The 101,073-nt window shown below is 38.5% G+C and overlaps 5 protein-coding genes across 8 annotated transcripts; 1 reads left to right on the forward strand and 4 right to left on the reverse strand.

Moving 5' to 3' along the window:
• Nucleotides 1–509: 509 nt before the first annotated feature.
• Nucleotides 510–23,250, reverse strand: stum (stum, mechanosensory transduction mediator homolog). Of its 2 annotated transcripts, XR_004342149.1 has the most exons (5): nt 22,288–23,250; nt 8,684–8,866; nt 7,039–7,144; nt 6,214–6,222; nt 510–3,615 (listed from the first exon to the last, which is right to left on the reverse strand). XR_004342149.1 is itself a non-coding variant. In XM_032585018.1 (4 exons), the coding sequence occupies exons 1-4, from the start codon at nt 22,496–22,498 to the stop codon at nt 3,581–3,583; spliced, it is 438 nt and encodes a 145-aa protein (XP_032440909.1). In that variant the 5' UTR covers nt 22,499–23,244; the 3' UTR covers nt 510–3,580. The 2 variants fall into 2 exon arrangements, 1 of the variants encoding a protein (XP_032440909.1); XM_032585018.1 differs by lacking the exon at nt 7,039–7,144 and having other exon boundaries at nt 22,288–23,244.
• Nucleotides 23,251–28,479: 5,229 nt separating this feature from the next.
• LOC116734348 (C-C motif chemokine 4-like) lies at nt 28,480–29,412 on the reverse strand. Its single transcript, XM_032585676.1, has 3 exons — nt 29,242–29,412; nt 28,931–29,042; nt 28,480–28,756 (listed from the first exon to the last, which is right to left on the reverse strand). Exons 1-3 carry the CDS (start codon nt 29,318–29,320, stop codon nt 28,630–28,632), a joined length of 318 nt encoding a protein of 105 aa, XP_032441567.1. The 5' UTR covers nt 29,321–29,412; the 3' UTR covers nt 28,480–28,629.
• Nucleotides 29,413–43,295: 13,883 nt separating this feature from the next.
• On the reverse strand, nt 43,296–59,664 carry ehd3 (EH-domain containing 3). Its single transcript, XM_032585470.1, has 8 exons — nt 58,449–59,664; nt 54,896–55,072; nt 54,217–54,314; nt 49,571–49,712; nt 48,711–48,810; nt 47,779–47,949; nt 45,927–46,091; nt 43,296–45,840 (listed from the first exon to the last, which is right to left on the reverse strand). The coding sequence occupies exons 1-8, from the start codon at nt 58,673–58,675 to the stop codon at nt 45,313–45,315; spliced, it is 1,608 nt and encodes a 535-aa protein (XP_032441361.1). The 5' UTR covers nt 58,676–59,664; the 3' UTR covers nt 43,296–45,312.
• A 1,118-nt stretch (nt 59,665–60,782) lies between these two features.
• il20ra (interleukin 20 receptor, alpha) lies at nt 60,783–70,344 on the reverse strand. The gene is made up of 7 exons (XM_032585777.1): nt 70,043–70,344; nt 67,435–67,558; nt 67,084–67,292; nt 66,768–66,943; nt 65,599–65,743; nt 64,380–64,516; nt 60,783–64,284 (listed from the first exon to the last, which is right to left on the reverse strand). Exons 1-7 carry the CDS (start codon nt 70,089–70,091, stop codon nt 63,175–63,177), a joined length of 1,950 nt encoding a protein of 649 aa, XP_032441668.1. The 5' UTR covers nt 70,092–70,344; the 3' UTR covers nt 60,783–63,174.
• Nucleotides 70,345–71,388: 1,044 nt separating this feature from the next.
• Nucleotides 71,389–88,163, forward strand: med23 (mediator complex subunit 23). Of its 3 annotated transcripts, none has more exons than XM_032585668.1 (31): nt 71,389–71,557; nt 71,948–71,979; nt 72,866–72,953; nt 73,044–73,168; nt 73,255–73,366; nt 73,514–73,612; nt 73,725–73,826; nt 74,225–74,294; nt 75,857–75,969; nt 76,305–76,400; nt 76,998–77,015; nt 79,929–80,135; nt 81,511–81,654; nt 81,756–81,901; nt 81,991–82,236; nt 82,320–82,462; nt 82,662–82,836; nt 83,316–83,479; nt 83,584–83,708; nt 83,793–83,998; nt 84,088–84,268; nt 84,348–84,518; nt 85,014–85,230; nt 85,308–85,417; nt 85,492–85,618; nt 85,965–86,130; nt 86,431–86,503; nt 86,593–86,807; nt 86,895–87,015; nt 87,116–87,247; nt 87,619–88,163. In XM_032585668.1, exons 1-31 carry the CDS (start codon nt 71,507–71,509, stop codon nt 87,841–87,843), a joined length of 4,200 nt encoding a protein of 1,399 aa, XP_032441559.1. In that variant the 5' UTR covers nt 71,389–71,506; the 3' UTR covers nt 87,844–88,163. The 3 variants fall into 3 exon arrangements, with proteins under 3 accessions (XP_032441559.1, XP_032441561.1, XP_032441560.1); XM_032585670.1 differs by having other exon boundaries at nt 86,449–86,503; XM_032585669.1 differs by lacking the exon at nt 76,998–77,015.
• Nucleotides 88,164–101,073: the final 12,910 nt, after the last annotated feature.

The following is a 101,073-nucleotide window of genomic DNA, read 5'->3' on the forward strand; positions in this document are numbered from 1 at the left end:
GGTTTTGAGATGCTTCCAGAGTCAAGTAGCTGGAAGGCATTTCTGAATCCGGCTGTGTTTACAAGACTAAGAGCTCAGCGGGAGCGTTGGGAGGATGTTGCACTCTGAGCTGTCTGGTAGCAAAGAGCAGGCAGTAACAAATCCTTATTTGGTGAGACAGGACAGTCAGCGAGTCTCAGTGCAATCATTTCAGACAAACAGCTCAGAAATAAGGCCTCAACAGTTTGCTTCAGTGTGGTTTGGCACTATTTTTATACCCTCGTAACCACGATCGCGGTAGAGATGGTTAGTCAGGCTATTCTTACGTTTTGTTTTTTGCCATGGAAACAGAAATAATCTTTCTGTAGTTTGGAGTAATTGTGGAACTGCGCCCATGAGAATAAGTTTGACTTGCTGTAGGAAATTTGACCAAAAATTGGTTGGCAATTTGTTTGAGAAACTGCTTTAGTGCAACACATTTGGTGTTTAAATGTTTCGGTAAGCATTTGTAGAGCAAGCATGTTCAGACGTGTAGGTTTATTCATGAGTCAGAGATAAATTCACACTTTATTTGCAATCATAAAAAAACTGAACATACAAATGAAGCTAAGGCTGACCACATGGTTGCTGCAGGAAAAACAGAAACGCTCTCGTCCCCACCGCGGTTGAATTTACGAGCAGGAAAAACGAATACATTTGTGATTTCAATAGAAAAAAAACATGCATAATTCAGTAATTAATGTCCACACACACTGAGCTGCAAATGACGAAAGTTCAATATTAGGGTGACTATTTATTGCATGATTCCTCAAGCTGCTTATGTTTATCCTAGTGCCACAGAAATAAGCTGAAACTCTGACTTAAAGTTCTGAAATCTCCATTTGTATTTGCAAGCACACATCATTATATGCATTCATTTGACGGCAAAAAAAAAAAAAAGTCCACTCTTAAAGAAAATATTCTATGGAGCCAAGTGACAAAAGCTGTCCAATCCAACAGCTTGTTTTGTATAGCTTTCTTCCATTGAAACACAAAATAATAATTTAAAAACAAGATTTTGTAATTACTCAGGTTAGCTTTGTCTGATAAAAAAACCCAAAAAATTAGCTCATCTAAAATATTTAAACGTAACCGAAAAGCAAAGATAGAGGGAGCCAAATACTTTTACACAGCACTACATGGCCAAAAACTCTAGCACAACGTCATTATTAAACAACAATACAAGGACTCCCATGACACATACCAGAAGTTACTAAATATATACTTACAGTGTTATGTTTGATCTGGATGCTTAAACTGCTTCTAAATCTAAATAAAATGAAGACACGTCAGTAACACTCACTTAAGAGAACATGGATCAGTTGTAAGGCATAGAATAATATCACCTTTACAGACATCATTCATCGTTATTGTCATTATCATTTTCTTGCATATAAACACTGTACAACATAAAAAGACATAAAAACATGGTTTTGTTTTGTTTTATATACAAAACACGGCAGTATAATTGAAAAGGCATTTGGTTAAAAATGCAGACAACACATAAAATGTACAGGAACTAAACCTGAAATATTCACATTAGGTTTGATGCAGCTGACACAATTATTATGTTTTATAGCCGTTTTGTCTGTCCTGCATAATACCCCACTACTTAACATACTATGTAGCAATATCTGTTAATGCCAGGATTATTAGTCAGTTTTAAAATTACACTATGCTTTGACCAAATGAAGGAACTCTGAGTTCAGTATACAAATATATTTTGAATAAAACACTAGCAAATTTCAATACATTCACACTGTTGCTATGTGTTAATTGGAGTAGTTACAACTTCATCAGATCCTATGAGTTGGAAAGCAGCAAACTGTGATAATCTGTGTCCACGGTGTATCACATTATTCTCAGCTTGTGTATAGATTTAAAAAGAAAAACAGGCTATTATCTAGAATAAATTTGCTAAGTAAACTCAAAACCCAAACTTTCACTTGGCTCGAGTCAGCTCATGCTTGACCTTCTCTGAGCACACTTTACGTACTTTTTAAACATTTTTAGCAAACAAGCTCACAGAGGTTTTGATTTGTTGCATTCCTTTTAATCGCAGTCAAGCCAAAGTGACCCAGTGGTGCACTTACTCAAAAATAATAAACAAGACAGTATGAATATGAGGCAGATCCAGACGTTATTAGCTTTTGACCCTGATCTGGCTCTGGATCCTGGAGTTTTTACTGCTCAAGTTTGGTGAAGCTATTTGGTTTCAGAATGCTCTTTGACCTCTGATAAAGTTCCTGGAAACAAGCCAACAACGCAGGCCACTATCTGGCGACCATGAGAAAGCTCTTGTTCAGAGCAACGATTCCAAGGGAACCTTCTGGTGGATGATTGAGAATAATTTATAGACTTTTCTCACTTTTAACCCAATGCCCTCTCAGATTCCTTTGGTGGTTACCGTTCCACCTTCAGTCTCCAACATTGGGAGTGTTGTATTTATGACAGTTCAGACCTGTAACCAACCACCGTCTCTCAGGCTTAGTCTTTTCTTTAAAGTGACAGACGGGGTTGTGGCCTCGTCAAGCGCAATGAGCTGCTATTTTAAGACTTGCTAATTAGATTTGAAGCTTGAATAATGTGTAAAATCCCATTGGCACAGATTTACACATTTAGGATGTGTGAAAATTCAAATCAAATAATGAGGAAGGATGAATCCTTTTGGAAAGAAAACTTAAACAAGCATATTTGAACTACCAAGGTCAGCTTAGCAAACATCTTTGTAATAAATTTATTTAAAAAAAAAAAAAGAGTATAGTTTTAAATTTAAAAAAACACATTTGAGAAAGATGTGTTTGTTTGGTAATGCACTGAGTTCATGCTAGCACTTTCTGTGAAGTGCTAGCATTAGTTTGTGCTAACAAAGTCAGCACTGGCTGTTAGTTTGCCACTGAATGTTTTGTTTCTTTTAATCATAATAACAATAAAAGCACTAAGAGATTTTTAAGCAGTGATGAAATTTAATGGGGAGGTTAAAAATATTGCAACATTTACAAGTAGAAGATGCTAATGCCCTAGCCTTTGCTAATCTAAAGCTCTACAAGCGGAGAGTAAACCTCGTAAGAGAAACCAAAGATAATGTAACACACAGCTGCTCAGCTTCCAGTTGAGCAGTGGAAACAACGATTTGGCCTCCTGTCAAATTTCACAAACAGCATATGATCATATGAAGTAATTTTTTGTTGTTGTTGTTGGATTTACAATTTCACTGGATTTTCACAATTTTTTCAAGCTAATGCTGAAGCACTAGCAGTTATTCCTTTTTGACAAAAACAAAAGCCAAGAAAAACATTTCTCACTTAGATAAAACACAATGATCTTTTTTTTGTTTTAAATGTCCAAATTCTTTTTAAATATAAACACAAATGCAGTCTGGTGTCGACCAAATCAGCAGCCAGCCTCAGTCAATTCATATCCATTCATTATTTTTACACGTCGCTGCCATACGCTGTTGTCAACTCAATATCAAGTTAAAAGTCGTTAAAAGTTTTCCTTCATCGTGGTTTTGTTGGGCCAGCTTCATACGATCCGTCAGTGAATGTGAGAGAGACACATCTCAAACATCTTGAGGGATACCTTGGTCTCTACAGCCTGAGGAATCAAGAAACACACAAAAAAACTTTATATTTTGATATGCAAACATTACAAGAGACAAAAAGCAGAGACTTGTTATCACTCAGCGGATTAGTAGCTCATGTACACTAACCAGGTTTCTTAGATTTGCTTACAGTTCCGGTCAAAAGTTTGCATACAATCATAATCAGAATATATTTCTGAGCTCATTCTGGAAGCTTATTGTCACCCAAATCAACTTTGTGTCTAACTTTTAAGATAAGGTGAAGTTGAAGGGTTTGAAGGTTTTCCTCTGCCTTCATAATTTCATCAACTATGAGCAATCCCTCTACCACTGACCGCTTAAAAAACCCCGAGCTGGATGCTAGCACCACCATGCTTGACAGCTGGCAAAGTATTCTGAGGTTTGAAAGCCTCAGCTTGATTTCTCAATTTACTCATCACACCACTGTGATCAAATAACTAACTCTGTGCCTCAGCCGATCAAGAAACTTCTCTCACAAAGGTATTTGACTTGTGGGCATTTGAGCCTCTACTTTCAGCTGACCTTGAAGATGTTAAGTTTGGAGCTGGATTGTTCTTGAACATCCTAAACAGTTTGCTGTCATCTGATATGGACAGTTTGGGTCAAGTGACTGAGAATTGGACACAATATGGGGATCCAACTGGACAATGAGAACAAACATCAAAGCAGGTTTTGGAAACAATGAAGCTGGTTAACATTAAGCCTTTCGAGTGACAACTGAAATGCCATGGACCATACTTAATGGCAAGAAATAGACCAAAAATATATGAATTAAGCTGATTCTGCCAATAACATTGGTAAAAATATCTAACCAGAATGATGCCAGAAACGTGTCGATTGGTACAAAAAGCATGTGGTTGTACTGCAACTTTCCAGGGATATTAAATCAAATTTTATTGCGAATGAAACAAATTCAATCACATGACAAACCTCTGACCAGAACTATCAGTAAAAAATGAAACAAAAAACAAACAAAAAAACTAATACACATTCAGACTCAACACGAAAAATGTATCTTATTCGGAGTGCCAAACAGAGAAAAGGTTGTGAAGATGGTGGGTGGTTGGATGTGTGAAATATTGCAGAAGCAGCAGTGACAGCAGACTCCAACTTAGTTTTTGGTGAGCAGTGGGAACAAGCATGTAACACAAAAATAAGCAACGTGCCGACAACTTCTGCACATCCACAAGAGTGACATAAAAGGGAGTTTTGGAACCGAGTTTGCGCCCAAGAAGTTGTTTTGTTGGCAGAGTCGAGCTGGGCTTGCTGAGGGAGCTTTGCTTTATTTAGTGCTTTAGTCAGTGTGGGAAACATCCAACTAAATCCATTCATATTATTTTCTGTTACATTTGACCAGTTGTCTCGAAGGTTCAAACACACAGACTGAGAGGCCAGAATTGTTGGAATGTTGCAATAAAGACACACATACTGGTGAGAGCAATACTGCTTTTGAAATCTTAAATTGTAAATTTTGGTGACATTGAACACGGTTTTTGGAGCTGCACACAGCAAACAAACAGGGATCTGGTTTAATCTGACTGAGGGAAACAAAAGCTTAGACTGTTTACATAGCAAAATATTCCACTGTAAATCTCAGATCTTGTATAACTGCATGTTTCTTGTCAGAGAAAGAGATAAATTATGTTTTGCGATATGAATGCCGAGTGTTTCACTGTGTTGCTATGATACAACATTGCTGCAACATTAGCATTTTTAATCTATTAAATATATATTGTCAGTATGTGGATGGTATCAAGTGATGAATGGTAAATTTTCATCCAGACTTGAGGAAAAAATATTTGATTATAATCTAAAGCAGATCTTTCGCATGACCAGCAAAAACTCACACTAAAATGAATTGTGGGTTCGACTGTGCCTCACATGATCATTTCCACTGTGAATGTAGTGACTAGTTTTATATAATAAGGTCCAAAGAAGATTACAACACTCAGAACTGCTAAAATTGAAATTTCATTGGATTCTACAGTTTAGAGTCCTTTTTTGATAAGATACAAGAAAAGGTTCCACAGAAACCATTGTTTTCTCCAGGTGTTTGGACAACAGAGGTTAGCTAACTCAAAAATAAACTAAAGGCTAACGTCCTATCCATAAGGACTAACAAATTAACGTATGTTTATTATTTATTCATGGAATATAAGGGGAGCATAAGACTTGAAACAAGCTGCTCTTTCACACTTTTACACTCCTGATTTTTCTATCAGATCAAATTACAGGTGAAGAACCAAATGATGAGCATATATGAAAAGACATACGTATGTCTTTTATTCACAAAGTCACAGATTTTGTCAGCCTTTGTGCGTAAGGAGGGCAATGCTGTGCTGTTTGAGAAGTGACTGCAAGTGAAAACGTAATCTGAAAAGCTTCATGACAACAAAGCCTTGCAATTTGACAACGTGAGCTTTTCTTTGAGGAATTCTTACAGCTTATGGAACATCATTAAAAGCCGATTCATGGCTAGCAAGCGGAGTTTTGTTGCAACGCGTTTGTGATACTTTGCATAGTATTTGTGAACTGGTGGGACTTTGGACAGTGAGCGAAGAAAAACAACAAAAGCACCGTCAGAAACTTACCGTCAGAAACTTTCCAAAAGGAGAGCAGAGGAAGGAAAAAAGAGACAAAGACAAGGTTAGCCATAATTATATATATATACTGTATATATATAATCATCTCATCTCTTAATCCAGATATATTACATGAGCTACTGAAAGGATTTACAGGAACACAACTCTAGTTTGCTGGATCAATGACTGAAAGAGGGAGACTGAGACTGGGGAATAGAAGTGAAGAGGCAGAAAAAAGAGGGGAAGAAAGAATGTGGAGAGATCAAATAGAAACAATTTTTAGATAAGGACGAAAAAGGATCACCGAAATCATTACATATAGGCCTATGGAGAGAGAGAGAACATGAAAAGAGATATGGAGGCTGATCAAGAGAACAGGAAAACTGATAAAAAAAATCCAATATTTCCGATTGAATTGCTGGAGGAAAAAAAAAGGAAGAAAAAGAGTGCCGCTGAAAAGGAGCATTAACTCCCAAAGCCGCAGAGACTTGTGCTGTAATAATGATCTAACTATTAATCCTCTACCCCAACATGCGTGAACGAGTTCGGCTCGAAAAGCCCTGCTAACCAGAAAACACAACAGAAACACCCAGCGCTGCTGCAGCCAGCAGAAAACAGAAATTTTTAGCAGTGATGGTCGAGGAAGACAAGAGCCCGGAGGCCTGAAAACCAGCCGGGATCCGTGCACAAAACCACAGCGGGGGTGCTGGCTCCGAACAGACACTCAACGTTCACAGCACTGCAAGCACACACACCGTCTTCCAGGCGTGTGTGTGTGAACTGATGCGCTTTGATCGCACACAGGCAGCAACCACCTCACATGTGCACACTCACGCATGTACACAAAGGAGGCAGTTCTGCACTAATTCAAAGGCTGCCTCGGCTCACTGGGGGGGATAGAGACTCTTTCTCTGTGCTGGAGCCAGTTCAGGCGTCACTCCTGAAGAAGAAGAAGAAGAATACATTTCATGACAGGGAAGAAGGAGGTGAAATTTGCCCACCTTCCCATCTCTGTTCTACATGCTCTTGCATCTGATGTTTATAAATAATACAAGAGATCTTGAATACATGTGGGTTTTTAAGTGGATTTATATTATTTTGGTAATATTGCTACCAAAGAACAGGAGTGGTGTAATTCAGATTTTTTTGTTGTTGTTGCTATGAATAAATCCCAGCAATCAAAACAAGTATCCATTGCATCAATCATAAAAGTGAGCATTTCAATCAATTAATTAGCATTTTTGTTTGCTGTTCATTTTAGCATTTTTGAATTGCTTGTGATTCCTATTTTTTTCCAGCCTCCTGTCCAGTATGACTCCTTCTTGCTCAAAAAAAGTGGGTTTGTCTTTCCAGCTACAATAGCATCATTTCTAACCTTGATCTCATTAGAAAGCTAAAACACGCGAGATGATTGCAGAGTGACGATATGTGTCACTGTGTCACAGTGGAATAACCCGGAAACCATATTGCTCCAAACCACAACCGCTGACGTAAACACGTATTCCTCTACGAATCTGTAGAGGAATATTCACAAAGAATATTCACAAAGAAACTGCTCAAGTCTGGATACTATTCTATTTAAATAACATTGTTTCCAGCTCATTTTGGTTGCTCACCTAAAGATTTATTTTATTTTTTTTTCCTTTTAAAGACGTGGAGTTTGACCCTGAGCACAAGGCAGCAGCTCATCTCCACGTCCGTCACTGCGAGTGGTCGACACGTCTGTCAAGCAGTCAGAGTCAAGAAAATGGAGGCGCGATGCCTGCATATATATCTGAAGAGCTGGCACGATCCAGAGGGAGGTAAATCCCAAAATAGCACACCATGACAGGAGCGTGTACCCTTCACTCTAAAACTCTGTGTCACCTTCATCACCTTCGTCACCTTCATCAGCTCCCCTGAGGGGCTTCAGGTGAAAATATTAGAACTTGTTGCATTTAGTAAAATAAATGAGTTAGAAAAAGGGTAGTAGAATAAATTGGCCTGTTTGTGCATTTGTTATGAATTTAAGCGAATTGTAAAAATAAATATCAATGAATGATTGATCATTTTCAGACTGGCATAAAGGCTGGGAGGGGGACTGACTGTGAAACAGGAAAAACATGAAAACAAAGCACCAATCTAAAACCTAGCTAGTGTTAGAAATGCTAAACATTTTGGACAAGACGACATAGGACGGTACAAACCACTAAATCAGGTCCCAAGTCAACATTTTACCTAAACGGAAACATGTTTAACTTATTAAACGCATGTATATGAACTGCGTTTAGGCCTCATGGGTGACATCACTGCACACTATAACAACATAGCACCAATTTACACTGTTTAAATTCTTTTAAATTCTGCTTTAAATTCAAACAGGCTGCATTTGATTACAGAGGAAGTGTGAAATGACGAAGAGGTGAAACGTTAACACTAAAATCCCTCAAAGGGAAACTGTAGAAGAGCGAGCAGAGGGGAGATAAATGCAGCTACTGACTCGCCAGGATGACCATGTCCATTCCCCAGAAGATGCTCATGATCCATCCAACCATTATGACGGCTGTCAGGATCTGGATGAGGGCAGCTGCCACGTTGAGCCAGAACACGCAGCACACGCCTCTCTCTGCGATCAGCTCGCTGCGTGCGCCGCACAGCACGGTGAACGCTGAGACGAAGGTTCCTGCGACAGAAACAGAGGCAAAGAGAAAGTCCTGAGCTGCAGTTTATCAAAAAGAAAAAAATGAAGGCAATCACCGCTGAGAAGTCTCCGAAGCAGCCGCACTTATCACTGCCCTGTATTTGGCTCTGCGATATTTGTAGACTGGCGTGATTAAAGCCTTTTAAAGTAGTTTTCCCCTCTGGTTCATCTCCGGTGAGTTATATCAAACAACTGTCTTCCCTGAGAAATAGACCAGAGCACTCTGATGAAAACAATTCACCAGTTAGTCTGAAGTCAAACTCACAGCAGCGCCTGGAGCTGCTGGATAACAGGCAGGAAGTCTTCTCCAGACTCATTTAGCATAATTACTACAAGATAAAAAAAAAAAAAAACAATAAGCAATGGAAATGTAATTAGTTTTTTTTAACATTTGGTGTATGATCTAATGTGTTAGCATTCATCTTCTTGACACAAATTTCAGATTTATGAAGCTCATAAAATTTCAAGGATATCTCACAGTCCCCCGACTCTTCTGACTCCGAGCTATCAGACAAGATCACCACACACACAAGTTAATGCAAACACGTATAGTACTCTGTTTGAGGCTGCTGCACTTCTTCTGCTTAGAGTAAGAAGCCTTGTAAAAGTATTTATACCCCTCAGACTTGGCCTGGTTATAAACACAAAGTTCAACGTGCTTCATTGGGTCTTTATGCGATAGGCCAATTCAGATTAAAATGATTTTCGTGGTTTTCCTTCTTCTGGAATCGAATGCATGTGGAATGGCAGCATCATGCTGTGCGAATGAACTTCTTCAGCAGGTACAGAGAAGCCGATCAGAGTTGATGGGAGGATGGACTGAATAAATACCGGACAATCCTTGAGGAGAACCTGCTGAAGGCTGTAAAAACCCTGCAGAGCTTCACCTTCTATGAGGACTGAACATGGTTTAAATTAAAGCACAGTCGTCTTAGAACGGCCTAGTTAAAGTCTAAACTTAACTCATTTTGGTAAGACTTCAAAAATAACATTTGGACACAGCAAACTTCCACTCCTTTATAATATTTTCTATTTGTAAAAAATTGGAAAATCTAGATATTGTTCAGCCTCATGTGCCTTTTGATGGTATATTGTGTAAAATACATTGAAGTCTGGGGCTGAAACTAGATCAAATTTTTTAAAAAAAAGTTTACGATGTCTGAATATTTAAACAAAACACTGCACAGACCCCAGTTAACACTGTATTTATCATAAACATATAGAGTGATTGTAGACCAAGTCGCCACATAAACTGCATTGATTATAAACCACTGGTAGATATGCACCCAGTTTTAACTGGGATTTTACAGCCTCTGTAATACATCCACTCAGCTTGCAGCCACTGTGGCATCATGTCTCCATTCCCTGGAAGCCCACTGCCATATTAACCCACCACTGACTGCATGAGCTGAAATAAGGCGTCATCTCTCTGGACAATTGTCATTTTCCTGAATGCACCATCACTCCTCACCCAGAACACCTCTGCACACTTATTGTTACCATAAACGTTCTGTGTGAATGTGTGTCACATTGTCTGCGCGCACAAACCCCATTATTGTATCACTGTGTTTCCATGACAACAGATGCTCATCAATAGCATTTTCTGAGCATAAAGGCATGACTATTGCTCTTTGATCTGAAGTTAATGGATGATTCTTGTATAGTCTCCATGTTTTTCTTTTGGATTATCTCACCAGCGATGAACTGCATTGGATTTCGCCTTCTTGTGTTTATTCATCCATTTATAGTCATGAATGGGGTTTAGACTAAGTTGGCTATGTCTTAGAGTATGTTTGTGTTTTAGTGTAAACTGTATTAAACTACTGAACACTGGGTTTTCTAATAAACATAATCTATACTTGTGTGTACTTTATGTATCCGAGTTGTTTTCTTGGTACTTTTTCCATTGGAGCAGGTTGGCTTAAATATTTTTTTCCCTTTGTAAAGAAAATCCTAATCTAAAGCGGCATTTTACATTTACTTGGGTCATGTTTGCCTGGATGATTTAAAACGGTGTGACAAAATAAACACACAAAAGTAGAAATCTAAGGGGTTCGATGTATCATTGCTTCTTAGAAGTGACGCACCAATCAGCCGACAGCCTGTCAGTGTGCTGTCTTGACTTTTACTGCTTTGAACAGGGTGGCTTATGTTAATAAAAACTAATTCATGGATGATTTTACCGAAACGTCAGTAGATGTGGTTACTGTTTCCTACTTGAGTGACGGCCTACGATGCTGTGATGTTGCTACGTATTCATCTGCATTTAAAGTAGGAAGAGACAATCTCAGAAGACCTTGTGATATTATTGTTAAATTGTGACAACAACACGGCGTCAGCTGCGATAAATCCACATTTAATTTAGTCCTCTGTCTCTCATCTGTCTTTCTGTAGCTTTTTAGCTTTTGTTGTGTTGAAAACTATCTTGTATGGCAGGTGTGAACATACAGTGAGACTCCACTCTTTCTAATTAGCTGACAACACAGGAATATCATTACACAGAAACACTACATATTAAACAGCCCTGTCTTATTAATATTACATGCCCTGATACATTGGATATTGGATTAGCCAAGTCAGGTTTCAGTTTTGTACACACAGACATGGTGTTATGTGAACACACAAATGTATAAGTGTGCTTGTGTGTCTGCGTGTTTTTTTTTTTGTTTGTTTTTTTGGGGTCATAAATAGGAGCCTCAAAACCATAAAGAAGAGAAATACTGTTACATCTTTTGAAAACGACGATCAGATGTGATCAAACTCCGAACCCATCAGCGGCAGCGTTACAGCAGGACAAACAAGCCTTTCATCTCAATTTGTCGTCTTCTTGCAAGGCTGAAAACATTTTTTTTCCCCAGAAAAATGTTGCCTGTTCAAGAGATTATTTAAAATTTTGAGGATAAAAACCGTTGTGTGGATAAGTTTTCATGTAGAACACCTTAATAGATCTGAATTTAAAGCTGTCCTTTTGTATCTGAGTAAACCACTACCCATACTGAGTCCAAACTTGCTGTTATGCTCAAGAGCTTATGACATTAACCACAATTTCTCTTGTCAGAATTGTACTAATTCTTAACAGATTCACATTGTTAAGTTCAGATAATCAGCTTTAACTAAAAATATATAAGTAATAAATGAAAACAAAGATTTCTTAAAGAAAAACACACTGTACATGTAGCACATCCCTATGAGAAGATGTGTCTTGTTATGCTTTCCACTCTGTGTATCCTGATACATCAGGGTATTATAATTGTGAATCAACAATTTCCATTTATTTATTCATATAATCACATTTAGTCATACATAATAAGTGCTTTTCTCCTAAAGAATTACTGTTCTGTGGTTTTCCAAGTTCCTGATTTGAGTTCAGGAATGCATCAGAAGACGTTTACTAAAAATGCAAATCTGATGCACTTTGTGAGTTCGTTGATCAAAAACGTTAAGGAACAAGGCAGCATCTTATTGCTTGTTGGAGGTTAGCAGCTCAACAGGAATTATGCAGGTGTACTTTAGTTAGATATATTTTTCTTTTTCCTGTAAAAGAAAAGAAGAAAAAGAAAAAACAAATGTAATCTCAGCAGTTTAGATTGCTAATCAATGCTGTTTTCTTTAAGCACGGAAAACTCTTTTTTTAATGGTAACAAACTAAAAGGAAAGGAAAGAAAATAACTTCATGTTTGTAGGAAGAATCATAAAATTTTTGACCGTTTTTTTTTTCATATAAAGAGAAGCAAATTATTGATCTTATATTTGAAAAATAGCTTTAAAAGAAAGTTGCACCACCATTTAAAAAATACCAAACAGTCCATGCGACTCTTTTCTTGAAGTCAAATCAACATTTCCATTCAGACAGTCAGCTGGTGTCTGGCCGTCGTCTCTTCGGGCTTTTCTGTTTCCCTGCTTTTGCAAAATCTGAAGTGATTTCTGCGAACGCCGACAGCCACACTAGAAGTGCCAGTGGGCGTCATGTGCATCGCAACTTTGGTCCTTTCCTCTCTGCAAGCTTCAGTTCTTGTCACTTCGGAGGAATTCAAATACCAGGAGGAAAAAGCCGAACAGGTGGAAGGAAGGAGGAGCGAGAACGGCCCGGCTTCCAGCTGAATCTTGCTCGTTGGAAATAAGGAAATGCCAAAGATTGATCATGTTCCAGTTAGTTTGATCACAGATTATTTCTGTGTTTCATTTGAAGCTAGAAAAATAAATAGGGCAGATGCATCAGTCTTTTAAACAAGTGCAGGGAAATCATATCTTGGACGGCACGCTTTCACCCTTAAATGACTAAAAGATGTGGAAAAACACCCCTTGACCTCTTGCATTTGAAGTGCTCAATCCTTCACCTCAAACTCACTTCAAAGCCTCTCACATAAAAGAGCAGCAGGAACAGAAACCGCTCAGATCGGATCTTCAGGTCGTCGAGGCCTCGCCCACCAACAGATGCTCTGGCTGCCTGGCGGAGCCGCCCACTTTCAGACGTGACTGACAGCGAGCTGCATGGTTACGCATCACTTCCATCTGAGCTTTGGCATCCAGAACAGGATTTATACGGTCGGGCTACTTTCACTTTTCCTGTCTGGTTTCCAGCTTCTGCTCACTCTGTGAGCTACTGATAACACGTGTCGCCTTCACAGAGCAGCTGGTGTTAACGTGTTTATCATCTATTATGTCCACTAAGCAAAGGAAGTTATGAGGAAAAGACTTTTCTGTTTTCTTGAAATCTAAAATCGGACATATTGCCTATAGAATTTTTTTTTTTTTTTTTTTTAGCTATTACTTTCTTGCCTTTATAAATACAAAAAAAGTCAATAAACAAGAAGAATTTTCTCAGCCGATTACTTTGAGACAGGCTCATGGCCACTGGATTTTTTAAAGCCAGAAATAGCTTCATGTTGAGGCCTAAGAAAACATAGCAAGAGCAGGGGAACAAAACAGGAATGCTGCACATTTGAGTGTGTTGGCATGACAACAAAAAATAATGATATTAATGATTGAATTTGCTGCCAAGGTGATAAATCAGCACATTAGAGGTGGAGGTCAGAACTTGAAACACTAGAGACTCTAAAGTTTGCGTCATATTATTAGCAACTATACAGTAACACTAAAACAGAATAACTACATAAAATAAGTTTCATACTCATGCTGCTCTTTTAAGCCTATCGACTCATTCGTTTCATTTTCTCGGATTAACATATGTACCTTTTCAGCTTGATTGCAGGGACAACTTATGGGGAAATTTACAAAGCAATATATCTTGTAGAAACTCATCATAACAACAACAAAAAAAAAGGATCCACAAACCAAGGGGAAAGGACTAATGCAAATGTGGCAGAAGTAAATTCAAACATAATATACAGAATATAAACCAATATGGCAACACCTCACTGGCAATAACGAACACAGAGAAATGAGGTGTGACCTGCTGAGCATAAATACACAACTGGAACATGATCAAAACACCAAAATAAAATCTAAATCTTTAAGGATCCTAAAAGTTAAGGAGATATACGTACATTTGGTGGAAGTAAAACGTTTTGCAAATTGTCTCCTTAATGAATACTGCAACCTTTTCTACTGTAGTTTTCTTAACATTTTCTGTTTTGCTCATATAAAAGGATTCATCCTCACTTCAACCAGACAGTTAATTTACATAATAAATGCTCACAATGAATCAATTTGCCAACAAAATATTTGTGCATTAATTCAGTTAAATAAAGTTCTGCTCCAGACAGAAACTTCTGGTTTATATTCACAAACCACGCATTTGAACTCATTTTGTTTTGACCGAAAGACAGCTAAACTTTTATGTTATTTAGTTATGATTTCTTTATTATCTGTTCCTACTACTTCCTCATTAAAGTCAGTCTTCGTCTGGCTAGGGAAGTACAGTAGATAAAACGTTTTAAGAATGGCTTTTCATTTTAGGAAAAAAAAACCTCTTTCATAACCAGTGAGGCGAACGTGATGGATGACATTTGATAATCTACACCAAACTTGAGAAAGCAGCACTAATTTGCTTCAACAGGCGACGACTTTTCTTTCGTCTCCCGGAGCTTCACCACCGCCTCCTCAACTCAGAACAAACCCTTCGCTGTCTGTGACACATCCAAGCTGCTGCTTGGTGACAACAGTTAGTTACTGGCTTCGCTTGGTTTGCTCTTTCTCTCTCTGTCCCTATAGCTGTTGTGTTGCAAAAAAATAAAATAAAATAAAAAATGCTGTATTTCCTAGGCAAAAGACAAAGACAGGTTGTGTGAAACTGGTGCTGCTTGTATGAAACGCAGAGAAACACAGCATGCTTGAGTTGTTCCGCAATGCTGTGCAATGCCTGAATTAGACTGTGTTGTGAAAACAGCTTATCTTGTGGGATCTCTTTTAAACTTAACAAATCCTTGAACTAGACATTGATAGACTCCCAAAAAAAATCTTCCATATTTTTTCTCCAGAGGGATCTCCTTGAGCCGTCCCGCCTGTGCTCTTAGCTCCTTTTGTATGTACCATGTAGGAAAATTGTGAGAGTTTGAATGTGTGCGCCTAGATATTAGCCAGACTTATTACTATAATTACACAGAGAGCTCTACAAGGTACCCACTGCCAGTGTGGGAGGCTAATGACAGAGTGTGAGCGTGTCAAGGACAAAAAGAAAAGAAGACTTAAAGGGAGAGGAAGACGACAAAGACATAAGGAATCTAAACTTATTTCCAAAGGGGGAATTGTTTCAGGTAACTTCTAATTATGCAGGTAAAACAGTTAAGTGTTTTTTATTTGTTTTATGTATGGAGTACAAGCTCACCAAATCTGTTAAGAGGTCTTATACAGCTACTCAGCAACACAACATGTTGCTGCAAAAGCAAACTCAGTTTTTGGGAAATATGTCAGCTCTCTGCTTGTGTGCACGATTGACAAAGAAGGGTCATTTCAGTCATTGAACGGCACCAACTTCCTACAATGTGAGAGCAAACTCTGTCATGGTGAAATGTCAACATGAGTCAGTACCTCAATGCGGTAATCACATGACATCAGTCACACACACACACACACGCACACACCCCTGCAGGCATGGATGCAAAAACATGTGAGTGCTGCGTCCCACATGAGTCCAATTTACCTCTCTGATATCACTATAGCATTAGAAAGAGCACTGGGTAGTTTCTGTCCAGATAAATCTCAGCAGAGCTTTATTCAGCTTACAGCTCCAATTCTACCAATTTGTGTAATATTCACCATTCGTTATGTTTGCCGATTGAAAGCACACTCTGTGGATCTGGTGAGGTACACATGCAGCTGCCGGAGCTTCACGTCATTAAAAGTCTGATGGAACAAAAAGCTGCCCTTCGCCTGCTGCTGAACAAAGAACTCCTGCTGTGCAAGTTGCATGTTTTTCACTAATTGGGCGCTAATGTTGCAGCAGGTTATTTTGTTGTGGGAACGAATTTTTCTCCTTTTCATACAAACAAAACACAATAGGTGACAATCTAGAAAAATACACAAGAAAATAAAAGCTGTCTTTCTTTTCCGTTTCGGTTGTCAGGATGTTACATCTCACACTTGTCCTTGATTCTAAAGTCACAGCTTGAAAAATTAAGACAATAAGAGCTATTAGCCGCTGTGATTAACTGCCTCTCTAAAACTCAGAACATGCCTGCTTGAAATAAACTAATTCAACATGTTTCTTGATTTCAGCGTGTGCTGCCAATATTGAGAGTGCAAGGAGCTAATCAGCACATGGTAAAAATAGCTGAACATTTGTCATTTGATGGCCACTCCTGAGGTGACAAAGAAATGCAAGAGCAGACGGTTTAAAATAACCCCGAGGAGCTGCAGTTTTGTTCATTTCTGATCTGGTTCAAGGGAGTGTGTTTTAGGAAGCCAACATACTCAGTAAAATTCTTAAATCTGTCCATCAAGTGTGACGGCATGATTGGTCTAAGAAGGCTGGCTCTTGTGTACAAACACATGGTTCTAATTACAAGAAAAACTGAATTGCAGACAATATGCTGGGGTTCTGGAGCTACTGAGTGACATCAACACTACCGTACACCCTTCACCCCCATACACTCAAACACACAGGGATGATTTAATGTTATTGGAGATTAAACATACCAACCCAACCGTCCGAATCTGAGCTTTTAACCACACCACTCGTGTTTGACATTAGCTGAGCCCACTTCAGTTGTCAAAAACCAGTAATTAATTTACTTTTCATCAACTTTCTCTTCAAAATGTCTCAATTGCTTCCTGGAAATTATGGCTTAGACGACAACAAGCGAGAGCAAGTCGTCGTTTCCTCCTCCAGAAGCCAACGTGAAGTGACTGATACGCACAGATGGGTTCCTGTTGAACAGCATATCCCCTGCGTTGCAACGCCTAGCATAGCTCCTGCTAGACCGAAAATAAACGCTTTCAGATTCTCTACGAAGAAAGCAAGCACTCTTTAGACAAACACACACGAGTTCTGGTCTGTTAATGCCTCAAGATTCAATTAACAGAGAACCAAAGTGTAATTATCAACTCAGAAACACTTGTTAATTCTGACCAGAGTGAGAGTCTCTGCTCGGGTTTGTTGTCGGTTATTAATGTGTTAAAAACTGTGCTAATAACCGTGTTAATTTCTGCCCTCTGCTGCTTCCTCTTTTCGGAGCAGAAGAGAGGCAGCTGAATGAGAATTAAATCAGTCACCAAGAATCCTGTTGTGCAATATCTATCATATCAACGAGAGGGAAACACTGGGACTGTTGCTGTTTGGATTTCTCAGAAATTTGATATTTGGTTCCATTTCCCAAAAACTTTCAGGAAATAATCTGTTTATCTAATTTTCTATTTTTTTTTTCAAACTGTCATTAGCTGAAAGGGATAGACTTAGACTTAGACTGACTTTATTGTCATTTTGCATGCACAGGGTGTATACAGAACGAAATTTCGTTGCATACGGCTCAGGACAATGTTTTGAGGTTCCAATGTTATGAGGTTACTCCAGAATAAAATAAAATACAGTATAAAATATGAATATAAATATGAATATAAAATATAAATGCAGGAATGACAGTAAAGTAGAAGTTATTTAGCTCTGTACATGTGCAAGGTATGAAGTGGAGACCAGTTTTTGAGTGCAGTCCTATTGAATCAGTTTGCAAAGAATGTTGATTATTGTTTATTTATCGAGGATAGACAGTACTAAGGACGTGATAATTAACTGGATCATGTGTATTGAAAGTATGTTTTGATAATTGCATCTGCCTCCTTCTTATGTTGGTTAAAAAAAAACAACAACCTGGCAGTTCATGGAAACAGGACGAGTTTTGTTCCCGCACCAAGTATGGGCAGAACCGCTCTACAGGAAGAATGGGATAATCCTTGGAATAGAGTGTTCAGTTTTATTTCTAAAGAGGACAGGGCAGGCCGCTTATAAAGAGTCAAGGATAACAAGGCACAGAGAAAAAGAATAAAGAGTTGAGCAAACTGGGAAACCTCACAACAAAACACAAAATGACCATAAAAAAATTCCAAATATTTTCATGATATGTGAAAGTAGCGTTTCTAATCTGCTGTGCCTTTTCTGCTGCATGCAAGTCTGGATAAGAAGGAGAAGCTGGTAAGAGACGTTACAGGGTAGGAAACTCAACACAGACCAGAAGTTCAAGATGGTAGAAATCTTGACTAAAACATTTATAGTGAACCTAATAGATAAATGAGATTATTTTCAAAAGGAAAAAATACTGGAAGCAATATTAGGAACTACTTTGCAAAGTAGTTCCTAATACTTTGCAAAGTATTAGGAACTACTACTTTGCATGCTTCACCTGCATGCACCTTGCATGCAGGTGAAGCAGATTTACGAGCCTGTATAAAAAGACCAATAACACATTTTACTCATTTAAAGACAATAAATCTGATTCGACCGTTTTGATTTTAGGTCACATAGAATAACCAAATTATTTCATTTTTTTTTCTGAGTATCTAAATAGGGAGTCAGAAATTAAAATGAACCAAGATTATTATTCCTTTAAACAACTTAGTGAAGCCTAGATGATGACGTCATGGCTTTGTGAGCTTCTCATAGGTCGACTTACAACATGTGTTTTCAAAGGGGGCAAACATTTTTTTAAAACACCTGAAACACACTGCTTCTGTTTCCATCATGTATCTTGCATTTAGTAAATGGAAATAATTTCAGAAATCCTCACTTATCTATTACCAGAGTGTTTTGTTTAATTAAATGTAAAACAGTGAGGGAACAAGGTGTGTCTTTATATCCTGTGTTTCTGGTTCAACTGTTCTTCACCCCCGTGCATCAAGCTGATTCACAACTTCATACGGCTTCACATCCCTCATAATTAATTTACATTTAATTAGTAACCTTTAGATAAATTTGATTCTCTTTTTTTATGTTTACGTTTGACTGACCTTAAAATTGCAGCTTGTGTTTTCCACAAAACAATACCGGCGTTCCGGATGTTGCCCCACAAATTTATCCTAATTTGTTGCACCTGTGCACGAATTCCTCCAGGGGGTAGCGCCCGACTCCGGTTATCGTCCAAATTCAATCACACTGTTCCATTTTATTATTATTATTTCGGCCGCAAATTGAATAGAGAACGATACGCTGTTTTCAGTCAAAGTCAATTAGAGCCAAACGGCCATGTACACACGCACACACACACGCGCGCGTGCACGCCATTTTAGTCATCGTTGTCATGGCAACTAGCCGCAGCTATTCAATGAAATGTCAAAGCATTGAGGCAAAAAAAAAAAAAAAAATCCCTGCACGCACTCACACTGTGTGAGCAAGAAGCTTAGACACACTGAGGTGAAGCGTCACCTTGATGCTTTCAGAAGGCATCTAGGACAGAGTCAGTCAATATTTATGTCAAAAAGTGACTTTCAGGGCAGATTGAGAATTATAAAAGAACAAAAATTGTTTATTAGAGCTGAATAATATTCAGTGAAAACAGAACAATTTGAAGTAAAACACATGAAAATTCTCCATATTTTTCTCCATTCTCTTTCTTTTTTTTTTACTTTGAATAACTGCTAATTTCAGGGGAGTTTTTTTATTACAAATTTCTTATAAACGAATTATTCTAGCTCACCGAGCTTTGCTCTAAGCAAAAATGTGGATCGACACACATTTTGTGTGGATGATGCCGCCTGCTGAGACCGTGCATATATCTGTTTGTGTGTCATAAGGGGCCAGATGTTGCTGCATACCGTGACACAAAAACCTAGACGCCCAGCAGTGATGGATGAAGGACCAGACGGACTTCAGAGCGTACTAAGGGTTTATACTGCAAGTGAATCAGACTGACTGCATTATGGAGTCTTAATGTTTCCTCAGCTACACACAACAGACAATAATTGATTATAACAATAATTGATTTTTATTATTTATTGTTATATCGTCCTTAAAGCCTGTTGCAAATATCTAAGTTTCATACATGGTTTCTGTTGAATCTATGCAACATGCTATAAACAGCATGAAAGGCATAAAAAGACACCTACCTGACCTGAAATAATGTTTTTCTAAATGGGGGACTTTCACATGTCATGTTTTCTATTATTACTCATTTCCATTGGCCTGAAAATGGTGGAAATGAAATAGTGATAAATAAACATATATTCTCTTTATGTTGTTTATGTCATCACAAAGAGAAAATAATTTGATTTAAATATTCCATAAAATGTTTGGTTTGTTAAGTTGTAAAAATGGAAACAACTGTCTGCTAGCCTGCCAGTCGGCAGTCACAGAGTAAAGCTTACAGCATTGCATGAGTTAGTGACTAATCTGGGTTAAGAGCCTGATAAAGAGTTCATTCCTCCAAACAGTGCCACGGTTTGTTGTCTTGATAACAAATGACGAGTCTGCCTACACTAATGTTGCCCACACTTGACTTGATTTATCCATCCATTGTGAGAATATTGCTGCCATAATGATGACACGAGTGACATTTCTGCTTCACCCAGATTGTGACATTTTCTAGTTGCAGTGCATTAGCACCTGGCAAAGTCAGGTTGTGTTTTCAAACACCTTACCCTTTTCAAGAGGTGTGAAAAAGAGCTTCTCACTGCCTTTATTTGCCTTTTCTTACGGGTGTTTCACAGAGAGAGACACACTCTGGCAGGTTTTTGAACTTGTAAGTCAGGAGAAAAAGGAGAACTTTGTGAAAGCATCGTCCAATATGTCTAGGGTCCTGGTTTTGCAAATATGAAAATTTGAAGTATTCTAGCTGCAAAAAGAGTACATTTTGGATTATTCAGATAATTAGCCAGGTCTCAACCACTCAAAAATTATTTTTTTTCAGATGTGTTTAATAATGGAGGTCATACATTTCCATTAGCATTCAAGTATTCAACTTGTGGTGTAGACTAATGTATTAAAAAATAAAAGTTTTATGAGTGCCATTATAATTTCAGTCTAAACCTAATTAGACTTTTACCTAAACGCTTCAACTGAGTACTTTTTTTTTCTTGTTACAACAGACATTGTTCTGTTGAAGAATGAATGCCCACTTTATGTGGAATTAAGGTTGATGTGACACATAGGGTGTTTTCACTCCGGATGGCTCAGTAGACTCGGTTCGATTGGGGACCAGAACTGCTACGTTAGTTGCATTTTCCGCTGATGCTGTTTTCTTTCACACTGCATTCAGTCAAACAATCCAAACTCTTTGAAAAACCTGTTCACCGCCTCGCCTGTGGTGGCGCTGCACCAAGAACTAATGAAAGAATTGACATGGAAACCTCTGAACAAGACACAAACGCATCTTCCTTCTTGCAAAATGTACACAAAAATGGAGATGCATTGGATTTGAGCACTTGTAGGATTTCTCTTTGGTTTTGGGTAAATGAGCCATTTCTCCTGCTAACACTAGACTCACATGTTTGTTTTGGTTGCATTTACCCAGAAAACTCTGCACTATAGTTCGCTTCTTGCTTTTGGACCAGTGGCACATTGATGTATACCTCCCCAAACAAACCTGGCTTTTTAAGCAAACAAACTAGATGTCAACTAAAGTGGACTAAACAGGCCTGGTGTGAATGCAACTGTAGTCTAACCCCAGGCTTACATCAACATGTGACAGGAAGAAGCTGGAATTGAACCTACAACCTTCCAATTGCAAGACAACTACCCACTGAGCCACAGTTGATTCAGTGGCTATAACGATGTGGTCTACAGGTGTAACCAGATAGTTTATGGGCATGAACATAAAGTTTATGCTCTTAACCCCAGGGTTTAAGGTAAACCACAGCGTTTATAGGTGTGGCTGTACACATAAACAACGACATCACATGCATGATACCTTCATTTAGTCATTTCAGTGAGAAACAATGATCAACTTCAACTTTGGTGCTAACTCTTGTAGCGTTAATTTCAGATAGCGGTAAGAGAGGAGGAGCGATTTTGAACTCACCAAGCCCAGGTATGAAGGTGTTTAGGAAAAGACAAATGACAGCCACGGGGAAAGGCATTGTGGGTATTGCAGCCCGGAGAGTTCCCTTCTTCTCCCGAACCTCCACCACCACTCCTCCACCAGCCATGGGGGCCCCAGCCATGGTTTTGGTCCCTAGACTGTCCTCAGTTTTAAGGCGCCCCTGCTCTGTTCCTCCTTCTTTCTGAGTCATCTGTCTTTCCTTCTTTTTCTCTCTTCCACCCAGGTGCTAAAATTGTAAATATCTGTGCAAACTGTACAACAGCAGCTTGGCAAATCTGTGGCAAAATTCAGCTGAAGCCTAAAAACTGTTCATTGACCAGAAGTTCAATTTCCACAGGATCAACTTCAAATTCAACAGCTAACGTGAACACTGTCTTTTCAAAGCTTAATAAATTAAAGGATAAATTAGTTGCCCAAAAGCATTTATAATTTAAAGTAAAGGGTTAATGCTTTTCTGAGGTTTGTTTACATCCAGTGAACTTTAAAAACATTCAGCACTTTGCCTTAAAGGTTTTCAGGATGAAAGAAATATCTTTGAAATTCACATATCCTGCAAAGGAGGTGCTGAAATCTCTTTGAAAAGTGACTTTAAAGTTATTTCAGTCAGGAAAAAAACTGTCTTAAAGGAAGAAAGAATTGTGCTCTAAAGCAGCAAAAATATTCCGTGTTAAGCCATCTCTTCATCAGAGGTCAGTGAGCTGAGTCCTTGTAAAACATCTTGCAAGATGCTGATCTGAGACAACTCCTCCTCAGATTGTTGGAATGCTTTTAGAAAAATCCTGCTAAATGTGTATAGCCTCTTTCTCTCTCCCTCTCTTTTCTTTCCTTCTTTTTTCTTCCTTTGCTTCTTTCTTTCTGTAAAATCCTTTTGTCTTATCTAAATGCACTTCTCTTACGGAGAGGAAACCATGAATACAGCTCTGCTTATTTTACTACATCTCCTTCTCACTCTCTCTCCTCTCACTCTGCTCCTCCCTTGTCTTTCCTCCATTTAAAGAAACAGTACACCCATCCAGTGTTTCACATCAATGAGGTCACATGCATCAAGCAGTTAGGCGTATCCGGTCGATGAAGCTAATGTGCCTATTGTTTTATGTTTTATTTATCTTAATGTTAAAATATTTACGTGTTGTTTGTTTATTTGTTCATAGAGACAAGAGAGTTTCCAAAAATAAGTGAAAGATAATGGAAGGATAGGATGCAAATGCTCTCAGGTTGATCCATAGGATCATAAAAATCAATGATCATAAAAGCATATAATGCAACCTTTGGGCAAGAAGCAGACACACCCTGGAGAGGTCAGTCTCATACATGCACACACTCATACCTAAGGACAGTTTGGGTTAACCTAACATGTTCCTGGACAGAGGGAGGAATCCGGAGTACCTGGAAAGAACACATGCAAGCACAAGGAAAACATGCAAACATAAAAAAAGACCCCATGCTGGGATTTGAACCCAGGATTTTTGTGATGTAAGACAACAGTGGTACCAGCTGAACTATTGAACAGCTCACAGTTCATACAGTGGTTCGAAATTGTTATACTTATCATTATTAAACCTAATCATTATGTTCTTTATTTTTTTAAACAACTGGTCTAATTAGGGGTACACACTCCATTACATATCCTAGCTTTTTGAAACTTAAATATTTGAGGCCATGATGACTAATTTCTTCTTGACAACACTTTCCACTTTCAGCAAGACATTGATTATGTATAATTCAAGTGAAAACCTAACTAATCAGTTAAAGACGCAAGAAACTGTTTGTGTTAGTGTGGAGGTTCACACACCTCTAAACTAAATACTTCACCGAAGCACCATCTGATCTGATTTCAGCATTCAGTTCTTCTCCAGCAGGAATATATCAGCTCCTACAGATTGATATAGTGATCGTTGCCCGCTGCCTTAAAAAAGACTGCTACAGTGTCTGACCACACAGAGGAAACATTGAGGAGGAGACACTGAGTCTGATCAAACAATGGATGTATGGATTTAAGCACATGAGGAGATAGTTGGTATAGGGAGCTGAAGGGGATCTGGTGTGGAAAGTGTGCATGAGATAATAATTTTGTAAGATCCACACATTGTAGAATGGTAGATGTGTTGTTCAGAGCTCTTTGAAAGGGATGGAGTCCAGATTTCTACAGGGAATTTCATATGATTGGGCCGAGATTTGGGTTGCAGTTTGATTGAATACAAATCAATATACTCAACTGAAGTCCGGCTTACAGAGCTTTTATTCCTGAAGTATAACCGCATCAGCTGCCACTGACAAATACACCACACTGCCCATAAGACTTTTGTGGACATTTCTAGAGTTCTCTGTAGGGAATTGCACACATTATGGGTCAGATTTAGTTCTGAACTTTTCTGAGGTCAATCAAAATTATTATTTTTTTCTGGTGAAGCATTTCTTCATTTTTTTAGCTGTGAGGCTAAAAAATTTGAAGTCCTGCTTCACTTTTTGGGCATAGCAGACTAATATTTATATCAGCTCAACATTTTTGATCTAAATGATGTTTGGTTGGGTAGGGGGTACTAACTAATTATTGACTGGATGTACATTAAAGCAATAGAAAACTTTTTCAAGGCACCCCAGATATATGTTATATTTTGTGCCGGGTTTGTGCTCTCCCTTTGTAATGCCGCCGTGGGCTGTCGCCCATACGACCCATATGAGTGATGCAAAATAGAAGCAACAGACAGGAGGATTAAAACTATGAGATAAAGTATGAAAGAGTAGAGAAAGAAGATGAGAGATGACAGGACAGTCAGAACAAAGTATGACGCAAAAATGTGACAAAGTGAAAGACGAAGAGACGTCCAATGTCAATATCTCAGTAATTATTCATGCATCCACTCTCCCACATATAAGACACGTCTCCGTTTCTTCACCCTGTATCTCCTTTTAACTCCATGTTCGACTTTCATTTTGACTCCCCCACTTTTTCACCTCCTCATCTGTCAGCCAAAGCTCTATTTAAACACAAGTAGCAGAGAGAGTGGAAATCATCTCAACCCAGGAATTAGTTTCAGGCTTTGTAATAGTGTCTCTGTCCTTCTCATCATCTTCATCTCCTTCCCCCTCTCTCTTCTCTGTTTGGTTTCCAAGCAACGACGAAGCTGTAGGTAATTATACAGAAGATATCGATCTTGAGTTTTTGGTTATCCCTTCTCTCTCTCTCTCTCCTATAATTTCCCTTTGAATCCCACTCTGAATTTTGCTTAACCGCTATAAAATATGGAACACAAAGAGGTTTCGCTGTTATTATGCAAATAAGCACAGGGCTCTAAACTATCTGGACTCAAACTCTGTGCGATTGCCGAGCTATAGGCTTCCTGTGCGTATTATTATGGGAATGGGTTGGAGAAAGTCATACAATAATCTGCATTAAAGTTACATTAAAGTTCTGCTCATAATATTTGAGAAACCAAGACGTGACCACAGTGATTTACGGTGTAATTACCCTGCAAGCATCATAACAAGCAGTTAATTGAGAGTCCATGCATATATATGTGTGTGTGTCTGTTTCTGCTGTCCATTTTGACTTCCTCCTTTTACTGCTGAGAACTCACAGACAGCGTCTCCCCCCGCTCCCCCAGCGATGTTTGGTTCACAGGAGACCTAATTTATGTTGATCCCATCTGTCAGGAAACGATGACATCACATTCTGGGTATTTTTACATGTGTGTGCCTCAGAAACTGTAGCCATCACAAACTCTCTCTTTTATCATTTTTGACTGTATCTTATGGTTTGACTTGCTGTTTTCTTGCCTCCTTCATGTCTTCTACTTGCCCACAACACCACATGAATTCCCTCTTCGAGAGTAATACAGGAAATTGGTTTTCTTTCTGCTTCTGCTATAATGAACATTCATTCTTTTACTCAGAGGATGAAGCAGCACAAACCTTCAGGAAAGGCACGTATGAAATATGTGCAGTTTTCTCAGTTCAAGTTGCTGAATTACTAAGTCATTTGACTAAAGTCAGGTGATCAGTTGATCAATAGGAACCACATTGTTTTATTGATATATTTTTTTATTTAAACTGCAATTTCTAGAGTTCACACCACAGTGGGATATAAACACATGGCAGAAAAAGCAAAAAACATTTATTCCCATTAACTCATTTCAGTATTTTGTCCTTCGCTTGAAAAGTCAGTCTCTCTCTTCATTTCTAACGAGCATTAACACCATCAGTTGAAGTAAATTCTGTCATTAAATGACACAAATGAAAGGAAATACAATTTGAAAAACTATTTTGCCTGTGGGTTTGTCTGTATTAGCTTACAAAATGCTGGATTTCTTAATGGCTAAACTGAATTGAAAAGCAAATGGAAATTCCCATTCCAGTTACTGGAATGGGAATTTAATTAATTCATTGTGCTTTTAAAATCTTTTCTCAGTAAGCAACATGACTGGAGACCATTTTACACAGATTTGTTCTTACTCTGCTGACATTTTCCGACCAACAACAGCGGCTGTGAAAATAAAATAAAAACCTCAGGCAGTCGGCTTCTGCTTGTCCTAATTTTCTTCTGCCACAGGTAGGTCATGCAGCTGCTCAGTTTTATGTAAATTTAATAAGACACCTCTACAAAATCTTCACAATGGAGCTTTCTGAACGAAATAAATCCATTGAAACATGAGTTATGTTAGCTTTGACTTTAATATAAGGTTTGTGAACGTCCTTCCTAATACGTATTACATTTATTGTTCTGTTTCGTTCTCTTTGTGTTTAGAAAATAATCATCACAACTGCAAACAAGAGGCACTCAAGCCACCCCATCTCTCTCTTGTTTTCAATCTAATTACTATGTAAATCCATGCAGCAGGTCCTCCAAAGTCTAATCAGAGCATCTCCTCTGATAGGTCACATGTGGAGCCAGTAAAGCTTCTCTCCATAGCTTGCATGGAGGAATCAGTGTAGCATAAAAATTAAACTCTGGGTCCACGATCAGTTGATGTCCGCTGTGCTGACGTCTAGGGCTTAAAAGAGATTTTTTGTTGTTGTTGTTGCTTATATTGTTTTTATTTATCTTCAATTTATTGAATAAATCAAACAAAATGATTTTTGAAATGGGTAAGTTTTACATTTTTAAATGAAATGAGAATAATTGTTAGCAGCGAGTTGCATGCATCACTGACTGTGCACATGTGTTTTATTACAGTCCTGTCTGGTAAGAATGCTCATAAAATTACCCTACTGAGCTTCTGCTGACGGCAGTGTGCTTGGAAATGAGATTTTAAGCAAATCTAATTATGACGCTGTCCACTCTGATCAATATGAACGACTGATTTGAAACATTTCAGTACAAGACAAAAGAGCGACCCCTGCTGGAAAGATACTGCAAACACACGCAGAGTTGCTAAACGTAATGATGAGTCACAAGCATAATAAAACACTGAGAACTAAATAATATTCACTCATGCACGTTTTCCCGAAGAACTCAACTTGTTTGGTTTTGAATTCTCATTTTTTGTTTAAAAAAAAAAAACATACAACAAAAAAAACAAACAAAAAAAGAAACAGTTTTTTTTGGGTCAAATCTTTGTGGTTTAGATAACAACTTCCTCTGGTTTCATCAACCAGAAACCACAGGAACTTTGATGCTTTATGGTGTGAATCAGAGCAAGGTAGAGTTTCTCTCTTTCTGAACAGAAAACGAATTATACATCTCACGTATATTGGTGTATTTGTTATTAAACAAATGCTTACAGTTTGGTTCAGGAAGGGTTAATCTTCCATAAGGCCGGATGGTATTGGAGATAACTTTTTCCCGATTGGCAATATAAACTGAATAGTGGATAGAACTGAAAAGTGTGCAATTAATTGTGATGTGGTGCATTTTACAGCATTAATTTAAATATGAATGGGCATAAATTGCTCCTGAACGTCTCACGAAGTTCTTGACGTGACATTTGTTGTAAATCAGAAACAAATAAGCCAACTGAATTCAAATGAATTGAAGTGGATGACCTTCATGACCCTTTGGTTTGTCGGTTTAAGATAATTTCAGTCATTTTGCCATAAAAAAAAGTTTATAAAAATAGATTGTTTGTGTTTTCTTGCTCGTCAGTTCCTAATTCCTTATTTAAAAATGTAACTTAGCAATTGGTTTGACAGAAATGAAGCCAATGAGTTAACACAACAAAAACACAAGTCATCTCAGGGGGGATTTTTGCATTTATTGAAAAAAAATATAGATATAGATATTAATAGAATTGTCAGTGCACAGGTAGAGAGAGCTTAAGATAAATATTTCCACCAGCACTTTGACTTGGCTGAGGGAACATTGAGAGGTCGGGGTCGGTAGGGTTACTGGGACGGCGTGGTGGTGGAGTTGGTCACTTTGGTCCGGTTAAGCTCCTTGGTTTTGATGATGTTCTTCACCCACTGCTGAGTTGCGTCGACACAGACCTCTCTACCAGCTTTCATTGTAAAACTGCAACAGAGACGAGGAAAGAGGCTGATTAGTTTCTCATTGTTTGTTGAAAGCCATGTGAATGCTGAAAACAATAAAAACATGCATTTGTTTTTCATTAGGCACATAAAAAAAGTAATAATGAACTACTTGGATTCAACTTAAAAGTGTTTCCTGATATCTAGAGATACTTACAGCACACCCTCCATGGGACAAAGAGCATCTGTGTATCTGAAGTTCACCACCGCAGACTTTTGCAGCCGCTTCGGAAAGAACTTGAAACAGCATTCATCTGGGCCGAAGGAATCTACAAAGATTGGTGTAAATAAAAATTTACTTTGCATGCAAAAATAAAACCTAGAACAATAATTCCACCTGGAAAAGAAATGCCATCATCGTCGAGACTCATTGGGACAAAAATAATTCAACTAGAATAGAGATTAAGTTCTCTCGTCACAAAGATGTTAAATGATGACATAGTTTAGTTAAGAAACTGGTGATCTTACTGGCATAAGACTGAAGAGCGAGGGATGACAGAAGCAGAAGGCAGGTCGCCATGATTACGGAGTTCTTCATCATCACCATGTTGTCTGTCGTCTGGTGTCTCTCAGGTGTGCTTGCAGGTCCGGCTGAGCTGTCTGTGTGTCTGCTCCACTCAGAGTCCCTTTTTATTGCGTTGCACCTCACATGCATGTGTATTTGCAGAAGAACAGGTTCCATGACAAAACCTTACCTGCAAAAAAAAGCAACAACAAAAAAAAAACCTGCGGTCATGTGGTCAACATTTCTCAAGAGGGAAAAAGCCCCGGGGTAAAAAAAAAAAAAGGGAGGTGGAAGGGCGATGTGCTGTGGGTTTCAGGCAAGTTCTTTGAAACTGAGAACGCCGCATCATCTCAGTTTCGGGTATGCAGGCATTTATGCGCCTGTAAGGGTGAATATATTTATGCTTTAGCATTTGCATGTCTGTGCAGCATGTGCAGATGCACGGTGGCTTTCCCACCTGTTACTACTCACGTTAATGGTTTGCTTTCGCCCACGGTGAACTTCAATGTCAAAGAAAGAAAAACAAAGGTCAATTTGAACAGAAAATGCTAATATTCAGTAATAAAAGTTTCTTTGGACTGGGTGGACCACTCCAAAGCAAGCAAAACATTCTGGTCAGATGAAAAGATTACTTTAATTTTAAATCGGCCGTTCATATATGGGGCTTCTTGTGTGCTTTGAATCATTGTCTTACTGTCCGGACGAATTCCTTCAGGATTACCTCATGTAAGTTATCCAGATTCTGAAGCAGCAGGACAACCCCAGACCACCGTACTACTACCACCTGACTGCTAGTTTGTTGGGATTTCTCTCAAATTTCTTGTTATTCATAAACACTAACACTAACTGAGGCCTGCAGGGCTTCAGATGTTGTTGAAAAACCAAACTCTCAACACTCTCTCCATGTTTTCTTTAGTTTAGAATAATGGCTGTCACTGTGGTTCCCTGCTGTCCTTAGAAAAATCTTTGTAACTCTTTCCAGCCCGTCTCCCATCTGTTCCTTGCTTTCATTGGTTCCTGCTTTGAGCTTGAATTACACCTGATACAACTTATTGCACTCCATCATGTTTAAGTGCTAATGCACACCACACCTTTCCCTGGGTTTTCATTTATAAAAATATAATATAAGAATATAAAACATTGAAGTTTGTGTTAGGAATGTGACAATATGATAAGAAAGTTAAAAGGTTCCCAATGTCCTTTACATTCCAACCTTTTCACTGGTTCGTTGCCGTTTTCTTCTTGCATCAGGTGTGCTTTGAGCACTGATGCAATATTTCAGGGTATTTCTTCATGAGGGGAGATGGTACATCGCTTTTTTTAACCACAATGCGTGGTGAAATTTTTTCTAACACGTTCGAAAGCAGAGAGATGACAGGAAGTGACGGGCCGACAGTAGACATTGTGGTTATTAGCTAGCATACCAAATCCAGCTTAAACTTCTGTTGAAAAAGCAGGTCATGGTCAGGTTTATGAGACAAGACTTTTGAGGAGTTTTGACAGGTGAGATTATATTTCTCAAATTATTAATCGAATATAAATTTTAATTGGTTTTCTAACATTTAAAGCTTTTTATGACCAAACTGTCACATTTTAAAGATCCCAAGGTTCTATATTACCTCAACAAAGACCTTTATTCTTAGACTGCAGATCACTAGAGTCTCTCACAGTAAAATAATGACTTCTACACATATTGAATTCCTTTTGTCATAAGAACCAGCTTCAGTTTTGGTTGGGTGTATAATCGCCTTCCCTATTTTTAACACTGTAGAGTTAATGGAAGACCCTGAGATGTCTTTTTAGTTATGCTGGTTTAGGTTAATGGGGACATCCCGTGATGTATCGATCACCTCTTCACTCTCGTTACTTTCCGTGTATGTAGGCAATTGCCATTTCTGCCTTCCTGTTCTCTCTCAACCTCAACGAAGCGTAGACGGTCGCCCGTCTCGACAAACTTTCATCCTCTGCTGTTTCTTTCCAGCTATCATCGGCTCCATGGAAGAAACCGATCTTAGAGCTTAGATTCAAATTAAAGTTGATGATATCTTCAAGAAGATATTCATCCTCTACAGAGAACAATATCCTCAAAGTACGTTCATATTGGGATTGTATTTAAAAACTTTTAATGCTTTACACACCAACTTTATTGACACATCCAGTAAAGATGTCACACTAAAATATTTCCATAACTGTTGATTAGAGTATATCTACTTAGTGCAGACAAATCCCATTATAAAAATAATTGATGTAATCGAAATTACTCACGCCACTGATACACGTTTCAAGGGTTATCCATATCGGCCATGTAGGTTTGTTGAGATTAAAACCTACATGGCTTTAATCCATGTAGGTTTGATGATGAGTATCATATAGTATGATGAGTATCATACTCATCATACTATATAATGAGTATGATACCCCTCATCATATAGTATGTTACTCCTCATCATAATATATGATGAGGGGTATGAAAAAACCCCTCATCATATAGTTATATGATGAGGGGTTTTTTTCTGCTTTGCACAGCTTAAAAAAAGACAATTTTTATCTAGAAAATAAATACCATACTCAGTTCCTGACATATTGCAACCATTAACAGTAACTAATTTAATTGGTACTTAGGTAATTCACCAACAAAAAGTGTTGTATAATCCTGAAATGGATGGATTATTGATTATTTTTAAAGTCTATTCTATTTTATTCAACCCCCCATCACTCTAATACCCATAAGTCAAATGCAAAAAATTAGGAAATGCACTAACAAGTAAAGGCCATATCTGTGGTGTTGCCACCAGCATGGTTCAACATGACAATGGTGGGTTCAAGGTGATATCCAGATTTAGTGTTTCCACTGCACACAGCCCTTTGCATGTCAACCAAAACCTTTCATTTTGATCTCATCAGACCAGCTGTTTACCATTTTCTCTACATGCAAACATTTTTTTGACATGGGGAAATGCCATTTCCAAATTTGTTGAGTCCCAGACTGATAGTTGTTCTGGAACGCTCCAGTTTGTTCAGCGTTACCCTGTGTACTTCTTTGAATAAACCTCCACATAATTTTCTTCCTAAGCTATCCGCTATGCTACTTGGTCTTCGTGATCCTGTTTGCTCAAAACCCTCTAAGACTTTCACAGAACAGTTATAGTACTGAGATTAAATTACACACAGGGTGGCTATTTAATACTTAGATTGCATCTGAATGCAGTTGGCTCCATTTGATTTTATTAATAGTTGTCAGAGTGAAGAGGGATTGACAATACAAGCTGCACATTTTAAATTAGTATTAGGAATAGATTTTGAAATCTGCATCTCTATTTCATTCCATCCCACAACTATGAATTACTTAGCATTGGTTTGTCACATAAAATCCCAATAAAACATATTAAAGTTTGAGATTCTAACACAACAAAATGTGAAGCATTTTAAAATGCTTAAACAATTTTATAAGGCCCTATAACTTACAGTATACAAGTTATAAGTTTATAAACAATTTCATATCAATTTGCAGAAAAACCACGGAGACACAGGATGTCTGACATTTTTTACAAATTATTTGTAAGTGCGTAGTAAATCACAGAAATTATAGTCCTGATTTTTAAAGACAAATAATTTAGTTTTTGGTTTGAGGAATAAGATCAAAGATGAATATTTTATCTACGTTCTCCTCATTCCTTGTTAGTTTTAACTTGGTTGTTAAGAAGCATTAATAATTAAATTAATGACTAAATTATTAGTGCTTCTTTATTTCAGACTATTGAGAAAACATTTCCTTCAAGTTTTTTTTTTTTTTTACAAACCTGTAGAGACCAAAATAAAAAAAAAACCCAACAGGAGACTGACTTCAGCATAAATTCCTCATCTGCTTACTCAAACGGAAACCTGTGGTTTGTAACAGAGGCAGGGGTACAACGCATCTACATGCTCGTGTAAAAACCAACAAAGTCAATGCAAAATTCAGCTATGTACAGTAGGCCTAACTAACCTTAGAGGCTGCACATTTGGCATTTAGTCAGGTGTGTGGGCTGTAGGTGCATAATCGGTGACTGCTAAAAAGAAATCCTTTGGCCTTAACCTCAGTCCTAAAATTAAACCGGTATGAAATATACACACCACTGATGAAATGAGTACAAAAATCTTTGAGAGTAACAAAGTGAAGCTTTACAAATCAAAGTGTTGCTCTAGTTCAGAGCAAAGTTAATAAATACAAAAAATGTTGGGAGAAATGATAGAAATTAAATGAGCGTGACCTGACACGAAGGACCTGAGGTTTGATGGAAAGTGTGAAATGGAAACTCTGCTTGAGGGTTAGAGAAGGGCAGAGAGGCATACATCTGTATCACAGATCAGCAAATTCCCACCGCAAAATTACCCGTCGTATACGCTTACCTTTAGTCTGCGATTATTTTTTTTTTTTCTTAACGTCTACCCAGGAAGAAATATGGTTAGAAATTCTGAGAACTAGATTTTACATGATGTTGAAATAAAATCAACTCAAAGAGCGGAAACGAAATTTCACTCATTACCTAATAAGGCCTTGCAACTCAGAAACAGATGAACACTTTTCATGTATGTATCAACTTTGCGCCAGATGAATCTAATTTCTCCAAGCAAAGAAATAAATCTAACAATTGTATGCAAATTTAAAGTCGAAAGCAGATAATTAAATATAGAAAATAAAAAGACATAACATGTCTTGTTATTGCCTGACATCAAATCAGACTCAACTTTTTCTTAGGTTAGTTGGGATAATAAAATGTACGTAGATTTTGTCAAAATCAGAGTAATGAGATAATGCTTTACTTTCTTTAAATACCAAGCCTTTAAACATTTTTAAGAAATCCCAGATAATACCATCATGGTCTCTGTCTCTCAGGCAAGACAAAAGATACAATATAAGCATTGAGCATAAATAGAAATGTTGACTTTCACAAGTCTGGTATATCTCTGGGTATAACTACCAGATGGGTAAAGGTTCAACATTTGTCTGTTAAAACAACGATGCAGAAGTAAAAACAGTATGAGCTGAAAGGAAACTCAGGGAGAACGCACCCATTATTCCAAAATCAACATGAGAAGCAGGATTAAAGTTAGGAAATGCACCCAGGGACAAAGACCTTAACATTTGGGGACAAGTCCTGTGGTTTGATGAAACTAAAATGAAAGTGTTTGGCTATCATGACAATTGTTACATTTGGAAGAAAAAGGGAGAAAACCTAACACCTTTCGTTATTCTTCCTTTTAACAAATAGAAATAATTTTGGCGATCCTAACTGCCCCCAAAGAGAAAAGATTTGATCTGATTTAGTGTTAAACTGAGAAAAAAGTCCTAAAAACTGAGTCTTTTCATTTACAGCCATTTTCAATACATTTTAATATTTTTGAAAATGTGATTTATTTCAGTAAGTTAGTACACTAAGTGAAACATTATACATATAAATTACACACAGATTGATGTTTTCAAACCTTTATTTCTGTAAAGTGTGATGATTTTCCTGTTACAGCTAATGAAAACACCACATGTAGTATGAGAATTGCTGCCACAGAGCTCTGTGCTAATGCACAAAAAAACCAAACGAACAACTGAAATAGGGAAAATAGAGAAATATTTGACAACAAATAATACTCATGGATTAGAATAATACTCTGATTTTAGTTTCTTTTATTGGCAGTGGTTACCTCAGATTAGAGAGAGGATCATGTGTTAACCTTACCTAGAATCAAGATGACACTGGCTTGTGGCAGGCAGCAACATAGCACGTTGAATCTCGTGAAAAAAAAACTGGTTAACCACATCAAGCTGACAGGAAACATTCAGCACATAACAAAAAAGCAACGATTGTTTGGGTTTTAAATGATATCTTGTTTTCTAAGTAATACTGTAGTCCGTCTGTGACTAAAACACAACAGCACAAGCTGTTTTTAATGTATTATAACCACTATGTTCAATTAACTTTGAAATAAAAACAAGTGAATCTTCTATTGGCAAAAATTTTAAAGTGACCACTAGGTGGCAGTAAATGCAAGTCATTGCTAAATTATTTCTTCGACTTTGTGGTGACTGTAGATAAAGCACAGAGCAGAAGTATGAAGTATTTTTTAATATACATTTGTAGATGGTTCTTCATAGTTGATTCTTTGATTCACATTATTATCAGAAAGCACAATAAAGACTTCTGGTCAGAATTAAAAGGCAATGGTCATACGTCCCTCCAGTTTTAGATTCTCTTTATTAGCTTCCTGCTAAATCAAGAGCAGAAACTTAAATGATCCAACTCCACCACATATCAGTGATCTAATTGTTTCTGATGTGCATTTTACCAGCAGAGCCATATGGTTGCTAATTTTGGCAGGTTTTTCATGCATTAAAGCAAAGAACATTGCAGACATTATTTTCCCCCCCAGTGATCTTTGTCAAGCTACATATAAATCTAAATACTGTTCTTAATTATTCTTAATAACTAGTTAATGCCAATCTCCTGCTGCCATGAACTATGTTCACCTCCGAGATGAGCTACTGCTGTTATCCACTCTTGCTTCTGTGTTGTTTGTTCAGCATCTCCATTTTGACCTCTTAACCCCCCACCACCGTTAACCTCCTTAATGATGGCTGCACTTACTGAGCAGAATATCTGGCTGTTTTTTTTTTTAAGTTGTTCTTGATCACTTTTTTTTCACATAATTTCTGACAAAGTTAATGACCTAATTGAATGAATCAATTATAATTTTCCCTACTGTCAACATTTTAGTGTCTGTTGCCTTTTGAATATTTCCATTCAGACTTCAGTTTTGTTTCTCTTAAGTGACTAAAACATAGAAATATGTCTTAGTTAATAAGTGATGAATATTGTACATATATAAACACATCTGAATGCTTCATGCCCACAGAGAAAGTATCATTGTCCTGATTCCATCAGTCCCTGGTTTAGTTGTTTTGTTTGTCTTTGTTGAGACGTTGCAAGCTTGATTTAAAGAAGTCTGGTCTATAAATGTCTTACTTTGTTTTGCTGACATTAGGTTTAACAGTGGAGCATTTTCTCTGCCAGCAGGCTGGTTGTCTTGGAGAAACACCACGATGAAAACTCAGGGAACTCTGCATAATGTGAGGAATCAGAACCTCCTTCCAGGATGAAGAAGATACTTTTGCTCAAACTACTTAAGAGTTTCTGCAAATTACTGTTCATCCAAAATCCATGGCTATTCAGCATCTAATATCCCTTTATTTGTTTATTGTTACCTGTATGTAGAACGGATCTTTTCTTTAAATCAGTACATGTCCGACAAGGGGTAAATAATTTTAGAGTAAAAATGTTAAATTTTTATTTCTAAAAATTAGAAATGAAATTGTCTAAATGCTAAATGCGAAACCCAATCTTAATCCCTTCCTTCACTTGTTTACCTATGAGATTAAGTAATCACTGAATAAATGTTTCTGCAGAGCTGTGAGGCTAAGCCTTCATCACTTAGATATAAAATGTCATCACATCACAATTTATAGATGTGTGTGTGGAACTTAATCATACCTACTATTGTGTTTGGGACTAATTCTGTCAAATTTGTCCCGGAAAGCTATCGCTAGCAAATATTTGGCAATGTGCCTTTCAAAGCGGAACAAACAGAAACCAGAAAATCTCATTGTTTGTTTATCATTTTTGAAAACTAGTCACGGCTAAAACTTTTGAGGTTGACAGAAATCCTGTTCTTCACAAACAGAGTTATTAGCTTTCTTTGTCAAATGTTCTACTGTATAAAGTTTAATGGTAAGCCGTTTAAAGGTTTTAAATCCTCTTTTTATTGTGGCATAAATCCAGTTTGTCGATTTGTTTTATTCAACAAGTTGTAAAAGAAAAGTTTGGTCCTGTTGAATCCTGTGTAGGAGACATTAGTGGTGCTTGCTGGACTCTCTTGGGGGAGCTGAAAGCAGCTAAACTTCTCATGAAAGTTAATGATGATTGGATAAATTGTTAATTTGTGATTACTTAGCAAACGTCTTGTCTATAAGGGAACATGATTAAGACATCTCTTGCATACTGCACGTTTTTTAAATTTTTTTTTAAAGAATCTGTACATGCGTGAGAATAGAAGCGATGTCCTGCTGTCTACAGCTGAGCCCATCTGGTGCCTGTTCTTACCAACAACATAATGTTCCCAGATAACATATCAGAAACCTCCTCATCCTGACTTCATCTTATCTAACTGTGATAAAAATTCACGTACAACAATAACCGAGCCAGTGCATGTGTAAAACATAAGGCGACACTCCCTAAACTCAAGGGAAGGGGGTCAGATTCCTACTTGGAGCTTCAATTTCAATGAATTTAGAAGCAGAATTGCTGTTGTTGCTTTGTCAATAAGGTTAATACATTTGTTTGCGTATTTGATTCATGGATAGAATACATATTATTGCGAGCGATGCATAAATTTGACATTTCATCTGGTATTTTTAGAGAGGAACTTCCTGTAAGTAAACTAGCAGATATCAGGAGACGGTGGAGGAAGCAGCCAATCACAATAGCATTCAGAGGAATGAGAAATGTTCTGCTCATTTCTTCCTCAGAGATATCTGAACTATGCAGACAAGATGCATTTACTGCACTTTAGTTAAATTAATACCTGATAAAAGTGAGCTTTGAATCAGAACCGACTGCAAAATGTGATAAAATCCTTTTTTTTTTTAAATGTTAATCAATAGGAAGAGTCAAAGCTCAAACTGGATTGGTGAAAACAAGCATGGATGCGTGTGTGTTGATGTTTGTTTCTTTATGTGTGTGTCGGTGTGTGGGGGTGTGTGCGTGTGTGTGCATGCGGGCGTGTGCGTGTGTGTGTATTTTACAGGATGCTGACCGGGTACATGACCTCTGTTCAAGCCAGGAAGAGGTTCAAGGAGAGTTTACGAGGACTGGGGATTATTTCTAAAGCAGACCGCTTTATCCACAAGATGCAAACGGATGAACACAGCTAACAGGGCGTCTTTATCAACTGTACACTCTTTATTATTCATTAGCAGTAATCTGTCTTTTTTAGTTTGTTTTTTTCTTTAACTCGGCTGTTTTGTGTAGAAGGAGCTGAAAAAGTATTCCTACCCCCCAAAACTTGACATTTTCTCACCTTACAAACAGAATCCTGAAATGTAGACCAAACACGACAGTGCAGTGGAAGGAAGTTATTTATGTATAAAGCAATTTTTAAAGTCTTGCCACATTTTCTGGTCTCGAGCCATTCTAAAACAGTATTATTTCATAATATGCTTTAATCTATAGTTACATTCCGTCTCTGGCTGGACGTTTGGGGTCGTTATCCTGCTGGAAGATGAACTTCTGCCTCAGCTTGGAGGAGCCTCTGACTTATTTCCTTTCAACGTATCCCTGAATCTGACTCCATCCGTCTTCTCATAATCTCTAACCACCTTCTCTGACCCTGCAGGAGAAAAGCATCATGTTGTGGAGTGTCCGTCTTTTTCCTTGCTTCATCTTGCTTATCTGATCAGAGAACCTTCTTCAATAATTGCTGTATTCCCCCACATGACTTGAAGCAATTGTTTAAACTTAAATCCTCACGGTTTTCTTTTAATAATAGATTTTTTTCTTGATATTTTCCCACAAAGAACACATTAGTGCATTATGACACTGATTTATCCTGTTGACATATGTTGACACTTGGCTTGGGGTATCCCTCAACTTCACAATTATGCATTACTTCGTTTTGATCTATCACACAAAATTCAACTTATATCTTATACGATTATGAAACAAAATAAATTAAATTCAGAGGAAAAAGACCTCGCTTCGTCACTTTCACTCCAGTTTCGTGCGTCATTGTAAAATCTCCTTCTCTACATGTTGAATCCTTGCTCTCTCCTCCCCTCTTTTCACCTTCAACAATAATCTTTTCTTTCCCAAAAAATACCTTGTAAGGTTCAGGCTTGTTCTGTTTACCTCAAAAGCCTTGAACTTCTGCTTTCAGAGAACCTTTTTCACTTTGCCTTTACTATTAAGAACGGTCTGGATTTGGGGTTGTTACAGGACAAAAAGCAAAAAACAAAGTTAAAGTGACAATTCATTATTTTTATGTTAAACAATATAAAGACAACAAATGTTTTTAAAAACAGATACAGCAACAAATGAGGTTTTGGTGTCATTTTCTCCCCTGAATTATTTGCACTGAATATCCACAGCAGAACGTCACAAAAAGTATCAGTCATATTTATTTCACATCAATTTTTTTCTACATAATTTCTCACAAATACCATCGTCCCATAGTGATCCATCTCAAATGTATGCAACCTCTTTTCAAAATGTAAATACAATTTTTCTTAACACAAATGAAATGTTGGTTTCTTTCTGCATAAATGACTTTAACTGCAAACCACAGAACTCCTGGATCTGCAACATTGCTTCAGTTTCACACAACATATTAACTTCCACACACACTCAAAAGTCTTGGCTCTTCCTCCTCCAGCCTCACAACCCATCAGTCCTCAGGCCTCATTCTCAACATCTCAGACCACCAGGAAATCACTAAGGATATCACCACCCCTGAAGATAAGCATAAAATAACTTTCAGAAACCTCCGATCCATCTCCCTCTTTGCTCTTCTCTTACCACCAAGATGTCCGCCCACCCTTCCTTGCCACCTGATAACCCATCTGACTTTGTGATCTACTACAAGCACACACTCTCCTCTTGTCTTGATCAGTTGGCTCCTATCAAAACACAAACAATCACTTCCAGGCACTCTGCCCCTTGGTACATCCATTAACTCCAGGAAATGAAACCTGGCTTACCCATCCATCACCAAAACCTACACTAACTATCTAAAACTTCTTCACATTTAATAAGTGTAATAGTCTTCTGTTATTTTTCCAAAACACAATTAGACACCATTTAAAGTAGTCTGACTACCACCGGCCTCTCCACCACTCCCCGTGTGTTGATCTGGTAATGTGTAAAATAAAGATAACCGTATTTTTCCCTTTCGAAATATGACACCAACCGTTTCTGCGGCATAACTCTGCAACTGTGCCGATGTTTGAGTTTCACAGATAAGAAGAGTGGAAATCATCTGACACCTGACGTGGATGGATGATCTGCCAAAAAGGCACAATCCCAGCCTGCTGAAGACGACGCTCATGGCTCGGAAAGCAACGAGCAATCCTCTCCTGCTCATCCTGCTCTTCATCAACGCCTGCCAAGAATTTCAGCCCGCTTTATATTTATTGCTCAATGACCCGAATACCAGAAAACACAGAAAAGATACGGGATCACATTCTGGGTTTGCATAAAGCCTTGCATGTGGGACCTAAAGATAATGGCACCAATGAGAATGTGAGGGTACCCACACCCTGTATGACCCTCTGCGCTGTGTTTTAAAGAGAATGTGATCACTATCAAACCAAGTTCTTTCTGAAAGAGGTTCTTTTGTGTGTACTCTTTGAGCCGATGAAGATCCAGGCTGGATTGGATGGTTGACAGTAAGTGATTCAGGGAGAGTCCAAGAAGTTGCTAAGTGTTGAATGAATCAGCCTCCATGTATGGTTTTTTTAATTAAAGTTGCTTTTCTGCCTTTAGAGGTCATATTCCATTGTAAAACAATGGAAAACATGCTGCCTTTTCTATTTTATTTGTTTGTTTGTTTTTTTCACAAAAATACATCAGTTTCTAATGGTCTATCAGATAAAATGCCCCAAAATACAACGAAAGCTGTGGCTGCAAGGGTAGAAAATGTGGAAACGTGTCAAAGTACATATATGTTAACACAACAGTGTCAGCAGCAGGAGTGCATTTTCCCCATTCAGCATGTACGAGGGTGAGATGTGAAAGAACGAGAATCCTCTCCACCCAACTTTTTTTTAAAAATTCCTGATCCAAATTTGTTTTGATGTATGGCTTCCCCAAGTGTATTTCTTCACCAGCCACTCAAATAACTCACACACATTTACTGCACTGAAACACACACACACGCCTATACACACACATGTTTAGGCGTTTCTGTTGACTGATGTTCCTCATTTATTGCTGCTGACAAAACAGTACAAGATTTGTAGGTGCTTTTCCTTCTGAAAAGATAAAACTGATAAAATAAAAATCATCTGTCACTAAGTTAAGACACTTTGGCTCCTCGATGTCCATCTGTTTCTTGGTAATCTTAAAAAAGTATCTTCATTATCTTACTGCAGAGTTCCAGGAAATATAAGCACAATCTACTTAAAATAGTTGAAAATTTTGTTTTTTCCTTATTCCTAAATTAAATTTAGGGGCATTATCTAGAAACAGCTTTTTAATGCCGGCAGGTTAAGCAAAAATAGATGGCTGCCACGTTCTCTCATTGATCTTATTAATCTTAAAAACAATAGTAGCACAAATATGTTGTATATGCATGTCTCTTTACTTTAGCACTAATGCACTAAAACTTTGTTTTGACAAAATTACTGAATGGAGGATGCACACATTTGTGGGAGAAACCATGAAGGTCACAGCGGAATTGACAGGAAGTGGTGGACAAGTACAGCCTGTCCTGTGTGCGCAGTAGATTGCTGCGTTTCACTTCATGTGGCCAGTGTGCGTGCGTGTTGGCGTGGGTGTGTGCGTGTGTGTGTGTGTTGAAGGTTTACAGAGCCTGTAAGTCACAGTCCAAAGGGATCCTCTGGCCTCCTGCCACATCAACATGCATACATTAAGAATCCCTGGATGATTCAGAAATGCTTGTGGTCCCAGGCTGGAATCACACGCTCTGTTTCCTGTCCTAAAAAGATGGCCAGAGTTGGAATCTCCTATTTCACCAACTCATTTCCACTGTAGCTCTGAGCAGAAGTAATAACTAACTTATCATGTGCTCTGTGTCACACACCGTAGAACGAGATCCTCCCCAAAATGACCCCAAGATACAGAGGGGAAAAAAACAATCTGAAGAAATTTCAATTTCCATACCATGCTGGATCTCACACCCTATTTATCAAAGTCAGGGCTGAACAGAACACAATTAATTTAATAAATTATCCTTTAAATAATGAGCTGGAAATGCATCTGAATTACTGTATAGTAGCCATTTTCTTTCACTGGCTTTTCCTGGGTTTACTCTGAGACAACAAAAAACAGTATTGAAATGCAGTAGGTCTACTCCCCTTTGTGCAAAATTGTTTATTTTATTTTAACTCTTGTACATTTTTTCTTTTTTTTTTATTGGATGCTGATTTAAGACTGAACGCACATGAACTCCAATGGCAAAATAACTTTGTAAATATAAATATAACAATGTATTATTCCTTTTCCAGTAGCTTTTTTGTGTAAGTGAACGATTTTGACTAATCTCCAGAAACCTAATTTCTAATCATGATTCTCATTTAAATCTTCTTTACTGCGGAGGTGCTGTGACTTTGCTGTTCAAAATACAACATTATTGGATTAGGTCTGTTGGATAAACTCTACAATTATCTCCAGTTGCCAAACAAATATCCTTTAATTTCTCACTATCGTATTTGGCAGGCAGAATTTCAGGGATTCAAGTTTGAAAAATTAAACAAAGCACCCAAAATACAAGTTAAGATTCGGTGTGGCTACAACCATAGAACATTGTGAAAGCTGCAGGAATAAACTTTTCTTTGCACTCCTGACATTTTTCATCCCAATCAACAATGACACACTTTTTAATCTCTACTTATAAGTTTACTCTTTGTTTAGAGGCATAGGATAGAAAGCAATTTGCTGTTAGCTTTTCCATTGCTAACAGCTGTGCTCTTGCTAAGAGGAGTTGCAAAGGAATGACGAGCATTCCTTTGGAAGGTTTGAGTTTCCAACTTTAAACCCAAACCTTAACTCTAAAAGTTCGAGGTATACTCTTACCTTGAGTGAAATTAAACCTCAAGACTAGTAGGTACTCCACTAGTCTTAACATAGAGTTATGTCGTTCCCATATGAGTTTTGCCTCATGCAGTACATTAAACGCAGCACAAGACTTAAGAGATAAAACCTCTTTTAAAAGCGTGATTATTTTTGTATTTTATTTAAGAAAAAGTCACAGGTGAAGCAGTTGAAGATGATTTTTATTCCATGTTCAAACTTTTTCTGAAGACAGAAAAGCAGTGAGGTACACACTGAAGCAATGCATCATCATCCGACAAACAGAAAACACACTGAAAACACCAGTGACGCCACTTATTTCATGTTGCAACCCATGGACACATGAAAACCACTCACCACTGAAGGGTTTTGCAATCCACATTCAACAAACACTTTTTCCATATTCAAATGAATGCATTTATCTGATGACATACAGGGATGTAATGAGTAAAGCATGCTGCTGATTACTTTCCAGCCATCTGAAACTATAGTGTAAATGATGTGGTTAGAGTTTCTTCATAAAACCAGTCACTAGTAGATTAATAGAGTATTTCTGTAGTTGCAGCACAAACATCTCAGGAAGCAACATGCTGTTATCTTGGTAGCATGATTAATTAAGAAATCAGGACTACACAAAAAAAAAAAAAAAAGGAAAACTGCGCAGCCAATAGGGTCCAAACCTTTCCAACAATAAGTTGATGGAATGCCGTTATGCTTTGTTTGCACAGTTGAGGCGAAAATTGTTCGTAGTTCCTTTCCTTTGCAGATTAAGGGTTAGCGCCATCTTTTAATTTCATCAACTTGTTTCTTCTGAGCTGTAGTAATATAATAATGTTTTGGAATACCTCAGCCAAAGTCCAGACTTGATTTGGATAAAGATGTGAAGAAAGCTAGAATGACAATAACTTGAGATTTAAAACTGCAAATGGGTATGAAGAACACCGAGAAGCAGAGAAGTGGGAATATTTACTTTGAGTTATTATGTAACCCCTTTACTCTTCTTACAACTTTTAAGGATTTCTGGCTAAAATGGAATTGAATCTAATTTGGTCATTTCATTTCATTACTGACCAATTAGAAACTATGAGAAGCTATAAACGTCGCTTATGCTAATGTTAGAAATACTGTAATGTATGTTTCTTTCAGCGAGATACACGATTCAGAAAGTAAAGTCTGCTGGCATGAGATATTTTTAAATGGTTTGAAATACACTTTGTACAAAATGATAAATACTAGCTTCAATCAGGATGGTATTGGACCATTTTTTGTAATCATTCACTGGAAAATTCCCACGTCAGTAGCTTGTGAGATGTAAAATGAAAATGCAAATGTTATTAACACTGATACGCGTTTTCAAACAGATACACGCATACATACATACAATGGCTAAGACAAATCTACGGAGGAATAACAAGTATCTGCACATTCAATATTCAGTCTCTGTCCAAACAAAACATAATGTAGATTGTTATTAGTGTCACAGTATCAGAACATGTTAATGAGATTCGAAACAGCTTACAAATCACAAAAAGAAAGAAAAATAACTAAATTCATATTCTCTAATTCAAATTTTGATTATCCAACAAAAAAGCTAATCCAGGTGCTGCAGCAAATTGAAGTGATAACCATCGTTGCTTTTGGGTATTCTTCCGCCTTACAGGAAACCTTTTTAATTTTTATGTCACCCTTAAACATAGACCAGAAAATGTATTCATGCCTGGAAAACTCAAATTAAAACAGTACCAGACAGAACAAGTGCTGTGAAATACTGGAATTCACTTTGTTATAATATTGCTAAGGAAAAAGCAGTAAATGAAGCATTTTCCCTTTGTTACACTTTCTGTATCCCAGTGCTTATGTTTTATTTTATTATCTATTGACTGCACCTACATATTTGACGCCTACTTTTATTCTACTGTTTTAACTGTTTTGTTAGGCTCTAATAAAAGCTTTCTGGGACTGTTCAAATATTTGCAGGCTAAATTCAACAAAAGCGGCAATTTTGTCAAATTGTACGAATGTTCAAAAATCGGTTTATATTAAGTAGTTTCAATTTGATGGAAGTTGTAATGCTTTGAAGACATTGGAATGACAGAAACAACAGAACTGGACGACTGATGTCTTGTTTTCTTTGTACATTTTTATGTTGAAGTCCTCCAGTTACAGTTTTCTCTGGGCATGAATCTATTCTCCTTTTTTTTACTCGGGTATTTTCCTCTTGGAAGGAGGCACCAGGTGTGCAGGCAGCTCTGAGGGCAGCTCATGTCCCTCCAATTTCACCTTAATCAGGTGATTAGCCAAAGCAAACTCCTCGTCATCCAGCATCCCATCCTTATCGATATCTGCCAGCTTCCAGATCTTTCCCAGCACTGTGTTGGGCAATTTTGACTTCACCATCTCCTTCTTCGCATTGGCTCCAGTCACCTTTCCGTTGACGGGGGAGAGGGTGTAGAAAATCTCGTCGTACGCGGGTTTGTCGCGGGCAACCACCCACTCTGCCTCGTCGATGCCTTCGCCGGCTCCCTCCCCGTATCCGTGCCCGAACGGACCGTCCAGAGTGCCGTCGAATGCCCCGCCCTTCACCACTGCGTTGGGCTTTTGGGTTTCCTCTTGGCGAACCAACACCATCAAACTAGCAATGTCGGTGGCCAGCATGTCATCGACTGCCTCCAGAAGTTTGGGTTTGAGAGGCTGAAACTTGGTGAGGTCCTGAGCTTGGAGCTGGTCCTGTAAAACAAAATCAACATGAGATCATGACGTCATCTATAACCCCCATCTATAAATCTGAAGCATTCACTTGCTTTTCTGTTTACCTGCATCTTCTTCAGGTTAGGGAAATCTCCAGGTGAGATCTGATGTTCTCTCTCGATGCGCTTGTAAATGTCTCCCAGACTGGCAATCAGCTCTTTCTTCTTGTTCTCCTTCCCGAACACAGATGGCATCTCTTTCTTCAGAGAGCTGATGATGTAGGCGTGGACCTGTGAACGGAGGAGGAAGCATCAGCATTTTCACAGGGATATTTCTGACAGGTCAGCATTTAACGTCTTGCAATGATTTGAGTTCACACAAGTTGAGATGGAAAACAAACAAAAATTATTCACAGCTAGCTTTTAAAGTGGAAACTTGATCCTGAATAATGAGGTTCCAATATCAGTCCCAAAACCTGAGCAGGAAGGTCCAAAAGAGGTTCAGGGCCAGAACCAGAATCAACAGATGACATGGCTCCCCAAATCATCACCGACTGTGGAAACTTCACATTAGACTTCAAGCAGCCTGGATTCACTCTCCCTCCAGACTCTGCCACATTGATTTCCAAATAGCATACAACATATAGTTTCATAAGAAAAAAAAGATCGGGAACCATTGAGTAACAATCCAAATTATTTCCTCCCTGTTGCTTTGGCATAATTTTTAACCACACTTTTTCCTTCTACTCAACTTTCCACTAAGTCAACAGTCAGCTTCTTTAGCTAGGGACTTTTTTCGCATACCCTTTATGATGGTGTGGACTATAACAAAACTATTGTATAATTTAAAAAAAAAACAGATTTTCTATTTGATGTAACATTCAGATTTTAGGTGAATCTGAATATTTGGTTTTCATTTGCTTGAGATCATCAGAATTACACACATGAAAACACTTTAAATAAACTTCTTTGACGATGTTCCAACTATCTCAGCTACACCATATTAATTATTTTATTATTTACCTGCACTTTGCTGACATAAAAACAACCAGTTGCGACAAAAGCATCGGAAAGTTCAGCAAGTTCAAAACATCTTAAATGTAGATATAAAGCCTCTGGCAGCATCTGACCATGAATAATAAAAATCTATAATTTTAGAACAAAGTGCCACATCATTCACCATCTTCATCCAGCCAGGTTTGATCATAACAAGTCATAAAAATAGACAACATTACCATAAAAGAATGAATACAGTTTTTGCATTTGCTGCTAATTGATATGTTCTTACCTCCCATCTTTTAGTTATGACTTCAAACCTTTGTAATGTACAATTTGTTATTTTGTTGGAATCACAGCTTGGTGTTGCACTCAACATTCCTGAAACTAGTTTAGTCATCCAACAAATCTTCCAGGTTTGTTTTTATCATTAGACAAAGTAGTGCATCAGATTTTAGAGGCTGAAAAGGGGAAAAAAAATATTTAGAAAATTAATCTAGCAAAAGAAAAATTCCGGAAAAAAATCCATAATATTTGTTGGGTTGCCGTGTTGATGCATGTGCGTTTTCCTGCGTCCGCCTCACGTCCTTGAAACACTCAAACACACCCATCAGCCGTCGAACAGGAAAACTTCCATCAACTCCGATAAATCTGTGTGTCCGAGCGTACACCCTTCCTCAAACTACGACGTGAGGTTCCTACCTGACTTCCTGTTCAGAGAGGAAACGGGAGATAATTCACTCAGAGCTGAAAAATGATGTTTGTCCCACACGATCGGTTTTGCGACAGTGATAAGTGCTCCCTGTCAAGGTTAACAGCCGTGGGAGGGATGGGGGGAACAAATAGGAAACACATGCGCGTGATGCTGACATTCAGCCACGTCATTAGAGGTCCTGTTAATCCAGCTCTGGGTCACGGGGTTTGGGAGAAAATGTTCCAGATCTCTGCTGTCTCTATGGAGCCTTTCCAGCTAGAGCCTTACCTTGGCAAGTCTTGCTCTCTTGATCAAATCATTGAGTTTTCTAAGTGCCGCATTTCTGGGTAAAGACTGGATATCCTTAAATAAATCCTGCTCCTCTGCTTCAAAAAGCTTCCTGTTATCAGGGATCAGCAGCGGGTGAGACCAAAATGAGCCGATGTAGACGCGGATCACCTGCAAATGAGAAAAGCGGAAAGAAATCAACGGAGGTTTGCACTAAAAAAATGAAGCAAAAGTATTCAAATTTTTTCAAATATTGTCACAAACAGAAACTCCAATGTTTCCTGCTAGGATTTTATGTAACATACCACCACAACATCAAGAGGGAAGAAGAGAACTAACAATATATAGCCATACATAAACCACAACACTCCAAAAACGCTAAATCTTAGTATTTTTGATCTAGTTTCTATTGAAAATATCTTTGTATACCTAAAAAAAGATAAAACTAACTTACAAGTAACTTTTCAGCAACCTTTCAGGAGATTGTTTGAAGTTAGCAACACCTTAATATAAATGAAAAAGTACTTGTTATAACTTAAATAATCTGTCAGTGGAACGAGACATTGTTCTCGTATTTTAAAGCAAAAATATCTTCTCCCACTGGCAGATTATTTCACTTGTAGCTAAAGAATTGTTGACTGAAAACAAACTCATGTATCTTGCTGAAAAGGTACTTGTAAATTAGTTTTGTTTTATTTCAAGAATACTAAGAAACTAGACCAGATATACTTAGGATTTTGTGTTTTTGCAGTGAAGTGCAGGTAGTGTTATCCCGCACTGCTCTCCGTAATGATGTGTTGTGTGAATAATCTGGACCTGTATCTTCATTTCAAATGATTTTCACTCCATACAGCATCAAACTTTTCTTTTCTTTCACCACAATGCCAAAATGCCAAACAACTGCGTAATGTGAATATGCCCCATCTTTGTACCTCGGGTGTGTTGACTATTTTTCCCAGTGACCACATCAAGGCACCGTACACTCTCATCAACTGCTGGGTCTCGATCTGGTCCGCCTTGTTCAGGACAACTCTGGAGAAAACAACAGAAAGCAGAGCTAATGAGTTCCTTGAAACAATGTGATTAAAAATAAAAACGATTAATTATTTTTGCGCCACAACAAAATATACATCAACTGGGTTCCAGATTCCAGACTAAACTCCATATTTGTTTCTATATTTGAAACGTCCTTAAATAGTATCCAGATTCCACAAATATCACAACAATGCAAGGCTAAAATTGATCCCTGTTTTTTTCTTTTTTAAAAATAGAGCATTTTGCCTCTGGATTAATTTACATGAGCTTTATTTCAAAATTTGTTACTCTTGATCCTGTCAAGGAAATTAGGATCCTAGACTAAATGCAACACCTTTAATGAACACTTTGTCGATGTAGATACCTTTAAACTTCCAGAAAATAACAGTCTGTGCTACTTAGTCAACCTGCATTAGAAGTTTTCTAGAGACTAAACAGGTAGAAAAACTCGCTCTACTTTTTCCATTTGTATGGGTGTCATTTATTCAGTCAAAGATGGAAATGTGGGTAGATAAAATGTTAAAATAAAGCTACAAATTTGCAAATGAAAGACAAAGCGAGGGAAGTTATTGTCAATTGCTTTATTTATTAAGCACCAGATTTGTTTCATTGAAAAAAAAAAAAAGTCTGGACAAAAAACACCCAATTTTTCATACTTGTCTGGACGTGGCAAAGCAAATGCCATTCTTTTCCAGAGAGCGTAGGAAACTTTTATAAATTCAAAATTACGATCTGGGAGTTAGAAGCCTTGCAGTACCTGATCTTGTCTTCATGGTTCTTTAAGGCCTTTATCACTTCCGAGAACTCGTCAGAGATGTCCAGTTTGTGGGCATCGAACAGCAATATGATCCTGTCCACACGCTCTGCAAACCACTCAAGGACAGCAGCAAAGTCATAGCCTAAAATGAGAAGAAAAAAAACCCCAAACATAAATTCAAACTACTGCTTGTCCTTCAAACAAGCACAGCAAGTCCAGTTCTCAACTCTCAACGTGATATGAGGAAAAAAAATGGAAACTTCAGGTGATGATGGCACAATATTCTCCAGAGAAACTACAGCGACCGCAGATTAATGCAGAGCCAAAAGAAACAAGAACTTTATTAGAACACGTTGACAGAGAAGAATGGTGTTTCTTCTTGAAGGTCGAGCTCTCAACATTACACACCAATGGAGCTTTTTTGCATAAAAAAATTTACCCGTTTTAGGTTTTAAAATTCAAATAAAAGGGGCAGATATAAATTCTCACTTCATGAAAACCACCACCACTGTCCTTTACTGTAAATCAATCAGTGAGAAAATCATCATTGATGTTTGGCCTTGTGTGCCACCAAAGGACAAACATGAGGCTTACCTGAAGGAATTATACCAGAATAAAACAAAGAACAAAGAACATTAGGATGAAATATTAGTGAGGTGACATTTCCACTCAACACATAAGGACAATTAGTACATTACAGGTTAATGAGTTACACCATAAATTATAATAAGCCACAGCAACCAGCAGGAGGCCAGCAGATATTAACTTTTTAAAAGCAAATTTTTGAAACGCTTTCGCCAAGATAAAAACAATAACATACGAATCTAGAAGTTTTGTGCGCATCTAAACAAAACAAATTTTTTTCTCCCATTTTGAATTAGATTTTGGTGCAAAATCAATACTTGTCCTTTACCAAAGGGACATTTTTTTAAATGTGTAACAGCTATGAATGATTAACTAACTAGTGTTGATAGAGTTAAGGTCTTCAACACACATGAAAACATTAAATCTGATATGGTTTTAACAGACTCGTCGTTCTTTCGGAGTTAGCAGAAGGTTAGCTGCAGTGTCACCAGGAACCTGCATTGAGCTGCTGCTTGAGAAAACAAGATAGAGCAACATATAAGAATTTATTGTTCTTCACCCCGGAAACTTCTCACACACTGGGGGGGGGGAAATTGTTAAGACATTGTAAAGTCAGTTTATAACTTTGAAAGGGTTCAATGTTCCTCAGCCCGCTAAACCACAAATACAGAAAACCAAATCTGTAGCGATGCTTCGGTGAGTTTATTTACACAGCTAACATTTTACCTGAAAATGATGCATTTAAACTCTAAAATCAGGCTATTAAAGGCCAGAATAGAACTGGAAAGAACCATTTGATTCATTATTGAAATACACTGCATTGCTAAATGTAATTGCGGAATTGTAAACCTTGTGGAAAGCCATGTAGCTAAAAAGTGTAGATCAAAACTACATTAAAACCTTTACATTAAATATGGGAGATCATTAAATCAAATTTGTTCTTAAAAGTAAGTGATTCGATACAGTAAGCTTTACTGTATCTTGTACAGTAAAACTTACAAGATGGGGACTGTGGAGAGAGAAAAACAAAATCTAGACAATCTCTTTTTCATTATACATCTACAATGTATAAAATTACACACAGTGATTTTCCTGAACAGCAAAGAAATCTTACACAAAATAACTCAAAGACAATTTTTCCCCCCCAATATTGTGCGACAAAACCGGTGAAGAACATGTATGAACTCAGACGCTTTTCAAAAATCAAGAGATTTTTGCAGCTGGCCGACTCTTGAGATTGATCACATAATCTACTATACCTCCATAAGGACATCTACGCAGAGAGCTATATCCTGACAACCCCTCATCTAGACACACAAACAGATAAAGGTGAAATCTGATAACACAATGAATGAAAAGTGGAAAAAGAAAGGATGTCGACAAAAAAAAAGAGCATACAGTTGTATACAGATGTGAAATTACTAAACTCATACATGATAAATAATAATTAAATTGACTCAGATGGCGGGAAGGGACTACAAAACGAGAACAAAACACATCTGTGCTGACTCAATTGTATTTTCTGGAAAAAATGAACAAAAAAAGCCATAAAAATGAGCTGACACAGGGCTGTGTTAAATCAACTGCTATACCACACCTAAATAACGCTCTGTTCGTATTCACTAATCACTCAGTCGAAGTCGTTTCTCAAGAGAAGAGCTGGAGATAATAACAGATGAAAAACTACTTTCCACATTTGCGTTTTGAGAAAACTCCAAATCGAAGCATCTAACCCCACCCCGGCTATGAAGTAATCAGCTATAATCTGCAGTACTCGCTGCTTGGGAATTAACTGTGTAAGAAAATGTATCCATCTCATCTTTATGATGTTTCGAAAGGCAAGCGTATGAAATACGTGCATCGCTAAGACGGTTCAACGGAAACCAAAGCAGAACAAGAGGATGAACCCATCTTTTCATCCTGAAACTAACAAAATCAAGCCTCTTGTAAGAGAAAAATAAATAAATAAATAAAATCACAAAGGGCAACAGCGGTAAGCAAAGAAAAAATAAAGTTCCTCTAAAAAAAATTATTTAAAGGAGGCGAGGCCGTGAAAGTATTTTATTGTTCTGTTTGAGTCCGTGCTCGTTTGTAAATGTTGCTGGTTGGCATGGTGAGGCCGTTACAGGGCTTAGAGAATGCCAACCATGCCTCACACAAACACACATTTCTGCCCGTATTGTGGAGCGCTTTGCTCCACAATATCCTCTCACTTTGCCGTCCGTTCACTTCCAAGTTCATTCAGATCAGAATGTAGAGGAAAGGTTGAGTTCATTTAAAAGTTTCTCAGATTTTCTTTTGGTTTTCATTTAATAATGTTGACGTTAAAGGCATCAATCACCTACAAGGGTTCTATGTTGCACAGTACAGTAACATCATCTGTTCCTGTGTGGAGTTTGACTTTATAAGCCTTCCAGTTGCATCAATCTTCCAAATCCGCTCTGCCTCCACCAAGAATGTAGTGAACTCCTTTCTCTTAGTTGTGCAACGGAATCACAGATGGTATGTTCTTCTGCTTCCAGGTCTTACATGTGTTTGAAAATTATTCCAACAGACTCACAATCAGCTGATTCGCCAGATCAGCTGCTGTGGCATCGATCCAGCGTTTATCTTACTAGCTTGTCCACCATTCCGTGGATAGCTTCACTTTTCCACAAAGTTCAATACAAGTTCGACATGCTTCTACTAAGTCTTGGTCATGTAAAATAACTCAAAAGATTACAATTAATATTGATTACAATTGGACAGCTTGTAGTTCAATGGTAAATTCATTTTTTTAATCATTTGTGTCAGGCTCAAGGTTTCAAACGTTTGCTTCGAAGGTCACAGAGCTAAAACTTCACAGACTAATGATCTACTGCGTTCTGTTTAAGGATTGTTTCTCTCTGTTCAGACAAGAAACTATTTTTAATGTAACATCATTCAAACTGTGAACAGTTAGATTGAAAATCTAACATATTTTATTAACGTCCGATATAAATCGCATAGTGTACTTTTTTTCTCTGGTAATGCTGGAAAATACTGAAATAATCTTCGAGATTTTTTATGTTTTTTATAAATAGCATCCTCCATATTCATTTAAAAAAATATCTATCTACACATATTCATTTGTTCAATAAATACCACAACACAAAGTGGTATTTTACCTCTATATTGAGGAACTTTTAATTAATAACAAAACTCTTTCAATTGCTCGGGGAATACAAGCAATTGTAGTGGGAAGTGGGAGTGGCAATGTGGGAAAAACGAGAAAACGAGGCATTCAACTAAAGCAGATGCGTGTTTTTATGAGCTAGGGAAAAATTATTCACAACATAAAGTGGCATCTTGGTGTCACAAATTCCCCCTAAACATTTATTTATTCCAGGGTTTCTGTTCACAGTTTTACCAGAAACGTGAAAATCTGTCATTCGAGACCTTTAATTTCCCTCCTCCTAAATGCAGCATTAGGGTTCTCAGGTCGGGCTTTCTGTTCACGATGACTTAAGATCCAAACCTAAACCACATGTAACAGCTTGTTTTTATTGGTGATTAAAGGATTTCTGCCTGTGCTGGACGGTCAAATGAAAAGGCGGTGCCGTGGCACACATGTGGCAACGGAGTCATGTGTAATGAGCAACGGAGCAGCTGTGGTTTACTATGTTTAAGCATTTAACCCAAGACAAACTCAGTATGTGTGATTGTGTTTTCATCTGCATCTCTGTTTGCTATTTGGGAAGTACTTGGGGGAAGAAAAAGGCATTAAATCATATCAATTTGTTACAGGGCTGCAGAGTAAAAAAGTATGCATGTGTGTGTGTGCCAAGAGTGAATTCGAAGCTCATCTTTTTTGTCTCCGCTTCCTGCTCTTTGAAATGAATGAGGCATAATCCTCCTGAAAGCAACAGCTAAAATAAACAAAGAGACAAGAGTGTCCAAAGGAAATGCTGACACTGGGTTTCAGAGATCAGTGGGACCGTGAGCCTGCAGCTGAGTGGGTCCAAAAAAACTAACACACACACACACAGCAACATAAACAGAGGAATATTTAAAAGCATGAGAGTGACAAGTGTGTGTCTTACCCCGACTTATTCTCTGTTTTTCTCCAGACAGAATTCCTGGCGTGTCAATCACACTAATGCTTTCCAGCACAGGGTTAGGTAGCTGGGCGCAAACAAACCTACACACGCACACGGCCACAGAGAGAGAGGAGAAGGCAGCGACGTTAGACCAAATCAGGACAGAAGTGTAACGTGTTCTTATAACAAACACTGTCCCACACTGGGACACCTCTACCTCTCCTTTCTCCTCTTACTTGTCTCTCTGTTTGCTCAGCTGAATAAATATGAACACGTTAGGGGTCATCCCCACAGCAACCCCCTCTAATTCTAACTCATTATTGTCTTTTTCAGCAGTAAAATATCTGCGACAGCATATCTGCGGGGGGAAAAAAAAAAGAGTATAGGGTTTTTCAAAAGGATGGCAGTGCAGTGGCTCACACAGGAACCCATTTAAAAGAGTCTAAAAAAAAAAGTCTGAGCCATAAGAGGAGGGAAATTCAATCACACAGGAATGTGGAGCACTGGTGTGGATTCTCACTTGTTCTCTCTTAGCTGCTGCAGTCTTTCCCTCTACCTTTACCTCTAAGTATCATTTTGCTTCCCCTGAACACTCCTCCTAAGATGTCAGGCAACACCTGCACCGTGTTAATCAGCAACCTCACTGAATGTGTACGTGTGTTCGCTGAACCGCAGCGTCTACCTGTTCAGGAAAGCGTTTCCAAACGCGTTCAGCTTCCTGAAGGGCTTCTTGGGGTCGACCACCAAAGCGTTCCCGGGGATGACTCCTTCGGTGTCGCCGTGCATCACCGCGATGAAAGAATCCGTGGTGGGCTCTGGGCCAATCCGCATTCCGGGAAAATCCTGCTCCAGCAGGTAGCTGCAGGTGAAATTGAAGGTCTCGGTGTTAAAACTAAACGAGATGAGGGATTTCTTCAAACAACCCAACAATTTGTTAAACTAAATCAGCCGTATATGAACAGGTTTTCCATTAAGTGGAACTAGGCTTCCAAGAAAATGCTACCAGAAAGAACAAAGAACAGTTGTGTGGGACAAGGCAAGGCAAGTTTATTTCTCCTTCATGCACCAATGCATTTGGTATTTGGTGTTTTGCCAAATGCATTTCAAATTTCATTTAGCCTATGGATAACACAAAGACTAAAGCTGAGGCCACGCTGTTCCTATCTTTCTATGTGCATTGACATATTTTAAAATGTGAGTTAAGTGGGTCTAAATGTGACAAAGGGGATGAATGCAACATCAAATCCCATCACATCTTTAAAGCACGAGTGTTTTGATTTCACCCTGGATAGTGTTTGTATACTGGGATTAGGAGTGGGCATTTATATTATCCTTTGCTATTTATTGGGCTAAATTTATTATCATGTTAAGAATTTTTACTTATCATTGTCATGATAAATTTTAGTAAATGATGTTTAAAAATTCCCAATTGTTGTGACACACAGTTTTATTATGATTTTAATACATTGCATCCGTATTGCCCACCCCTAATTGGAATCATGGCTGTGAAATTCTGCTGCATCAGGACAGGGTTGGTCAGTCTAGCTGTGACAACATGATCTTGTTTTGACATTTTACTTTTTCCTTATTTAAAGATCAACTAGCAGTCTGCTAATATAATTTAAATATTCTGTTAGCGCCCCAAGTTGTCAGATAATTACTAGCAAAACTAAGCAATAAGTAGGGCAGGCGGTCAGCGTCACCTTCAATTTCTGTCTCAAGCAAACCAAAATGAATGAATCTTTGTCAATGCAGAGTGAAGAATTGAATTAAGTAATATTATGCCATTGCTATAACATATGACTCATAGTTGCATCAATTTTGTAGCAGCGGTGCTCTTGTGTAGTCTACATGGCACGTGAAAGCAGAGGTGCATTAACATAAAAAAGGACAAAAATAAAAATCAATGGAAACTGGATCCTCTGGCATCTGGTTATCTTTTTTCTTTTTTTTGCGGCATCATGTGTTCCCTTCCCACTGAATTAAAAGGCAATTCTAAAAGTGTTGCAGGGTACAAAAAGTTGTGACAGCCAAGGTTTAAAATTGCATAAAATACTTAAACATGTCATGTGTTTAAGACTGAATACTGAATTGTATTTTTTATTTTTTAAAACGTCACCTTTTAAACTCATGGAGAAATTTTAAGGTACTTTTCACAATTCTACTAACATTAGCAGACCTTGAGCAAAGATTTTGTCAATTGGAAGTTGAAGGGTTACATGTTTCAAGTGTAAACTGGGATCTGTGGAATATTTCCATAAGATTATCTGACTAAACACACAGCTTGCCAGAGGTGCCTGGTAGAGCCATCTCTACGTATACGTGCCTGAGTAGCGTGAATCCTCCTTTCTGTGAGAAAATTGTGCAACATATACACAGATCCATGGCTCAACTACAAGGATGATGCATGATCTATAACTTCACACAAGTACAGCATGTGTGTGCAGTTATAACATTCACGTCATTCCAGATCACCCCAGCTTGAATTCTGCACTTGGACTACAAATTTATTTGAAGACTCACAGCAGCATGTTTCATAAAAGCTGCAAATAAATCAAACATCGTGAGGTATAAAGGGAAAAAAAAAAAAAAAAGTCGCGTTTAATCACACAAACACACAGGAGATTACTTGCTCTTTGACACCGTGCGAGGCTAAATCAATAAATTCAGCCCAACGATGAGATTCACTGGGCTTAACTATGAGCTGCAGAACAAGGAGGTACATCAATGCCTCGTTTTGCAAGAAATGTTGCTTTGCAAAGTATGCAAGAGTTGCCGGAGGAAGAGCTTAGACCACACATTACCAAGCAGTTTGTACATTCTGCATTGTGTTGTTAAAATGCTGGTGGTGTGGGGTCAGGCAGCTGACCGGGGGAGCAGCCATCAGAGACCGAGGGGGATAGAGAGAGAGAGAATTAGACCTTTATGAGGAAGATGAGAGAGCAGGGATGTCTCCATGTGTTGTAGCAGGAAGTCACTAACAGCATCATCTCTCTGGCTTTCAAAGCCTTAACTCGCTAATTACCCACAGCGGTCTCTGCAAGCGAGTCTCTGTGCAAGTGTGTGTGCAGAAGCTCCTTGGCTTAAAAGAGGCTCAACACCGTGCTGCTAATATTGCTCAGCATTACACATTAATTCCAGGGGTAGTCCAGGTCATGTGCTTTCATAGACCACAGAAAACGCAATCGGAACAAAAAACTAACATCTAACATGACCTACTTTGAATTTTGGCTCTAAATTAATCATCTCTCATTAAGAATGCCATAACCTTAATAGCATAACATATCTGAAAAACCTTGATGAGAAAACTTCAACAAAAACAGGAATGGTTTAATATTTGGATTTAATATGTTAGTGTATCTCAAAAAATTATTTATTTTTCTCAAAAGAAAAAAATATGTCCGAAATCAACACTCCCTGTTAAAAAACAGCAAAAAATAAACATAGTTATGCACTGAAATTGTAAAAGTTGTTGGATGAAATATGTGTTGGTAATATACATTCAAATATACATTTGCAAAGGAAAAAAGACAATAGGGTTTGCATACATTTTCCTCCATAACACCAAGGACTGGATGAGGTGGTAAACATCACCAAACACTTTCTGCATCTCCATGAAAACCAGGTCTACCTCTCATAGCCATGATGTCAAGCAGAAACTTTAAAACCCAATGAGATCTCTGGATGCTGCAAGCCTCAGTATTTGACTGACTGAAAAACTACCAATCAGAGATTCTCCTTGTTGGATCTGATCTGTGATCAGTAGATCAGAAACTGCAAAATGAACTGAAAACCCTGATATAGAATGCGTATCGGGCATTTTATCCCAAAACATTTGATCACAGTTGTTCTACATAAGGAACTACGATTTCATCAGAAGCTATTTTCTGCACGGTACATTAGCATAAAGATAAGACGCAAGGAAAGAATGTTGTACCATGCAGTGATGCTTCCAGATGCAACACGTTTGTTTGTGGGCGTGTACGTGTGTGTGTATGTGTTAAATAAACTTTTTTATAGAGTACATATAGTCTACAGAGGTTCACCACAGGCCCTTTGTGCTATTTTAATTGTTCCATGTTTCATTTGTGATTTTTACCAGTGTGGTTTGTGCACAAGAGTCTGCTTGGGCGTGTCAGCCTCTCCCTGTTTTTATCTTTCTGGTTTCTCCTGCCATGTGCATTTCATCTTTCAACCTAACAAAGTCTAACAAGAGTGTGGCTGTATAGTCTCACCGTATGAAGCTCGTCTTTCCAGTGGAGTACTGCCCCACCAGCAGGACCATGGGCTTGTTGTCAAAGTCAGCATCCTCCAGTGCCGGAGAGTGAAACTCGTGGAACTTGTAGCTCTCCTCCAGCGGCAGGAGTTTGGTCTTGTAGAGTTTTTTCAGTCCATCACTGACCGTCTGAAAAACTTCTGGCTCCTTCTTCCTCCGGTCATCGGTTCCAAGCCAGCTGAACATTGCTGCAGTTTACCTACTGTTGGACTAATTCACAAACGTTTAGGGTGAGGGTGGAAAGCCAAAAATAATAAAAAAAATAACTTGAAGATCAGCGGGGTAGGTCAGCGTGTTCAGCTTTTTCCTGACATGCAGGTTCAGACATGAAGCGTAGGGAGATGTTTTTGAATATATGACCCCCCCAAAAAAGACAGATCTGTTTTTTTGTATAGAAAAATAAAAAAAAAAATGGACAAAACCAATACTAACAAAAATATTATGCAAAGTTAATTTATGTCACAAAGTGATCAAGCAAATTAAATGCCAACGTTTAACCTGCACTGAATAAAGTTGATGAAATAATCTGGAGGTTATTTCATTTTGTGCTACAACTAAAATCAATTAAACAGCTTCTCTATTTATTACAATTCAAACGCGCTCCCTGATCGGTCTCATTGGTCCTTCCAGCTCCAGGCCACTAATGCTACCCAACACTGCTTTGAATGAGTTTGGTTTTTTTTTTTTGTTGTTTACTAATCTGCATCAGTAAACAAACTCCACTTGGAAAAACGTATTTATTCTACTCCGGCACAGCGCACCGTTACCGCTATTCAGTCTGATCCAATAGTTAGTCCCAGAAATGATGTGGCTGTCTGTCAGTGTGCATCCACCGTTATTGTTCAGCTTCTCCAGCTCTTCTGCTCCAAAACAACCCGAACCTCTTCAGGGTCTGCAGGTAATTCTGCTGCTTCCGAGGCAAAAAAATAATAATAATTAAAAGCTAAATGCTTCTGCTGGCGCTAGGCGTTATTTTTTTTCCCTATCACGCAGCAAAGCTGAGTGGGGCAGCAGCTGATGTCCTGCAGCCCAATTTAAATGCCGAATGACGGAGAGAGGCGAAACCTGACCCCCGGCGGAAGTGCTCAGCTGCTGGCAGCGCGAAGCTCGACCCACCGCGGTCCCGCCCAGTGATGATGATGCGGAGCAGCCGTCCCGTGCGGCGCCATGTTGGATGGAGAGGGGAGCTGCTGGTAAAAGCCCACAGCGTCACCTAGCGGTTAAATCTGAGTATGAAGATAGTTTTCTGTAAAGATTATTCAATCAACTGTTATCAATGTTGCTATAAAACATAACGTCAAAAAAGTGAATATATAAGTTGCTTTTTTTATACTATCTTTTAAAAATGATTCTAGAATTTTATGTCATTTTCTAATATGCAATTTTGCCTTGCATGTGCATGAATTGGTGTTGTTGTGTGATATTGACAAATATGGGAGAGGGGAAAAAAAGTGATAAAAACATCCTTTAAAAACTGGTCCAGTTGTTTTTTCAACCTCCCCACCAGAACCTACAACAGCTCTGCACATCAAACGCAGCTCAAGGTACCGGCGAAGCGTGCGGTACCTACCGCTGCCACCAGGGGGCCCCAAGAGCAATTTATTTGTTCTCTTTTTATCAATAAAATAATAATTTCTACATACATTATCAAATATATATTATTGTAAAAACAAATCAGTTCATAGTGAAATTGTGTGTTTTTGATATTATAATGACATAGAAATTATTACTAAAAAAAAAAATCAGCTCCATTGAGGGGGCCCCTCTTAGTGGCTCTGGGGTTCGAAGTGGCTGCTTAGTTTGCTTGTGCCTTGGACCGGCCCTGGTCTAGTTTATCAGAAATAGGGCACGTTTTAAATTCACACAATAATCTTCAAATTCAGCTTATGTTATCTGTTGTTAATTTACTAGTTAGATGCTCAATGTGGAAACAAATAGAAAGAGAAACTGCGATGCCTGCTAGGGGATGTATGTCCCAACTCTTAATTCTGCCACTTAAAGTGTGGGGCGATCATATTTATAAAAAATATTGTCTTTCATGGGATATGGCAATATTTTGATGTAACAAGTAACAGCAAAATTTAACAATATTTTTAAAAACTAATTTGTATGTTCTTTGACATACAAATGAAAAAACAGATTGAGTCTTATCATAAACAATACAATCATATAAGAAAGTGAACACTGCACAATACTATTAATCATACAGTTATAGCAGAAGATAGTTTATAAAAAAATATGAGCCAGGTTAGGAAAAAAGTCACCCTCACTTAATAGAAACTGACAACAAAAGTATGCAATACAGTTTATTTTTTTTTAATTCTGTCATTTCTCTCAATACAAATACATATCAATGTAAAAATTCATATCAATGTAAAACTATGACCTCATTTAATTCCCAGAGTTTGCATACAAAGCCTGTAATTTATCATCCTTAACTCTGTAAATACAGAAAACAGAAACTAAATGAACCAACTGGGAATCAGAATTGGCATAAGACTTAAAAAATTATGGCAGAGCACTTGGAACCTCCCTGATATCCTATTCTCATAGTAGGACCAAGAAAAAAATGCTGTATTTGTTGTATAAAGATTTTAAAAGCTTCATTAAAAAACGGCACACAATCAGAAACAATAATACAATTAAATAAAGATTTCCTTCATTTATATTTCAGTAAAAAACAACTACTTTTAAGTTATCTTCTCTATTACAGCTCAAAAAAAAGGAAACTGAAAGTATTTACACCCGGAACATTAGTTGGAGGTAGGCACCAGATGAAAGTATTTACAGTGTTGTATGTAATCATACCACTTTAGTTAGGCCTACTTATGGTGATGGAATGAGGAAGCATCTGTGTCAAGTAAAGAAGTCTGGCAACTTGCAGTGACACAGAAAAAAAACAAACCTTCACACGCATATCTTACTTCTAAAAAAACCGAACAAGTTTTGGCCTAAACCAGAAAATCAAGATAGCGGCACAATTAATGCTGATAAGAAGAACCTGTTGGCTTTGTAAGAAAAGAAAGTAAAAAATTATACAGTGAAGGAGGAAAGAAAAGTTGACACATAGTGCCACACATTACTTCATGAGTAAACATAAGATGTATTTAGTAATAAAGTGCTATATATTCCTCTAGAAATAATTAACATGCATAATTATTTTTCCTCTGATGTTTTCCTCTGATCATCAGAAATTATTTAAAACCAGTATAAATACATAAGGAATGAATTTCATAGATATTCCACTAAATTTACCAACAATAGACGAAAAAATATATATTCAGTAACCACATATGGAGTTTCAAGTGCTTTAACTGGAATCAAATGATTGAACTCTGCAACTAAACCAAGTATTTCTGTTACTGAAACCTGTACACGGCATAAAGATGTGCACAGTTATATAAAATGAGCTGGTATAGCTAGTAAAACAACCACAGAATTATCCGGGAAAATCCTTTAAGATGTTGCAGTACACAAAAATGATACAATAAAGTACCACATATTTGACACTACTCCTACATAAAGTCAGCTTTCCATAAAATGACAGCTTGTGAGAGATCTGATTTGTTTCAGATTGCTTGTTATTTTTCTAATTGTTAACAGAAACAAAAGCAGTTGCTCCTGCTTTTGTGTCTTGTCTCCTACTGACAACTTATATTGCTTTATGTCTACAAATGTTTAAGCCAATCATCATTTGCACTTTCTAAGGTTTCTCATCAAAATGGCATCATTTAAGAAATAAAAAACAAGATCCTAAACTTAAAAGTGGCACTCCCTGGGCTTTATGTGACGTTGCAACGGAGTCACTCAAATACACCACAAAAAGAAAAAGGCGTGAATCATACACCTAAAGCTTTCTGTTGCTACATCTGATGAACTTAGGGTCAAGGGTTAGGGTAGAGGTGAAGCTCTGTCCTCATTATTTTCAAATTGTTTGCTTGTTGACTATCTGCAGCTTCAGGTCAATTCACCTCTTTGCCATTGTGTACCTTAATACTTTCATTTTATAGCCAGAAATAAACCAATTTGTCACTTAACCTATAGATCAGTTTATTTTTCTTTGTAGCCAGTTGTTTTCAAGACTTATGTAGATGGTGACAAAACACTCAAACCTCACTTTATTTTCTGAATTTTTTGTGTTATATCCTATTGTCATTTATTTTTGGGGGGCTTTGGTTCTAAAACCAATTTAGGTTAATTCATTTTTATGAAATACTAAGATGACACCTATTAAAACCAAAATGTATTGTGCATGAGCTGGCAGATATGATTTGTTGGAATCAATTAAAATAGTTATTTCCTTACAGTGCACTATGGTAGAATAGAAATAAAGAAAACAACTCTAACTGTTGGTTGTAGTTGCAGGTGCAAAATTTCCCCTGGCTACTACAAATGTATTTCATAAGAAACATGTCAAAGTATATGGCGGCATTATACAGCCACAAAAGTGGAACACGAAAGAACCAAGAATGCAAAGGTACAAAATGACAAAGAAGTGACGTCAACAGCACCTTTTAGCTACACAAAAATCCAATAAATGTAAACACCTCATTGTGATTTGAGCTATTTATAGAAAAAAAAAAAGATTTACATTAACTGGACTCAATACCTAATGCAGTACATTACTGTAATATGATGACATGATGCTTGTAGATAAGAGTAAAACTGGCAGTCATTAATTTCTTCTAGTCATCATTTGAGATTACCAAATCCCATTTGCTAAGAATATTATCTGTTTCTTCCTCTATCTGTGCGCCAGCCTCTTCGTCACTTGTTTGTCTGAGAAGCACATTTTCCAACTTCAGGTGATTCCTTGTCATATACATCTCCTCAAATGTTCCTCCTATATTGTCCTCTTTGCCGCTGTCTGAAGGCTGCATGCCACCCAACCTTTCGCTGATGTTAAAGGTCATCCCTGGCATGGGCAGCATTTCTTGCATGTCCTCAGGATTCCAGTTACTACACATCACCCTCTTAAAATGACCTGCCTCTGCTTCCTGTGCTTTAGCTTGAATCAGAGCACCGTACTCATCTGACAAGCAGTCAGACCGTTGTGAGTGGACAGTGGGCATGGTTGGGATGACCTGAGAGGCATACTCAGAAAGAAGAGGAACATTCTCACACTGATTTTGTTTCTGCTCACCTCCCTTTATCTCTTCCCTCTTTCCTTCCTCCTTCAACAATGGTAGGTTTAGATGGACGTTAAATGTACCAGTTTGTAGGTTTTTGGTAAACCACAAAGCTGAGGACTCTGTATTGTTATCTATAGTTTGCTTATCACTAAATGATCTCTGATTAGATTGGGTTGGTGCCTGAGTTTGTGATGGTAAAACAGGGGGCCTTAGGGAGCATGGCAAACTCTGCAATAAAGCACTAACCTCTGTCTGCGTAGGTGATTGCCCGAATGTTTCAGCTTGAGGCTTGTACCCACTAGAAGAACTATCATCTTTAATTTTAACATCTTTCTTCTCGTGACAATCTGCATTTTTCTGGTGCTCATCCTTCAAGTTATTCACAGCAACTCCTTCCTCAGACTCCCTCTGTCTTGTGTTCTCTCCACTAACTTTTTTAGTGATGACAGCGGCATAGTCATCTGACAAATTATTCATGGGTTCTTCAGGTTCTTGTTGTACATCTGACCTCTGAGGTGCATATGGATTCGGGGGACACAGTGAAGGGTATGGAATGAAGGGTTGTATCCCAAGAGGTGGCTTATTGGGAATAATACTGGTTAGCTGCAGGGTGGCATGATCAGGAAGGAACACAAGGGGACATGGGTGAAAGGATAGTTGATTCTAGAGAGAGAAGAATAAGACATGGCATGACAAAATTGTACAAGCAAGTTAATTGTGTAAATGCCTTTGTGCACATGAATATGTATTCAAATTACCAATATATGTGGGCTTGTCTGTTCCTTCCCACTCAGGTAGTTGTAGAGAAGGTAACTGACCAACACAATTATATAAATGCAAAGCGATGGAACAACAATCCCCACAACCACTCGCTGCAGCTGCATAATAACAGGGTCTGTGGGAAGAAATTGATCAGAGTCAATAAAATGTAAAGTAGATCCACAATTTTATACATTCATCCATCCTTTCTCTTCCACTAGTCCAAGGCTGTGTTTCAAGGGTTAAGAGGTGCATGAGGGAAACCCAGGCATCCCTCTTTCCACCGAAAACCAATAAGTCATTTACAGGGATCGAAAGGTGATCCAAGGTCACAAGGGTATGTCATCTCTCCAAAATGATCTGGTTCTACCATATGGTCTCCTCCCAATAGAATGTACCAGGAATACTCCCAAAGGGACAGATGGAGTAAGCATCTTGAACCACCTCAACAGGAGACTGTCAATGCAGAGGAGCAGTGACTTGGCTTATGAAGGTGATGGAGGGCCTTACTCTGTATTTAAGGCAGAGACTGGCCACCCAGTGGAGTAGGCTCATTTCAAGCACTTGTGGCCAGGATTTCAATCTTTTGATCATGAATCCTTATCTGATCACCACAAGCGCAAGTTAGACAGATTAAGCCCTACTTTTTCCATTCTTATACCTTAATGGTGATTCTGAAGGTCAATGGTCGTTAGCCTGCATCCTTCTGATTAGAACACTCTCAGGATACTGTCTTCATTTCTGTGGTGCCTTTTTTTTTAATGTGGCGAGGCTATGATACCAGTTGATGTTTATTCTTTCCATTCGGTTTGTTCTTCAGAATCTATTTGGTTGCCAATAAACTGTGTAACCTGTTCCTGATCGCCATTTTCTTGCAGGATTCCAAAGTACTTGCAGTTTCCATAAACATAAAACAGCAAATACTTTGCAGTTTTTGCCAAAGAGCAAGAAATCTTTCTTTCTTTCTTGGCCTTGGCCTGTATTCATCCAGTCAAAATGAGATTAAAATGTTCATGCTCTATATCACCATACAGACTACGAAGTTGATCTAGAAAGCATTTTCATTCAGCTGAATTAAACCAGATGTTCTGCCATGAAAAACAAAATGAATGATTTTGTTTTTCAGTTTTTATATCTAGTTCAGCAGCATTCTTTCCAATCGGCCTTTTCCAAATCAAAAGAATGCATTTCACAAACACGTTTGTCACAAGGTTGTACCTTGAGGTGTGGTTATGCAGTGCCAAACTGAGGACATGGACTGCAGTGGTATGGAGAGGAATCTTGATTTGGCAGAGAAGCAATATTCTGTATTGTAGTTCATCATGTGATATTTGAACAGGCTGTTCTCCACTGGAAAATGAAGCTGCAAAGCAAAGGTGCATAGATAAGCTGGTGCTACAAAATGTTAGTCACAATGTCCCTGAAAATTTTGAATAAGACAAAGTACTAATTCAGATGCTGCTTCTTTGTTTTACCTACTGTACTAAAAACCGTAATTGCTACCATACAAATTTCTCGTATGGTAGCAATACCATACGAGACTTTGGTCTCGTATGGTATTGCTACTTTGGTTTTCTGAATTTGATGTCCCAGATTATGAAAACATTGAATAAACAAAATCTGAGTAAATACAGAATGCTTTATTTAGATGATTCTTCATTTATTCAGGAGGAAAAAGCTATCCAATCCAGCAGAGCTTAGTCAAAGTCAATAACTGGTAATATTCACATTAGTGGGACAGATCCTAGACAAAATCTACTGATGATCAAAAACAACAAAAATATCTATCTTAAACCATTTCAAAAATTCCCAAGGATTTTGGGAAAATATTCAGTGGACTGACAAGATTAAAGTGGAACTTTCTGTCGAGTGTACGTCTAGTTACATCTGGTGTAAAACTAACACACTATTTCAGAAAAGGAACATTATACCAACAGCTAAATATGTAATTTGGAGCTGCTCTGCTGCTGCAGGACATGGACGACTTGTCATAGAGGAACAAAAATTCAGAGCTCTACCAGAAAATCTCATCAGGATTAGTTTCTGAACTCGAGTTCAGAAGGCAACTCCTTTTTCCCACTGGGGCAGATTCCCCAGGATATGTTTTTCCCCTTCTTAAATGAATTGAAACACATCTGGAAGCAGGTTTTGTATTCACTAGGTTTGTCTCCTGCAAAAGTTAGTTTGATCATCAGATACGTTTAAAAGGAGTTAAAAGCAAATGAAATCTATATTTATTCTTTTCTCCAGTACTATTTTGTGCATACGCTTGAGCATGAAAGAGTTTCGAATGTTGAGATAATCTTTCTACAAACTTGTAAGACATAACTGAACAGTTGTGCAGCCGTCCTCACTTTCTTCTTACCATATTTAATATTTTTACTCACCACTTGATTGCGGTGGGTGCTGAAGATGGAGAGGTTGTAAGACATGCGATGGTAGATCGTTTTCATGGAAAGCGCTGGGGTGTGGTTGTTTGGTGAATACCTCACCGGCCCATTTATAGTGACAACTGCACTGTTGTTCTCTATTTCCACAGAAACCAGTGGAGGGCCTAAAATTGCTAAACACACAGATGTTTTTTTTAATTTATATATCATCTAAAAATCATTAAGCCTAGCCTTGCAAATGTGCAAAGTTGGGTTCAAATATCTGTTGCAAATGACACAACAAAAACTACTCAAGTCGGTATGTTTTACTTACTCTCTGACTTTGGATCAAATCTTTTGTTTGTCTCAGTCCATTTTGAAGGTGATTTTCTTCCCAATGCGCGAACTCTGGCGTAGTATCTTTCTTCCTCATCTGACGTCTCAGCACTCAGATCGCACCAAGTCCGTACAATATTGGTGCACTGGTCCACTGCTCTCCAGTGCTCCCGTTTTCCTTTTCTGACCTCCTTGGGGATTCCGTAGCTGTGAGACACAGGTCCAAGCAAGGGGCAAAACAAAAATTGAAACTCATAGCTTTGAAACACTTGAGCAGAAAACAGGCTACTTTTCAAGGACACATTCACGCACAGTTTATTGATTGTACATTTACTGAGTATGAACTTACATGGCATATTGCACAGTAAAGAGTGTGCCATCTGGTGTGCCATTTCCTGGAAACCAGTGCAGAACATTCCTCAGGTTCACGGAAGAGAAGCTGACATTAATCGGTTTGGGAGGAGAGGAGGAGACTAAAAGGAAGCAGATTAAAACGTTCAGATTGCTAAAGACGCAAAGCACGACTTCATATAAAGTCACATAGCACATAATGCCTGAGGGGGCTTTTATATTATTTTACATTGCTAATAACCTCCACACTTTTCCTGTGAAACAAAGTGAAACCTTCTGCTATAATCTGCCAAGACACTAAGACATATTCTGTATTCAGTACTCCTACCTACCATTACAACGTTGAGACAAAAGAAAACCCCAAGTAAATCAAAGAAAAGGATATTGGAAAGTATAAGTCAGGAGATGGATATTAGAAAAAATTCAAAGGCACTGAATATCTCCCGGAGGTCAGTTAAAACCACAATCAAGAAATGGAAGGAGTATGGCACATGTGTAAATCTGCCTAAATCAGGCTGTTCTCACAAATGGAGTGATTGTGCATGAAAGAGACCAGGGAGAGAGGACACCAGGACACCTATGACTACACTGAAATAGTTAAAAGCTTCAGCAGCTGAGATGGGAGAGACTCTGCATATAACTGTTGTCCGGTCAAAGTTTTATGGGAGAGTGGCAAAGAGAAAGCAACTGTTGAAGAAAACAGTTTGAGTAGAGTTTGCCAAAAGACATGTTGGCGGCTCCACGGTCAAGTGGAAGAAAGTTCTTTGATCTGTTGAGAACAAAGTGGAGCCTTTTTGCTATCAGACAAAGCATTATTTTATGACCCAACACATCCAACTAAAGATACAGCGAAATGGTTTGCAGCCAAGTCAAAGCCCAGACATTAATCTGATGGATAATCTGTGACAGTACTTGAAAAGGTTCACAGCTGATCCCCATGCAAACTGCCATAGCTGGAACCGTTTATCAGGAATAATGGAGTAAAATTGCAGTGCCCAGATGTGAAAGCCTGACTGAGACCTCACCACACAGACTCAGTGCTGCAATTGCAGGAAAAGGTGCATCTATTAGATACTGACTTGAAGGTGGTGAATAATTATGCAATCATTTATTTTACATTGTGAATCTAAAACAGTAAGGGTGATAATGTAATGAATTCTTCCATGTCCCACATGAAGTCATTGTATATGAATTTAATTCCTGCTTTAATGTAGTAAAAAAATTGATAAGTAGTCTAAGACAGTCAAAAGTATGTTTGCATTATAGTGTTCTCCTGTATGCAGAGCAGTTTTAACATTTTGTCATGTGTTTTAAATGTGAACCCAAATGCAGCAGGCATAATGTTCTGTGTAGAGTTAATGTAAAAATAAAGAAATAAACTTATTAAAAAAAGAGAGAGATGCCAGAGTAACACAAATAATCAAAAAATAAAGCCAACCAGGCGACACAAGGAGATAGCGGAGAAACCAGGGAGAAGTGACGAGGCGAAACGGCTGGTACTGACTGACAATGAAGTGCTTAAATACTGGGAGGTTGATAAAGGAACTGGGCTGACTGCTAAAGGGGTTGCAGGTGTGGGTGAAGGGATCAGGAGGCAGACTGAGTAGAGGGTGAGAGAAGGTGGTACAGAGGGTAAAGGAGAACACACAAGGGACTTGAGAAATAAATCTAACACTGAAGAACAACTAAAGAAACATAAATAAACTATAGAGACAAAGAATAACTAGAAACAAGAAATAAGTTAGACTCACTAAGGAAGAACTGAACTGGAAATGGAACAAGACAAAACTAATGGAAAAAAACTGAGCACAGAAAATGACAAAACCAAAAACAAACAACCCCAAATCCTAACATATTTCCCTTTTTTGTTGCCCAATCAAAGCAGTTTCTCTCATCTGTGACGTTGAAAACCTCCAGATTTTCTGACCTATTATATAAAATGTTTGGTTGACTGACTTGAACTATTAAGTCTTTTCTCAACATTTCCAGATCTATTAAGTTCATGAGAGAATCTGCAGTTCCATCATAAAATAGTTCTTATTCTGAGCACTGAACATTTTCTTGATGGGAAAAAAAAGTATGCAGGCCATCTGATTGGACAAATAATCAGCATTTAAAGTGGTAATAAATATATAGAAATATATATATAACTTGTTTCTATTTAAACAGAAGGCATGAGTAACTAAAACAAAGGAACTAGTAAAAGCACGACGGACTAATGAATGATCCGAGCGTTTTATTTGCTCAAGTTGCATTGAGGGGCATGCTGCCAGGTGCATAAAATCTGTTAACTACTTCTATTCTGATTTATCGTTAAATGTAATAACCGTGCATAAAGCATACCCTTTAAATGTCAATTTAATTTAAGCAAACATTAAAACTATAAAAACAGAACTGATATTTGGTAAATCAGTTCAAAACCACGATAAGATTTATTTCGGGGTTTAAGTCTGTTTCTACAAACATTAGGGTGTGAAATACGTCTAAAGTAAGTTTTTCCTTTCAATCTAGAGATTTTTTTTATGGAAACAAAAAAAACCCCCCAAACCAACAGACCTAAAATAACAGTTAGTTAGTATCTCCCGTTGCTATCCGCGCAGCCTTACCTGCGCAGCGCAGAAGAGAAAGGGCAACAAAAATGAGCTTAGTCCACATCTTGGTCCGGAGAGGTCATGTTTTCCGGAGAAACCAGCCCGGGTGAGACACCTGTCCTTGGACAACTTCTCCCCTGAAGATTGAAAGAAATCAGCAGAGACGAATAACCATTTCCCCCAAAAAAAAAAGAAAAAAAAAAGAGAGGTTTGTCCCGGAGAGATTAGCTCCCACTGTTCAGTCTACCTGTAAAAAAAAATCAATGATTTACGCCAACAGGTTTCCGTGTTCGGAAGAAGGAATGTGGCCTCACTCGTCTGTGCACATAACACCTGAGCAGGTGCAGCCCTGAGATATGAGACCTTCCCGTACTTAGCAATGCTGCTTTTTCTGAACTTCCGTCTTGAGAGGGTTTTACAGCCAACACATTTACTGCCCTTGTAATTATGAAACAGTACAGCAATTGTTGACCTTAGACCCTCCGTCTAAGGTCAACAAATCCGCGTGTGAACAGATACGGACAGACACAAATAATCATCAAAAATAACTAGATAAGAACACGTAGAATATGTCATTTTGTGCACTATAAATCTTTGTAAATTATAACTTGAAACTCTTACGTATTATAAATCCTAATATATGAATTTCAGATTATAATTAACTTTTAATCTTGAACTTCTTTTTCGTTGTTATTCTAATTTATTGAGGACTAAATGACATTTGGCCGACAATTTTCAATTCATAGATATTCTTAACTGTGTCGCCAGGGGTTCATGTATTGTTTCTGCAGAAATGAATAGATTTTATCTAAGGCATATGTTTTCTGTTCACCTTCAATCTTCAATGGAAACCTTGAAGAAACCACACCATCTTTGGACCGTGTGGGTGAAGGCACATTAGCAAAGACTCTTTGAATTAAAAAAAATAAATAAACCAAAAAAAAGTTTCTCTCATTTTCCTCGGACCTATATTTGAGCAGCTTCAAGCATGAAACAGAACTGATGAGTGCAGACAAAAAAACTTCAGAGTTCAAACAACTTGAGCTACAAATTAAATTTGAATTGCTATAAAACAAGACAATTAAGATCATAATAAAAAGTGAGTTAATGGCCTCTACTATAACATGTGGTCAATATTTTAATTGCAACCCCCTTATTCGGCAAAAAAAAAAAAAAAACTAAACAAAAAAACCCATTAAATATACGAGTGGCATGGAGTATTGATTTTCATATTATATATTATTTGTAAATTATATACTAAATTCGGTATGTATTACATAAGCGCATATTTTAGAAGTTTCACGTTCATAAAAGGTAGCGGAACGTTTTGTCTTGTGCCTTAAAAGCGTCAGGATTGTTTTAGTCGCGGCACCGCGGTTAGCATTTAGCTTGTTGACATCTGTGCGCTCCCTTGATGGAGTGACCAGCTTGGTTTTTGTGATGTTTGAATGAAAATAACTAACATTTAAAGCGGCAAACATGGCGCTTTCGATGGAAACGCAGCTTCAGAGCATCTTTGAAGATGTTGTGGTAACACGCATGTTTATAACTTGATTTATTACCGAGCTAAGATTAGTTAGCATTTCACTTGTTAGCTTTTTTAAATTGAAATGCACACAGTGATCTCACTTTAGATTTGATCAAATAAACATAAATTCAGTTCGGATAGGTAATATTTGATGCATGATTACACATGATGCTGTCTATAGAGATATTTGTGACTCAGTGTTTTTCACCCCACAAGCTACAGGATATTTGTTTCGGAACATTCCAAGCATTATGTTTGTTTTTATGCAAGTCAGAATTGCACTGTAAATAGGGTTTTTGAAGGCAATGTTAAAGTTAAAACCAAACCGCATTTTGATTTTACCATTATTTCTATCATTTCAAATAATTGTTAATCTTTTCTGTGTTCCTCAGAAAACTGAGATGATAGAAGAGGCATTTGCAGGGTAAGACTTCAATTTTTACACTTGCAGCACATTGCAAAATTATTTATTGATTTTTTTTTTTAGATCCTACAAATTGCAATCAGAAAATTTGGGGGGATTTATGGAGGAAAAAATCTTGAAAATGGAAGTTTGGGATTATAGAAAGAAAGTTGTTAGAGCTCGTGTTAGCATTTTTCTTCAAACTGTGTATTCAGAACTTTGTGGAAGTAGATACGATCAGTGATTTTACGTATATGAAAGTATCAGTCAGTGTAATTTAAAATTTTATAATGTGCTCCTCATCCCTCTTCTGCTTTAGGTATTTCTACATAGTCTTATCATGAGATTGGTCAAGCTGCTCTCACATATACCTCTGCAGTGTCATATAACAGCAGGGGAGAGCTCCTTGATCCTGGAGACTATCTAAGTGTTACTTCCCCAACGTAGAACTTATCTACCCTCTTTAGCATGAAAGAACAACCCCCTATCCTTAACAATAGACAAATGGCAAGACCATCTGTGTTTTGCTCCACAGAATCCCTGGTACATCACAATCAGGGATTCACACCTCTAGTCCAATCAAGTCTCTCTTCTCTGACCAGAACCTATAAAAGGAAGCCAGATCCATTGTTGGTCAGAGCAGACTTAACAGACTCCTTTGACTCTGTATTTCTGTTTTCACCTTGCAAGGTTTTAATAAATTTCTTATCTTCTCAGCCAGGCTCTTGTTAAAGTAATTTTTTTCCAGAACAGTCAGTCTCCCAAAACTAAGAAACTCGTGACTGATTTATTAGTGCTCCCCTACTGTACAAGATTGAGTTAGTCAGTGTTTTACATCTGGAAAGACCAGCTAAAAGTGATATATTAACTCAAAAGTGATTTTTTTTAAATTTATTTATTTTTTTAGGATGTTCATGGACACTCCTGAGAATGAGAGGACTAAACTGATAAGCTGTCTTGGGGCCTTCAGGCAGTACTGGGGAACTCTGCAACAGGTTTCCACATGTGCAAATTCAACCACATACCAGCACCAAAAGATAACCTACATTAACTTCATTCCATCAACTGCCTCTGTTTTTCTTCAGGACTCTCATGAGCAGTGTGTGCAGTGGATAGTGCGCTTCATCCACAGTCAGCACAGTCCCAAGAGGATCTCATTCCTGTACGACTGTCTGGGGATGGCTGTGGAGACCAGTTTGTTGCCGCCTAGGTCAAGACATACTCACTTCTTAAAGCCTGATTACAGAAATCCTCCATAATTCTTAAACATCTAATTAATCTGAAATGTACTTTTAGGATGGTGTGTGTTGCCCTGATTAGCTCCGAGAGCTTGGAGTGGGAAAGGACTCGACTGTGGGCCTTAACTTTCAAACTTATTCGCAAGATCATCGGAGGAGTGGATTACAAGGTCTTTGACACACAAAACAATCCATGATAAGGAACTGGTGCTATATTCTTTAGTGTGGCATGCTTGTTATCAAAGCTCCAAGTTATTTTGTTCTCCATTTTAAGGCTTGTAAAGTAGATTTAAAAACTGTTTTGAATTTTAATCCAGGGTGTTCGCGATCTGCTGAAAGCTGTTCTGGATAAAATCCAGACCATCCCCATCACTGTCAGCTCAGCTATTGTGCAGCAACTGCTGGCAGCAAGAGAGGTACTCGGACACATTATTACATGTTTTTGCATTTTTCAGGGGTTTTTTTTGAAAAATGTTTTGTAAATCTCTTTGTCACATTTTCAGTTTTTTTTATCTGCTTCCATTGCAGGTAGTAGAATATATCCTGGACAGAAACGCCTGCCTGCTGCCTGCCTACTTTGCTGTCACAGAAATCAGAAAACTCTACCCAGAAGGACACCTTTCACATTGGGTAAAAGTGTTTCCAATACATAGGGCTGCACAATGTTAAATAATTTGATGGCAACTTTATTGGTAATTATGACGATATTGATCGCAACTAATCCAAACTTATCTCACCACCTTTTCTCATCTGTTACTCAAACACTTTTGTTGACCTTCAGCATCTTTGGCGCTGTCATTTATGTTAAGTGTCTGCATCGTCATTAATTCAATAGGCTAAATATTAGGAACTGGTGAGACCTGGAATATATTAACCAGCAGTTGGTGCTTTCCAAGCAGTCCTTTGTAATTAATATTTTAAACACTCGTATTGTGACAACTAATTTGTGCAGCCGTGTTGTAAAACTGGTACTTTGTTTTGTTTTTTCCTTGTAATAATCTCTTCACATGCCTTTTTCTCATCTGTAGCTTTTGGGCAGTTTGATATCGGACTTTGTGGACAGTTTCAGACCCACAGCCAGAATCAACTCGATATGTGGTAAGGCACTAATTATGTCTAAAATATACAAGATTTCAGTGGTAAATATTTTTGTCTTCCTTCTTAAAAACATTTAATTGTAGTTTGTGTTAGTACAACATGAGATCAGCCGTTCTTACTTTTTAATCACCTTCATATTGATTTTGTTTTTGTTCAGATATTGCATATTTTTATTTTCTATAACTCACTGAGAGTCTACTATGGTGAACAGTGGTTATGTGACTCTGATAAATAATAAGCGTCAACAGGAGTTATTTTGATTTATTGAAAAGGAGAATGTTAGGATGTAACATGAGGCCTTTAGAAATTTTACGACTCTGACAGTTAATAACCTGCAACTGTTTATTCCTTATTATATTGTTGGCATGGTTTTCTCATCCAAAGTGTACACAGACTATCTGTCTGTCATCATACTTGACAGTGTAAATATTAGGTTATGACAAAAGAGAAAAACCTCTGTTTACTAACATTGTGAAGCTATCTACCGATGGAGTACGAAATGTTTTAAAATATTGTAACAAAAATAAAATAAGGATTCCTGTTCACCCAGTTGTATAAACACGTTTTTCTTTGACATTATTGTTCACTGCTACTGTGTTGCCAGCATATAAATCAAGATGCTTTTGGCACCTGTTTGAATTCTACCACAAAATAATCTACTGTTTGCTCTCGCTGTTTGCTTAGAAACGGCATCCTCTGCTTGTTTGAGAATGAGGCGGACAATCAGCAACTTGTAAACTCTTAAGATAAAGCTATAAATCAGATGAGTAAAGTTTGTTTCATAATGGTTTCAGCGTAAAGCTCAATACCAGGAAAGAAGGTGCCGTGCCGACTACTTGTTTGGTCTTTGCGATGGAGCCTGGCTGTAACCAGATCCAGAGCAGTGGGAAAACTTAACTATTTTGATCTGAGTATAAACGAGGTGTCCTTGCATCGTTGAACAGCCTTACATTGGTGTATCTAAAATTAACATCTTACAATGCCTGAAATTCATTTAAAAAAATTAAGTAGGCCTTCCATATGTCAGTCACAGGCCTTTAATTTTGTTATGCGAACACTATTTAGTATCGTATAGGTAGTTTTAGTTTTTTTGTCAGTCAATTGTTTGAGTCACTCTCAAACATTCATTACGTTCTGTGACATCAAGCGGTTGTGGCTACCGCTAGCTAGCTAAAGTGTAAATTTATTACTTGTTGCCTGGACGACATTTGTCTTCGCCATTATCTCATTTTGTTGCCAACACTTTTGTGGTGATACAGGTGTTAAATTTGGTCTTAAAAAGTCTTCAATTTGTTTGTGAAAACTGCAGAAATCCTGATATTTTCATCAGTCTATGATCTGTTTCTGAATGCTGTTGTATCACATTATACACTACGTCTTCTCCTACCGAAATCCAACTCTTTGTATTTGTACCTCTTACTAAATCTTCCAATCAGATAAGATCAGAAAAATCTCCATGTGATTAAAAGGACACAGCTCTACTTATTTTTCCTCAAATTGATTTTCGTTCAGTTTTTTTTAAATCGGTCTTATCTAATCCGTGTGGATTTGTGTGTCTGCAGGACGGTGTAGTCTGCTGCCTGTGGTGAACAACAGCGGAGCCATCTGCAACTCCTGGAAATTAGACCCAACAACGCTTCGCTTCCCTCTGAGGGGCATGCTGCCTTATGACAAAGTAACATACTTGTACACCGCTAACACTTTGAATTGCAAAAGTATTCACAACCCCTCGAATGTTTTCACATTTTGTCACCTTACAGCCACAATCCTCAATGTATTTTACTGGTATTTTAAGCTGTAGTGCAACATAAAATGATGGTGTGACTATAATTTGAAAGTAAACTAGAAAAAATCTGCATAATGTGGCATTTTTATTCAACTTCCTCTTTCTCTGATGTGCCAATGCAGTAAATGACTTTCAAAAGTGGTATTAATGCTGTCTATCTGGATCCACAGTTCACGCTTATTTGCTTGTTCTGAAGTGTGATACGTGTGTTTTACATTGTGTAGGACCTATTTGAGCCTCAGACCGGCTTGCTCCGCTATGTGCTCGAGCAGCCGTATTCCAGAGAGATGGTGTGCAACATGTTAGGACTCAACAAACAGGTAAAACGGTCTCTCTGCCGTTTTCTTTGCCTAAACACCATGCCATTTTTAAATTTTTTTTAATATCTGCCCATTTATTTCTACTTATTCCATTGGTTTGGACTTTTTAAAACATTTTCCCCTTCATTTTTCTTAATCCCTCTCAGTCCTTTATCACTGGCCCTCCTCCCATTCTTCTTTTGTTATCCTTTCCATACAGCTGTACAGATCCATGTAATGCAATGCTGTGAGCTTGTCCCATAATGCACTTATGTCAGTATTCCCTGTTGCGTTCATCCAGTTTCAGCTCAGCCCAGATCACTCGAGTTCACCACTCAGAGTGTCATAATGACACCAAACCATAATTAAAGCAACACATGGGTCTCTGTTGACATTCAGCGAACCAGAGCCTGTTTTGTACACTTTAGACAGCTGAGTTGATGCTAAACTGTGCTGAACAAAGAGTGAACATCCTACTTGTAGCTCCTTAGTCACCACTTTCTCTCTGTCTCTCCCCCCCTTTCCCGTTCTCTTTGTTTACTTTTTCTTTCCTGTTTCTCTCTTTTGTCCTCTGGTTGTCTCTGGTGTTTGTCCGTCTCTCTGCCATGCGCTCTCTAGACTCTGAACATTGCCCAGGTATGTCGTTGTTCCTCTTCTGGTTACACGACCTGCCAACTAACCAGCTCTCCGCTCGCTTAGATTTTGTTTGTAATACAAAAAACCCAAAAGTGGACAAAGACAGAAAGTCGAATGGAGCAAATCAGAATCGCACAGTGCTTGAAATGGATGCAGAAGGGGTTCATATGGATACATCTGTGTTTTGAAATGAGTGCTGAATCACATTTGTGTTCACAGAAAGAAGCAGGTAGATGATTTGACTTCTTAGCAACAACTTGGGATATGAATGATGCAGTATCTTGCCAAATTATTTACATTCCCTAAAATATTTTCAGTTTTTTTTTATGCTGCAACCAAAAACTTCAATTTATTTTCAGGGCTGGGGGAAGTAGGGCAAAATAATGAAGTACCAATGGTGCATGATTTTGTTTAGTAGGCAAAGGTATTCAACTCTAATTTATTAGTTTTTCAGAACTATGACTCAGCATAATTACAGCTGCAAGCCTTTTAGAAAAAGTCCATACCAGTTTTCCACATCTAGAGATTAAAATTTTTGCCTATTCTTAAATTTTAAAGGCTAAAATATGTTTTTATTAAAGGTGCATTGTGCCATTTAGAAGCAGTAAGTCTGCTCTCTTGAGCCTGCACTCTTTTAATGCATTATCTTTATTAGATTTACTTGTGGATGTTTAACATTCTTTTTGGACTATTGTCCTGTCCTTTCACTGATAGTCTTTCAGTCGAAACGCTGCTAAAAACTTCCAGGTTATTCTGGGTCAGACTTCTTTTTTTTTCAGCTAACAAGCCTGACATGAAGTATTTTCAAGTTGAAACCCTGCTGTTGACATTTCAGGTGCTGTTGCACTGCATGTGTGGATGTAGTCTGGTGCTTACCTGTTGTCAGCAAGGTGTTTTTGTCATGCCAACCTGGGCAAAACTGTCTAAAAACTCTAACTCGCATTACTGAAGACATATCTTCTTTCCTATGTATTTGTTTGTCGACACATAGTAGCTTACTATAACCTTTTAGGAACAGGGACTACTATTTGTAGTTTGTGACCTTCAGACACCTGATTAAATGAGCAGTCAGAGAGGAAGCAGAGCTGGTTTTAAAACATCAGGTTGGCAGGAGGAGCAGGAAGTTTGATCTCTGTTACAAATGCATAGAAAGGAAATGGATTCCCAGAACTTGAAATCAGCCACTTCACTGTATGGAAAGTACTCTACGGGTGAAGGGCTTTCAAAATAAAAGCGGTCTGTTTTCACCGTGAAAGCAGACAGTAAGATTCTGAAAGAAGTCTTAAAAAAAACGCATGTCAAAGAATCATGGAGAAACGGCGAAATACCTTAACCGCTGCCTTACTAAAAAGCCACGGGATAGTGAAGTAGATGCAGAAGCCAAAGGAAAGCTTCATATGCAAAACCAGCTGTGATTGGCTGGTTGACAGAGCGCAGACCTGTGGTACAACAATAAAATAATGTGCTGTAAACGAAGGGCGCAGGTTGTTGGATGCCTTTTCTTGAGCTGTAAGACCCAAGATAAAAGTTGGACGTAAGGGAGGCTTGAAGTCTTGCTGTATGTGGAACAGGGAATCTTAACTTGGGCAAACTCAATTAGTTTTTCATACACAATTGTCTGTGGCCTATAATTGTTGACATTAAACTGTTGTAATGGCTGAGGCTGTGTTTAATTCAAAGCATTGGATTGATTTATGAGATTATGAGTGAGAAGAAATCTGCTAAATTGAAGGACTTTTTGTTCAGATGTTTAGTGATTTCTAGTTCTCTATTGATTGGGGTGATTTTTGTTTTGGTTTTTTTGGAGTGATGTAGACAAACCATGTGGGTTATTTTCAGAAATTTCACACAAGCTACGCCTCTCTTTTTCTCTGTCCCCTTTGTTGCTTTCTATTCCCCTGTGTGAGCATGGAAAAGAGGTTGTACCAGTAGCTGGATTAAAAAAAAAGCAAAAGACAAAATAAATATAATTGAGTGAGAAAGTGAAGGACAGCCTCCTCTTCTTCCTCCAAATCTCCCCTCTCCCCCCTCTGACTGCCTCTCCAAACCTTGCAGTTCTGCATGCAGGAATGTGTTGCACCATTTTTTCTTTTTTGACTGGTTGCTGTGCCGTGCTGTGGTTCGTCGTGCTGTGTTGTTCAACCCAATCTGTGTCTGAGTTACATAAGAACTTCTACCCCAAGAGGTTTCATACGACTTCTTAGCGAAAGAGCAAAATTCTGCATAAAATCAATCACAGTTTGGGGCTTTAATATCCCTTTATTCATCTCTCCTCCTGCCTGCCTCTCCCCCTTACCTGCAATATCCTATTCTTTGTAATCCTCCTTCTTCCTTGTTTTTGTTTACTATTTCGCTTTCCCCACTTTTCTACCCCCTTTTTTAAAATAAATAAATAAATAAATTGTTTCTACCCTAACAAATGTTATACTGATGTATTCTAATTCTAACCAGAATGACCAAATATGATGTTGTGCTGTTTGAAAACCAAAACTATGTGTTTTCATGCAGGTGAATTTTAGTTTTACTTCCACCAAGGTTCTAGTTTTACCACTAGGGATTTAACTAATTATTCAGTGTGTACAAAAAAATCATGCTGTGGTAACTGTTTTGTTGTTGTTTGTTTGTTTTTGTTTTTTTGGGTCTGTGGTCCAACTCTGACATTTAAATCTCAGTGAAATGAAAGGACGAGGAGAAGCTGTACCCCAGAGTAGAGCTACAGTTGAACCTCAATAAGATACCGTCCTGCATGAGAGAGACTGAAATATATTTTCCAAGTCTGTGTGTTTAATAATGGCTGTGCATGTGAAACTTCAGTGTAGTTGTAATAATATTTTTTTCTTTCTGTGTTAACCCTCTTGTTGTCGTGCTTACTTTGTTCTTCGCCCTTTTGACGCTCCGCTCCTCGCCTTGCAGCAAAAGCAGCGGTGCCCGGTGCTGGAGGAGCAGCTGGTGGACCTGGTGGTGTACGCCATGGAGCGGTCGGAGACGGAGGAACATTTCGACGCCGACATCGGAGGAACGAGCCAGTTGCTGTGGCAACACCTCTCCTCCCAGCTCATCTTCTTTGTGTTGTTTCAGTTCGCGAGCTTCCCTCACATGGTGCTCTCCTTACATCAGAAGGTAAGAGTTTCCATGAGCAGAAGTTGGTGCGTCTTGCTCTCAGATTTTAAAGACACTGGACTGCCACAGTTGAATAGGAGAGTCACAAAAAGAACGAAAAAGGGTAATTTTGTGCTTTTTCATGTCTTTGAGCCTCTTGGATCAGTGTCATTAATTTGAACCTAGGGTTTCTAAACTGCCTGGTTTAGATGCCAAATAAAACATTTATCCAAGATGACAAACTGTACCGTAAACAATTTCTGTTTAGTGCTGGATGATCCAATCTGACAAGTCAAAGATTTGCGAAATGTTGAAATGGAGTGGATCTCAGGTGGTCCAGTGGCCAAAAATGCAATAAAATGACAAAAGTGCTGGAACATAAAGTTTTATTCTACATGATGCAGTACAATCTGTTGGTTATGTCATGTCTTTATTCTAAAGTCTTATGAACTCTCACCAAATGAACCTGTCTGGGCTGCACACCCAAGGTTGGATGTTGTTGAGCCAGACTCTCTCCAGTGTTTAGGATTTTTTTTGTCTTCTGTGTAAAACTGTTATGTTGAATGCCTGTTGTCAAAGCCACCTGAGTCCACACGAAATAATGCTACATTTTTCTTATTATTTTATATTTGTAAAGTATATTTATTTTATTACATATTATTTTTGATTTGTGAAATTTCAGGGAAATAATTTTGCTCCAAAGTCAACATGTTGCTTAAAGAAAGCAATAAAAAACTACATGATTTTGAATGGTAAGGTAGTTAGGAATACTGTAATAGAAATTATTGAAAGAGTACCTTGCATTCGATGCTAGGTCTGTCACAAAAACAAATTTTGTTGGACAATAATTTCTCCCAGAAATGATGTAATCATGGCATTTTGAGATAGTCTTCAACTAATAATAATGGCATATTAATACCAGTATACACACTCAAAGATATATATATTTTTTGCATTTCTAAGAGATATTTAACAGTGGAAATGGAAGACATTTTAGATATCTGAAATTAACAAAAAATGTAAAGCAACAATAATTCAAATGGATTATGAAGTCTCTGTAAGCAAAATTGCATTTCAAAAAATAATAATCATTCAACTTAGACGGGGAAAAACAGGCAAAAGTGGCAGATTATACAAACTAACTACTTCATACAAGGTGTCAAATGTTTGCAGAATTTTTCAAAATGTCAGCTTTTCAACTATATTAAATGAGAACGTCTCTTTAATGACACACTCATTTTAATTTATGTGATTAATTGATTTATTGCTTATAGTGACAGGCTTAGTTGATGCACAACCAGCTTTCTGTTGTTTTTAAATTAAATTAAAAGGCTAAATTACATGAATTAGGTAAAAAATCATACCTTTTATTTTTTCAACCTTTCTGTCTCTTTAGCTTGCAGGCAGAGGCCTTATTAAAGGCAGGGATCACCTGATGTGGGTCCTGCTGCAGTTCATATCAGGCAGCATTCAGAAAAATGCTTTAGCTGACTTCTTGCCAGTCATGAAGCTCTTTGACCTGCTTTATCCAGAAAAAGAGGTAAACTAAAGTGAACAGTTTGGCTTTTTTCCCCCATGCATTTTACTTTAAATATTTGATTGTAATAAGTAAATGTAGCATTTTGTTTTTCACATTTCCAGTGTATACCAGTTCCTGACATCAGCAAACCTCAGTCAACTCACTCCTTTGCCATGACCTGCATCTGGATCCACCTGAACCGCAAAGCTCAGAACGACAACTCCAAGCTGCAGATTCTCATACCACACTCCCTGAAACTCCACCATGAGTGCGTATATTTAACTTATCTGGTCCCAAAGTGTAAATGCTGCTCTTAGTTTATCAGTAGTTTGCTCATTTTCATCGTCTTTGTCTTAGGTTTCTCCAGCAGTCACTGCGTAACAAAAGCCTGGGCATGTCCGACTATAAGATCGCCTTGCTGTGCAACGCCTACAGCACCAACTCGGACTGCTTCTCTCTGCCAATGGGCGTCCTGGTGGAGACCATCTACGGAAACGGGTCCATGAGGATCAACCTGCCCGGCACCAGCTGCATGGCGTCAGGATCCGTCACTCCGCTGCCCATGAACCTGCTGGATTCTCTCACTGTGCACGCGAAAATGAGGTAGTAGAGAAAAGAAATGGGGAAGTTCATTTGAACTGAAGTGGTTTATCTTTAACGCATGTGTCCGCCGGGTTTGTTTTCAGCCTGATCCACAGCATCGCCACACGTGTGATCAAACTGGCTCACGCCAAGTCCAGCATCGCCCTGGCTCCGGCGCTAGTGGAAACGTACAGCAGGCTTTTGGTCTATATGGAGATCGAGTCACTGGGCATCAAGGGATTTATCAGTAAGTGTTCGTTTATATTTTGACAAAGGATGAACTTAAAAAGAATGTTTAAAGAATCGATGAAAACACTTTTGATGAACCAGTATGCAAAACTTTGCAAACGCATCCATACCGCTTAAATTTCTGAACGATTTCCACCGGTATTTTGCGCTGAAATAAATGTCAGTATGCAGAAACATTATAAAGCTTCCCTGTTCAGGTCAGTTGCTGCCCAACGTGTTCAAGTCTCACGCGTGGGGAATCCTTCACACACTGCTGGAGATGTTCAGCTACAGGATGCATCACATCCAGCCGCACTACAGGGTTCAGCTCCTCAGCCATCTACACAGCCTGGCTGCCGTGCCCCAGACCAACCAGAATCAGCTGCATCTCTGGTAACCTCAATACTTTTAACACATGCAAATGTAAGTTATTTGATATAAGAAAGAAATGGTTATTCTATGCCCTGCAGGTTCAAATTAAGTAAAAAGCTGGAGCAATTGAGCAGGAAGACGGTGTTGTGAAAGTGCATGTAATAAAAATGAAAACCGCAAGAGACACAAAAGAATATCTTCTAGTTAATTAGATTCCAAGATTTAAAAAAAATGCAAATTAGAAATTAACAAAATTTTTATACAATGTTCCCCAAGGTTTAATGCTAAGAATCCCTGGTTTTGTTTTGTTTTTTTGTGTAATAATGACATTCGTTTCGTCTCCGTATTACTGCCATTAACTGATATGATGTGGGAAGGATTTACGTCGTCTTTTATTTTCTTACTATGTAGCAGTAATACTGAGAGTGTGTACCTGACTGCGCTTAAGTTTTTTTTACTCTTAACTTTATAGAAACAGAGATTTGTGTCTCTTTCCTCAGCGTTGAGAGCACCGCCCTGCGGCTCATCACAGCGTTGGGGAGTTCAGAGGTCCAACCTCAGTTCACCCGCTTCCTCAACGACCCGAAGACTGTCCTCTCTGCTGAGTCAGAGGAGCTGAACCGAGCTTTGATACTCACGCTGGCCAGGGCCACGCATGTGACTGGTACTTTCCAGTAGACTTTGTCTTTAGATTTGTTTTGGTTTCAGTGTCATTTATTCTGCCATGCTTTCTCAGCTGAAAAGTCGCCTGCTCTGTACCGTCTGTAGATTTTTTCACCGGCTCCGACTCCATTCATGGCACCTGGTGTAAAGACATCCTCCAGACCATCATGAGTTTTACGCCTCACAACTGGGCATCACACACTCTGTCCTGCTTCCCAGCTCCCCTCCAGGTGTCACACATTTACCTCTGCAGGCACGACATGGATTAAACGGCCGATTTTTAACCTTGAACGATTCCTCTGTTTGTGACGCAGGCGTTCTTCAAGCAGAACAATGTTCCTCAGGAGTCTCGCTTCAACCTGAAGAAGAACGTGGAGGAGGAATACAGGAAGTGGAAGTCGATGGCCAATGAGAATGACATCATCACCCACTTCTCAATGCAGGGCTCCCCTCCCTTGTTCCTGTGTCTGCTGTGGAAGATGCTTCTGGAGACGGATCGCATAAACCAGATAGGATTCAGGTCTGGACACTGTTTCATGCTATGAGAGAGGATGCTGTCATGAATTAAAGCATTGTGATTTTTTTTTTCTTCTTTAAAACCTTCATCAGGGTTTTGGAGCGAATCGGAGCTCGTGCGCTGGTGGCTCACGTCCGAACATTCGCCGACTTTCTTGTCTACGAGTTCTCCACTTCAGCTGGCGGACAGCAGCTCAACAAGTGCATTGAAATCCTGAATGACATGGTCTGGAAATACAACATCGTCACTCTGGACAGACTCATCCTGTGTCTGGTGAGAACATCTAGAGAAACTCTGTATTGCTAATGCTCCATTTGGTTCAGTGTTCTTTATTCACGGTGTTTTCTTTCAGGCGATGCGAAGCCACGAGGGGAACGAGGCTCAGGTTTGTTACTTCATTATCCAGCTCCTTCTGTTGAAGCCGAGCGACTTCAGGAACCGAGTCAACGACTTTGTGAAGGAGAACGCTCCTGAGCACTGGCTGCAGAGCGACTGGCACAACAAACACATGAACTACCACAAGGTGTCTGTCTTTTGTTTGTTTTTTTCTTCTGAAAAGATTTTATGTCAAAATATTGACTGTTTTCAGGTTAGATAGGTCTGGGAAAGGAAAATGGACCGTGGAAAATAATTGATTCTATCATTTTTCTTAGCCAATTCTCTAAATGTCTTTCCATCCTTACGTCTGTCTGTACATACATCCCTCTTTGTGGGTTCATTTGTTTGTCCCTTTGTCTGTCCATCTATGTGTCTTAATGTCTGCTCGTCCAATCTGTAAAAACCCTTTTTTTAAAAATTGATAATCAATTTCTAAAATGATTGTTAGTTGCAGTCCTAGTCATGGGGTTTGAAAAAGATTTCCAAAAGTCTAAAATGTAACTCACTGAAACCTGCAGGAATCTCTCTCCTTCCACCTTGCCACAGTTTGTAGCCTGTCAGATTATATCCTTTATTTCTCGGCCAAAATTGAGTTTGAGAAAGTAATTTTAACATGGAAAAACCTTTGTTTCATTTCCAGAAATACCCTGAGAAGCTGTACTTTGAGGGTCTTGCGGAACAAGTGAGCCCTCCCCTGCAGCTGCAGACTCAGTACCTGCCGATCTACTTCGGCAACGTCTGCCTGCGCTTCCTGCCCGTCTTCGACATCGTCATCCACCGCTTCCTGGAGCTCCTCCCCGTCTCAAAGTCTCTGGAGACGCTGCTGGATCACCTGGGGGGACTGTACAAGTTCCACGGTGAGGAAGACCACCGATCAGGGGAAACGATCGACAAGCACCAAAGTTTTTAATCTGCGAATGTCTTCTGTGCGCAGACCGGCCCGTGACGTACCTGTACAACACCCTTCATTACTACGAACGGCATCTCAGAGACCGAACCAACCTGAAGAGGAAGCTGGTTCACGCCATCATGTCTTCACTGAAGGCAGGCAGAAAGAACGAGCAGAGCTGCCGTTCGATACGAGCAGCGACGTTAACCCTGAAGCTTTTGTTCTGCAGGACAACCGAACCCCTGGATGGTGTCTGAGTGAGACCTATTTGAAGTTTGGCATGAACCCCAGGGAGGACAACGTCTGGATCCCTGATGACACCTACTACTGCAAGCTGATTGGCCGCCTTGTGGACAATATCCTTTAATAATCTGAACAGATCCATCACCGTAACAAGATCAGACTGATGCAGGATAATGGAGGAAATCACAGCCCTTCGAGGCGCCCGGCTAATACACTTGTTACTCCTAATAGCATGTCTCCCTCGATGGCTTTGAAAAGCAATTAAAAGTCAATTTTTTGCTATTGTTCCCCAACGTGTTGTTAGAATCATCTGTAAGCAAGACAAAAATCCACCTGCATCAGGGCTTTTCGTGGCTGCTGGGTTAGCTCTGCTCGTTTTCAAACAGGGTCACGTTTGCTTTCATTGAAGTTATTTTTCCACCTACTCTCATCTCAGCCCGCCTTAACTCTCGCTCCCACCCATGGCGGGAAAGTCGCCCGGCCCCTTCCCGAACTGTGACTGGAGGTTCAACGAGTTCCCCAACCCCGCAGCTCACGCCCTGCACGTCACCTGCGTGGAGCTCATGGCTCTGGCCGTGCCGGGGAAGGACGTCGGCAATGCTTTGCTCAATGTGGTGTTAAAGAGGTGCAACAAACGCATTAATAATTGTTAATTGCATGCAAATCTATGTTTTATAGCTTTATCATTTTCCTGTTTACTCTTTTTTTTATTATTATTATTAATCAACCGATAAGTTGGAAGGAAAGTTGCCGAATGACGTTTTTATACATAAACCAGCAGCCGAGGCAACAAGCCCAGAGGAATGTCCACTGCTAATCGAAAGCTTAAGGTTATTCATTGCTGACCTTCAAAAAGTAGTGTCATGTGACTTTAGGTCGCCTGCTGATTTGTGTGGTTGAGATTGAAATCTTTTTCACCTTTTAGTCAACCTCTGGTCCCCAGGGAGAACATCACAGCTTGGATGAACGCCATTGGACTGGTGATCACTGCCCTTCCTGTAAGAAAACACGACATCTTTTGAGCATATTCTAAAAAGAAAAACAAAACAAGAAAACAACTTCAAACACCTCTCCCCTCCTGTTGCAGGAGCCCTACTGGATCGTCCTCCACGACCGCATCATCTCTGTGCTCAGCTCGCCGGCGCTGACGTCGGAGACCGAGTGGGCGGGGGATCCCTTCGCCTTGCTGGACTTCACCGCCTGCCACCAAAGCTACAGCGAAATGAACTGCAGCTACGTGCTGGCGCTGACGCACGCCGTGTGGCACCACTCGTCCATCGGACAGCTCTCTCTGATTCCCAAGTTAGCCGTCCCACCGTCTCTTTTGCCACCTGCCATTCTGTGCTTTATAGGGTCCAGTGTGATGTAGCGCTTCATCTTTTTGTGTAGATTCCTGTCAGAGACGCTGAAACCCATCGTCCAGACAGAGTTGCAGTTGCTTTATGTCTATCACCTAGTGGGGCCGTTCCTGCAGCGCTTTCAGCAAGAAAGGACGCGGTGCATGCTGGAGGTACAGTCACAGCTCTACTGTTGGATGATAAATACGATAAAAGTTTAGATTTCTTTTTTTTGTTTTTTTTTTTAAGCACTTGTCAATGTTTGTGTTAAAGATTGGGGTGGCCTTCTATGAGATGCTGCAGGCCGTTGACCAGCACTGCCAACATCTGAGCTACATGGACCCCATCTGTGATTTTCTCTATCATATCAAGTACATGTACACCGGAGACAGCGTGAAGGAGCAGGTAAGAACAAACCAGAACGATGACGGTTGTTCGTCGATGAAGGAGGAAGCAAAAAGAGACTGAGACGATGTAATTTCATAGAATCAAAACACCCGACAGTGACGTTGTAACTCTGCTGTTTATCTAACCAGACAGCTGAGAATACAATTACCACTGGACTGTCAAAATGCTTTTCTGTATTTCCATCAGATTCACCTGAAGTGACAGGAGTTTTTTTTTTTTTTTGTCATTTCTTTCAATTTTGTGTGACGGCTTCTTTCACAAAACTATTCAATCTGCACAAAATGGATCACACGATGATTTGCTCAACAGAAAATGATGTGGAAGGATTCAGCCAACCTGAAAATACACCTAAATTCATGTCTGTCCAGGTAGAGAAAATCATCATGACTCTTCGCCCTGCGATGAAGCTGCGTCTGCGCTTCATCACTCACAGCAGCATCATCGAGACCTCATCAGCTGCCGCCACCGCGTCGTCTGCCTCCGCCTCTTCCTCCTCCGCCGGCACTCCCCAGCCGCCGCCTTCCTCACTCTCCTCCACCAACGCCGCAGCCTCTCCCTCCTCTTCCTCACAGCACGCACACACGCCCATGTAAAGACACGAGGGACGATGACGCTGGTGAACTGAAACATGAAATGACAGCCAGGTGTTTTGGTTGCGAGTTTCTGAAGCATAAAGATAATTTCGAACTCGCTGTTCTGTTTTTATTTACGTCATCAGAAGAAAGAAACACTTGGAAAGCTGTTTGTGTTATTTGCATGATTGTAGTGAATGATTAGAACAGGCAAAGTGCAAAGATTTACTGTTGTAGAAGGTTCACATAACTTTTTTTTACTAGTGTCTTATTTTTGTAGTTTTTTTTACATTGAATATTACTTCATTGAAAACTGCAATAAAAATGCTTTTTATACTAAATGTGCTGTGAACTTTTTACACCAGATTCTTCTGGTAGCATCTTCTTGGCTTCATTTAATATTTTTCCTTGGCTCTTGTATTTATTTATTTTTGCTCTAATACTTAGCCTCCTGTTGGCCCAGATTTGAACCTGTCAGGTCATTTTGTCCTCATTCTTCTCTCTGGAGAAACGCCTTTTCTTTGACTGTCGCTCTCAAGCAGGTCATCAAAAGTGTCGAGCATGCAAGAGCAAACTGATGTGCCGTAATACACAATATATCGGCTGTGTTGTGGCTGCATGCCAGTAGGGGGAGTCCCAACGTTTATTTTTACAAACGGTGTTCTTTTTTTGTACATCATCAGTCATATTTTTGGTCCATGAAGACAAAACACTTTATTTTATTTTTTTTATGTCTGTGTATTTTTGCCAGAATACAGGGCTAAAATATTCAGGCAAATATTAATTTATTAAGGTGAACACTTCACAAAGCTTTGAGTTTCACTGTAACACGTTGGCTAAAGAAATTAGTAGGATTTCATACACAAACTCTTACCTTTTGGTTACTAAGACTTTGCAGATGGCCAGCAGAGGTTTCAAATTTGTTCCAACTTAGTTTGACTTTGGATGACCAGGTCAGGATATTAATCCATTGAGTCCCAGCACTAGCCTTTGTGAAAATCAGGGCCTTCAATACATATATATAGCTTTAAATTGCAGTAAAATAACCCTCTTTAGTCCTCTAGTAGTAGATGGTCTACTTCAGTAGTGTTATATCTCTAACTGACTCACCAATGCCGTTCGGCAATGGCGAATGTTTCCCTAGCGCAGTGCTTCTCAATTCCAGTCCTCAGGCCCCCCTGCTCTGCATGTTTTAGATGTGCCTCTATTCCAGAACAGCTGATTCAAATGATTGCATGACCATCAAGTGCTGCAGAAACCTGTTGATCACCCATAGATTCAATCCAGGTGTGTAGCAGAAGGGAGACACCTAAAACATGCAGGGCAGGGGGGCCTGAGGACCGGAATTGAGAAACGCTGCCTAGCGGGAAATCTACTGAACAGCCTCGAAATGTTGCTGTTCAGTTCAGAAAGCCACTATAATATTCACCTGAAATGTGAAGGCCTGACCTCATGTTTCAGGTGAATATTATAAATCTTCAATAAACTCAGTTCTTGTTCCTGCTGACGGTGCTTTCGTTTAGCGCAGTTTGCTGCAGGGCTAGGCTAATGCTAGCATGTGCACTTCCTGCTGAACATGACATAGCCTATTGGTAATCTGGCTTGTGTCATATTTTAGAGCAGGCCGGACAATTGTGGAGAAAAAGTTGAGCTGATTCAAAAAGTTGTGTGGGTAAACCCAACAGCAATGGTCTGCCATGCCATCCCTCGTCATTCTGGTCACCAGCCTGTTCACACCCTGCAGTGGGATGGAAACCATTTCTTTAATCTCCATTGGAAATCTGATCCTACTAGTGTTCAATGTGGCTAGAGTCAGGATTGTAGGCAGGCCATTCGGTTCTCTCCAACCTATCTCGATGTCTTTTGGCATTAAGACTGCAACCAACTGTGATGAGCTTTGTTTTTTTTTTCCCAGTGAGTGAGACGCCTCCCCACACCATCACACTGCCTCCACAAAATCTGTTTGGCATCGGGAAAGAGGGTTTGGCAAAAATATTCATGAGCATAACCTGCATACCTAATTCAGCTGCTCAGTCACCAATCCTCGTTGCTTACAGAAATGTCCCACAATTTTAGGGAAAATAAAGAGTCAGTGAAAGAATAGATTATTATTATTGCCCTGGGCATTGTTGCTACAAAACTATACATTTTGTTTCCTTGATATATTTTGGTTTTTGAAGCTTATCAAAACAGATGGCCTTCTGAGATTTTTTTTTCTCCCTGCTGTTTTCCAGTTTTTCCTTTAGTTAAGGTTTTTGTTTTCTACAATAAAAAGAAGCAAAAAAATAAACATTGACTTTTTAATAATCCAAACCATTCTTCAATTAAAAAGTGGTGCAGTGATTAAGACAAATCTGTTAATATTTGCACAATTTTAATGTAACATCTCCTCGCTCAGATAGCACCTGAATTTGGTATAGTTTTCTTTAGCCTTGGTGTAATGATAAGAATGCTAATCTGTGACCCTCTCCACCCACATCCTCAATTCCATGCCCAGAATACACTGTTAAAAAAATAATGCAAAGTAGCAAACCGCCAGCTGAATTAAAGAGCAAATTTGTGGAATAATAGAAACATATTTGTAAGGCCAGAAGAGGCACATTGTTTAATGACTTTTCACTGCATAACTTTCTAGCCAACTACATTTAATACAATAATTTGATCCATAATTATCACAAATCTTCAAAATTCGACTACTAAAACACCTCTATGCACGTGGACTGTGGATTTCCTAACATTTAGACCACAGACCAAATGGTACCTTGTCCACATTGCACCTCAAAACCGATGTCCTGCACGGATGTGAGTTAAGCCCCTTGCTGTACTCTCTGTCCTCTAAATTGTAAAAAGAAACATCGACTGAAAACCATTGTTAAATTTGTAGACAACATTATAGACTACACATCAGATGTTTGATGTGTAGTCTTTTGAAAGTTTGTCAAAAGTGAGTGGAAGTGGAAAGTATTAGTTGTCCCATCCAAGTTGGTATTTCATATCACATAATAGTGATTAAAAAAAACAACAGAGAAACTATTTTGGCAGGACATAACATTCTGGACTGCAAATCTCCACAGGGTACAATATATCACCACGACTGATCTGCCAGACATCTAGAACTACTTTAGACTGTGCAAGCTCATCGCTGATTTCTGCCATTGCTACCTCAGCACTATTCAGCAAGGAGGAAAAAAAAGCAGACATGTTTGAGCAGATTCAAGAAAAGGATTTCCACCAGTCATTGGGAAACTGGCCACCTGAACAGGCTGTGTTTTTGCATTCCCCTCAGTGGAGGACAATATTAGTATTTAAATAGGTTTAGACTTGCTTTTCTAAGTGAAAATTATGAACTGTTAATTGTCTAATGCTTTACCATGCAGGATTTATGGGCTCATCGTGTAAGAGTTTCATTACATTGATAATGTTCAACTGGTCCTTATGTATCTGGTGCTCTGTGTAACATTTATTAATTCTGTCACTGTAATCTCCCATGATTTTAAACTAGATTGCCCTAATTTGGGCATAAAACCGGGCTTGTCCTCTTTGGGAATTAAAATTGCACCCTGCTGTTCATCCTTCCCAATCCCAGAGTTGTTGATAGTAGTTTTTCAGCGTCAATATTGGTCACCAAAACAGTGATCAAAGCAGCATGTTATCTTTTCTGATTACCCCATCTAAAGTAAGTAGTTTTCTGAATATCTATTTATTTTCTATATATAAGAGGACAATGAAGACAAAACAAAATTCAGAGTCAAGTTTGAAAAGTTCATGTTAGATCTACAAGGCCTCAGGTGTTAATCCTGGAGTTTAAAAAAATAATCTGAAGATTCCTTCTGGTGTCTAGTTACTTTTTACTATTGCTTTTGAAGATGTAGCCTGCAGTGAAGAGCCAGCGTCTCTGTTGCTCACTCAGACTTTCCTGGCTTCTCTTCTGCCTTTGCTTGGACTGTAGCGTCACTTCAGTCTTTCCATCCTGTCGATTCCTGTTGCACGGCTTATAAAAACCTCATAAAAACGCTGGTGTTTATGTAGCAGACCTACAATAAGGTCAGGAAAATATCAATTATTCTCCCATATCCACTCCAGATCACATTAGATAGTCACCAGGTCAGCGGTAAGTGAATTACATGAACGTTACGCAAGGTCTCTTCAAATTACATCAGAGACTCGAGGGTCTCTTGTGAGTTTCATCGTGAGGACAGTGCTAATGCAATTCTTGTCCGCCCTCACTTGCAGCTTCATGTTGAGTGTCATAGGCCTGCATCCAGGCAGCTTCAGCATTGCAAAGTTTCACGCAGGCGTCCCTTGCCCGGTCCTAGTCAGATCTCCACCGCTGCTGTTGCGCTTAATCCCATTCTTTGCGCTGTGCATGCATGCTTGAGTCATCTCATGCTCTCCCCATAAGGCAGAGATGTAGGTCAGAGTACAGCACCCTTATGGCCTGTGGCTCATCCATTTAACTCAATCCCCCCCCCAAATGTAACGTGGCAATGCAACGGCCGGAGGGACATGGCGGCACAAGCAGCCAAGTATCGCAGTGTTGGTTGGGTGAAGCTGTTGTTGGATTTGTGTGTCTTTGTTTTAGCGCTGCGACCGTCGTGTGGGAAGGCTGGGTTTAAATTTAGCCTGGCGATCCATAGGGATTATGAGCTGAAAACGAACCGGCAGACAGGATTTATGTGTCCTTCCATATTGATTCTGGATCTATAAATTACTTTTACCGCAGTTTCCACCCATTCTGGTACTAACTTACTTCCTCTTTACTCTTTGGAAACACTTTAACCTTTTTAACAATATATATTTTCAGGTCCTATACCTGTGACATTCTCAAACCACGATATAAGAAGCACTGGAGGTACTTGAGTGGCCTGGTCTCACTATTTACGAGGAAAATACAAAAGTAGGAATGGTTAGGTTATAGCACAGTACAGTGAGGTTCTAAAGCTTGTTGGCCGTGAAATCGCTTAAGTTTGCACCATCCCCTATGTGGAGTCAGTTCATGGGGTTTCAAGGCCATGAGTTTCTCTCATCCAGTTCAGCTGTTCAAATATATTTCTGCTTTTGTGAAAAATATAATTTATTGAAATTTTCTGCTTTTGTGCCAGAGATAGCATGGGGCTTGTGTGCCCCATCTTCTTGTGCTGCCCTGGGAAACTTCCTTTATGGTCCACATCAGAAACTGGGACCGGCAGAAGAAATGATTTCAATCAAGGAGAGCTGAACATTAAACTGTACTAATTCTTCTACGTAGCAACAAGCTAACCACTAAACATTACAAGATAACAGTGTATTTTGTTTGATCTACTATCAGTACAAAGAAAAAAAAAAGGCAGCAGCCATTTTGGATTATGAAGTTGAGCTTTAGGTGAAGGCTTTTGTTTATTTTTCCAACACGGAGCTTAGAAACATCAGCTAAAAAAAATGCATCAAAATGTATTGGAGTAGCATGTTTTTCTCTTGTTGTATGAGGACAGTTCCACCAGAATCTTCCAGGTCCCGCTGATTGAGCAAGGATTTTAATGTTTGTGCATCAGTTGCTTCAGCACTGATGCGGAAATAACTTAATGCTTTGTGGATCATAATGGAGTCACTAAAGGATGGAACCAAATAGCTTTGTCAGTCCACCTACCTTCCTTTTAACCTTTGACATTTCCATTATGTCTAAACTATCTTGACATATATTCAATGGATTGTCTTAGAAATGGCACAAATATTAATGTTTTCTTACATTAAAGTTCATATTGAAGAAGTCTATATAGAGTGAAAGGCTTACAGTCTTTTAGCAATAATGCTTCAAGGTGAAACACACTTTGCAAAACTGAATATGTGAAGCAAAAACTGAGTAGAGTAAAAAAATCTGAAGGAAATGCATGAGGCTGTGAAAATCAGTAATAAATTAAACTAGGACCCGAGTGTGTTTTCTGGAACTGATCTGTCCTTTACAGTTCACTCGAGCCAGAAATGGAAAGTTTTTATACAATTGTGATTTGAGTTGTTTGAAGATGGCTGGAATTTGCTTCGGAGACAGCCAGACTAACCCAAGCATGGTGTTGGGTCTTACTGTCGGGGGTTGAGAGATGTGCAGCCATATGCTATTGCTCTGACTAGCTGCATGCTTGGCGTTCTGGGGAGAACTAATGTTTTTTCCTAAATTAAACTGAGGTCGTTTGCATTGATTCCTGTTGCAGGTAGGATAGCGAACGCTCATAGTCTCTCCAGTGAACCCCACTTCAAATAAATCCACTTGGCCTTTTCAGTGAAAATGTTAGCATTCACCTTCTCATCATAGTCATGCACGTACATGGATGTAAACTTGTAGAACATGAGAATTAGGAAGCACCAAAATGCTTTACATGCTGTGAACAATCAGAACACACTTAGTCAATTACAAAAAAGCAGAATATAATAAGAAATGTTTAAGTATTTTTGCTGGCCCACACTTTCTGATTATTTTAAACTTCTGACTTTTTTTTTTTTGTAAATGGGAATCAGATGATGCAACATGACTTAAGTGTTTGAAAGCTCCCCCGGAGCTCTCCATTTGTCTCACATTAAAGATTTCCATCTGCAAAGCGGTTGCAACACTGGCTTTTTGTTTACTTGCTGCTTTCCCCACACAGCAGTCATGAGTAATCCAACCTGTTCATTAATTTAGTCTCAAATGAGAAGCTCTGAGCTAAACACACCTGCACTGTCCCAATTCTCCTCAACTGAGGTTGCCTCAGTAACTGAATTTATTGGGGTCGATGTGCGTGTGTGTGCATGTGTGTTGTGTTTTTCTGGCTCACTACCTTGAAGTATTTTTGCTGTGCTTGTAATTAACTCTTCACCTTTCCATTCGGTTCCTTCTCCAGCGATCGTATGTCTTCAACCTGTAGCAGATAGTCAAGGATAAAGAAGCAGGAGACTGATTGGGGAGGAACAGAGGAGAGAAGAGAGGAGATTAATGGATGGACCAAAGTGACCGCAGGAACTGTTGTCCTCGGAGATGTTTGTCCATTGATTTTTTTTTTCTCTTTTCCTGGCACTTAATTGGAAATCACACCTGTGTTCCTATCGGATCTGCGTAGAAAGGGTGAAAACTTAAGACAAAATAAAGATGAAGTAAAGGTTATTTTTCTTTTTAAATAACTGCTTAAAAAGAAAAAAAAATGTTTTAGAAAAAATTCTTAATTTCTCATTCTTCTCAAATTGGTCTTTGCAGTATTAACTTCAGAGACATCAACGACAACTGATGAGTACTAACACCAAAATGTTAAAATATAATCTCTTGGAAAAGTTTTTATACAAATATATGTCTGATGGGAAACTTATCACCCTGTATACACAATTTGCGTGGTGGCAGTATCATGCTATGGGGTTTTTTCCCCCCATTTTTCCCATTAGAGACAGAGAAGCAGCAGAATTGATGGGAAACAAAATGCAGGGCAATCCTGGAAGAAAACATATTAGAATTTGCAAAAGATTTGAGACTGGAGTGGAGGATGAGCTTAAACATACAGCCAGAGCTACAGTGGGATGGTTTAAATCAAAACATTCATGTTTCAGAATGGCCCCGTCAAAACCTGGGCTGAAGTGCAATTCAGAATCCATGCAAGACTAAGAAATATGTGTTTTGCATTTTGGAATCTAGCATTTAGAAATCTAATAGAGGATACATTTTGCAGTGTTTAAACGTCAGAACAGTCGATCTGCTATCCAGTGACTGAAATTGATTATTTTTATGAAAATCTACTTTCAACCTGCTTGGATTTGTTTTTGTTTTGCTGATTACTCTCAGTCACTGGTGATCAGAGAGGCTGTTACAAACTATGAGAGATATTAATGAGCAGGATAGTTGATCTTAGTCATGCATTGCAAGGAATTACTGCAGCTATCAGTGCAAAAATAACCCGTTTTAAATTGAAATCCCAAATTTAAAAATAAGATGTTTGTAATTAAATCAGTGATGGTAGAAAACTTTAAATGAGTTTTTCCGAGGCATTACTGCTTCTCAGTGTACATGTGTGACCAAGATAATCCGTCTAATGATAAAAACAACAACACAGTAATATTATCCTTATCCAGTAAAAATAAATATTAATAATCGCTCTCCATCATCTGTTTGCAAGCCAGTGAGGATAACATAAAGCAGTTGGAACCCTGAGGAATCGATTAAAAAGTTAAAGTTTGTCTCGTCTTTGCTGCTGAGCATCTGTCAGACCAAAACAATGCTTGAACATATTCAGGAGACGGAGCTGTTTGTTTGTTCAAAAGAGGTTGGCGTGTGTTGGAGACTATGAGTGCAGCTGGTGTGTGTGTGTGCGTGCATGTGTGTGTGGGGGTGCACGTGCGTGTGTGTGTGTCGAACAGACTGGATTCTGGTAAACACTTCATCATGAGAACACACCGCCCGTTTTTCTTTCTTTTCTTTGACCTTCTCACCAGTTAGACGGTAGTTTGCCTGGATAATTTGTTTGGACGTTTGAGAGAGACCGTTTATGTCTGGAGGGTTTGTATACGGTGCCTTGGAAAAGGCTTTGCATCCGTTGAAACTTTTCACAGTGTTTTCCCGTTCCAGTAGCTGGAGTTCACTTCTGTGTAATTTAATTTCACCATAAATCCAACTGTTCTGTGAAGGCCTCAAAGATTGAGCATGAGATGTTGAGACAACGAGCTTAAACATACAGCCAGAACTGCAGTGGACTGTTTAACGTTCATGGTTGCTTGAAAAAAAAAAAGCTAAAGAGTGTGAATACTTATGCATTGAGTAGTTTTTAGCACAGCTGTTTTGCTCTGTGTTATCTCATGCACTTGTAGGAGGGCTAGAGGATGGCAACAACAAAGCCCCGGGGGTCTCGGTTGCCAAGCAGCCGTCAACAGCAGTGGACATGATACTGATTAGGTCAGACGCAGCTTGAAAAGGTGAATGTGGGGTGGCGGTGGGTTGAAAATATTAAAAACTGTACTAAAGTAGTCAAAATGGATGTGGAGACTCAGATCAAACAAACACTCTGAGGCGACCACAGGTAATTCACTTAGTGACATCTGGCCTGGACATGAATCAGAGCTGCTTTTGCCGTAGAGTTGAACCAAAGGTGTGGCTGGAAGTGAAACATCAACAAGTCCACAGTTTCTTCTTTTCTGTTTATCATCTTAAACAGAAAAGAAGAAAGTATTTGTGGCCGAATTAGCCACAAATACTGCACATGTCTTAGACAAATCTTTCGCAGAGAGTAAACACTCATCTTTAACACTCAACCAAACTAATGAAACATTCATTACATTTTATTACCGTCTTTCAGCACCCAGGGCAGCTTTTAGATAGATGATCTGCCTTTCAGACAGCATCATCAAGAAGACTTTGCAAGCACTTAGTACAACCGAACATGCTGCCTTATTCTTATTTTGTCAACATTATGGCATGTATTATGGCATTATGGCATTATGGCATGTATTTATGTATGATTCATTCGGATACTGAAGAAGAAATATTACTTTACTTTTTTTTTTCTGTTTCGTCTTCATTCTTGTTCTGGAGGAGTCTGGATGGTAAATGAATTTTAATGTCTGTTGCTGATGGGCTGAAGCAGTATGTTTATTATTGCATGTTTATATTGTAGAACAACATAAAGTCTGACCAAACGTATGTTAAGCTAACATAGTGAAAGCTTTGGCTTACTAGTTCACACGTGTTTACGTTTTTGATGCATTTCTAACCATTTAATACACACATCTTTATGAAATTATGTCAATAAAAGTTGTCGGCATAATAGATTAACTGATTGCTACTGCATTCCGTTCTGCTCTCTTTGTGCATTTTCACATTTGCAACCTCATGTTTCGCTGATTTACAAATGATCCTCTTAATGCAGCGAAAATGTGTGGTGCAAAAGCTGCTTTGATTCATTCGTAGATTTTTAAAATTAGTTTTGGTGAGAAAGACAAATGCCCCAAATAGGAAGAAACTGCAGCCAATTAAAGGGGAGTTTCTAATCGAGGTCATGCTGAGAGCACCGGGAGGCTGGCGATGTTTTATTAAAATCCTAAATATGTTCGAGCGCAACATCTACTGCAAAAAAAAATAATAAATCACTTCCATAAACTCAAAGACAATCTCTGTGCTTCTGTCAGACTGAGAGAAAAATGTTTATCCTCGAGATAATCCCTGCAACATTCTTCCTTGAAAAAAATTTCACACCCATTTAGCTTTAAAAAAATAAAAATAAAAAAATGTCGGTGAGTTCTGAATGTAGGTGATAACACCAGATTTTTGAATGCAAGTGCTGCAAGAATTTAAAAAATCACAGTGTCAAAGAACATTTCCCTTTCTGTTTGTCTTTCACATGAAATCTCTGCAAAATTCGTAGTAGCTTGACGTAGAAACAGTTCAAAGCCGTGTCGACGGTGAGAGCTGGAAGTCCAAGTTAGGATAAGGTTTCAGGTCAGATGATGATTATAGTTAGGTTATTTTAAAGTCTCCTTCTCTATTCACTCCCAAATAGAAAACTTGAATTTTGCCTGAGAAAGCTGTGCTCATTTCACGATTTTTCAGTAATAATCACCCTCATTAGGTTCAAAATTCTCTAAAAAGTGTTCCCGAAAACAAGCTGTTTTAGCGTTATTATCATCCAAAGGAAAGAGACGGTCTGATTCTGAAAGTGTTTCCATGACCATGAAGGGAAGCCAAGATGAGGTCACAGAAACATGTGATGAAGAGTTTATTTGGCCTCCAGAATAATCATCCGAGTTGCCCAGAGGAGCCTCTGCCTGTGCTCACACCAGGCTGAGATTTGGCTCGGCCGTGATAAAACTGGTCCAAAAATAGACTTCGAAAAGCGCATTACATACTCCACTCTAAGCTCTTTTTTTTCCCTGAGTGGTTTATTCGTAATTAATACGGGATGGTGAAAAAAAAAAAGATAGAGAAAAGAGAAGATCTGATTGTAGCTGTGATATTTACCAAAACTAAAACGTTCTCATTACCTTTACTCCGCTTGCTGTAAGCAGAAAAAAACCCATAAAATGTGTCTATATCCACAGCAGAATGTAAATTTAATTAACTGAAACCATTTCTGGCTTTTAGTGCCCACAGATATGCATTCTGACCCACTTTAGACATTTTATTTTCAGTTTTGAATCTCTTGTGAACTAACCAACAAACTCTGTGGGGGCACGATGACGTGGCTTTCTGAAGGAATAAACTCTTCTGAACATTTAAAAACCAATAAGCTGAAAGTCAGGTGGATAACAGTCTAAATCTCATTTTGGGATAATTCAACAATATATATATATCTTTGTTTTGCTATAAAAATCCTTTAAAGAAAGTACTAAAGCTTGTTTCTCTAATAATGTTTACAGAAATATTATTTTTGACTAATGTAATCAAACATAGATTATTTTTGATACTTTAAAAAATTTAAATCTCAACTTACAGACAACACATCACAAAGCACATTAACTACTCCTCTGACATCTCTTCTAACGTTTCAGTTGTTAAAGATACATATTATGAATGAAATATTTTTGTAAGAAGCTAAAATAAAATGAAAAGGGCTTAAAAACTCTTTGATTGGCTCATTTATGTTCCATTTGTTAATGACACTAATAAAAAGGGAAAGAAACCCATTTTGGTACTTAAAGGCATTAAGTAGAGGAAACAAAAAAATGAGTAACATCTTAACACATTGATGTTGAGCAGCATTCTCAAAATCACTATCTGAAAAATTGGCAAACTGTTTTGAAGAGAACAGGATAACATGTTTTTAAATGTTTCTCTGCTTAAAGACCAAAGGTCCTAGTCCATGAATCATCATCAGGGTTTACCTGGGCTTCATGAAGAGCTCCTAAAGTGTCTAGTTTGTTTTCCAGGAAGCAGGAACAGCTGAGGACCAGGACTTCAGACTGAAGCTATTGTCTTTGATGATCTGATCTTGGAATAGACATGTCTTTAGGTGATTTGCCCTGACTGCTGAAAGTAATTTGTGCTTCCCTGGGTGTGTGTGCTACAGAGATGGCGTCATTATTTAAAGCAGGCTTTCTCTCTCTTTCTCTCTCCCTGGGTGACGGGAGCTTGTTCATATTCTGATCGTGTTTGTGTCGCCTCACAGCTGAGCTCTCCGCCGCAAATAATTGCTCTTCTTTTTCCCCACGCTCCCTCCGCGTGCCCCCTCTTTTTCTTAAAATTAATATCGCGATAATTGCTCGTTTTCAGCTCTCAGCCTCGGCGACACCGCCTCTATTTTCTATTTTTCTATTTTATCTTTAACAGTAGGGCGAATTTGCAACGCTCAGCTAACGACTGAGCTGCATACATACATATGAGAGATGCCAGATGCACGAGCACTTAGTTTTTTGGGTTGTTTTTTTTTTGACCCACTCTCTCCCAGAGACAACATTTGTTCTCTGAGGCAGAGATGGAGCACTAAAATAGAAATGAATAAAAGGAGATATTTTGTCAACCAGAGTAAAGAAAAGCAGAGAACAAACCCTGTGGGCATCAGAGAGTGCACACACAACCTGCACAACATCATGTATACACACCGTACCGAACAAGCAAAAGAGCTGCTTTTACACTCCATGGACAGGGGCCAGGTTTTGCAACTTTTTAGTTTTATTTTTTAGATATGCTCCTCTGTAAGAACTAAAACTTCACAAAATAATAATTGGAACACACTTGTACAGTGGCAGTGATTAGGCCTGATTGTCGCTCATAAAGTGTAATTAACAATAAAAAAAAAGTCGTAAACCACAGTAGATTCATAACTTAGAATGAGGTGCAGTTTTACAGAAAGACGGCTGGTTTTCAGCCTTTTTTCCTCCAATTAAATGAAAAAAAATAGCTTGATAGTTTTGTACTTGCTCCAGTTATTTTTGATGTAAAAAAAATGTTTAACAATATGAAACATGTACAGTACAGACCAAAAGTTTGGACACATCTTTTAATTCAATGAGTTTCCTTTATTTTCATGACTATTGACATTGTAGATTCACACTGAAGGCATCAAAACTATGAATAACACGTGTGGAAATATGCACTAAACAAAAATGTGTAAAACAACTGAAAATACCCCTTATATTCTAGTTTCTTCAAAGTAGCAACCTTTTGCTGTGATTACTGCTTTGCACACACTCTGCATTTTCTTGATGAGCTTCAAGAGGTAGTCACCTGAAATGGTTTTCACTTCATAGGTGTGCCCTGTCAGGTTAATAAGTGGGATTTCTTGCCTTATAAATAGTCATGAAAATAAAGAAAACCCATTGAATTAGAAGGTG

The sequence above is a fragment of the Xiphophorus hellerii genome, chromosome 15 (assembly GCF_003331165.1).
Source record: "Xiphophorus hellerii strain 12219 chromosome 15, Xiphophorus_hellerii-4.1, whole genome shotgun sequence".
In the NCBI taxonomy this organism is placed as follows: Eukaryota; Metazoa; Chordata; class Actinopteri; order Cyprinodontiformes; family Poeciliidae; genus Xiphophorus; species Xiphophorus hellerii.

Coding starts and splice junctions, on each gene's coding strand:
- il20ra (XM_032585777.1), bottom strand. CDS start 70,091: ATGTGGACTAAGCTCATTTTTGTTGCCCTTTCTCTTCTGCGCTGCGCA. Junction 67,559..70,042: donor TTCTCTTCTGCGCTGCGCAG/GTAAGGCTGCGC, acceptor GCTTCCTTTTAG/TCTCCTCCTCTCCTCCCAAA. Junction 65,744..66,767: donor GCACCCACCGCAATCAAGTG/GTGAGTAAAAAT, acceptor TTTGCTTTGCAG/CTTCATTTTCCAGTGGAGAA.
- stum (XM_032585018.1), bottom strand. CDS start 22,498: ATGACTCAGAAAGAAGGAGGAACAGAGCAGGGGCGCCTTAAAACTGAG. Junction 8,867..22,287: donor CACCTTCATACCTGGGCTTG/GTGAGTTCAAAA, acceptor TTTCTGTCGCAG/GAACCTTCGTCTCAGCGTTC.
- LOC116734348 (XM_032585676.1), bottom strand. CDS start 29,320: ATGGTGATGATGAAGAACTCCGTAATCATGGCGACCTGCCTTCTGCTT. Junction 29,043..29,241: donor CGCTCTTCAGTCTTATGCCA/GTAAGATCACCA, acceptor CAATCTTTGTAG/ATTCCTTCGGCCCAGATGAA. Junction 28,757..28,930: donor TGTCCCATGGAGGGTGTGCT/GTAAGTATCTCT, acceptor TCTCTGTTGCAG/TTTTACAATGAAAGCTGGTA.
- med23 (XM_032585668.1), top strand. CDS start 71,507: ATGGCGCTTTCGATGGAAACGCAGCTTCAGAGCATCTTTGAAGATGTT. Junction 82,837..83,315: donor CAGAATCAGCTGCATCTCTG/GTAACCTCAATA, acceptor CTCTTTCCTCAG/CGTTGAGAGCACCGCCCTGC. Junction 83,709..83,792: donor GCTTCCCAGCTCCCCTCCAG/GTGTCACACATT, acceptor TTTGTGACGCAG/GCGTTCTTCAAGCAGAACAA.
- ehd3 (XM_032585470.1), bottom strand. CDS start 58,675: ATGTTCAGCTGGCTTGGAACCGATGACCGGAGGAAGAAGGAGCCAGAA. Junction 55,073..58,448: donor GGAAAGACGAGCTTCATACG/GTGAGACTATAC, acceptor TTTCACCTGCAG/CTACCTGCTGGAGCAGGATT. Junction 46,092..47,778: donor AGAGAGCAAGACTTGCCAAG/GTAAGGCTCTAG, acceptor CTCCGTTCACAG/GTCCACGCCTACATCATCAG.